The sequence below is a fragment of the Myotis yumanensis genome, unplaced genomic scaffold (genome assembly GCF_028538775.1).
Source record: "Myotis yumanensis isolate MYYU_CA2020_CCGP unplaced genomic scaffold, mMyoYum1.0.hap1 SCAF_11, whole genome shotgun sequence".
Lineage (NCBI taxonomy): Eukaryota > Metazoa > Chordata > Mammalia > Chiroptera > Vespertilionidae > Myotis > Myotis yumanensis.
In genome coordinates, this window is record NW_027223762.1 from 45577050 (window position 1) to 45701161 (window position 124112).

At 45.0% G+C, this 124112-nt stretch overlaps 1 protein-coding gene and 1 non-coding gene across 8 annotated transcripts; one reads left to right on the forward strand and one right to left on the reverse strand.

Annotated features, from left to right (window-relative positions):
* Window positions 1-13211: 13211 nt before the first annotated feature.
* On the forward strand, window positions 13212-13318 carry LOC139020302 (U6 spliceosomal RNA). Its single transcript, XR_011473293.1, has one exon. It is a non-coding gene; the product is annotated as a U6 spliceosomal RNA (small nuclear RNA).
* A 2910-nt stretch (window positions 13319-16228) lies between these two features.
* Window positions 16229-81941, reverse strand: EVA1A (eva-1 homolog A, regulator of programmed cell death). Of its 7 annotated transcripts, none has more exons than XM_070429563.1 (4): window positions 81708-81941; window positions 40506-40627; window positions 32415-32587; window positions 16229-17535 (listed from the first exon to the last, which is right to left on the reverse strand). In XM_070429563.1, exons 3-4 carry the CDS (start codon window positions 32464-32466, stop codon window positions 17159-17161), a joined length of 429 nt encoding a protein of 142 aa, XP_070285664.1. In that variant the 5' UTR covers window positions 32467-32587; window positions 40506-40627; window positions 81708-81941; the 3' UTR covers window positions 16229-17158. The 7 variants fall into 7 exon arrangements, with proteins under 7 accessions (XP_070285664.1, XP_070285667.1, XP_070285668.1 ...); XM_070429566.1 differs by lacking the exon at window positions 81708-81941 and adding an exon at window positions 71732-71762; XM_070429567.1 differs by lacking the exon at window positions 81708-81941 and adding an exon at window positions 71269-71455.
* Between the last annotated feature and the right edge of the window lie 42171 nt (window positions 81942-124112).

A 124112-nucleotide genomic window follows, 5' to 3' on the forward strand; every position in this document is an offset into this window, starting at 1 on the left:
AGAGTGATAAAATTAATATAGCTGATAATACCATGTGTTGGCAAGGGTGGGGAGAAAGGGGAACTTTTCTTTGCAGGTGCTGGGAGTATAACCTGGTCCAGACATTTTAGAGAGCAATTTAGCAACATCTGCTAAAGTCGAAGAGACACATTAATTTTGACAAGAGCTCTTCAAATGGGTTTGCACTCTTTGGGAGAGTAAGTATCCACTAAGCTGCGGGGAGAAAACAGTCTAACTGCTTTCTATATTATTTTTATTTAGAAAAGAAAGGAGACATTTAAGCTTTGTAAGTACTTCTCACAGGAATTGAGAATGGCCCCCTCACTTGGTCTGTGCATCTGCGGTCACGTGTCACAAGCAATGCATGAAGTTTCCTGAGGAAAAAGTGGAAATTCTACAACATGAAGAAATGGACAGAGGAAGACCTCACTCCTTGGTTTACTCTCAGTGTTTGCATGAAGAAGAGTCAGGACCAAGGACAAATGAGACAATTTTGAAGAAGAAAAAAACAAACAAAGGGCAACCCTGGCCAGTGTGGTTCCCCTGCAGAGCCATGGGAGAAAGGCTAGAATAGGCAATAAATGATAAACTAGGACAGTTGGTTATCCTTAGGGGGAAAATGAAGTTAGATTCCTCCTTCGCCTCAGCAATGAAATTCACTTTAAGATAAGTAATGTACGAAGAATAGCATTTTTAAACTTTTAGAAGACAATATAAGAGAATATTATTTTGGTCTCAAGGTAGGGAAAGATTTCTTAAACAAGACACAAAAAAGTACAGACTGTAAGAAAAAGACTGATATATCTGAGCCCACTAAAATAAAAACGTATATTCAACAGGAACACGCAAACAAATTTAAATTCAAGCCACAGACGGGGAGATTTACAAAGCATACAACCGACAAAGGGTTGCATCCAGAATTTGTAAAGAACTACCACAAATCAAAAAGAGCAAAATAACCCAGAAGGGAAAAAGGGCAAAGAATATGAACGGGTAATTCACAGCAGAGGAGCCCTAGACTGCTAATAAATACGTGAAAAGATATTCAAAATCACTAGTAATCGGGGAAATGCAATTTAAAATACCAAGGCAGCATTTCATACACCAGAGTGATCACATGAATAGAGCTGATAATACCAGGTGTTGTCAAGGGCGGGAAAAACAGGGACCTATTCAATGCAGATGCTAGGAGTGAAAGCAGTCCTTTAGAGGGAAGTTTAGCAGTATCTGCTAGAGTTGGAGAGGAGATGGAGCTTTGACACAAGAACAGAGGCTGGTTTTAAAGAAGCAGCAGGAGCGTGGGGAAGGCAGATCTCTCCCGGTTCTGGGTCCTGTGCTTTCTGGACCTGGGAAGCTGGGGCAGCCTCCACCCAGGGCAGCAGCGAGGAGTGGCGCTCCAGAGAGAAATTAGATTTCTGTTCCAACAAGATATTTCTATGTGGTATGGTCCTGCCCACTTCATCCCTCCATTTCCCTTTGCTGTTCCTCTTGGTACTCCACCTCTTCCTACAGGAAACCCTTGGGAAAGAGGTTGATGATCTGGGATAAATTGTTTTTACCTTATAATGGGGCTTCCATCGGGCATAGGAGAAAGGTTTGGAAAGGAGAGAGGAAAGCCAGCAAGGGCTGTATGGGATCTGAGGGCTTCATTGCAGGCATTGGAGGCATGGGGGGCGGGGGGGGTGGGGGGGAAGAGGACGGAGATACCCACCCTACAGATCCTACAGACCCCCTAGAGTGTGTCCTGGCCAATTTAGGCTGGGTTTCCAGAGTGCTGGCATTTGGTCCTCAGTTGCTGAGGTCTGGGCTGACTAGGGCCCAGTGGGAAGGGGGGAGGGGGGAGGGGGGAGGGGGGAGAGGAATGAAGGGATGGTTCTCTGTTTCATTTCCAATGTGTGTGTGAATCACAGGAAGGATTGAGGGGAGACAGGTAAGTTGTGTAGGGTAGAGAAAGCAGGGGCGGGGGTGGGGGTGGGAATGTTGCCTTTGGGCGGCCCACCCACCTGCCTCAAGCTCCTAAGAACTTGGACATGGAAAAAAACGATCTGCTCTCTACCCACTGTCATGTACGTGAGAGTAGAAAGCAGGAGCCTTGAGCCAGAAGCTGGTAGGTGCCCCCTGGCCTCTCCATAAAGTACGGCCCAGCCTTTGTCCATGTCCTCCCAGAGCCCGAGTGGGCCGGGACGTGGGTTAGTGCTCTGTGCCGAGATCCCGACGTGATCTAGGGCGGAAGCCAGCCAGAGTCTTTACACTTGTGACCAAACGCAGCCTCACCTGATTTCCTAGTTGTTTTTAAACCATTTGACAGCTCAGTGAGCTGTCAAGAACGTCAATTTTGACCTGAATGGGAAGCCTGACCCCATTCATCAATACCGTCCTCTCAGGCTTCCCCCACCAGGCAAGATGTCTCCAAGTGTGGTCCGAGGACCACCCACAGGAGAGAGCCCCTGCTCCCAGCCTCGCAGCTGGAATGTTTATCAAGTCCCCCCATGTGCTCTCCGGCACTGTCAGGCAGCACACTGTTGGAATGTCCTCTCTGCTGTCCTTTCTCCTTAATAGATGGTTCCTTATCTCCTCCATACCTTCAGGCATTCACTTACCAAGAGCCAGGAGAAAGGAAGATCTACAAGGAAAAGCAGATATGTCTTTTATTCACTGATATATCCCAAATTCTTAGAAGAGTACTCACATAGTAATTGCTTAATAAATATTTGAGTTTTGGATTTTTTTTGTTAGTTTTTTTTTTTGTTAATCCTTACCCGAAGTTATTTTTCCATTGATTTTTAGAGAGAATGGAAGGGAGGTGGGGAGACAGAGAGAGAAACGTCAATGTGAGAAAGACATGGATTGGTTGCCTCCCACATGAATCCTGACCTGTGATGTGGGATCGAGCCTGCAACAGGGTACATGCCCTTGATCAGAATCTAACCCAAGACCCTTCAGTCCGTAGGCCAACATTCTATCCACTGAGTCATACTGGCTAGCGCAGTAAATACTTGTTAAATAAAATGCTTTTTGAATGCTTACTTTGTGCCAGGCACTAGCCTAAGCGCTGGGGATGCTCCACAAACCAGGCTGGCCCATTGGGTTCATGGCCTTGGGTATTTGGGGAAGCTTAGTAGGGGACAGCAGACTTGGCAGACTAAACGAGCAATTGGTATAAAGTGTAAAGACTATGACAATAAAGGGTGGTGAGAATAATATTAGGGTTTGTGGATATGAATCTGAAGGCCGCTGGGCTCTTGCCAATATTGTGCATGGTAATTTTGTTACTGATTGACACTCCCATATTTATCATTCAGGTGCAGATGTCCCCCCCACCTTGCACTGGTACAGACACATGGACACTCACACACTGCCAGACCCTAGAAGACTCAGGGCAGGGCCGGTGGGAGGCAGAGTGGACCCCGCTCCCTCCATGATAATTGACATTTCCATGTTAATGTCAGCTGGAGGTGCGCCACTTTCCCAGTCTCTGTGGCATTCGAAGCCTCACCCAGAGTAACAGGCAGTAAAAGCCAGAAACTCAAAACGGAGGTGGGCTTGCTGGGAGCACAGCAGAAAGGGTGTTGTGAGAAGTTGACATTCCCCTGGTGCAGCCAGCAGCTAGAACGTTTATGCCCAGAAGTGAGCATGAGTGTGGAGCCCATGTCAGAGGAAGAAAGAGACATCTATGTGGTGTGGTCCTGCCCACTTCATCCCTTCCTTTCCCTTTGCTGTTCCTCTTGGTACCCCACCTCTTCCTACAGGCAGGTTGCCTTCTCTGATTTTCGAATTAAAAAAACCTACACCTGGTATTTAAGTCTTCTGTTCTCTTTTCTTTGACTGCCAGCCATGAAAATTGTCCTCTCCCATGCTCCCCCTTCCTTGGCTACTAGGAAATTCAGAGCTAAGGTCAATGTCCAGTTAAAACAATCAGATTTTCCTAAGTATTTTGTAATTCTGTTTCCTGTTTCTTCTTCTTGTTTTAAAACATATATATTTTTATTAATATTTTAACAGCTGTACTGCAACTGTTTCTATTCTTGAAAGCTGCTTTAAATTTTTGGAAGTTTTATGCAGATATAAATTATGAATAAATAGAACACATGTGTCCATTTTTCTCCCACCCGGCAATCCCTTAACACTCCCATGACTGCAGTCACATTGCCATGTAAACACTGCCTCCTCCTCTGACCTTCCCCTAGTCTCCATAATAATCCTTTGTTACTCTTCACTGGAGGCACCAACATACTCTTGGAACCTCTCATTCCCTTCATTTTCTCCTTGCTCCCCGCTTGCTGGCCTTGCTGAGGCTCCCCGGCATCCTGCCCTGGCCCCCAAGTTTAGTGTTCAGCGTTCTTCCTGGCTCTGATGCCTCACTCTGTCTCCCAGATCTTGGCCATCACGACACCTGTTCCACTTGAATGGGATCGGAGTCACCTTTCTGTCCACAAAGGATTCCCCCAGGGAAATCAAGCATTCAGTTAGGGGAGACCGAAGTGGGACTTAGTTCCAGGATTCTTGCACCCTGGCTCCCAACCCCCAAGCGATGAAATAACTCAACCGGGGCCTCCCTCTGTGTGTTCCTGTCCTGCTGCTTGGTAAATGTGTGCTCGCTCATTTATAACTGAGGCTTTCAAGGCCAGCATCGCTCATCCTGCTGTTTGACAGTTGTGCCTCCCAAACCCTTTGAATCTTAAATTAGTGTCACTACAATGGTATGATTCATTGCTCTCACTCTCTCTCAAGATTCTGGTTGTTGTTTTTTAAGCAGCTCTTCCATTAAGGTGGACGAGCCAGCATAGAACACATACAATATGTGTCAGCCAACACCCCCTGCCCCCCCAACTCAGTGGGTGGTCCAGCCTTGTGCTCCAAATACAGCCTCTGAGAAGAGGAGGGAAGTTATGCTTGTTTATCCTTTCCTGAAACTTGATTTTCAGTGGGTGTCAGTACTTGTACACATGGGTTATAGGGACTGTACTCGCCTTTCAATAAAAATTTTTTTAAAGGGGTGCAACCATCCATCTACTGTACTGACTTGTGAGTTCTCTTGTCTCAAAGGTAAGTTTTGTCTTAGTCCAGTTTGACTGAAACAGAGCATGAAAATCACTCATTCATTCAACAAATGTTTGTTGGAGAGGCCCTGCTTCAGGACCTGGGAATATACCAGTGAATTCTTTATGGATCTTATATTCCAGTGCAGAGAAGACAGACAATAAAACACGTAGGCATGAGGTAATATTGGCACACGCTGAGTGTCTAAAGAAAAATAAAATGATAATTTTAGACAGAATAATCAAGGAAGACCCCTCTAAGAAGATGCTATTTGAGCAAAGATCTGAATGAAATTAGGGATCCTTCTAATTTCTCTTGTCCATGGCAGACATCAATAATCAATCACAGACATCAATTCTTTTCCATGGATTCATACAATTCTCACAGCACTCCCGGTCATCACTGCCATTTGGCTGGTGTCAAGATGTAGAATTAGACCTATTTTCCATCCTGTTCTAAAAATGCCTTCCTTTCTAAAGCAAGGAGAAAAGTGTAAAATAGAGAATGATTTAGGGACTCATCCTTGTTCAGAGCCTAAAGATGCAGGACTGATTGTCTGCTTCCCTTCTTTTGTCATAAGTACAAAATGTTTTCATCCCTTCGCAATGTTTATTTTGTATGTCTGAGTTTATGATTCAACTCTCCAGTGTTTTTTGACCTGCTCACATTCACTGGGCTCTGCGGTTACCTCGGCTGATTAATCCTAACTACTGGCCTTAAATCATGGATGTTGTTATGCCAGAGGCGTATTCTCAGATCTCAACCTGAAGCACGTTGTAAGTAGCACGTTTTCCCTGACAAAATCCATTTTCACAAGTAAAACATTCTGTGCATACAGTTGCATTTTATTAATTCATTTATTGAGCACTTACTGGATGTCAGATACAAAGCTTTAAAGATTGATGAGATCATAATGTCTCACTCAAGTCTTATACAAATGTCAATGGAGGATAAAGTGTTATAGAAGGGGAGATCCAAATCTTATCCTCTTATAATAATAATTTTTAAGACCATGACTACAAATCACTGCCTCGATGACAGCCAATGACTTCCAGTTGCTACCCAGTGGCAATCTTCATTCTATTTGACCTCTACTTAACCCCAAGGACCATTTCTTTCTTCTCTCCAGTGGCCTCTGCCAGTTCCTATGACTAAGCATTATCCCACTCTTTGTTTTCACCCATCTTTCTCCACATCCTTTCTCTTGTGGACCTCAGTCACTACTAGAGATTTAATATCATTTTCAAATGGGTCTCAAATATTTATCCCTGGTTATAACTTCTCTCCTGCCTTATAGTTCACCAAAATATCATTCTGGAAACTGAGATTCTATATGTTTGAAGTCAAACACACCACCACTGTATTTACCAAATCTTTTGTATTGCAAATGAAAAATCTAACTGAAAGTGGCTTAAATGGGGGATGAGGAATATTTTCCTCTGTAACCACAAGAGCCCTGAGCTCAATCTAGAAACTCAAATGGTCTTGTCTAAAATTACATCTCTTCTCTTCCCTGCCCTCCTCTTCCCTCCCCCACTTCTTTTCTCTCTCCTCTCCTCCCTTTTCACCTACATTCCCTATCTTGTGTGTGTGTGTGTGTGTGTGTGTGTGTGTTTGTACATGCTGACTTCCTTTTTTCTAAGTCAGGCTGTACTTTCACTGCCTTAGTAAACCTATAGTTGAATTTCATTGGGCTAACTTGGGACTGGCCATCCTGTACTCAATCACATAACTAAAGTGTGGAAATATGTTAAATATTTTTTAATAGAACAAAAAGTGTATTATTCCCAATCAGTAGTTCCTGGGGGCTTTGATGTTAAGTCACACATAATTCGAAAAATATTTTAAAGAATATTTTTATCGATTTCAGAGAGGAAGGGTGAGGGAGAGAGAGATAGAAACATCAATGATGAGAGAGAATCATTGATTGGCTGCCTTGTGCAGGCCCCATACCCAGGCATGTGCCCTGACCAGAATCAAACCATGACCTCCTGGTTCATAGCTCAACGCTCAACCACTGAGCCACGTCAGCTGGACCCAAAAATCTTCTTAATCTCAGTGACCACCTTTAGCACCACCTCTACTGGGATGAAAATTGGCTAATTATTGAAACTTTAAAGCTATGGATTAGCTTCAATCACATAATCTTTAGTCCAATATAGAAAAATTGAGAAAAGGGAGAAAATATATTGAAAAGACAAAAGCAACAGATATTAATTACAATCCCCATTCCCCCAAAATTTTTCCCCACTGATTTACTTGTGTCTGTTAAACAATATAATGTATGTAAAAACATTATGTAAATGAAACTATCCTCAAATGTTATTAATCTTACTACTATTTTAATGATATCATAAGTTTAAATAATTCAGACTTCAACACCTTCATCTCTCTTTGACTTCATCTTTCTCTCCATTGCTTCCCATCCATCAACATTTAATCAGTTGTCAGACCTTCTAGATCCTGTAACAAAACTATAGCAAAAATCTTCTACCTAAACCCATTCCCACAAAACTCTACCCTTCTAAGTCAAAGTCTCTCAGATCTGAGAACACCTGATATATCTACAAAGGACTTTGCTAATTTATTGACCTCATAGAATTTATAATCTACTGGAGGAGACAGACAAATAAGAAATTACTTGTCAAATACCCCTTACATATCAGGGACAGAAAGCAGTTAAACTCAATGGACAAATTGCCTTTTTCTCTACTTGAATATGTTAAGGTTGATTCAGGGGCTCTGTTTCACACCCAATCAGGAAACACTAGCATTCTTACAATCCTTCACACATTCAGAGTTAGGCAAAGGGGCAGTGTTGCAGCACTGCTGTCTTCCTGGTCCCTAGAGAAATCTTGCCTATGGTCCCCATCCCCTAAAAGGAACTGGTGATTGTGGCCTGCAGGCATCTTGGGAAAAGGGACATTGTGGGCCCTTGTACCCACATGCAAGTTGGTTCAGAAAGTTTGAAACTGACTCAGATATTTGGAGAGAACCTCCCAAAGTATCTTTGTATTTTCATGCTTTTTCAATTCACATTGGTCATAAGTAATTTGAATTGTAGGATCTGTTCCAGTGTAGACCACAGTTTCTGAAAAAGAATTCCAAGGTCTGGAGCACAAGCAGGAAATCACTCCAAATTTCAGTTTCAATCTGTGTTTTGCATTCAGTTTTAATGGTTTAAGAAGGTGCTTCCCCAGCTGTATTCTGTGGACTCCCGATTCCAGGGGATGGTAATTAGGGATCTGTAGGACATAATTTGAGAAATGTTGTCTTAAGAGATATTGTTGTATTTAGTGAATAGTTTCTGAAATAAGAACATAATTTTGAACTCTGAGGGTTGTATCTGCAACAGCTGACTGGTTGCCTAGGATACCACTGAGTATGTCAGCAAATGACAGAAAACACAATGAACAGATGGATTCTTGGGTGGAGGGATAAAAATTCATCTAAATGTAAGAGGCAAGTGGAAATAAATATTCTGATTGGAAGAGAATCCACAGGGTTTGTATGGCTGACAAAAGCACACCCTTATAAGTAACTATAAGGGCTTTCTTCCTCTTCTTTTGCCACTGGAGATATCATTAAGTTCAGATAGACACCTGGGTGGGGTCCATTTGAAACCTGACTCTAGTTCAGGGGTGGGCAAACTTTTTGACTCGAGGGCCACAATGGGTTCTTAAACTGGACCGGAGGGCTGGAACAAAAGCATGGATGGAGTGTTTGTGTGAACTAATATAAATTCAAAGTAAACATCATTACATAAAAGCGTACGGTCTTTTTTTTTTTTTTTTAGTTTTATTCATTTCAAATGGGCCGGATCTGGCCCACGGGCTGTAGTTTGCCCAGGGCTGCCAGTTACTGCAACTATGTCTCATCTTCCAGGTCCTCAGTCATTTAGCCCTCCCTCCTCCCCCCTCAACCTCCCACCCCCCTTGACTTCCAGTCACATTCTTTGGGCAGTTCTTCCTTCCCTAGGGGATTACGACCGAGTCCTTGGGTGTCTTTTCCAAATGCTCTCTAACCCACCCGTCTCAGTTAGCTACATGTCCTAATGTCCTACACTCTAAACCTCCTCTCGCAACTTGACCTCTTCCTCTTACCCAGCTTGCCTATAGGAACCCACTATATTTTGCGAGACTCTGAGGTGAAGTCTATGATTCTTCTACAACCCAAGGAGTGCAAGGCTGATAGATGTCTAGGTTTCCTATGGCTGCTATAACAAATTACCACAAGCTTGGTGGCTTCAAACAACACAGATCTATTATCTTATAGTTCTGGAGTTCAGAAGTCCAAAATGAGTTTTATGCGGCTAAAATCAAGGTGTCGGCAGAGCTGCTTCCCTCTGGAGACTCCAGGGGGCGCTCTGTTTCCTTGCTTCTTCCAGACGCTACTAGACTTCTTTGCCTCATGGCTGCATCACTGAAACCTCTTCTGTCATCACATATCCTGTCTGATTCTGACCCTTCTGCTTCCCTCTTCTAAGGACCCTTGTGATTACATTGAGCTCACCCAGCTAATCCAAAATAATCTCACATCTCAGGATTCTTAATTTAGCTCAACCAGTGTGGCTCAGTGGTTAAGCATTGACCCTTGAACCAGGAGGTCGGGGCACAAGCCCGGGTTACAGGCTTGATCCCCAGTAGAGGCATGAGGGAGGCAGCTGATGGATGATTCGCTCTCATCATTGAGTTTCTAACTCTCTTTCTATGAAATCAACAAAAACATATTTTAAAAAAAATCCTTAATGTAATCACATCTGTAAAGTCCCTTTTGCCATATAAGGTAATATATTCACAGATTTCAATCTTTAGGGTTGTTATTCAGCCTACCACATTTGGGGAGGGGATAGAATTCTGCACTAATTCTGTTCTCTGTTGATATTTCCAGGCCATTACTCTACAACAGGTATCAATAAACTTTTTCCCTAAAGGGCCAGACAGTAAATATTTTAGGCTTTGTTGGCCCTGAGGCAAAATCGAAGCTATTGTGTAGGTACTTGTATAACCATTTTAAATGTAATTATTTTAAGATGTAAGAACCATTCTTAGCTTGCATGTGGCATCTAAACAGGTGGTGGACTGGATTTGGCCCATAGACTGTAGTTTGCCAAATTCTACTCTCCAGTCTCTTATAAAATACTTTCTTAGAAGCTCATGTCATTCAAATCTCCTTTACGTTAACTTGCCTGTCCCTTACAGGGATGCTGGGGACTGCCATACCTATTGATGAGTTACTCACCTGGAGAAATATCTCAAAAAACAGGAACTGCTTCTTAAGTCCTGAATATGCAAAACTCTAATTCTGCAAAGTAGCTGTAACATCATAAAGAGAAAATGTATTTCTGTTCACGCATCTCTCCTTTCTATCAAAAGTTCCTAATTCAGAAATGCATTCTTCTCATTCAAGGAATTCACTCACAAATATACAGATATTGCATGGAGTGGTAACAGTTTTTCCATTCCAAAGACATATACAAGACTGGTGTCATAAGACGGTATAAGACATCAGATACGCACCATGAAAAGACCAGAAACTATGAAAAAAATGTAAATTAACAGGAGTACAAAGGAAAATGTTTAGCTCCTCACCACATCTTTTTGACTATGTGGAGCTGGTTGTGCAATTCAGACTCTGAATGGACACCCCACTATGTGGTCTGGCTTTAGGCCCAGATAAATCTTTCTTCTTAGTGCCTCTGAGTTCCTTGTGTTTTTCAAATGGGAGTTGGAAGTGCAAGTCACTTTTTATTTTATTGTTGTCACTGTTAGTCCCAGATCTCTTCCTACTGCCGAAAGAAAGAAAACAGAAAGGAAAGATGGCCAGGAAAAGAGAATTTCATCTGGCAGGTCGCTCTTGCTCTGACTGAATGATTTTTTTTCCAGTACAAAGGAGACTTTAGATGCATCTGAGGGTCAAGTGCCTCAGATCAGGCCATTATGCTCATGAATTCTGCAGGCTAAGATGATCTTGAAAGTAGGAATAAAAAAGATATATGATGTGACTATTTTGGAGGAACAAGAGGCACACTCCCAATGGTTAAGCTTTAAAACATTCCCTTTACTTCTTCAAGCCGGAGGAACTAGAAAGTTGATCATCAGTGAGGTTAAGAACAGCCATTGAAACTTCAAGAAGGAACATCCAATCCTTATAAACCTGTAAGAGCTGTGTAAGACTCTCAATGCTGAATTGAACTTGAAAAGTACAATGATAGCCATATCACATGGTCACATATGAATTGATGTAGAGGAAGATGGGACACTCTAAAGCTGAAAGACATGAGGAGATGATTAACAGAGAAAGCAGTAAATGTCACTTAGGGAAGACCGCTGTAATCCATTGGGCAGAACTTGGTCACGTGGCCACAGCTAACTACAAGAGAGACTGGGAAATGCAGCTTATCTATGTGTCTAGGAGGCAGAGGAAATAGTGTTTGGTGAATACATCATAGGCCTTACTACAGTTCAATAAGTAACTGCTGAAAGCATATGACATGGCAGGCTCTGTGTATCCTCGCTGCCTTTGAAGCACAGATGGATAATTTCACAACAACATGGTAAGAGCAATGATCATAACAAACACAGAAGACATGGAAACTTGGAGGATGATACTTAGCTCAGCTTGGAGAAGGCTTGGACGTCTCCCTGGTAGATGAAACTCTTGTGCTGAACCTTGAGGATGGGTAGAAGAGTGGGAGAAATGGATTATGGGTCTGTACTTCTAGCCTTGACCCTCTAATTTTCTCATTCCAAATATCCCAAGACATCTCATAGATTGCAATGGTTCTAATGACCTCCTACATGCTGATGACTTGCAAAGTCATTCTCCAGTCCTGGCTAAGTTTCAGACACATGTAGCCCACTGCTCCTCAACTGGCTATAATAGGAGATAGTGTCCTTCCAGCAATATTGGCAATGCCAGATAGTTTGGTTGTCACAAGTGGGTGGGTGGGATGCATTTGTTATCTTGTAGGTAGAGGGCAAGGATGCTGCTGACCATTCTATAATGCTGAACTCAGAGTGGGAAGGTGTTTTAGGCAAAACAATGATCAGACTAGATCATTCTGTGTGGAAGAGGACTATAAGCAATTCAATATTATTAGAGTGAAAGGAATGGGCAAGAAGGAGGAGCAGGAGATGAAGCTGTAGGGACCTGGCATGAAATTTAGAGGCAATTGAAGGGTTTCAATAAGCAATGGGAAGAAAGTTGGGTGGGGGAGGGATGGACACATGGGCAGAAACACATTTAACAGAAATCACTTTGGTATCTATATTCAGGATGATATTGAAGGAGGCAAGACTTTGAGAACAGTTTAGAAGTTTTTACAAGTGTCCAGGCTGGAGATAATAAGGGTTTGAATTTGACTGTAAAGAAATGATTGATGCAGGAAATATAAATAACTTAAAATTGGGAAAATTTGCTAATTGGTTATATGTGAAGGTTAAAATAAAAGAGACTGGAATCAGGCCCAGACTTCTGACTTGGGTAACCCTACAACTTGTCTTGTCATGGACTGACATAGAAACATAAACCTATAAAAATAGATAGAGCAGAGGGTCTGGGAGAAGGTGAGTGCAGTTTAGAGAATTGTCCAGTCATATATTGCATGGCAAACTTAGTGACATAAAACAACCACCAATTCATTATGCTCATGAATTCTGCAGGCCAAGATGTTGGACAGGGCTCAGCAGAAATGCTTTATGTCTACTCTACCACATCTGGGGCTGTAGTTTGGAAGAAACATATGGCTGGAATCATAGGAGATTTTTTCACTCACAGGCTGGGGCTTTGATGGGAATGGTTAGAAGGCTGAGTTCAGCATTATAGAATGGTCAGCAGCATCCTTGCCCTCTACCTACAAGATAACAAATGCATCCCACCCACCCACTTGTGACAACCAAACTATCTGGCATTGCCAATATTGCTGGAAGGACAACTATCTCCTATTATAGCCAGTTGAGGAGCAGTGGGCTACATGTGTCTGAAACTTAGCCAGGACTGGAGAATGACTTTGCAAGTCATCAGCATGTAGGAGGTCATTAGAACCATTGCAATCTATGAGATGTCTTGGGATATTTGGAATGAGAAAATTAGAGGGTCAAGGCTAGAAGTACAGACCCATATTGAAGAGGGTAAGAAAAAAGGGATACCATTAAGAAAGATAAAAGAAAGGGCTCACTTCGGCAGCACATATACTAAAATTAGAACAATACAGAGAAGATTAGCATTGCCCCTGCTCAAGGGTGACTTGCAAATTCATGAAACGTTCCATATTTTTATGAACATAAATAGATCTAGAGACAGAGAAGCATGGAACGGACTGTCAAACTTCAGAGGGAAGGTAGGGGAGTGGGGGTGGGGGGCGGTAAAAGATCAACCAAATGATTTGTATGCAAGCATATAAGCGTAACCAATGGACACAGACACTTGCGGGGGGGCATGTGCAGGGAAGGTGGGGGTGGCCAAGGAGAGGTCTATGAGGGAAAAAGGAGACTTACATAATACTATATGTAATACTTCAAACAATAAAGAATTAAAAGAAAAATTTTTTAAAAATCAAGAGATAGTAGGAGAACCAAGAAAGAAAGGAAAGGGTGGTGCAGTGGCTATTGCTAGTGTCTGCCCAACACCTTATCTCTACTCTCTCCTTAGACAGACCCATCTGCTGGGCCACAGTGGCTGGTCCATGGATGGCCACACTACAAAAGATAGGCCAAGTAGTCCTTCCCTGTGATTTTAATTTCGAACCTTTAAGCAAGATGTTTCTTTCCTTTTGTTTCCTTATATTGGAATGATGTCAATAAACCCAGAAGTGCCTATGGTATGCTCCCTGCCAGTGGCAGGTTCAGCTGTGGGTTTACATGTGCCATAAGTTGACAATCACCACTTGTGCCTTGCAGCACAGGAAGAGGCTCTGAGGCAAGTTGGTGGGAGCTTTCTAAGGCACCTACAATTCCTCACGTCTTCTCAGATGTTGAACTGTCAGCGAGGGCTTCTCTGTGGAATCATGGAAGACAATCAGGGAAGCTGCACTGAAAACATCCCTTTCATGCTGTCTTCCGAACTAAGTAAACTGTCAATCTCTCTCTCTCTCTCTCTCTCTCTCTCTCTCTCTCTCTCACACACACACACAGAACATGTGAGCTGTGTGGGAACTTGAATGGTAGCAAACAATCCAACACATTATACTGGAACATGTGTTACCATTTCATCTGAAGTAGAAGAAAATGATAGCAGCAACAGAGAGAAGCAGAGCTGAGAGCTGAGAGCTGAGAAAGACTAACCTTTTTGATAGCATGTGAGCTTTAGGACCCAGTCATCCCTGAAGCCAGATCCAGGGCTTCTCTTCCTGGTTATATAAACCAACAAATGCTCTTATGTTGGGTATTTTTTTTGTTGCAAATTAAAGTGTCCTAATATAGAAACTGGACCCAGGAGTGAGTGACAGACCTAAATTGTGAAACTGCTTCAGTCAAGACAGGGACGATAACAGTGGAGTTTCCCTATCTTTGGCTGAAAAGCTGAATCCCTGGCATATAGAAGTAAAGCAGTGGGTGGAACTGTTACTTGGTGCATTTTCCCTCAGACAAAGTCCCCAACACCCTAAAAATTGAAACCTTACCAACTTGGTAGAAAGGCATCAGGATATCGGAGAACTGGGAAAGCCAGATTCCCAGAGTCTCCCCCAGGGGTCCTCAAACTACGGCCCGCGGGCCACATGCAAATACAAATATTGTATTTGTTCCCGTTTTGTTTTTTTACTTCAAAATAAGATATGTGCAGTGTGCATAGGAATTTGTTCATAGTTTTTTTTTAAACTATAGTCCGGCCCTCCAACGGTCGGAGGGACAGTGAACTGGCCCCCTGTTTAAAAAGTTTGAGGACCCCTGGTCTCCCCAAACACCTCCAGTAGCCGCTGATTTACAAGGGTCATATCCCTTTCCATTGCCAGCTTTGGGTGCATCTAGGGGGTGGAGGTAGCGCCCCCTTGTGTCATTTTCCTTAGAGCCAGAGATGAAGATAGATCTGTTCACCTAAAGCCCATGGGAATGGGATGGTTCCTGCATTGCTGCCCAGGGACTGAAACCACAAGGTTGGGACCCAGCTTCAGAGATGCTAATTTTGGTAGTTGTTACTAGCCAATGGAGCCCCCAAAGTGATATAATTGGGCCAGCTACTGAGGGTTTCAAGCACACTGTATTGCCCCCTTGTCAAATAGAGATTTGTGATTGTTCACTTCTAAGACAGCACTCCAGGCCCGATCTCAGAGAGTCCGTTGCTAAAGTAGTAGAGGCCTCAGAGACTCCTAGGTAAGCAGGGCCATTGATCCATTTCCAGTTTCTCTATTTCTACCAGCAGAGGAAGGCTCTGGTTCATCCTCTCAGGCACGGTGATGAACCCAGTGGATAGTAGGAAGGCTCTGAAGCATCCAGACACACTGTGGAACCCATTCATGTCAGGAGAAGGGAGCAAGCGGACAGAATGCACACTTTCTATCAGGCTGGTGGAGGTGCTTCCTCTTTCTTCCCTACCAACTTCTCCTCTCCATGTGGGCCCACCATCTTATTCCAGCTTTAGGTAAGTCTTCTAGTTCTCCATCTGATTAACAATTACTCAACTGGACAGTAACCATCCTATGTAATAAAAGCCTAATATGCTAAGTGTCTGGTCGTCCAGTTGTCTGTTCAACCAATCAAAGCGTAATATGCTAATGATATGCTAAGGCCACTCAACTGCTTGCTATGACATGCACTGACCACCAGGGGGAAGACGCTCAACACAGGAGCCAGGCTCATGACTGGAGCCAGGCTCACAGCTGGAGAGTACAGCAGCTGCGGTGGTGGGAGCCTCTCCTGCCTCCCTGGCAGCGTTAAGGATGTCCGACTGATGGCTTAGGCCTGCTCCCCTGGGGAGCTGTCAGTCGGATATCCCCCTAGGGCTCCTGGATTGGGAAAGGGCACAGGCTGAGCTGAGGGACCCTCCCCCCGAGTGCATGAATTTCATGCACCAGGCCTCTAGTAGCATATAACAAACAGAAAATGAAAAACCCCTAGTCACTCGGGGGCCATTGCTCCATTTTCCAGTTTCTCCATTTCTACCAATTCTTCAGTTATTTGAAGGGTCTGACCAAAGGGATGCCATTGAAGATAACCACAGAGACAGGAACGAAACAAAAAAAAGATTTCGTGTAACATTTATTTTTTTCCTCCCATCCTAATTTTGACTTTATTCCTCACCTCCCATTTCAATTCTTTTCTTGGAAATCCAAACTTGTGGATTTTTTTTTAAACAACATGTTTAAAATCATGATTATCTAAAGTCATAACAAAATTTTCTGCTCTCCAAAAGTGGGGGAAAACACAGCTTTTATTCTTAGGCAGCATTTTTCAAATACCCATGTTAATATATATTTTTAATAAACTATTTAAAATAAAACCCTTCATCCTTTGAGGTTACTGACATTTGTCTAGTTCACTGACACATCTCCCATAATACATTAATTCTATTCATTTTTCATGAAAGTGGAAACTATACTAAAATATAGGATTTTAATCCCTGAGGTGCCAGTTAAAATGGACGAGGTTGCCATCGCAACACAGGATTTTAAAAAAATCAGCCTTAAATAATGAGCATGGCTCATGCTATCGGCATCGGAATCCCCTCCACACCATGGAGTCACTTAGAAAACTGCGTTTACTGGGTGGCGTTCACCCTGCAGTCCCTAGCCCTCGCGCTAGGCACATCTTTCCTTTTGTAAAGGAATAACACGTAGCCATGAAGTCTGCAGCAACTTCTGAGATCCTCAGAAATCAAGAGAAACCACAGTCCTGTTTCTCTCATCTCCATCCACATGGTTGGAGAGGGATTTTCAGCACCATTCCAAGACCCGGAAAGGTGGGGGGACCGACTGGGGTTTTCTACTTGGCCACGCATTTAGTCAGAAGGAGGGATCAGTCCTCCTGGCTAGAAAGCGGGGGTGACCTGCGTGTCTCTGGCGTCCGCGGTAACCTTAGCAGAACTGCGTTCGGCTCTGCGCCCACCCCCCTCTGCAGCCCCGCTCCCCGTCTCCCGGGGGTGCGGGGTCCTGCTCTCAGCGGTGCGGGGGCCTGCGCCTGCCCTAGTAGTAGCGGTTCAGGCTCCGGGTCCCGGGCACCTCGGGCTGCCCATTCATCCAGATCTCCCTGATGATGCGCTCCCGCTCCTCCAGCCGCTGCGCGCGCTCCAGCTCCTCCGCCGACGTGAAGACGTTCTTGTTCAAAGTCCTCTCGAAGCGGCGGTGTCTGCGGACCGAGATGTCAGAGCTGCCATCCTCGCTGTCGCTGCTGTCGCTGCTGTCGCTGCTGCTCTCCTGGTCCGGCAGGAACTTCTTCCGGGAACGGGACCGCCGCCGACAGTCCACGCGGCAGGACAGCCTCATCACCAGCGCAGCCAGTGTGAGGACCAGCCCGAGGCACACGCCCGAGACGAAGTACAGCGCTGCTCGCTCGGGGTTTTCTGGAGAGGGAGAGAGAAGAGAGCGTTGGAGAGATGGCAGCTCCAGCCCGCCCTGTACACCGCTCACCTGGCCCCAAAGGGTGAGAGTTACAAAGACTGCCTTCCCGCTTGACAAAATGCATAATGTATTCAAAACATAAGTATCCACCAATGAGGAATCTGGGTAGTGTATGAGATTCTTCTCCTATTCTTGCAACTTTAAAGTTGAAATCATTTCAAAAAGTTAAAGGAAAGAAAAATATGTAACACCACGATAAGCAAGCTACTGTGCTTAGGTTAGATATCATTTCATGAAGAGGTGTACCTGTCTAACGTTTATTTTAGACTATACTAGAAAAATCTTTGCCTTTGAATTTACTCCTGCAACCCCTTCAATAACCTATTAATCACATTTTGGGGCTTCTTCTTTCTTCTCCCCATCCTTCATCCTTCTCCTCTTCCTCCTCCCCTATCCCCCCCTCCTTTTTTTGATGAGAAATCTATACTAATAAAAGCCTAGGTGGCCCTCTTGCCTTTGCGGGAGGCCCTCATGTCATCACAAGACGGCTGCCCCACAGCATCACAATATGGCCACCACAAGATGGCAGGCAGGGGGGAGCAGTTAGGTGTCAATCAGACTGGCAGGGGAGCGGTTAGCAGGCGATCAGGCTGGCAGGCAGAAGTGGTTAGGGGCAATCAGGCAGGCAAACAGGCGAGTGGTCAGGAGCCAGCAGTCCCGGATTGTGAGAGGGATGTCCGATTGCCGGTTTAGGCCTGATCCCGCAGTCGGACAACCCCCGAGGGGTCTCAGATTGGAGAGGGTTGAGGGACCCCCCTGCCCCCCACACAAATTTTGTGCACCATGCCTCTAGTTTATAAATAAAGGCAAGGTCAAACTATCTTGTTTATTCTGAATATAGCATCACAGGCCTTGTCAACAAGTATAGGCAGCTTCCAAGATGCCCCCCACGTGTTGGTATTCCACTCTTAATGCAAGAACCTCCTTTTCAGGGCCGGACCTAGTGGGCTAGACCCAGTGACTTCCTTCCAATAAATAGAAAATAGCAAACATGATGGATGAATCTAAGATAAGGTGACATAAGGCTAACTTCCAATTCGCTCGTGCTCTTTCTCTGGCTTTTCTCAGTTGCTCACTCTGATGAAGCCAGCTGCCATGCTGCAAGCTGCCCGACAGAAGCCCACAAAGCAAGGAACTAAGTTTGGACTCTGGCTAACAGCCTGCAAAGAACCGAATCATGTCAACAGCCACGTCAGTGAGCTTAGAAGTGAATCCGCTGATGGAGTCTTGAGGTGGCCACAGCCCTGGCCTTGAAAGCAGCCTGGTGGGAGACCTTGAACCAGAGAACCCGCCAAGCCAAACCCAGATCCCTGACCCACAGACACTGAGAGATAAAAAATGTATGTTGCTTTAAGTCATTAAGTTTTGAGGTCATTTTCCGTACAATAATAGATAATTTATACAATCACATCAAGTGTAGTCATTTTGGAATGACCTCAACAGGTTAATTTGCAGAGGAGGAATCTGAGTCCTTCTTTGGTGAGAAAAGAAAATAATCATCCTATAGATAAGCAATAGGCTTAGTGCATCCAGTGATGATCGCTATATGATGTGCTCAACAGAATGAGAGCCTTTCAGTGAACAGCTTTCCTTTTCTAGGTAAGTATGAGAACATGGGACATGCCTGGCCTTGAGTAAGAGGGCATGGTCAATCTGACAGGACCTACAACTGACACCAGCAATTAAGTTTCCCAAAATCTATATTCATTGGTAATTATGAATTAAAAGATACAGTGTTTTGCAGGGTTTTTAAAACTCTAAATGGGATAATATGTGATATACATTTGCTTTCTAAATTTAAAAATGTTTCTTATAGAGATTTCCAGATACATCAACAGCACTTTTTAAAACTTTTTTTCATCCTCACCCGAGGATATGTTTATTGATTTTTAGAGAGAGAGGATGGAAGAATGAGAGAGAGAGAGATCAATGTGAGAGAGAAATATCAATCGGTTGCTCCAGTACATGCCCTGACCAGGGATCGAACCTTTTGGTGTATGGGACAACTCTCGAACTAACTGTGCTACCCCACCAGGGCAGCATTCTTTTTGCTTGCTGAAATGATGTTCTGTTTATGTAATCATTTTCTTATTGTTTCAGATTTTTCACTATTATGATCAATGCTACCAAGGAGTCAACATCCTTGTATACATCTCTTTATGTACAAGCAGAATTATTTCTACAGGTTAGTTATCTAGAAATAGCTGCATCAAAGGGCATAAGGATTTCAAAGTTTTATGCTTTCTAAACTGCACCCAAAAAGGTCCTATCAGCCTAAACACAGCATATTAAACATACGTGAAATCCCCACCAAATAATAGGAATGTAAATAAAATAAATAAAAATTATAGTTACAAAGAGAAGAGTAGATAATAAAGTAGAAAACATTGTCAGTACAGAAGCTTGATCTATAGCACCACCTTCTGGAAAATAAAAGAATGGTTTCCAGCAACCTGCCAGGTGAGTTGTAAAAAGCAGAAAAGACATAAAAGCTTAAGAATTTTGCTACAAGAAGAAGCAAGAAGTGCAGAACAGGTGTACGAATACAAGGTCAGGGAGTACCCTGAATATAACAGGATCAACAAACAGTGTACCCCACGTGAAGACAGGTAGTAAAGATTTGAGGAGGTGTCCACTACATCAAAGGCAAAATCAGCAATGCAAAACTAAGAAACATGAAGAATAAATAAAACACATCATCACCAAAAGATAATAATCTTCCAAATAACCAAGCTCAAAACATAGAATCTTGCAATCTAGTGGATAAAAAAATTAATAACTGTTTTGAGGAAACAATAAAAGACAAACACAAAAGACAATTCAACAAAATCAGGAAAAGAAAACACATGAACAAAATGAGAAGTTTATCAAAGAGATAGAAACTTTAGAAAAGAACCAAACAGAAATTCTGGAGCTGAAAAATTCAATGATTGAAAAAAATTCAATACAGGGAATCTGCAGCAAAGTAAATCAAATGGAAGACAGAATAAGCAACCTACATGATAGGAACCTTGAAATAACCAAATTAGAGGTGAAGTGGGGGCGGGGGGGAGGAGGGAGAATATATAACAGTGAAGAAAGCCTACATGATCAATGGGATTCCATCTTATAAATGTTAACATAATTTATGTTCCAGAAAGAGAAAAGAGGATGAAGCAGTCAGGAAGTTTATTTAAAGAAGTTGTAGCTGAGAACTTCCCAAACCTGGGGAGAGCCTTAGATATCCCAGTTCCCAAAGCTAATAGATCACCCTTCTACCTCAATGCAAAAAGACCTTCTCCAAGATACATTATAATGAAACTGTCAAAAATCAAAGAAAAAGAAAGAATCCTGAAAGCAGCTAAGAAAATATTGCAAGCTCCAAAGGAACCCCCATTAGGCTGTCCACAAATTTCTCAGCAGAAACCCTTCAAGCTAGGAAAGTAGAATGACATATTCAAAGTGCTAAAAGAAAATAGTTGTCAGCCAAGAATACTCTATCTGGAAAAGCTATCCAGATCTGAAGGAGAAATACTTTATCCAGAGAAACAAAAGCTGAGAGAGATCATCACAAGAAATGCTGAAAGTTCTTCAAGCTGAAATTTAAAAATGCTAATTAGTGACATGAAAACATATGAAAGTATACAACACACTGGTAAAGGTAAATATACAGTCAGACTTAGAAAACTCTAGTTCTGTAATAGGAGAGTGTGTGAGCCACTTAACTATAAGATAAAGGTTAAAGGAAAAGAGTAATAAAAATAACTAACTACTATAATCTGTTAATAAATATACAATATAAAAAGAGGTAAATTGTGATAGCAAAAATATAAAGAGGGAAGTAAAAAGGTGGAACTTTTGTTTATGCAATTGAAAGCTTTCACCAATGTGTATGATGTTAGCTGTGGGTTTGGCATTTATGATTTTATTATATTGTGGTATGTTCCTTTCATACCTAATTTGTTGAGGGTTTTATCATCAAAAGATGCTGTAGTTTGTCAAATGCTTTTTTCTACCTCTATTGAGATGATCAAGGACAAAGAAGATGAAATCACTATCTCAAAGAGAGACCTGCATTCCCATATTCATGGCAGCATTATTCACAATAACCAACACATAGAAACAGCCTAAATGTCCATCAGCAAAAAAATAAATAAATAAAATTCAGCCATAAAAAGGAAAAAATTCTGCCATTTGCAACAACATGAATGGATTTGGAGTGCATTATGCTAAAATTGAGATAAATTAGCAAATACAAATACTGTATCATATCACTGATATTGGATTAAAAAGTTAAACTCATAAAAACAGAGTAGAATGCTGATTCCCAGGGGCTGTGGTGCAGGAGAATTGGGGAGATGTTTAAGGGTACAAATTTACAATCAGTTGATAAGTCCTAGAGATCTAATGCATAGCGTAGTGATTATAGACAACAATATTGTATTACAGACTTCAAAGTTGCTAAGAGAGTAAGTAGATCTTAATTGTTCTAGCACAAAACAGTGATAATAACTGTGTGACATGCTAGAGGTGTTAGCTAATGTGACCATGGGACTCATATTGCAATGAAGGAGGCTAAAATTGAGTATCCCAGTTGATACTCAGCGAACACTGGGAGGATTCAGAGAGCTCTTGCCTGGAGGAGCTTAACATTCCAGCAGGGATGTGACCCATTGGCTCCAGTACCAAAGAAAGTGCTGCAATAGGAGCATGAAGAAGGATCTCTGAAAACACAAAAGTGAGTAAAAAAGTGAAGTGGAGATATGGAGCTCTGAGAGGGCTTTCTAGAAAAGATTTGCAAACCGATGCTTTGACCAGAGTGGAAAACCACCAGGCAGACCTGCATTTGAAGCTTTAGCTCAGCCTCATCTTTCAAACAAAAATAACACTACCCACTTAGCCTGCTGAACTGTGGTAAAGGTTAAAGGTATGACAGGTGACCAGCATAAAGGGATTATCCGAGATCCTGGCAAAGAGAGGCATTAAATAAATAACTCACTGTTTTCTTTCAAAATATTTTTTTTATTGATTTCAGAGAGGAAGGGAGAGGGAGAGAGAGATAGAAACATCAATGATGAAAGAGAATCATTGATCGGCTGCCTCCTGCACGCCCCACACTGGGGATCGAGCCCACAATCCAGGCATGTGCCCTGACTGGGAATTGAACCTGGGACCCTTCAGTCCACAGGCCGATGCTCTATCCACTGAGCCAAACCAGGTAGAGATGTTTTCTTTCTTTCCTTCCTCTTTTCCTTCTTCCTTTCTCTTCCTTCTTCCCTTCCTCCCTCCCTCCTTCCCTCCCTCCCTCTTCTTCTCATATCTATCTATCTATCTATCTATCTATCTATCTATCTATCTATCATCTATCATCTCTATCTCCCTCTTTCCCATCCACCCATCTATCTAATCTACCTGTTTTCCTCCCTCTGTCCCTCTCTACTTTCCTTCCTTTTCTCATCCCACCCTCTCATCCCTCTGAGTGTGTCTCTGTCTTCTTTCATACCCTGTCCTCACCCCACCTGTTATAAAGGTTAACTTTGAAGATGGTTACTGAACTGAACCTTGGAAACCACTGTTCTCCCTCTAGCTTAACTAGTCCATCCTGTCCTGCCAGACGATCAGAAAACATCCTCTTTTGCCTACAGCAATCTCAGACATGGATTCCCAGAGAAGCCTGCTAAAAGCAAGCCCAAAGCATCAGGGAGTTTATGGGGCCTCCCCAGGTCCTGCGCGGTGACTCAGGGCTCATTTTCGGAGCTAACATAAACTGTTTTGTCTTTCTTCGTCATTCTTCTGCAAACATCAAAACTGTAGCTCTCTCGTGGTTATGTTTTTCTCTTCTCCACTCCAGGTCACTTCCTCTTGGCCAGTGATCTACCCTGGTCTTGAGCAGATCCAGACAGCTGTTAATGGCCCAGGAAGCGGAGTGGGGAGGGCTATTGTCAATGTTTTCCCTCAATAAATAAAAATACATGTATTGCTGTATCTCGCTTCCTGCAGAGTCATTGTTTTCCTGGGCAGGAAGAGGCTCTCTGTGGAGGTCCTGGGGCTAATATCATTTGCACCTCCGAGGTCACACCAGACCGTGCCCTGCAGACTCGAGGGGGCAGAGAGCAGCACCAGTCCAGGCCAGGTCTGCTGGTGGCCCTGCAGGTGGAACATTTAATGCCCTCCCTAAACTATCTTGTGGGCCCCAAAGCCTGCCGTCCCTTCAGTGGGAAAAAAAAGTGTTAAAAATAGGCCTTCAGGATCCTAATGGGAGCCTGTGTGGAATCAGGGAGTATTCAGCATAAGCCCTTCTGGGAACTTGTAAGGCACGGCAGGATGTCTCTTAATGGGGCTCTGCCCCTCCGCATAGAAAAGTGAAGACTCCCACTGACCCTCCTGCCCTCGCCTCCCCGGATGCTGGAGGAGCTTCTCCCCGCCCCCCCCCCCCCCCCCCATCCCTGGCCTGCTGTTTCCCAGGAGGGAGGCGTGTTGGAGAAGCACTGTCCCCATAGGCGAGCTGTGGTGTGTGCTCCTCTGCTTTCACCTCTTTCATTTTCCCTTCTCTTCCCTTATCCTCCCCGCCTCATACCTCAGAAGAGGCTGTCCACTGCCCGGCCACCCTGCTGACCCATCCACTCACTTTTCTTCACCTGCAGCGGGACAGACCTGCAGTCCCACAGCCCTAGGACTCAGGGGAGCTAGACAGAAGCCCTGACCCATTCTCTGATCTGGCCTAAGGGCTGCAGGAGCTGATACTGTGTTCTGACGCTCTTCCCGCTCCTTTGAGTCTGAAAGGGAGGAAGAGTGTGATTAATTAGCCCCTCCAAACTAGGCAGCACTTTACGTAGCTGTATTATAATCAGTTATGTAACCATCATTTCCCCCACATAAACAGTGAGAAATTTGAAGGCAAGATCCATGAGTCATGTTGGATTCCCAGAGCATCCAGCACAGTGCCTTGCTTATGGCATATATCTCTTTAATTACTGAATTAAATCATGAATAATACACAAGCTCTACAAGTCCAGTTAATAGTGTTATTATATGAGGATAAACATGTATGTAGATGTATGTATGTGTATATATGCATGTGTATGTATATATAATACATATATTATATGTAATAGTACAACATTAAAAGAGTAGAGGATGGAAAACATTTATAAAATCACCGTAATCTCACAAAGTGAATAGTAGTAAAGTGAATTTCCTTCTCTTCTATTTTCCCTCATGTAAATTTGTAGATATTTATTTATATTTACTTGATTATAGTACAGAGATGTTCCATATAATCCCAGCCCCACACATGTCTAGCCTCTCCCATTATCAACATCCCCCTGACAGAGTGGTACATTTGTTGCAACTGATGAACCTGTATGACACAGCATTCCCACCCAAAGTTCATAGTTTACACTACGGTTTCCTCTTGGTGGTGTACAATCTATGGGTTTGGACAAATGTATAATGACATGTTTTCGTATCACGGAGAGTGTTTTCACTGCCCTAAAAATCTGCGCTCCACCTATTCCTCCCTCCCTCAAGGATACACATCTCCTACAGTGTCCAGCATCTTTCTTTACTGGCCCATCATCTTCCCCTCCCTAAGGCCTAACAATGGCTACATAGCATTCTACCCCATGAATACACCCCAAGTTACAAAAAGCATTTTCTATCTTTGGATGTTTAGGTGGCTACTTTTTTAAAATTAAAAATAAGGATGGAAGAAATATTTTTGTGCTTCACACACTTCTAATTTTGTTTGTTTCTTTTACTTACTGCCTTATGATGGATTCTCAAAAAAGGAATATCTGTATCAAATGTAATACATACTTTTATACCTTTTGATACATATTGCCAAGTGGCTTTTCAGATACATTCATTTATCTTCCCCTTAGTTGTGTATGAAAGTACCACTTTCACCAGACCCTCTCCAGGAGGGGATATTCCACTGCTAAAATTCCCCCCCAAAATTTTATAGGTCAATAAATAGTTCCTTTATTTATTCCACAAAAATTTACTGTGGGTCTGAAATGCCTTTGGGGCTAGAGCCATAAAGGTTCTCAGCCCTCACAGGATTTCCAGTACAAAGGGAAATAATATAAAACAGAAACTACAGTACTTTCTAAAAATCCCCAAATTAATGAAATGATTGAGTTATGGTGGGTTAGGGTCTCCTGCTGAGAAGAGACCACCTTATTCATGACAAGCTCATAGGAAAAGTGATTCATTTTCTGGCTAACTGCTACATGCTCACACTGCTGCACTTGCAAAGAATATTGGTTAAATAAAAAAACATGATCCCCCAAAACTTCTGAATTGAAAAAAATTACTATAAGCAAAGTCAAATGACAAATACCAAATAGGAAAAATATTTGAAATATGTAACAGAGGCAAAGGACTGATATATAAAGAGCACTTAGGGAGAGCATTAAGAAAAAGAGCAACAAGCAATAAAGAAAATGGACAAAAGATATGAATAGTTCACAGAATAATAAGTACAAATGGTCCTTAAACATATGAAAAGATGCTCGCCTCCAGCAGGGGTTGGCACACTGTGGCTCACAAGCCAAACCTGGCCAGCTAGTTGCATTATTGGCACAGAGTCATGCACATTCATTTATGTTTTCTCAGGCTACATTGCAGAGTTGAACAGTTAAAACAGAGACCCTACAGCCTGAAAAGCTGAAAATCTTCATGATCTGACCCTTCACAGGAAAAGTATGCTGACCTGTGACCTAGAAAAACAGAAATTAAATGACATTTGAATGTTATTTTTCTTCTATCAGACTGTTGAAAACTCATCAGTTTGAAAATACTTTTGCAGGACCTTCTCATACTTCTTATAAAGAGTAAACTGATAAAACTCTTTATATGGCAATTTGGTAATATTTATCTTTTTTAAAATTTTATTTATTTTACTTAATCTTCACCAGAGTATATTTTTTCTATTGATTTTTTAAAAATTAAATTTCAAAAAGCAATTATTCCATTTAAATTTTCTAACAACCTTATTATAAGTTATTATTGCGGTTATTATTATCAACAAAATGATGACTCTCATTATAAATTATTGTAGTACGATCCCAAGGGGTTGCTTGCAAATTGTTGAAACAAGAAATACTAACTCCTCCAATCCATGTGCTAAGATAGAGGGAAACAAAACAATTGTGTGTGGAGAACACAGATGGGCCCCTAAGCCCAAGCGGGGAGTGAAGGGAGAATATGACACTGAGAGAGTCCTGAAGACTGGGAGCGAGTTAGCAGGTCCAGGCCTGGAGGGAAGAATTCTTTTTTTTTTTTTTTTTTTTAAATATATTTTATTGATTTTTTACAGAGAGGAAGGGAGAGAGACAGAGAGCTAGAAACATTGACGAGAGAGAAACATTGATCAGCTGCCTCCTGCACACCTCTCACCGGGGATGTGCCCGAAACCCAGGTACATGCCCTTGACCGGAATCGAACCCGGGACCTTTCAGTCCGCAGGCCCACACTCTATCCACTGAGCCAAACCGGTTTCGGCGGGAAGAATTCTTGGAAAAGAAAAATGATTGTGCAAAAGCAAAGAGGCGAGGAAAGCTCTGGCAAATGGTTTAAAAGGGCTAGAGCGAGGCCTTGGTCAGGGAGGGCTATAGTTAAATAAGGGCATGGAAATGTCAAGGTCAGACAGGAAATGCTCTGGCTGGGAAGGCACGAAACAAACTGCAGATTGGAGTACCTCGAACCATCCCCAAGCCCCTTCTCCCTGGCTTGCCTCTACTCTAGAGAATGTTCTTCCAACTCCAGCACTGTTGATATCTTTAACCAGGTAATTCTTTGGTGCAGGGGTTGTCCTGTGCAAATTGCAAATTTGTTTCTCTACCTGCTAGATATCAGTGGCAGCCACCCCTCCCTGCTCCAGTTGTGACAACCAACGGTGTTTCCAGACTTTGCCTAAAATACCAACATAGGGCAAAATCAGCCCTGATTGTGAACCACAGGTTCAGAGGTTAAAAAAGCAAAAATTCTCATTTTTCCTTCCTCTCTTGCAGCTAGAGATGGCCATATGACACAGTTCCTGCCAATGAAATACCAGTAGGAGAGTAGATGGACTGGAAAATCCTTCCTTTCACTGCCTTCTTTTGCTCTTGAATGAAGTCAACAGCAGCAGCAGCAGCAGCCACTTTGCAGCCAGGAGATGGCAAGCATAAAAGAAAAGCCATGAAAATCACACTGAGGTTCACCCCTACATACTTGAGTCCATGGACTAATGCTAGCAAGCACCTACCTCCAGACTTCTTGTTTTGTGGGTAAGATAACTCCTGTGTGTTAAGGCCACCAAGTTAAGGTTTTCTATTATATGTAGCTGAAAGCAATTCTATAATTGTGAAATCACACAGAAGTTTTCGGGTTTTATCCCGGCGATAGTGAGGATCCACTAAAGAATTCTAAACAATAAAAAGAAGTGGATCATCACACCTACATTTTGAAAAGATCATTTTGCTACAAAATACAATCTGTGGAGCAAGAATGGACACAGACGTCATAGGAAATGCCATTATGGCCAGGCAGACAAAAACATGATGGGCTTGAACCATCTCAGTAGCGGTGAGAATAAAGTGGAGAGGACACATTAAGAGGCAAAATAGACCAACCTTAAGCAATTGGATATAGGCAGTGAAGAAGGTGTATCAAAGGCTAAAAATTATATTTCTTGTGTAGGTAGTACCCTAGACCAGTGACGGCGAACCTTTTGAGCTCGACGTGTCAGCATTTTGAAATACCCTAACTTAACTCTGGTGCCGTGTCACATATAGAAATTTTTTGATATTTGCAACCATAGTAAAACAAAGCCTTATATTTTTGATATTTATTTTATATATTTAAATGCCATTTAACAAAGAAAAATCAACCAAAAAAATGAGTTCGCGTGTCACCTCTGACACGCGTGTCATAGGTTCGCCATCACTGCCCTAGACGGTACACAAAAGGAGCATGTTTAAAGAGAAGAACAATATTCCATTCTAGGCTAGGTTGAATTTCAAATGCTTATGGCACATCCAACTGGTAATGTAAAAGGCATTTAGATACACAATTTGAAAGTCAGAAAAGAGTAAGATAGCAGTAATTTAAAAAATATGTGTATGATAGAATTCAAAAATTTAAGTGCCAATAAAATAATGCCACTTATTACTTAAGTAGTATCAATGAAGTATAGAATACTTAAAATATAGCTAAGCAAAATAAAATTAAAAATACACAGACAGCCGAAACCGGTTTGGCTCAGTGGATAGAGCGTCGGCCTGCGGACTGAAAGGTCCCAGGTTCGAGTCCGGTCAAGGGCATGTACCTGGGTTGCGGGCACCTCCCCAGTGGGAGATGTGCAGGAGGCAGCTGATCGATGTTTCTCTCTCATCGATGTTTCTAGCTCTCTATCTTTCTCCCTTCCTCTCTGTACAAAATCAATAAAATATATTTTAAAAAAAAAAAAAAAAAATAAAAAAAATAAAAAAAAAAAAAAAAAAAAAAAAAAAATACACAGACAGATACACAAACCCAGCATTCAGGTATAATTTACAGTAAAATGTGGTTACATATACATGCAAACACACACACATAAATGGTATTATACCTCAAATGCTGAATGATAACAGGCCTTATTCAGTTAACAACATACCATAAACATCTTTCTACTTCAGTTAAAATTCACTCAATTTTCTGGTATTTTTACTATTATAAATGGTTCTGAGATCAACTATTTTCATAAGAAAATTTTCGCCCATATCCTTAATTATTTCCTCAGGATAAGTTCTGAGATGTGGAATTGCTTGCTATATGGTATATGTGTTTTTAAGGCTTTTGACAGATGCTCCTAAATCATTCTCTAGAGACGTTATAGCAATTTACAATCCCATCAGCACTACATCCGAGTACTCATCTCCCCACACTTTCCCCCAAACAGAAGTTAAATACTTAATCTTTCAGAAATTTGTAAAATAAAATGTTAATCTGATTGATGCTTTCATTTTGCATTTGTTTAAGTCAGTGTTTCTCAACCTTCTGGCCCTTTAAATACAGTTCCTCATGTTGTGACCCAACCATAAAATTATTTTTGTTGCTACTTCATAACTGTAATGTTGCTACTGTTATGAATCGTAATGTAAATATCTGATATGCAGGATGGTCTTAGGCGACCCCTGTGAAAGGGTCGTTCAACCGCCAAAGGGGTCGCGACCCACAGGTTGAGAACCGCTGGTTTAAGTGCTAGAATTTGAGCTGTTTGTGCTTTATCGGCCATTTGTATTTTTTTCTTTGGTAGACTGCTGATTCTTGTCCTTTGTCCACTTTTCTTTTGGTATATTTACCTTTTATTGATTTGTAAGAGCTCTTTATATGTTATAAACTTTAACCCTTTGTCAATGCTACATTTCTTAGTTTGCATTTGCCATTTAATTTGAGGGCATGTTTTGATCAGCAGATACTTAAAAGTATTGGAATGTTCATGGTTTGAATTGGCTATTGTGAAGAATGGGAACAGGATGTATCCAAAAGCAAACACAGAGACTGAAACCCTATTTGAAAGGCTCAGCTGAGGTTGGACACCATGCATTTCTAATGAGGTCAATCTGCAAAGTTGGACCAGCATTTGGTTATTGGAGTGCAGAGGGAGAAAGCGGAGAAAGTAAGATTCACTCAGAGTTTGTATTTGCTTGATTTAATCAGACCCTGCACAAAGGAATAAGAGCGTTATGTGTATTAGCAAGTTTGTTGCTGAAATAATGGATCACATGGGACAAGATAAGAGATAACGGATATTCTGGGAAGGGTCAGGGCTCCCTGTAGTTGAAAGCCAGACAGCAGAATGAGATCATGAGGGAGCTACAAGGTTAGGAAATTTTCTACAATTTTCTTCCAGCAAACTTATCTTATTGCTTCTGCTCCGTTTATTCTATTTCTTCTTTTAAAACAACAATGTATTTGTATCTGTTACATTTACCTTCACATTTTACAGTTTCTTCATTCATTCCCTTTACAGTCAGGCAGTGTTCCCCATCAAAATCAGAATCGATGTTCGCCCATCACATCTGTTGATTGGATTGAGTGCATTTTATTTTAGCCACTCAACTTTCCGTGGCCTTGTAATCTCTTTTTATCTTAGCCCATACTCACTTAATAGAAGCATTGTCTTCCTGCATCTCAAGCAGTATTTAATTCCAGAATATGGGGTGGGAAGGAGAAAAGTTGAAGAGAGAGCAAAACAGGGCCAAGCACCCTTTCAGCCTTAACAAGATCACAAGACACTCGGTAAACACCAAGCCATTCAATGAGTTACCACGCTCGATGGTCACAACTCAGGGTCCTGCTGGCCAAAATGGAAGGCTGCCAGGAACCTCCTGTGCCGAGAAGAGTTCCAAAGTCCAGTACCCTGTTTGCTCTCACCAGAGATATTTTCTTGCAACAGCTGATTTGCAAGTGTCCTTTGAGGCCTTGAAAACTCCAGGCCCTCTCTGACACACACTTCATTTCTGGGGGTGTCGTCACTATAGAGCTGAGGGACCATATTCAATTGCTTGTAAAAACATGGTGCCAGAGTTTCAAACATCTCTTTTCCAGCCCCAGTGTCCTTTTCCCCAAGAATAGCCTAGAAGCAAGAGCAAAGCTGGGATGCCTCTGATGGTGGGCGCCAGGGGAGGGAGGCCCCAGGCACTGAGCTTCCTTCCCTGAGGAAGCAAGGAGCTGAGGAGGGCCCGTGTCTTTGCTGATCCGAGAAGGGAGGAGCCTGGACTGGAGGCACGTGCGGACTACATGTTGCACCTTGTGAAACGGAAAGGAGCCAGCCCGGTATGCCCTCTGAAGCCCTCCTTCCTAAAATCAGGTTGCACGTCATCCAAGATCATCTCACAAAGAGAAGCCACGAGCTTCCCTTACCCCCAACCCTGGCTCACAGTTTCCATTGTAAGTCGAAATGCCAGGCTTTGCGTCTGAACTCTGAAGTCCCTGGTTAGAGAACTAGAAAGCAAAGCCAGTCCTCGCCCAGAGGATATCAATTGGAACTCCAGCCCCCTTCCTTCTATGCAACATCCAGAGAGCTCAGGTGAAGCAGAACGAAGTAAAAACAAACCAGCAAACAATCAAAAACGCACTCAAGCAGTAGGAAATCCGTTTGGTCATTCAAACCAGTAAGCATTCGCATGCATTTTTTCTAAATGTCAGCTCGACTCAGGTATATTCCCATGTGTTTTTAAATGACTCCCGATGAAGAGCATCTGTTCCCAAGAAATGATCTTGAGCAGAAAGTCAGCCATCCTCCGAAAAGAGAACAACTTTGACCCAGGGATGGGACAAATAGCAGAGTCTCCCAGACCCACACACCTTCTGTCTCCGTGTCTCCCAGAAGGTTATGAAACACCTCACACAGCCCTGGAACGCAGGACATATGCACATGCATGCACACACGCGTGCACACACATGTACATACATGTGCACACACATGCACACACATGTGTGCGCACGCACATGCACACGCACACTGGGTGGGGTTGAGAACCACTGCACAGAAATGGCCAGGCTGAGGATACTCCATCCAGGTCTTTCACATCAGAGTTAAATGTAAAAGATGCACACAATAGCTCCAAGCTACTTCATTCACTCTTTTAAGCCCAAAAGGAAACCAAACATTTTTAGCAAGATAAGCTCTTGTCACCCCATCTGCCCAATTAGAGAACGCCATACTTCACTCTCAAACCACAGGACCTTTCACCTCATAACTCAGCACAGCAGAGCCCCTCTGCTCTCATTGCACAGCATTTCTCTCCTGGATGCCCCCTGGACGCAGCCCCAGGCCTCAGCCCTGGCCCAGCTGAGACCGGAGAACTACCTGAGACAAAGGAATAGGTGGCCAGGATGCTGCTGAGTAGAGCCATGTCCATGCGCTGGGCAGTCAGAGGCTCCGTGCTGCGGCGGAAGGGCAGCCTCCACGTGGCATCCAGAGGCGCCTCCCGGAGATGCTTCAGCGGGATCAGTGTGGCCCCTCCCTCTCTTCTCTTCTGTCTGGAAACACAAAGTGAGTGGTGAGAACACAGTCCGCTGTCCCGAGGCTGTGTTCCAGGTAGCCCGGGCCCAAAACAAAGAGCTAGTCTCCTAAATGCCAGCCAGCCTCCCACCAGGCATCTAGGTCCTGTCCTCTTTGCTCTGGCGAGCTTCTTGGCTTTCCAGGAAGGGAGCACCTCCTTATGTCTCTGTTTTGCCTGGCCTTTCTCCTTTCTGTTCCCCGTATCTTCCCAACTTTACATTTTAGCACTCCTCCCTCTCCTTTCCTGGTACTTTTTATTGTATTCTCCCTGTTTGCCTTTGCCCACGGTCACTTTAATCACTGCCCTGTAACCCCACGCCCCGCTGGCTCTCCGCCGGGCTCTGCTTCCCCTGCACCCACTGCACCTGTGTACTTTGGTCAGCTTGCCTCATCCCACAGATCACCAAATGTGTGTCCTTGGCAATGAGTCTGAGCTGGCTACTCCAGACCTGCCAACGTGGTTCCCATTCTAAAATGCCCCCAAGAACTTGGGTGCTTGGGCCCGCCCACATTTTCATGATTCCACCTATAGAGGGACCAGGCTATTTCAGACCTGTTCCCTCTTATCTCTTCTCACTCGTTCTACCATAGAGCAAATCTCATCATTTCATTTCTGGGAGTTGTGCACCAGTCTCCTCCCTAGTCCTTTGGCCAACACCCACTTCCTGCTCCATCTAGCACCCACTCTCACCAACAGGGTCATCTTGCTAATGTGTAAATCTGACCACTTCGCTCCACCGCCCAACCCTTTCACTAATCCCCATTACACTTAATACAACACACATCCACTTCCACAAAATCGGATCCTTACCTCAGCTCCCAATTCATCTCCTACCAGAGTCTACAGCTACACACATATATACAGAGATACAAGCCTGCCGAATGCTCCAAAAATATCAGATTTTTTTTTTTAGTGCCCCAAATACATCAAACCCTTTTATCTTTTTGTGCATTTGATTGTGCTCATTCTTTGGCCTAAAATGCCCACCTCCCTTCACCTGTGTGGCAAATGTTTCCTTTAAGAGAGAATTTAAAAGTCCTATGGCAGTCCCCAAATCCCGATTTGTTTTGCAGAAATAGAAAAGTCCATACTAAAATTCACATGGAATCTCAAGGAATCTCAAATAGACAAATGATATTGAAAAAGAACTAAGTTAAAAATCTCACACTTCCTGATTTCAAAGCTTATTTCAAAGCTAAACAGTGTAGTCCAGCCACAGATGAATGAATAAACCAAATGTGGTATATACTACTCATAGCCTTAAAAGGGAAGGAAATTCTGACATAGGCTGCAACATGGATGAACCCTGAGGACACTGTGCTAAGTGAAATAAACCAATCACAAAAGAATAAGTACTGTATGATTCCACTTATATGAAGTAGGACCTAGAAAAATCAGATTCATAGAGACAGAAGGTAGAATGGTAGTTGTCTGTGGTGAGGGTCAGAGGGGGGTGGGAAGTTATTGTTTAATAGGTACAGAGTACAAAGTTTCAGTTTTGTAAGAAGAAAAGTATTCTGGAGATGGATGGTGGTTGCACAACAATGTAAATGTACTTAATGTCACTGAACTATACACTTAAAATGGTTAAGATGGTAAATTTTATGTTACATGTACTTTCCACAAATTTTAAAATTAGTAAAAAATAAGGTGTTGATGATGCACAACAGGAAATTTTGAACGTTAATTCAGATAACGAATCCTGATATCAGATTTTGGTGTTAACAGGAATGGTATCAGAATTATTTTGTAGTGATATTACAGTTGAAGACAATAACATTCTAATTTATATCAGACTATGAATATGGCTTGATTTTTAGAAAAAAATATTATCTCACATATCAAAAATTGGATAGTAAGTAGTTAAAATCTATCACATCTATAGATTAATAGATAAAAACATATTGCATCAATAAATGCAAAAATGTGTTTGTGTAAAATTTAATAAAATTTCATAATTTAAAAAAAGTCTACTGCAGTGAAGCTCCAAATCCTTCTGACTCTTTTTTTTTTTTGCTATCAAAGTATCCAAATATTCTTCTAATAGTGCACCTATGGCATACTAATTAGAATGATCAGTTTACATGTCTGTCCCCAAGACTGCAGAGGCATCATATAAATCCTTTTACTCAAGCACTTAATTCAGTGCTAATGAAAGGAGGTTCTAAGTGAATTCTAGCTGACCTGCTGGCTGGAAAACAGAAAGAACAATTAGGCCTGAGCTGTGCATGCTTAAGTCTCAGAGCATATTTCTTTTTTTTTTTTTAATTTTTATTTTTCGCTAAAAGTATTACAAAGGGTATTACATAAGTGTCCTTTTTTCCCCCCCGCCCTTAACAAGCCCCTGCCCTCCCTTACCCCCCAGTGTCTTATGTCCATTAGTTATGGTTATATGGATGCATACAAGTCCTTCGGTTGATCTCTTACTCCCCTCCCTCCAGTCCCCCAACCCTCCCTTGTCTTCCCACTGCAGTCCGACAATCAGTTTGAGGCAGCTCTGCCTCTGTATCTATTATTGTTCAAAAGTTTGTAATGGTCTTAATTATCCATGAAAGAGTGAGATCATGTGGTATTTTTCCTTCATTGACTGGCTTGTTTCACTTAGCATAATGCTCTCCAGTTCCATCCATGCTGTTGCAAATGGTAAGAGTTCCTTCTTTTTAACAGCAGCATAGTATTCCATCGTGTAGATGTACCACAGTTTTCTAATCCAATCATCTACTGATGGGCACTTAGGCTGTTTCCAGATCTTAGCTATGGTGAATTGTGCGGCTATGAACATCGGGGTGCATATATCCTTTCTGATTGGTGTTTCTGGTTTCTTGGGATATATTCCTAGAAGTGGGATCACAGGGTCAAATGGGAGTTCCATTTCCAATTTTTTGAGGAACCTCCATACTGCCTTCCATAGTGGCTGCACCAGTCTGCATTCCCACCAGCAGTGCACAAGTGTTCCTTTTTCTCCACATCCTCTCCAGCACTTGTCGTTTGTTGATTTGTTGATGATGGCCATTCTGACAGGTGTGAGATGGTACCTCATTGTTGTTTTGATTTGCATCTCTCGGATGATTAGTGACTTTGAGCATGTTTTCATATGTCTCTTGGCTTTCTGAATGTCCTCTTTTGAAAGGTGTCTATTTAGATCCTTTGCCCATTTTTTGATTGGATTGTTTATCCTCTTTTTGTTAAGTTGTGTGAGTTCCCTATAAATTTTGGAGATTAAGCCCTTATCAGATATGACGTTGGCAAATATGTTTTCCCACGAGGTGGGTTTTCTTGTTGTTTTGTTGATGGTTTCTTTTGCTGTGCAGAAGCTTTTTATTTTGATGTAGTCCCATTTGTTCAGTTTCTCTTTAGTTTCAACTGCCCTAGGAGCTGTATCAGTGAAGAAATTGTTTTGGCATATGTCTGAGATTTTGTTGCCTTTGTATTCTTCTAGAATTTTTATGGTTTCCTGTCGTACATTTAAGTCCTTTATCCATTTTGAGTTTATTCTTGTGTATGGTGTAAGTTGGTGGTCTAGTTTCATTTTCTTGCATATATCTGTCCAATTTTCCCAACACCATTTATTGAAGAGACTATCTTGGCTCCATTGTATGTTCATGCCTCCTTTGTCAAAAATTAATTGAGCATATTGGTTCAGGCTAATTTCTGGACTCTCTATTCTATTCCACTGATCTATATGTCTGTTCTTGTGCCAGTACCAGGCAGTTTTGAGAACAGTGGCTTTGTAATACAGCTTGATATCTGGCATTGAGATCCCACCTACTTTGTTTTTCCTCAGGATCGCTGCAGCTATTCGGGGTCTTTTTTTATTCCAGATGAATTTTTGGAGAGTTCGATCTAGATCTTTGAAGAAGGCCATTGGTGTTTTAATGGGAAGTGCGTTGAATTTATAGATTGCTTTGGGTAGTATGGACATTTTAATGATGTTGATTCTACCAATCCAAGAACATGGTATGTTCTTCCATCTGTTTATGTCTTCCTCTATCTCTTTTTTCAACGTCCAGTAGTTTTCTGAGTAGAGGTCTTTAACCTCTTTAGTTAAGTTTATTCCTAGGTATCTTAATTTTTTTGGTGCGATGGTAAATGGGATTGTTTTTCTAATCTCTCTTTCTGAAAGTTCACTATTGGTGTAAAGAAATGCCTCAGATTTCTTGGGGTTAATTTTGTATCCTGCTACATTGCCAAATTCATGTATTAAGTCTAGTAGCTTTTTGATGGAGTCTCTAGGGTTTTGTATGTATAATATCATGTCATCTGCAAATAAAGACAGTTTTACTTCCTCTTTTCCAATTTGGATGCCTTTTATTTCTTCTTCTTGCCTAATTGCAATGGCTAATACTTCCAGTACTATGTTGAACAGGAGTGGTGAGAGTGGGCATCCCTGTCTTGTTCCTGTTCTTAGGGGAAATGGTGTTAGTTTTCAGAGCATATTTCTGAACAGGTCTGAGGGTGAGCCGCCTTGAACTCTAAAAGGATACCGGGACTGACTGACTGAGCCGGGTGCCAAGTAGAGCACTTCCTCAGGTCTATGAGAGGACCACATGCAAGATGGAAGCTTTAAGTGGCACAGAAATTCTTCCTGCCTCTCCTCATGCCCCAGGTGCTAATCGAGAGGCCTGCAAGAGCCAGAGGCAGGAGGAAGAGGGAAAAGAAAGCAGGCCAAGGGTGAAGAAAAACAACCTCTAGGTGGTCCACCCTGAAGATAATCAGGACACAGTGGCAAAAGTCAGCCTCGAGAGTAGGGGTCAGGACATCTTTACTGTAGGGCCAGAGAGTAAGTATTTCAAACTTTGAGGGCCATGGAATCTGTCTCAGCTACTCAACCTTGTCATTGTGGTACAAAAGCCACCACAGACAATATGTAAATGAGTAAGTACTGCTGTGTTCCAATAAAAATTTATTTTTGAAAATAAGTGGACCCAATTTGGCCTACAGACCATAGTTTCCAGACCTCCGGTCTAGTTCTTACTCTTCAAATACAGTTCAAGGACAAGCAGCATTGACACCACTGGAGAGCTTGTTAGATCTGCATAACCGTAGACACCACCCAAGACCCTCAGAATCAAAGTCTCATTGTACAAGATGCCCAGCAGAGTTTGCCCAGTAGATCTGTGATCCGCTTCAGCCTGAGCACTAAAATGCTCTAACAGCACAGGCCCAGGTGGAGTTTCCCTTAGTGCCTCCTTTATAAATCTGATCGAGGGCAGGAGAGCACTCCTCGCTGGCCCTGCTATACAGCTCGTTCTCCAACTGGCTCAGAGCACCTTAGGGAGGACACCAAGACCAAGGGCAGGACTGGGCAGAGGAGCTCCTGTTCGGGACTAGTCAATGAGAAGTCAGAGAAGTGAAGAACCCCAAACCCTGTGCTTCAACCCTTCTTCTCCCTGAGCCCTCCCTTAGGAGTCGTGGAACAGCTCCAGGTAGCTCTGCACATTTCCCACTGGCAGTTTGCCCTCTAATTAAAACATTACCCCACCTCCTACTGTGATGGTTAATTTTATGAGTTAACTTGACTAGCCATAGGGCGTCCAGATCAAGCATTATTTCTGGGTGTGTCTGTGAGGGTGTTTCCGGATGAGATTAGGATTTGAATTGATGAGCTCACGAAAGTAGATGGCCCTCGCCAGCGTGGTGGGCATCATCCGATCTGCTGAGGGCCTGCACAGATCCAAAGGTGGAGGAAGAGGGGATATGCTCCTTGTTTCCTGCCACACTGTTTGGGCTGAGACATCCCATCTCATCTCATCTCCTCTGGCCCTCAGATTGGGATTCAGGCCAGCAGCTCCCCTGGCTCGAAGGCCTGCAGACTCAGACTTTTCAGCCTTTGTGATTACATGAGCCACTTCCTCATAATAAATTCATATATAGCCCTAGCCGGTTTGGCTCAGTGGATAGAGCGCTGGCCTGCAGACCAAAAGGTCCCGGGTTCAATTCTGGTCAAGGGCACGTACAAGAGGCAACCAGTCGATGTGTCTCCCTCACATTGATGGCTTCTCCCTCTTTCCCTCTCTCTAAAAATCAATGGAAAAATATCCTTGGGTGAGGATTAAAAAATAATTATATATATAATCTCCATCCCACTGGTTCTATTTCTCTGGAGAACCCTGATTAATACATCTACCAATATAAAGGTAAGGGGCATGAAGCACTGATCCACCCCAAAGTGCAGTTTTGTGCTCTATTCTTCAAGGAAGCTCCTTGTCACTGGCTATAGCTCCTAGAACAGTGATTCTCAACTTTGGGCAGTTTGCCCGCCAGGGGACATTTGACAATGTCTGGAGACACTTTTGGCTGCCACATTGCAGTGAGGGTTGATGTGGCATCTAGTGGGTAGGGAGCAAGGACACTTCTAAACATCCTACAATGCACAATAGCCCTCCCCCCGCCAACAAAGAACTATCTGGCCCAAGATATTAATATCTTCAGGTTAAGAAACCCTGTTCTAGAACAAACATCATTACTTCACCGACCAGTCTAAGTGCCCCTCAGTGTTTGCAAACCTCATGCACATCACCAATACAATCAGAAATGTGTCAGAGAGACAGGCTGCATGGCAGCTTCTGGCAGCCTTGATCAGGGTATCACAAATCCAAGCCCTGGGCCAGCAACTCAGTGTTCCCAGCAACCAGAGTGAACAGGTTCTGGGAGAACAACTCACATTAACCAAGCCCTCAAGAGAACAGAACATCAACCAATCCCAGCTTATTCATTCACTAGAAGCTGGTGCACGAATTCGTGCACGGGTGGGGTCCAGCCAGCCCATCCCTATCGGGGCTGATGGGGGTGGGGCCAGCCAGGGGGAGGGGCCGTCCCCTGGTTGAACTCCTGGTGGAGGGGACAATTTGCATATTAGCCTTTTATTATATAGGATAACTGGAGAGCCACCTGCCACAAGATCTAGATCAAGTCCTCCTCCAGATAATGTGACCCTGGGGATTATCTTGGTGAGGGCAAAATTAGGACTAAGGAGCTGTAGATTTCCAAAGCTAGGGCTTTCTTCTTCTAGTGACAACCCCTTGGTTAATCTTACACTATTCTGGGGAAAAAATCAGGTCTAGAGAAAACTCTAGGTCCAGTCAACCAGCATCACAGCATGCTCTCATTGGACAGAGCCTACCAATTCTTATAAATCTTCCCTTCTGACAGCTTCCTTTCATCTGTGACCCAAAGCTCCTTCACCTAATTGCTGACAAACTGCAACATGATTGAAAAGAGATGGCTCACATCTCAGAATTTTGCCTTCCTGAACACATGCTGGTCTCCTTGATGAAGATAACAACCCATCCTATGGGTACTGCCTTCTAGATTGAATGGCTGATTGCATGCATTGTATGCTATTTTTCACTGGCTTTCATGTTAAAGGTAACCTCATTTCCAATGCTGCAAATTCATCTTCTCTCGATTCATTTACATCGAGTGTAATCACTGAATGTATAAAATGAAATGTACCTCGTGATGATACATTTCATCTTAAATTGCATGCCCTAACTGGTTTGGCTCAGTGGATAGAGCGTCGGCCTGCGGACTGAAGGTTCCCAGGTTCGATTCCGGTCAAGGGCATGTACCTGGGTTGCGGGCACATCCCCAGTAGGAGATGTGCAGGAGGCAGCTGATCGATGTTTCTCTCTCATCGATGTTTCTAGCTCTCTATCTCTCTCCCTTCCTCTCTGTAAAAAATCAATAAAATATATTGATGTAAATGAATCGAGAGAAGATGAATTTGCAGCATTGGAAATGAGGTTACCTTTAACATGAAAGCCAGTGAAAAATAGCATACAATGCAGTATCAACAGTGAGCACCCCTGGTATGTAAGCCCCCATGCAGGGAACTGTCTTATTACATCATAGTGTGCAGATGTTGGTAAGAAATCTCATTACCCCTTAGCTACCTGGGGGAGGTGTGCTGTCAGGAACAGAGGAATCTCTGGTAAGAACAGTTCATCTCTGGTGACATTAGTACCCAGCAGTACAGGTCCCGAAACTTGGTTGGCCCCCGTTGGCTTCTCGGGCTCTGAAAGAAAACAGAAATGGCACAACAACCATCAGAGGGCATCACACGCCCAGGGGGTCACAGCACGCATTGCACCTGGTGTCATCATGAACCCCTGAGCAGAGTGCCTTGGTGATGTTTGTCTGGTTCCCTATAGAGATGGGATACCATCCCTGAGAGGGCAAAACCCACTGCCAATTAAACCTGGAATTTGAACCAGAGAGCCAGAGAAACCAACCTCCCAAGGCCATAGCAGAAAGGAAAGCAATGGGTAAAAGATCAAAGACACATGCTTCCTCTTCCCTCCTGTCAGCCAAAACCCACAAAACAGCTAGAGTGGGATGTGTCCGCATGGGCCCTCGTCAGTGAAGTCTGAGGCCAGCCTGTCTGGAACAGGAAGGGAGGGGATTCGGTTCCCAGAGAGCAATGCCCAGATGGGCCGTGAAATGAAGTCTCGGGAAGCCTGTATGGGCATGAGAAACCTGGGAACGCCGATGCGTGGATTCCTGCAGCCTGTGCCTGTCATCCAGAAGTCTCAAGGCCTCTGCTCACCCAGCAAGGGAAGCCAGTGGGGCCTCTGGGAGGCCTGGGTCCCACCCAGACACACTCATTCATTTGTCGTCACTGCTTCCTGCTGACTCCCACAGCATCCGACTGCTGATGGTTTGTTTGCGTCTTTATAGATACTTATCTCCGCTGCCGCTGCCTCACCAGTGGCACCTTCCTATTGCCTAATGCTCCTGCAGGCGCATTCCTATCGCCATGTTACTGGTGAAGTGAAGGAAGGACACCTTCCTATCGCCATGTTACAGGTGAAGAAGTGAAGGAAGGACACTTGCAGCACAGCCCTGGGAGTTCTTTGGAGGCTCGTGCACCAAAGAGTGGAAGCAGCTCTCTGAGCCGTGCTCAGCCTCCACCCCACACTAAGGAAAACAGCCCTAAGGACTGACCCCAGCATGGCCACACAGAGTCTGAGATGCAAGGGCTTCGGTGGAAAACAGCTCCCACAGCACAGGATGGAAAGAGGATACACGTGGGCCCCAACTGAGCAGAGGGAAACCCGATTTTCTCTGCGGGACTGACAAACACCTGCGGATGACACATCCAACACGCTGGCCCGCCAGCTGCTCGGCTCCCTTGGCTCAGCCAACCTTCCCCCCAGCCCACTGCAGCAAACCATTTCCAGGGACATATCCTGGACCTTGTCGTCACCTGCAAAGTGCTGACTCTGGAATTTGGGCTGTGAACTCCTTCAGGTCAGAGACTGTGTTTTTGTTCATCTCTGTGTTCCCAGAGTCCCCCACAGTAAGTGCCCAGAGCTGACGTTGAGTGACAGTTGATGAATGAATGACTCACACTTAGAAATCCCACTCTCCAACTAGAACTACCATCCTGCTGCCTTTCACTCTTGGAATCAAAGTAAACATGCTCCCAACCTGTCTGAGATCTCTGGCTCCTTATACTCGCCAGCTCACCCAGGGTACAAGTCTTATCCTACAATCATTTTTCTCTGCACAGCCTGGCTACTGTAACTACACCGCACTCAGCTCTTACTAGGACCTTTCTGCTGCCTTCCCCCCACCCCCCAGGCCTAAGCACAGGACCCCTCCAGCCCTCATCTGCCTGCTTTCCTGCCCACAGGCTGAGTGCTTCTGAAAAAGAAAAAGATCATTCTTATTAGCATCATTGCAAACGTTTGGCTTATATCCTCAGTGAGGCCTTGTGTTGCTAGGAAACTCTACATGTCCCTGGCATGGCACTTCCTCATTTTCAAGAGGAAATGTACCAAACCTCTACCTCTTTCTTCCAATCCTCTTCTCTGATGTGCCCCATCTTCCCAGAGAAAATCAGGGCTAGCCTCCATGAATTGTAATTTCCCCCTGTTTCATCTGATCCTGACCTTTCTCCCTCCCATCTCTAAGGAAGATTTTACCTGTGCTTTTAATCAAATAAGTTCCTCCTTCTTCCTATAAGATTTCATTCCATCAATGATTTATCTTTCTTTCACCTTCCCTTTATTGACTGATCTCTATCTCTATATAGTGACAGGCAGACAGATAGAAAGAAAGGAAGATAGATAGATAGATAGATAGATATTAGATAGATGATAGATAGATAAGAGAAAAGAGATTTTATTTATATATCTATGTCTATATCTATATCATCTATATCTATATAGAAATAAACTACCTTAAACTTTGTCTCTCCCTTTCTTCTCCTCTTGTCCCCTACTCTCTGTATTTGTGAAATATATATACACAGAGGAGTATATGCATAAACATACAGGTGTACATTGTACACACATGTATATATCTATGTGTATATATTTATATATTTATATATATTTATATATTTTTATATAAATATATTTATATATATTTATATATACACATCTATTTTTTTTCTCTCAAACATTTTCCCATCCTTCATCACCTCCACTAGTTACAAGCCCCAACACGATGTCAGTGGAGAACAGATGGGACCAGAAGTCCGCTTCTCAGGCAGCAGTAATGAGAAGCCAGTCGATACATGTCAACACCAAGATGACAGAGATGTTAGAATTATCTGACAAAGACTTAAAGCAGCCATGATAAAAACACTTCAATGAGCAATTGTGAGTTGAAACAAATGGGAACAAACAAACAAACAAAACACATGGAATCCTCAGCAAGGAAATAAAAAGAAATCCCAGTAAAGAAATAGGAGACATTTTAAAAAAAATTAAAATTTTAGAATTAAAAAGTATAATAACCAAATTAAAATTAGTAAATGGGCTCAAATAGCAGAACGGAAGGGACAAAGGAAAGAATTGGTAAACTGGAAGATAGAACAATAGAACTTACTCAGTGGGGCAACAAAGTGAAAATAGACCAAAAAAGAAATTTAAACAGAGACTTAGGGATCTATGAGACCATATATATATATATATCATTCAGATCCCCAGAAGAGAAGGAGAAAATCGGCAGAACTGAAAAATCAATAAAAGAAATAATGGTTGAAAATAAACCTACAGATTCAAGAAGCTGAGCAAATCCCAAACAAGCTCATTAAACTCCTGAAAATAAAAAACAAAAAAGAAAAATCTTGAAAGCAGCCTGAGAAAAAGGATGTCTTAGCTATAGATCAGAGAGAGATCAGAAAGAAGTAAAACTGTCCCTATTTGCAGATGACAGGGCGGTCTACATAGAACATCCCAAGGAATCTGCCAAAACAAAAACAAACCAAAAAGCCCTAATAAGTAAATTCAGTAAGGTCACAGGAGAGACAATCAAAACATACAAAAATCAAGTTTACTTCTGTATACTAGCAAAGAACATGTGCACAGTGAAATTTAAAATATAATACCATTTACAATTGCTCAAAAAATGAAATACAGCTGATCCATGTTTCTCTCTCATATCAATGTTTCTCTTCCCCCTCCCCTCCCCTCTCTCTCTCTGTAAAAATCAATAAACATATCCTCAGGTGAGGACAAAGAAAGGAAAAAAACTTAGATCCTATCTAATAAAAGGGTAATATGCAAATTGATTGAACAGTGGAATGACCGGTCACTATGACGCACACTGACCACCAGGGGGCAGACGCTCAATGCAAGAGTTGCCCCCTGGTGGTCAATGTGCTCCCACAGGGGGAGCATGGCTCAACCAGAAGCCAGGCTCATGGCTGGCAAGCACAGCTGTGGTGGCGAGAGCCTCTCCCGCCTTTGTGGCAGTCAGACGTCCCCCAAGGGCACAGGCCCGGCTGAGGGACCCTCCTTCCCCCACCCCCCAGTACACAAATTTTGTGCCCCGGGCCTCTAGTATAAATATAACAAAACATGTGGAGAACTTGAATACTGAAAACAATGCTGTGGAAATGAAAGATATAAACAAATGAAGGGACATACCATGGCCACACACTTCAAGACTCAACATAATAAAGATGCTATTCTCCCCAAATTGTTAAACAGGTGTAGTGCCATTTCTGTTAAAAACACCAGCAAGATTGTTTTGTAGCTATAGATAAGATTATGCTAAAATTTATATAAAAATGCAAAGGAACTAATTTGAAAAAGAATAAAGTGGAAGAAGTTAGTCCACTCAAGTTCAAGACTTACCACCAACTATATTAATCAAGACTGTGTGTTATTGCAGAGAGATAGACAGGTAGTTCAATGGAACAGAGCAGAGAACCCATACATACTAGTAGGCCCACACAACTATGCCCAACTGATATTTGACAAAGGTGCAAAAGCAATTCAAAAAAAAAGAAAGAAAGAAAGGAAAGAAAAAAAGCTACTCTGGAAAAGTTTGGCATTTTCTAAACAAAACAAAACAAAAACAAACTAGATATGAGATTATCATGCAACCTAGCAATTGCATTTTTGGGATTTGTCCCAGAGAAATGAAGGTTTATGTCCACATAAAACCCACACAGATATTTATAGCAGCTTTATTTGTAATAGCCCAAAACTGGAAACAACTCAAACTTCTTTCAAGGGGTGAATATTCAAATAAACTATGGTACATCCATACCATGGTACACTACTCAGCAAGAAAAAAAGGAACATGCATTTAACACATGCAACTGCCTGAAGGAATCTCTAGAAAATTATCTGAGTGAAAAAACTCAATCCCAGAAGGTCGCATATTGTATGAGTTCACTTATATAATAGTCTTGAAATGTCAAAATTATAGAAATGGGGACAAATGAGTAGTTTCTAATTTGGTAACAAATGAGGAGTTAAGGAAAGAGTGAGATTAGAAGGGAAGGTAGTGTAGCTATAAAAAGGCAACAGAGAGATCTTTGTGATGAAGGAAGTGTTCTGTGTCTTGACTCTATCAAGGTCAAATTACAGTTGTAATATTGTACTATAGTTTTACAAGATGTTACTAGTAGGGTTAAATGGAACATAGGATCTCTATATTAATTCTTGTAAATGCATGTAACTCTGAAACTATCTCTCCACCCCACCCTCCCACCCCCGCCCCTAAAAAAAGTCTAATTAAAAACAAGTGTGCATGATCTCCAGCGTCATTCTGAATCAGAACCTTCACATTTAAGTTTAAAAAGCATTCAACCAGGATGTTAGGAGAAACTCAAACTTCATTTTCATGAGGAGCAGTTGAAGGAAAGAGAACATTTCATCTTGGGAAATCTTGGAGATTATGAAAGTTTTCTTTTCCCAGAATATGAAGGGATTAAACAGGAGGAGTTACACTTGGTTTGTGTGGCACCAGGAAACGGAGAGGCTGATTGTAGGGGAAAGGGCACACGCTTCAGCATTGATCAGGCCTGAGCTTAACCCCAAGTGCCACTATTTCCTATTTTAAGACTGGGCAAGTCAGTTAACACTGACCCTCTGTTTTCTTGTCAGTAAAACAAGGCTTATGATTTCTATCTCAATCCATCCATCAGCGGCTAAGCAGAGAAACAGAAACTGCACCAAGTACTAGCAAAAGAAGGAATGTAGTGCAGGGAGCTGATTGCAGTGATAAAGATAGAAATCCATGTTGACGACGGTGATAGAGAAGCTGAGATTTGCAGATTGCTGCGATGACGGCAAAATTAAGAGTGTAAAGATCTCAAATTCGGATGGCTTTAAAAAGACGAATTCGTTGGAGTAAGGTGGTACAGGATAGGACCCTGAGGTAATCCACAGATTAGCAACCACAAGCAGCAGGCAGTTGAAGGAACAAAGGGAGGGGGCAGTGTTACCCAGGAGCCAGGGTCACCAGGTAACATGGAGGACTCACACAGCGGGAGCTGGAGCCATGGAGATGCAGTCACTAATGGGAGGAGATGCTCGATGAAGAGAAAGAGGGAGGATGTGCTCTACCTTCCTCCTTCCCTCTACCCCCCCCCTGCCACTGGTGCCTCCATCGGCCAAACTCAACAGGAAGCCAGAGCACCCCTGAGCCTGAGAGGGGCAGCCTCCAGGTCAGCCCCTGCTCTCCAGGGCAGAGCAGGGGTCAGAGGCAAACAGACCCAGGGCTGGCACAGTCACAGGAGGTTTGTGAGGATGCAGCATATATAAGATGCCTAGCACATAGTAGGTGCTCAATAAATAAATGGTAATTATAACTTATATGGGCCAGACTTTTATAATGGGCATTTTGAACCACATTTTCTCATTACTGTGTAGCTGAATACATAGAAGCTCAAGCGGGGATATTTGGCTCATGCCACAAGCTCTCTGCCAAGAATGCTTTTTTTTCCAAATGAGCAGCATATCTGAGAAACGTGAAAAGCAGCCCTGTCCTAAAGTTTCATTGTATAAAGCAAATGTTGAGTTTTCACAGCTGCTGGCTGCAGTCTACCCAGAGGAATCGTTTCAGTGAAATATTAATCTCTGAGAAAGCCACGCTAGGGTAAGACTGCACAGTAATTCAAGCAACATGTGCAAAATGTATTTAGTGTTGGCCAGGAACGGTTTTAATTATGTGAAGTCTTCAGAATGAGAACCAAGTGTTGACGATGTTGGACTACATCACAAAAGCTCCGAGTGCTCCCAGCTCTCTCCCCAGTTTCGGTGTATTTCTGCAGTCCCCGAACCTTAACACAAAGGAAGCTCCCATGGAGCTGGATGATGGCACTGTCAGAACCACCGTGCAACCAGCAGAAAAACAGCCAAGACAGGAAACATCAGCACCGGCAGTCCAAAGACCTCCAGTGAGTGTGAAGGTCAGATGCCCAGTGGGGAAGAACCACCAAGGCAGGGACAGAAGGAGGGGTGAGACTCCAAAGGAATTTTCAAAACCTGGGAGGCAGGATGCAAGCTGGTTTCATCAGAGTTCACAGGTGAGCGCAAGATGCAGTGTTTGCTGTGCGTCCGCAGAACACCTAACATCTCCTTGGAGTTTCTGATGAAGCGCTGGACTTGAAGTAGCACCTGGGAGTAAGGAGAAGGCCAGGGCCCATCCCTGAGGATGATATAGGCACTGGAGATTGGTCCTTGAAGGTAAGAGTTGAGCTAACACCATGGGTCTTAAAACTGACCAATGAGTAGAAGCCAGAAGGTGTCCCCTAGGTTGGTGGAACAGACAGAAAACCCAAGAAGTTACAGACTAGCTTTCAGAGTCTGGGTTCTGTCCGTGGGTGTCAGGAGGCCTCTACAAAGGAGAACATCAGAAATGGACATGAGTTTGGAAAAGAGACAAGCAAAAGCTGGCCCTGTGAGGCAAAGCACATGGTTGGAGATGGGCAGGAGGGTTCTCATGACTAGCCTTAGAGCTTTGGGTTGGCCCACCAGCACCGATGCCCTGATACCTATGCCCAGAGGGTCAGGTCTCAAGGATTTACTGCTTCAAGTCAGATAAACTCAGGCAATAAGATGGGTTTGGTTCTAGCTGGGAGGAGTAGGGCAGGCAGCCATACCACCCTGACCTGAAAGGGGAGTCCAGAACATTGAGGTTGGACAAGGGGAAGATGGAAGACTCTACCTGCATTTCCCAGAGAGCTTTCCAGCCCAAAGTGTTCTAAATTCATTGCCCCCACCCACCCACTTTCTCTTTTCTCTACAATGTTCATAATATCCTGAGCTTCCCAATCCCTCAGGCTCAAACTTGGGGTCTTCCGCTCTCTTGGCCTGAAAAATCAATCTCATGTCCATTCTAACTCTCCATCCCCACTACCACTCACCGAACTCAGGAATTCCTTCTCTTTCTTCTCCCCCTACCCCAATATCATATACTGGTGCCGGAGCATTCTGAAACAAGTGTTCTAATAATGCCACTATTCTGTTCTAAAATTGTCACCTGTGGAGTAAAATTCAAATGTGAGCCTGCAGATCAAGGCTCTTCATGGGTTCTTGCCAGCCCTTCCAACACTGCCCAATGTCCAGGCCAATGGAGTCATTCTCTTCTCCATATACTTCCCACCTGGTTCTATCTCTGAGTTTTGTTCTGATAAATGTACTTCTCTACATGACTGCATTTCTGGATCCTACCCATCCTTCAAGATCCATGCTACGTCCCCTCCTGCAAGAACATTTTTCTGATCCTTCCCTATGTATATAATTGCTCCCTCCTTTTGGACTCTCATAATCCTGTGTGTTAATCTTTTTCAGACAGTAAAAGTCCATGCTTTTTACCTACTTATATTAGGCTATAAACTATTTGGAAATAGGGGCCTTATATCAGAGTCTCCTTCATGGAGGAGGCAAAAGCAGACCCAAGAACACTGAGTTTGTCCAGCTTGTAAGAAATATAAAGAAGTTTTGGGGGAACCCTGACCAGTTTGGCTCAGTGGATAGAGCATTGGCCTATGGACTGAAAGGTCCCGGGCTCAATTCCGGTCAAGGGCATGTACCTTGGTTGCGGGCACAACCCCGGTGGGGAATGTGCAGGAGGCAGCTGATCGATGTATCTCTCTCATCTATGTTTCTAACTCTCTATCCCTCTCCCTTCCTCTCTGTAAAAAAATCAATAATATGCCGAAACCGGTTTGGCTCAGTGGATAGAGCGTCGGCCTGCGGACTGAAGGGTCCCGGGTTCGATTCCGGTCAAGGGCATGTACCTGGGTTGCGGGCACATCCCCAGTGGGAGATGTGCAGGAGGCAGCTGGTCGATGTTCCTCTCTCATCGATGTTTCTAACTCTCTATCTCTCTCCCTTCCTCTCTGTAAAAAATCAATAAAATATATTTAAAAAAAAAAATCAATAATATATATATATATATATATATATATATATATATATATATTTTAAAAAGAAGTTTTTTGGGAAAGCTTTGGAAAGGAAGCTTGGAGTCATACTGAGATCCTGGAGTGATAATTAAAGCCATTTCAGAGTCATTATCTGAAGTATGAAAATAGATGAGGCAATCCTGACAAAGGCCAAGGCTGGACCCTGGAGAAGGAAGGACACGTCATGGAGACTGGCAGGAAGTGGTCAGACAGAATCACAGCCTTCAGACCACACTGGGAGTGAAAAGAATTTCAGCCCCATTGGTCAGCCCCACCATATGTGCTTAAATAATTATGACCAATCCTGTGTGGCTTTCTCTCTAGTATTGCAAGTAGGGCAGGACATGTTGGCAGACTTGTGGATCCTTATCCCAGGCCATTAAAAAGGCGATTCAGTTGCCATTTTATTCCTAACCAGTATTTAAGCAAAGGCTTCATTTAGTCTACCACCAGGGAGACCTCCCAAGTCCAGCATATCGGAGGCATCTGCAAATGTGGACTCAGAAATAATGCCCAACCAGGATTGTGCAAAGGGGAATAAAGAGCATTCCGGGTTCTGATGCTTTTCTGTTTTGGCCTACTAGTCCCAAGCTGACTTCTAAGCGTATTACAATTATAAAAACCAGAGCATAAGCACAGGGACCCTGATGAAGTCAGAGAGATGGATCAAAAACCCTGATTATATGCCTGGCTGCCATGGCTCAGTGGTTGAGCTTCGACCTATGAACCAGAAAGTCAGGTTCAATTCCCGGTCAGAGCACATGCCTGGGTTGTGGGCTTGATCCAAAGTAGGCATACAGGAGGCAGCCAATCAATGATTCTCTCTCATCATTGATGTTTCTATCTCTCTCTCCTTCTCCTTTCTTCTCTGAAATCAATAAAAATATTTTTTTTAAAAAACCCTGACTGTAGGAAGTCTGGAAACCCAGGCAACCCCTCATGGAGCTGGAGAAAAGGGAAATCCTAGGTAGCAGGTACCAGTCTTCCTGCAGGAACTGTGTGGATCCTTGGGGAGGCGAGAAGCTTCCACCTGAGACTCCTGATGGCTCCTCACCAGGGGGAGCTAGTCCCACAGCCACACAGGCCTGGCTTCGCGCCAATTCAATTCAATGCAGACAAGGTGCTGAGCACCTGGGGTGTGACAACCCTGAGCTGAGCAGACACCTTTCTGATTCTAACAGGGAGCCCCATCAAGCCAGCTCAGCAGCTCCCCTGAAAGCACACTGGTCTTGCACCTCCCCCCAACACAATGGGGTTCAACCTGCTTGTTTCTAGGGTTCTACCAAGGCTTGATTTAAATACCATTTTAAAAATCATTTTTAAAACTTCAAACAGACACACTCAAGTGTGTGATATGCCAAATGTAAACCATCACAGACTCCACAAACCACAGCTTAGTATAGTCATACCCACCTCCAAAAATACAGGCTCTCTTGCCAACACCATGAATATGTCTGAACACAGGTAGATAGGGCATGAATGAGGAAAGCTGTAGTTCCAAACATGTCTTTTAACAGTTCACACCCATACAAGTCTCCTCCTGCTGTGAAACTGTCCGATCAAGCGCGTCCACCACCCGGGCTCACCTGTGACACACTCAACTAAATGCAGGCAAGGCTCGGGGTACCCAGGCTCATGTAAAGATTAATGATCCACTGGACAGTGAAAAGTGACATGTGGCACAATGGTAAGTATTGTCGGCAGCTTTCATGCTTGTTTAATCCTTGGAGTGCTTGGCGGGCTTTTAAAAATCCAAACGACCAACTCAGAAATGCAGGGCCATGCCGTGACCATCCCTCCTCACCCCATAAAGTGTCCTGATGAGTTTTGACTCAACATGTCAAATTAATTTTTTTTTATTGTGTTAAAGGTTTTAAGTGATTACTACAGAGAAGCAGGCACAGAAGCTTCTGAAAATAATGTAAATAACATAATTCCCAACTTGTAATGGCAAGTATATTTTGGGGAAGTATTCTCTGTCCAACAAAGGTATAACTTGGATGAAGAACCTGTTCATCTATTCATTTCATTTAGATGCTTTATAATTAAGAGATTCAAACAGTCACATAGCATTAGTGAGTTAATTTTAAAACCAAATTTTGCTATATTCCTTTCAAGTTTCTGGGTCACTTTAGTCACAATAACCTGACCCTGCAAGGTCGCCTATTTAAAAGCATCACTACTTCCAGTGTCCAGTTGTCACAATTCTCTCCAGGCCGTCCAGCCCGCATACAAAATACAGGGGCGCATTAAGAGTGAGGAGGCTATGAGGCTGCAACTGTCATCCCAAACCCTCAACTTCAAATTTTCTAGCTCATCATAACAATCTCATTGTTTTCACTCATTAACTGTATGTTACCAATTAGAATGATCAAATAAAATGATGATGTATGTTTGTTTCTTCTGCTTTCCTCATTGATATTCCATATAAGATTTCATTAGAAGAGAGAACCAAGATGGCGGCATAGGTTAACGCTGGAGTTTGCTGCTTCCAACAACCACTTCAAAAATACAACTAAAAGACAGAACGGACATCACCCAGAACCACAGGAAGGCTGGCTGAGGAGAGATTCTACAACTAGAAGTAAAGAGAAATCCATACCGAGAATCAGAGGAGGCACAGTGCGGAGGTGAAATGCTAAGGTGCGGAGGTGCACGTGGAGCAGGCCAGCGGTGGAGGGCGCAATTGTTGTTTTCAACTGGGAGGGAGTTTCAGACTCTGAGGTCCAGATCTGGGTGAGTCTCTAGGGACCCAGCCTCAAACGGGAGAAGTGGGAAGGCAGCTTTCTCTCCGAGGTTTGCAGCGGTTGCAGAGCCGCTGGGGATGGAACTGAGAGCAGCCATAACTGCTCACCCCGCCCGCCCTGTAGATCCCCGGGGACCCGCCCCGCCCAAGCCCTGCACAGAGGCATTTGCCGGAGAGCCTCAGGCAAAGGCTGGATTAGCACCGCCCTAGAGATTCATCACAGAAGCTCTCCCACTGCAGACACAGCTGACTCTCAAAGCCAGTTAGCCTGGAGGACAATTTACCCCTAGTATTGCCGACAACAATTAAGGCTTAACTACAATAAGACTGCACACAAAGACCACAAGGGGGTGCACCAAGAAAGCATAAAAATGCAGAGACAAAAAGACATGACAGAAATGGAGGACATAGAGCTAAAAAACACACTATTGAGGGCTCTCAATAATTTGCTAGAAACTGCCGATAAACTTGATGAGAGCCTCAAGAAATCTAATGAGACCCTCGATGTTGTGATAAAGGACCAACTAGAAATTAAGCATTCACTGGCTGAAATAAAGAATATTATACAGACACCCAATAGCAGACCAGAGAAGCACAAGAATCAAGTCAAAGATTTGAAATGCGAAGAAGCAAAAAACACCCAACTGGAAAAGCAAAATGAAAAAAGAATCCGAAAATACGAAGATAGCATAAGGAGCCTCCGGGACAGTTTCAAACGCACCAACATCAGAATTATAGGGGTACCAAAAGATGAGAGACAGCAAGATATTGAAAACCTACTTGAAGAAATAATGACAGAAAACTTCCCCCACCTGGTGAAAGAAATGGACTTACAGGTCCAAGAAGCGCAGAGAACCCCAAACAAAAGGAATCCAAAGAGGACCACACCAAGACACATCATCATTAAAATGCCAAGAGCAAAAGACAAAGAGAGAATCTTAAAAGCAGCAAGAGAAAGAGACTCAATTACCTACAAGGGAATACCCATACGACTGTCAGCTGATTTCTCAACAGAAACTTTGCAGGCCAGAAGGGAATGGCAAGAAATATTCAAAGTGATGAATACCAAGAACCTACAACCAAGATTACTTTATCCAGCAAAGCTATCATTCAGAATTGAAGGTCAGATAAAGAGCTTCACAGATAAGGAAAAGCTAAAGGACTTCATCACCACTAAACCAGTATTATACGAAATGCTGAAAGGTATCCTTTAAGAAGAGGAAGAAGAAGAAAAAGGTAAAGATACAAATTATGAACAACAAACATGCATCTATCAACAAGTGAATCTAAGAATCAAGTGAATAAATAATCTGATGTACAGAATGAACTGGTGATCATAATGAATCAGGGACATAGAAAGGGAATGGACTGACTATTCTTGGGGGGGAAAGGGGAGTGGGAGATGCGGGAAGAGAGTGGACAAAAATCGTGCACCTATGGATGAGGACAGTGGGTGGGGAGTGAGGGCGGAGGGTGGGGTGGGAACTGGGAGGAGGGGAGTTAGGGGGGGGGGGAAGAGGAACAAATGTAATCTGAACAATAAAGATTTAATTTAACAACAACAAAAAAAGATTTCATTAGAAGAGTTTTAAGACTAAAGAATTGAAAATCAGCTCTAGCCAGTTTTGCTCAGTTGGTAAGAGTGTTGGCCTGCAGACTGAAGGATCCCAGGTTTGATTCTAGTCAAAGGTGCCTGGGTTGCAGGCTCGATCCCCAGTAAGGGGTGGGTAGGAGGCAAGCAGATCAATGATTCTCTCTCATCATTGATGTTTCTATCTCTCCCTCTCCCTTCCTTTCTGAAACCAATAAAAAAATATTTTTTAAAAATTGAAAATCACTGTGTTTTCTAATACACAAGAGAAACCCAATATATTAAGCAAGAAAGGATAAAAGAAAGATCTTTTGGTTCGAAAGGAAGAAACCAGATGTGAGTTAGTGTGCTTCACACATAGTCCCAGATGCAAACCTGGGGGGAGGGGGAGGGCAAAAAAAAAACACACCAGAATCTTGTTGAATTAATTAGTGAAACAGAACTAGTGTTTCTTGCTTTTTGGAGCTGGGGTGGGGGCTTTTGGAAATGGAGAAACAGGGAAGGCCATAGAGGAAGTTCTGCTTGTCCTATGAGAACCACTTCCCCACAAGTAAGTCCGCAGGCCTTTCTCTGTGTGAAGCAGGGCAGACCAAAGAGAGATAGCCAGTGGGAAACCGCATGTGGCCGCAGACCATTAGAGCCAGCATAGCTGAGGTGTCAGCAAAACAGAAAGAATGTCCTGAGCAGTGAGGCCTCTGGATTTGTGGTAGAGAAAAAAGTGGCAACCAGACACATGATTTTGAGGGGAGGAAGCCAAGGGAAAAGTACAGCCTGGAGGGCAGAAGCAAAGCACAGGCGAGGAATCACTCATTTCCTCTTTTATTGATGAAGCACCATCAATACAGGCGTGATGCTAGTAACTGGAGTTATGAAGATAAACAGGCCCTGGTTCAGTATCTCTTCAGGGGAAGGGAGCACAGAGGAACTAAGAGAGGATGTGGTGTGGGGCATTGTTGGAAGAGGCAGCCCCAGGGATGAGCCTCTAAGAAGAAATAGGAGTTAATTAAGTAGGTAATAGCTGAGGATAGTGAGGGGGAACGCATTCCAATAGAGAGAGCATTGGTGTAGACAAGATTGGAGATGGAAAACTGTATAGTTGGGGATGAGCGAGTGGATCAAAATTGGGTATGGCATAAAGTGAAGGGGGAGGAATGGCAAGAGATGAAGCTGCTGAAGGGGCCTCGTGTGCTCTGCTAGCTTGAACTCTTCTGTCAGCACCGGGGAGCCAAGGGAGATGCTACGCTGAGAACGGCACAGTAGAAATCTTTTGTTTTCAATTGTGTCACACTATTGCTTGTGTGGCCTCCCTCTAGAACTCCCTGAGAGCATGAACTGTCTTTTTCATCTTTATATCTTCAGAGCTTAGTGTGTGCTTGGAATGCAATAGGAACTCAACACTTATTGTTATGTGAACTAGTGAGTGAATGAGCAAAGTGAAAAGTGGATAAAGGAGAGGCTGGGGGCACAAACGCAGTGTGACCGAGAGAACGCTGGCCAGTGCCAAGGCAGCAGTGAGGACAAGAAACCATCTGAAATATGATCAATTATGAGTAAATAGAGACAGAACCCCCAGCTCCCAAGCATCATGTGGAGGAAGTGGGCAGAAAATGACCACAGATGGAAATACTTTGAAGTAGGATCCGGACTGAGTCCACTTAGTCACCTCAGTCTGAGGAAGCCGTCTGAATTCTTCATGGGAAAGAACTGTGCTACGGGTTGAATTATGTCCCTCAAAGAAGATATGCTGAAGTCCTAAGCCCCGTATCTCAGAATGAGGCCTTATTTGGAAATAGGGTCTTTTCTGTTTAACTCAGTGAAGATGAGATCATTAGAGTGGGCCCTCATCCAGTATGACTGGGGTCCTTATTAAAAGGGGATATTCGGCCCTGGCCGGTTTGGCTCAGTGGATAGAGCGTCGGCCTGTGGACTGAAGGGTCCCAGGTTCGATTCCGGTCAAGGGCATGTACCTTGGTTGCGGGCACATGCCCAGTGGGAGGTGTGCAGGAGGCGGCTGATCGATGTTTCTCTCTAATCGATGTTTCTCTCTATCCCTCTCCCTTCCTCTCTGTAAAAAATCAATAAAGCATATATTTTTTTAAAAAAGGGGGACATTCGGACACAGACACACACACAGAGGGAAGATAATGCTAAGAGCCACCTGGGGAAGACAAAAATGCCAAAGGCTACCAGAAGCCAGAGGAGAAATGGGACAGGTCCTTCCCTAGTGTCTTCAGAGGGAGCATGGCCCCACTGATACCTCTTCTGGCCTCCAGGACTGTGACACAATACATTTCCTGCCAGAAGCCGGTCCATCCTTGCTGCTTGACATAGTCGCTGCAGGGAAGAAACATCTGCACAGCAGATGTTTCAAGGGACCTGGCATATATAGCATATTGTTCTTAATATGTTTGCTCTCCTTAGCACCATGTGTTTTAACCAAGGTCACCTCTCCGAGAAAGGTTGTTTCTCCAGGTGGGGATTTTTCCCTGAGGTGAGGGAGGGGATACAACCCCTTAACTAAGTGCCAGGCGGGTAGTTAATCACTTTAACTACAAACAATCACGCTTAAGCTACATAATCTTTACTCCCTGGAATGGAGATAAGAAACGCCCTAACCGTTGGAATGAAAATTGACAGGATTAAAATCAACTGGTATAAATACAGATGTAACAAGACAATAAACATGAGATCCTAACCAGAACTTGGCTGGAGATCCCGACCAGAACTTTGGCTGGAGATCCTGGCTAGAGGTCCTGACTAGGCTGCTGATCAACTAAAGGCTGTCTCCGTGTCATTCCTTCTTTGCCGATTCCGTCCACACCTTTGGGGATCCCTGGACCTGCTGGGGTTGGACCCCAGCAATTTCCGTTATTCTAAGCCACCAGTTTGTAGTGCTTTGCTACGGCCGCCTAGAAAATTACTACTGGCTGGTAGTCAAAACAGACCAACGACTATGGCAGACACTGACATTCATCTCCCCAACAAGCATCCCCCTCCTCGGTGTGGGTGAGCTCCACTTCTGTTGTGTGTCCATCCTCCCTGGCCCAAGGCGTGGGTCACAAAATTGATTCACATCACTCATGAGGGTCTCTTTGCCATTGGTTTACCATGGGACCCAATCCTGGCCCATGGGTCTCACTAGAAGGACCTCTATCCATGATATAATTCAGTTGTTCTGGAATATTTCTGTGTCTCTAAAGTCCTGTTTAAAATGTTCAGCACATAGGCCATCTCTATTTGAACCTGGACAGACACTGAGCTAATGATCGGTGGGGTTACTAGACAACCTGATGGACAATGGTAACTGAACTGACTTCCTTGAAACTTGTTAGATTTGTCCTTTCAGATGCTAAACCTGACCTCCAGGGTTTAAGCCTACAAATGTTCCCGTTTCTGATATTATTGCCTCAATTTGATAAATATCTCCTGTGCTTCTGTAATACTCAGTGAATAAGACAATGTTCTAATCTAGGCACTTAAGTTCAGGGATTCTCTAATCCATAACCTAATATCACACTGTCTTCTCCGGATTGTAACATGAACAAAATCGTCAGGTTAGAACTATAAGTCCAGGTATGTCCTTCATCAAACACAGAATAATTCACACCTAACAGTTTTTGTATCTAAAACAGGGGTTCAGTTCTTGTTTCTTTTTGGTTTTGTTTTTTTGTTTTATTGTTGTTAATCCTCACCTGAGGATATTTTTCCCATTCATTTTTAGAGTAGGGGGAGAGAAACATTGATTGATGTGAGAGAGACACATTGATTGGTTGTCTCCCGCACACACCCCAACCTGGGGGCCAGGGATCAAGCCTGGAACTGAAATATGTGTCCTTGACCAGGAATCGAACCTGAGACTCTTCAGTCCACAGACTGACGTTCTAACCACTGAACACACCAGCCAGGGTTCAGCTTCAGTTCTTCCTATGCCAGAGACCTATTAAGAACCCTAAACGGCTAGATGGGTCTGAATAGGGTCAGAGAAGGGAGAGGAGGGAGCTGCATAGGCAAAGAGGGGAGAAGACTACATTTTAGGAATGTTGACACTAGACGGGGGCTCTGTCTCATTCCACCATTTACCAGCTATGTGACTTTGGGCAAATGACTTACCACTTCTAAACTTCAGTTTGGAAAATAGCAAATACAACTTAATAGCCTTAAGAATTCTGCTTGACAATGAAGTCATCCACGTGATGCACCAGCAGATAAACTCCCGGGATGTGCACATGGTTCTGAGTCACACATCCACAACGGCCACAACTTTTTTCTTCACTGGAGGAATCAGTTCACTAAGCATTAAAGAAACAACTAGACATGTTCCCTTCAAATTGGACATGTAGTCCTGTCATTTTTAAAAATATATTTTTTTATTGATTTTAGAGAAAGGAAGGAGAGGGAGACAGAGAGAGAGAGAGAGAGAGAGAGAGAGAAACATCGACACGATCAGTTGCCTCCTGTATCCCCCAAACTCGCAATCTGAGCATATGCCCTGACTAGGAATTGAACCCGCGACCTTTTGGTGTAAAGGCTGTTGCTCAACCAACTGCGCCACACCAACCAGGGCAGTCTTGTCATTTTAATGTTGAAGCATGTCACAGGTCATTTCTCACATGGTCTCTCCCTTAGTTCCCCTGAATGAAAGCAGCATCTCCTAACTGGCCCCCCTACCTCCATTCTCTCCACCTTGCAATCCAACCTCCACTGAGCCACCAGAATTATCGTTCCTGAGCAGGGCCTGGTAAACTACAGCTCACAGCTAAGTCCAGCCCATGGCCTGTTCTTTGTACATACCGTTTTATTGGAACAGAGCCATGCTCATTCATTTACATACTGTCCTTGGCTGCTTTCGCCCTGTAGTGGTAGAACTGAGTAGTTGCGACACATCCAGCAAAGCTTAAAATGTTTACCATCTGGTCCTTGACAGAAAAAGTCTGCTGGACCCTTGGTAATGTGTTCCAGAACACTCCCCTTGCTAGCTCATCCCTCCCTCCAGTGACTTGTCTCTAAGAGGAAGTCTAAGCCGCGTTCATGGGCCCTCACCTAGCTTTCCAGGCTCATCTCTCCCCCACTCCCCCCGTGCAGCCTAAACTTCATCTGCGCTGAATATGAGTCTTCCAAACACACCAGGTTCCCTTCACCTTGGACACTGCCACCCCCTTCCACACAGAAGACTTCTACCTATTCTTCAAGATTCTTCTTAAGTATCCCTTCCTTTATGAAGCCTTCCCAAATTGCCCCCTCAGTCCTATCCAAGGGTCAGGCACTAACTTATTAGAAGGTGATATCCCACCAATAAATGGCAGGTCATATACTGTCAATATGAGTCTACATATCTGTCTTCCTCACTAGACACCTTACTCTAACTGTTCTCTCCCGTTCCCTCCCCTGTTCTTCTCCAGCATAGTACCTACCATAGTATTCATGCATTTCTTTGTGAGTTTATTTCTTTAATCTCTTTCTCTAACAACTGTGAACTCCAGGAAGGCAGAACTAAGACTGTTGGATTCATCACCACATTACCATCACCTGTCTGGAGCCAGCCACATAGTAGTTGCTCTATTTGTTCAGTGAACAAATGAAAGAATGAAAAATTTTATGAATGAATCAAATACAAATGAAAGAAGCTAAGGTATCAAAGCTGTTATTTTCTGAGCATGCCGAATTCTGCTTCTGAGACCCTCTTGCAGCTCCACGGTCCAGAAGGTTGGCTGGGGATAAGCATCACAAATAACTTTGGAGCATGTATACAGCCTTAGTCACTCACTCTTGAAATCGGTGTGGAATGTTTACATAGTCCTTTCCCAGGAGAGCAAATTCAGACCCATGGAACTGGAATAAAGCCCCATGTATGATGATATCACTGAGTCCATGTTTGCACTGAATCATCTAATATCCCGGCCACACCCTCTGGGTAAAGGACATCCTCCATTCCTTACTGACTGAAAAAGGTGGGCAAGATTCCTGCAGCCCCATCCCTCTGTCCTTAAGGAGAGTGTCCTGTCTGTCTACCACACCCACACCCAGCCAAAGGCATTGTGCTCCATGCTCACATCCAGGTCGGAGACCTTGGCAAGATGGGGTGGGGTGAGGGTCAAGCAGGAATGATCCTCCCCTGCCTCGCACAGTATCTAGTACCCAGGGAAACTTCACGCTTGAAATGTGACCCTTGAGAGATGTATCATTCACTGTTTTTGATACCCAAAGCTCAAGATCAAGCAAATAATTCAGCTAAGGTGCTACTTCATATGAATATATCTATCTGTCTATCTATCTATCTATCTATCTATCTATCTATCTATCGTCCCAAAATATGTATGCACACAATGTCTATATATATATATATATATATATATATATATATATATATATATTCTATAGAATTCCATTTCCTGTGTGGCCTTTCTGATATGGACAGTGTCTTTGGTAGAGGCACATCCATAAAGGCCCTATGTGGAGGTGTGTGCACTTCATGAGAAGTTCCTAAGAAGAGCAAAGATGCTTTTCAACCAAGGCAACTTCATGAAGTTGGCAGCCAAACCCTAATTCCAGCCCTGAGCCTCAGAGATGTCAGCACCATGAACTAAGATAAACCTGAGTTACTTGTTTAAGTCAGCATTCACTCCCCATGGTCCCTACCTGTGGTCTGAACAAAGAATCTTATGTGTTAAAACACAGAGACTGTCTTTGGCTCTAGATAAATACATCTCCTCAGAGCCTGTTGAACCTGTGTCCTTTAAGCCTGGTAACAAAGCATTCATAAGGAAATGTCAGTATTTTCCACTATTGAGAACTTAAATGGCAGCAGCCAAATCATTGAGGGTTATTCCAAGCATAGGGTTGTCACCCAGCAAACCTCCTTATAATGCGTCTCCCATTTCCTATAAGATCTAAGCAACTGTCTCCTTCTACAGACTTACCTTCTACCCAATCACCTTTCCTTCTGCTCAGAGGATCAGGTGTCTCATGTCTGGTTCAAAGCTAGTGTCCCCGCCCCCTACCCACCGCAAATCCACCCACCCCACTGAGCTGGGTCCCTTTCTCTCCTCTCAAGGCTTTGTGTCACCCATGACCATACCACCCTGAGGTCCAAAGAGCAGAAACCAATTCCCTGTGCATGATTGAAAGACAATTCAGAGGAGATGTTGATATGGTCTGGATTTAACATGTAATGATCCACAGTGGGGTATCATGGAAGAAATCTTCTCTATTCCACCGAATAAAACTGACAATCCAAAACACCTATCAGGGACTTGTTAGTGATTTCTAACCGTCTTTATGGAAGCTGTCCAGAACATGGGGAGAAACATTTCAGATCTGTGTGAAAGAAGAAAATCAACATACAGATACTTCTCCCAGTGTGCAAGGTGCGTTTGTGGCCACTTTGTGGGGCCTCCTCTGGCTCTTCCCCTCCCCATTTATAACTAACAGGCCTTTTCCATCTCTAAAATATTTCCTCTACCTAACACCCCAGTGGTCAACTTCTCTCCCTGATACTTTCAGAGCCAAACTTCTGGAAAGAACGGTCTATGCTTGGCGTCTCCACTTCCTCTCCCTACATTTGCTCCTCAACCACCTTGTCTTTCAAACTAAGTCACCAACAGCTCCCTAATTCCCAAATCCAAGGATATTTTCTTTCTTTCCTAGGTGATTTCCACATCCCTTGAGGTTATTGATTCCCACATTCCAGTCTCCCATTTCCTCCTACCTCTCTGCCCGGCCCCTCCCCACTGCCTCCACCAGGTCCTCTCCTCACCGTCCCTCGGGGTCAGTGTTGTGACCAAGCCCCCCACTCCCAGAGGCAATCTGGCACAGACATTGATAGCACATGCCCCGGATCCTGACTGCCTGGGCTAAAGTCCCAGGTCCATCACTTACATCTATCTGTATGACCTTAGGCAGTTACTTACTATCCCTGTGCCTCAGTTTGTTCCTTTAAAAATAGGTATAAATATAGTCTTTCCCGGCAATGGTTATTGAGAGAATTAACACACATGAAGTACAAACACAGCACACACTCAATTAGCATTAGCCATTATAATTCCTCTCCCCGTGCTCTCCACGCTCCTTGAGCAACTGAGTCACCTTGTGACTTCATTCCTCTTGCTAGAAGTTTGCATACGAATCTGCTTTAAGACCTCTCTCCTGAATGTCAAACCTACAGAACCATGTGCCCACTAGATGTGTCCCCAGGCCATCCCTGCGGTACTTCAAATTCAGTGAGTCAGAAACTGAGCTAGACATCTTTTCCTGCAAATGCTGCTCCTTCCTCCTCCTCCTCCTCCTCTGTTACCTCTCATAATGAATAGCCGTACGATCCTGCCTCTTGGTTGCCCAGGCCAACACGCCCAAGTCATCGCAGACTCCTGCCCCACCCTTCCTCCCCCGCTAGATCAGTCACCAAATCGTGTGGACTTTATTGCCAAAGTATTTCTTGAGTCTGTTCCCAATTCTCCACCCCTATTATTAGTGTCTTAGATAGAAGCTCATTATTTCTCACCTGGATGATAATAAGTAACCATAATATTAAAAATAATATTGGCCACTATTATCACATGCCAATTATGGGTTGATCAGTGTAATAGACAGTTTACATACTTCATTGTACACAATCCTGACCACTGTCCATACCATCCATGTGGGAGGAATTATAGTCCCTGTTTTCAGATGAGAACACAGAGGCTCAGAGACATTTAATTAACAACCTAAGCTACACAAAGACGTTGTGGGGTTGGGATGTAGGCTGAGGTCTGGCTGACTTCACCTCAGCTTTCCCCACTCTATAAGCCGCACTGGTGTCCTAACTTGTCTTCCTGCCACCAGTCTTATTCCTCTTCGATATCAACTCTATGGCCAGAGAGGTCTATTTTCACAATGAAACTCTGACCCTGTCTCTCTTTTGTGTGAAATCCTGCCGTAGCTCCCCAGTGCCTGCAGAATAAAACAAATTCTTCAGCAAGGCTGTTCCTGATGTGGTCACTTTGTCCATTTACAGATCTGTCTCCCTGCTCTCCAACCTTCCTCCCTCCCGTCCTTCTTTGGAGCATACCCAGCCATGCTGTCCTCCTCGCCCGTCCCTCTGCGCGGGATGCCCTTCTCTCATCAGACCAGATGCCTCCAGTTCAGCCTCCTAGATGCACGTCTTCTTGGAACCACCTGCTGTCCAAACTGAGTTCATCTAGGCACCCCTCACCTGGTTGCCCAGGACACTCTGTGATGGCCTGCAGCACAGCATTTGAGAGCGGCGCGACATTCACTGATCAAGCACCTACTATGTGCCAGAGTTCCCATTAGACTCCAGTGATTTGGGAATCAACAAGACATGTGTCATGCTCTCCGAGAACTCACTTTCACGAGAGAGACGGACAGTACAGGGCTGCGCTACTTCCTCTGATTCCCATACCCACGCTGGACTGCTAAGGTTCTTGAGTAGGAAGAGCATCTTGTTCATCCTTGTGTCCCCAGGGCCTAGAACAGTGATGGCGAACCTATGACACGCGTGTCAGAGGTGACACGCGAACTCATTTTTTTGGTTGATTTTTCTTTGTTAAATGGCATTTAAATATATAAAATAAATATAAAAAATATAAGTCTTTGTTTTACTACGGTTGCAAATATCAAAAAATTTCTATATGTGACACGGCACCAGAGTTAAGTTAGGGTTTTTCGAAATGCTGACACGCCGAGCTCAAAAGGTTCGCCATCACTGGCCTAGAACGTGCTGGGCACACAAGGGTGTCAGTCAACACTGACGGCTTGAGCTGAGCAGACACGCAGAGCTACCAAACTATCTGTGAGCACACAAGCCCACCCCCAGGAACACTCCACTTTCACGTGTGTCTTCTCCAGACTCTGAGCGTCCAGGTCGTTGTCTGCATTTTCACGAGGTCCTCCCAGTGCACCCTGCTGCTCTGACATGCAGCAGGCTCTGACATTGGAGAATTTCCAGGCCAGCCTTCCCTGCCCCTGTAACTGACCTGCTGCGAGAAGAAGGCACCAAGTCCCCACAGCAGGGAAGTGGCGGTGCTGACCCCGCACGGGCTCACGGTCCATCTCGCTGCCGCAAAGGGAGCTGCTGTCAGGGCTGCTCAGCCATGTGGCACACAGCACAGGAGCTTCAGGAAGCAAACGCACGTGTCTTCCAGGGAGAGCCTTCCCCGTCCCCTCCCACGGGCAGCGGGGGCCTGTCCTGTCCTAACAAGATGAGCGAGTGAAAGGACAAGCCAGCCGTGTCTGTGTGCGTGCCCAGGGCAAGACGGCCGCAGGCAGCCCTTTTGATCGGGGTCCCTGTGCAGAAACAAGATCCCCTGAAAGCTGTTCCCTGCCGTCTGAGTGACACAGGCAGGAGGGCACAGGGCAAAGTGGAGAGGCTTAAATTACAGCAGGTGTTCGGTCGAAGCCTTCTTTTCCTCCCAAGTTTATGGGGACTTTTCTGCTGAGCGGCATTTCCACCTCCTCTGGGGGGGCGGGGGCGGGGGACAAAGTGCAAGCAGCCCAGGTGATCAAAGAGGGGGCGGGAGGAGGAAAGGTGAGGTGCTGAACCCCAGAGCAGAGAGCTTCCAACTGTCCCCGGGGCGGACTCAGACATCAGGCAGGGGCGAGGGGAAGGGGGGAACCTGGGAGGAAATAGTTGTTTCCTCCCTGGCCACAGCAGCCCGCACACCTGGACTTTCCTTTCTGAATGCTAGATTTTCTAAAAGCATCTTTGATGATAATATGACCATCCTGAGACTAGCAGCGGTTCTCAACCTGTGGGTCTCGAACAATGAAAATACATCCTGCATATCAGATATTTACATTACGATTCATAACAGTAGCAAAATTACAGTTATAAAGTAGCCACGAAAATAATTTTATGGTTGGGGGGCACCACAACATGAGGAACTGTATTAAAGGGTCGTGGCATTAGGAAGGTTGAGAACCACTGGTGGTGAAGGGCTGGGAGTCCAGTGGCCTGAATATGATCCCAGGTCCACCTCTGGGCTATGGGTGGGACCCTTTCTCCTCCTCTGATACCAACCTCAGAGGGTGGCTGTGGGGATCGCTGCAAAACAGGCACATAAAGTCCTCAGCATGGGGCCTGGCACCTACCCCAGGTGTCACTACTATAAGCCAACACTAGGAACCACCCATGGGACCACATTCCCTGGAGGGAGGATGCTCGGAAGAGACCACCCTTCCCTCTACGTCTGTTCCTGACTCCGGGCTGGATTGGGTCTTCCTCTGACCTGGCCCTGGTCCACTGCGCTGAGTTGGTCTGTTTTCTTGTCTGTCTCCCCATTCAGGCCACGAGCACCTTGAGTCAGAATGTGACTTTCATGCTAGAACATTCGTTCGCTCATTTGTCACTCACTATGTACTAGCAGGTCACTAAGTGGTGAGTAAATGAATGCAGTCTGGGGACAACCTATAGAAACACCTATATAGAACATCCAACCAACAAGCATATGTAGTCCTAGCTGGTTTGGCTCAGTGATTAGAGTGTCGGTCTGCGGACCAAAGGGTCCCGGGCTCGATTCTGGTCAAGGGTGTATATCTTAGTTGCAGGCCCCTCCCTGGCCTGGGGCCCTGGTCAGGGCTCATGCAGAAGGCAACCAATTAATGTGTTTCTCTCACATCAATGTTTCTCTCTAGAGTCTTTCCCTCTCTCTTCCTCTTTCCCTAAAAATCAATGGAAAAATATCCTCAGGTGAGGATTAACAACAAAAATAATAATAAATAAAAAGAAAACAAGCATATGTACCTGTCACCTGTGGTGAAACCTATGCAAAGGCTTTGGGTTCAAAAAGAACTGCAAGTGTGAACTTGACCTCCAGGAAATGTGTCCATCCTGATAGTTATCTGGTGGGTCACATGCTGAGTTTATTTAAGACAGATCTGATCTCTACCTGTGTGTGTGTGTGTGTGTACATATCTCTGTCTCTGCCTCTCTCTCTCTCTCTCTCTTTCTCTTCCTCCCTCCCCCCTTCCATTACTTCTGCTCGCCCTCCTTCCCTCTAAGTCCTGAAAAACTTATCAATTACTTAGCAATTCATCGAGACTTTTGGATGCTCTAAAAGTAACATTCACAAGTCCAAACTGGGAAGGGGCCATCACAGTTCATCAGCCAGGGCTTTGAAAAGCAAACAAAACAACAGTCCCCGACCATGGAGCACAGCTTTGTTTGTGACTATGGCTTCTTTGCTTACTGGAGAGTGTCCCTCCCCTGGCCCCTGGGCTCCAGTCCCACTGCCCCAGGAGGAAGCAGGCCAGCAGAGACAGGAGGCAGGGCCACCATTCAAAGAGCCCAGCACACCTGAGCTTTAAATGTCACCCCACTGTCTCCCAATAGCAGGAACAGACTCCCGGACCTCCCCAGGCCCATTTCCAGCGGCCTAATCCCACCATCACCTCCACGTCTGCCAGGCCCTTCCTTGGCTCTGGGCCGTGTACATGCAGATTCCTATCTGTAACAGCCACGATCGCCAGTCCCACCAAACCCAGCAAGCTCCTACATTAAGACCAGCTCAAATATCTTCCCTCTAAAGCAGCAGTTGCTGGTGGTCCGTGAGGTCCGAAAGGTTGGTGACCGCTGCTCTAAAGCCTTTCCTGACTCCTCCAGCAGAGACTGTGGCTGGTTCCTTTGAGCTCCCAGATCTCTCCTATTCTATTTAATACACCCTGGTGACCTGTTCATGTGTCCATCACATCATGGACTGTGACCCTGATGATGAGGACCATGTCCTCATCACGTTTGTGTCTAACACAGAGCTGCTCACCCCCCAAGCACACCCTAACACCTCAAGATCCCATTGCCACTCTAGTCTAATCTGGTCCAGAGTATATGCCCCTTATACCACCAAACAGGACTTCCCATAGAGTCAAACATGAAGGTACGTTTCACAGGGAATAGTCCAAGACCTAACAGGGTGAGGTATCTGTCCTAGAACCAGACACACAAGCAGAAACCAGCTTCATTAAGAATCTGGTCAGTTAAGTGGTGCTTCCCAAGAGGGCAGCCAACAAAGTGTGACATCAGAGGTCTGGAAGCCTGGCCCCAGGCCTGACAGGCCCTGCTGGGCTAGTTTATCTTCTGGACCAGGCTATGAAAGCCTCCCTGAAAATGCAAGAGATGCCCAAAGATCTTGGGTCTGACTTTTCCTCCAGGCATTAGCACCCCAGAGAAGGGCAATCTGTTTCTCAGATCAGGCAGCTGGTGACTCTGGAGACCAGGATAATGCCAGCAGGCAGTAAGAGTCTCCATCTGAAGGGAAAAGGCATGGGGGGTAGGGGGGAGGAGGGTCTGAAGGGTCTCTGATGTGTTGATGGGCAGGGAAGTCTGACCCTGTCCACCCTCAAAAGCAGGCTTGCTAGAGTATTTCTGCGACCCCGAACAAAACTGCAAGGCATTGCATGCACCAGGGAACCTCATCCCACTGAAGTTTGGGGGGAAATCTGCCAAAAAAAGCAAATTAGGGGGATCACAGCTGTGCGGAGCAGCTGTGGAGGAAGCCAGAGTACACAAAGGTGCAGGTAGTTTGGCAAGGCAGTCTGGCCTACCAAGCAAGTGGCCAAGGCACCAGCAACAAGGCACTCAGCTTTCAAAGCCCAGGGCTGCATTCAATGAAATAAAAGGTTCCAAATTGGTGAAGTGATCCGCCATAACCTAGTATCGGGTGTCACACACAACGCACACAGCAGGTCAGTGCCTGGTTCAAGCCTAGTTCTCCAAAACGCCATATGGGTCATTAAATTCTCTTAACAAGGTTTACCTTTAATATATAAATGTTCCTCGTAATACTTGGAGAGAAGGCGTACTCTGCACCTGGTCGAGTATAAGGTAGGAGACCCAGCTGGTGGCATTCACCCACCCGTCCCACATTCGCTGACAGGCGTCACCAATATTTATGTGCTAGGTGCACACTGCAGGGGGCACGTGCTTGGAAAGGACAAGGCTGCAGTCAGGTAGTTCCTGCCCCAACTTTGCACCTCTCTCCTCCACGCAGCTATGTTGACTCCACACCCCAGCTCCAAAGGGTTAATGCTCTTCTGACCCTGACCAGGCAAACATAAGGCTTCATTTAGCATCAAGTTCATTGGTGCTGACCTGGCACTGTGACAGGGGACTGACCCAATGTCCTGTTCCTCTGTGGCTGAGGGCAGGGTAAGGAGGAGAGAAAAGGAGCAGGAATTGTAAAAAAAATAACGCCACAGTGCTAGGTCTCAAGTACGGTGTAGGTGGAAAGCCCAGTGGATTACAGCTCTTATTAATGCACATAAAGCTCAGCTCACGCTTATTGAGCACTTACTATATGCAGAGCATTAGGTTATGCCCTTTACCTGCATTATGTGAAGAGATATCTGTGTGAATCCTGGCCCTACCCCTCATTCACTGTGTGACTTTGGCCAAGCTCCTTAGCCTCTGTGCCTCCATTTCTTTGTCTGCAAAATCTATACTAATAAAAGGGTAATATGCTAATTAGACCGGGTAGCGCAGCCCTGTACTGTGTGGGCAGGACATCCTTCCAGACAAAGCCACAGCGGCAGCAGCAGCAGCAGTGGGGTGACGGGGGCGGCACCTTCCCCTGATCAGCCTGGTTGCCTCCCTCAGAGGGAGGCCAGACTGCGGCTTAGGCCCACGGGGAGCAGGCCTAAGCCATCAGTAGGACATTCCTTGAGGGCTCCTGGATTGTGAGAGGGGGCAGGCTGGGCTGAGGGGAGCCCCCCCCCCAGTGCATGAATTTCGTGCACCGGGCCTCTAGTAGTACTAACTTTAGAGCGTTGTTATAAGGATTAAATGAGTAAAAGCATAAAATGCTAAACCTAACCATGTCCTGGCACAGAATAAGCACTCAGTACTAAAATGAACAATTATTATCCCTTTAGTTAGTCACACTACTTTGCAGATAAAGCAGGCTGTTTCTGCTTATTTTACCAATATGTCTTTGAGAGAGTGAGTCAACTTGCTCAAGGCCACGGAGTTAATAAGTGGCAGAGCTGGGACCTGAACCCAAGCAGCCTGACTCCAAAGCCCACAATCTTAAGCACCACCGTGAGCATGGCACTGTGCTAGGTTCTAGGTCCATAAAGAGCCGTGGGAGATGAACTAGGGATCCCTACACAGTGCAGTACACACTACACAAGAGATATATTAAAAGGAAAAGGGCGGCGGGGGAGGACTAGGGCTCCAGTAACAGGGAGCAGCAGTCTGCAGGACCTGAAGAATGCTCCACCCACAAGGGGACTTGAGTTCTAGCCCCAAGAATGATGAGAAATTTGCCAGCCAAGGAGGAAGGGAATTCCAAAAAGTCAGAACCTAGAATAGCAAAAGAATAGTGAGTTGGGCCCCAGCTGATTTGGCTCAGTGAATAGAGAGTCAGCCTGCGGACTGAAGGGTCTCGGGTTAGATTCCGGCCAAGGGCATATGCCCAGGTTGCAAGTTCGATCCCCAGTAGGGGAGCGTGCAGGCAGCAGCCAATCAATAATTCTCTCTCATCATTGATATTTCTGTCTCCCTCTCCCTTCCTCTCTGAAATCAATAAAAATATATTTTTTAAAAAAGAATAGTGAATTGGGTGGTATGGTAGGGCAGGCACCCACAGCATAAAGTTAGGCTGGGAAGGTAAGTGGAGGCCAGTCATGAACAGCCATGTGTGCCAACATCAGAAGTTAGATTTTATCTGTGAGACAGTGATTTGTCAACTTTATTATGGACAGGATCTACCTTCGTAAAACAGGTGTAGATTCCCACCCCTGCTGTTAGCTCCAGGGGCGGGGGGGGGGGGGGGGGGTAACAAGGGTCTTAAGGGACTGCAGTAGCAAGGCCTGCTGGGGTTTTAACAACAGAATTCTTGCCCAGGAATGAAGGGAGATTGGGGACAGAGGCTTGTATAATTGTCCAAACTGGAGCAGATAAGAGGGTGAGAGTTGGAAATAATAGCGCTCTTCATGAACTGCTACATGATATCAGGGTTTCTCAATCTCAGCACTATTAACATTTGGGACTGATCATTCTTTGTGCGCAGGGGTTGGGGGGGTGGGGCAGAGGCTGTCCTGTGCATCCCAGGAAATTTAGCAGCATCCCTGGCCTCTGCCCACCAGATGAGCAGCATCCTCCCCCGCTTACATGTAGACAGCCAAAAATGTCTCCAGGCATTGCCAGATGTCACTTGGGATGCGAAAGCAAAACCCTTGTTGAGAACCACTGCTTTAAATCCTCCCGTTCCTCTTTTACAGATGAGGAAATTCAGCCACAGAAAGGCCACAGCCAGGATTTAAACGCTGGTGGTCCGGCTCCAGGGCCCACACTCTTAGCCACCTAGCTCGACTGCCTTTCGGGGAGAGGGAGACCGAGCCAGCCTTCTGAAGCAGATTATAGATTTGGTGACAGACTGGATGAGAAGAGGATGGAAGAGTGAGGTTCAAAGGTGAAATGTCAGTGCTGGCCACAGAACTGGGAGAATAGTAGGTACTAAATACGTCTTTTTTAGATTTGAATAGAATCAAGATGTATTGGCTCCAAAAGGAAAAAACTTGGTCGTGCCCCCCCCCCCCCCCCCCCCAAGCCAGCAAGAAGTGGTGGGTTCCTGCTCAGACTGGAGAGAGGAGCCCTCTGTAGGACTAGGTGTGGATATGTCCTACAAACCAGCTGGTACCCAAACCCCGGCTGGGCCCCTTCCCAGCTGTGTGGCCCTGGACTCCTTAGTTAACCTCTCTGCGCCTCACTTAGCCCTTTGCAAAACAGGAATGAAAGTTGCTACTCTTAGACTCCATGTGAGAACTCAGGGAGTTAAAAGCAAAATGCCAAGCTTCCCATGATGGTGTCGCCCACCCCCCTCGCCTTGGGGAACCGTCCTTATTACCTCCTCGGCCCAGTGAACGTCTGCATCCAGTACTCCTCTCCACGCCCCCACCCCCCACCCGCCCCCACCCAATCATTGGGAACCTCAGAGCCGCAGGGAGCCCGCTGCGCCTCTCTCCACCAGCAGAGCGTCCCCCCAGGGCTTTAGGCGGCGCCCACAGCCTATTCACTCCCCAGTCTGCTCTGATTGCGGGGTTCTGGGAGTCGCCAAAAGCGCGTGGCGAGCTGGGTGCCTCCGAAAGGAGCCAGATAACTGAGTTCCACGTGAGCCACGGACGTTGCAGGCAGGTCCGCACCCGGCCGGCGCGGGTCAAAGCCAGTCCCTGCTGCGGGCCGGCCAGCCCAGTCGCTGCCCCCGGAGACCCAGGGCAGAGAGGCGCCGAGATTTGGAAAGCACCTACCCCGAACCCAGGCTGCAAAGGCAGGGAGCTGAGAGTTATTGGACCCGAAAGAAAGAAAGGGAAAGAAAGAAAAAAAAAAACGCAGGGGGCGGGGGAAGCAACAGGAAAGTAGGAGGAAGAGGAGGCAAAAAGAAAGCGCTGGGAAGCAGAGTTCGCGGGGGCACCCAGCCTCCAACACCTGGGCAGGGATGGGGACGTAGCTGCGGCTTCGGGTCAGAAGTGCTCGGGGCGCTTCCGCAGAGGGGGCGCTGGGGAGGCGCGGGGGGCTGGGGATGCGGGGCGTCCCGGCGCCCCGGGCGCGCTCTCGGGCGCCGCTTACCTTCGCCAGGGCCGCCCGCACGCACTTCCGGGGGCTGCGCGCGGGGGGCGCGGGGCCGAGCCGGGGGACCTGCGGCGGGTCCCCCAGGGAAGAGCGGGACTAACCGGTGCCTGAGGCTGGGGCCGGCGGGGCGCCTGGGAGAGAAACCCCAATGGAGGAGCCGCCGGGGACTGCGCGGGGAGCGGGGTCCCGGCCTCGGCGCTCGCCGGCGATCGCGCCGAGTCCCGCAGACGCCGGAGGAGCCCGAGTCAGTGGGAGGAAAAGGTTGTCTCATTTCCTTCGGTCTCCCCACTCCTCCGCCCCCTCGGCTCCGGACCTGCCCTCCCTCTCCCCCGCCCCCTTCCCCTCGCCGGCGGCCCGTGTGGGCTCTGGGAAGACGCGAAACCTGAACGGCTGCAGCGTGCGGGCGCCTCCCTCCTGGCCAAGTTAGTTCACGCTCCCAGCCTCCTGCCTGCTTCCACGCGCTTCCGACAGTCCCCAGGGCCCCGACAGTTCCCCGTCGGCAGTGCCCCTGTCTGGGTGCTCTGGTCTGTCCCCGCTGGGATGAGCCCAGACTTAATAGCAGACCTCAGTGCCTGCCAGCATCCTTCCTCTCGTTCCTGTGCCGCTGCCTGCTTTGAGCCTGTAAAAACCACTCTACCCAGGCAGGAAATAAATACTTACTTTGTTAAATTTGATCAACTTTTTTTCCCCCAGTGGGGCATTTAAAACCTGATGTATAATCTCGAAGGAGAGTTCATTTTGATTGGAAGGAGAGCAGTCTTTGTTTGTCCTTGCTCATTCAGGGTGGGGTTTTGAGTATTGAATGAGTGTTGAAAGCCTAATAGGCCCTGAGCTGGGCAGAAATGAACCAGAAGGGAATATTGTTCCTAAAATCGACATAGGTGATTAGTACAGACAGATAGCAAGGGTGCTGTGGTCTCTTAAGAGATAGGTCGAGAACTTTCTGTGGAGTAAAGACAGCCTGGGCAGCGGCAAGAAGGCATGAGAAAGCCCCATGGGGAGGCAGTCCAGCAGAGAACCCAGTCAGGATGGGAAGTGGTGGGGGGCAAAGAGGGAAGAGAATGTTGAACCAGTCCATCAAGGGAGGATAGAGCAGCAGGGAGCAGTGGGGTAGCATTGATAAGACCTCCTGACCAAGATCCTAGAGCAGTGGTTCTCAACCTTCCTAATGCCGAGACCCTTTAATACAGTTCCTCATGTTGTGGTGACCCCGACCATAAAATTATTTTTGTTGCTACTTCATAACTGTAATTTTGCTACTGTTATGAATCATAATGTAAATATCTGATATGCAGGATGTATTTTCATTGTTACAAATTAAACATAATTGAAGCATAGTGATTCATCACAAAAACAATATGTAATTATATATGTGTTTTCCGATGGTCTTAGGCGACCCTTGTGAAAGGGTCATTCGACCCCTAAAGGGGTCTCGACCCACAGGTTGAGAACCACTGGCCTAGAGGCTCATGGTGACAGTGGGTGACCAGAAGCCCAGAGCATCTCCACAGCTGCTAGTCCACGTGTGGTCCTGGGACTGGTAATAGTAACATCACCTGGGAGTGTGTTAGATATGCGGACTCTCCAGCTCCCTATGTTTTACTGAGTCAGAACCTGCATGTTAACAAATCCCCAAGGATTCAAAAGTTCATTAGCATTTTGGAACCACTGCTCTTTACACCACTGACTGTATATTACTGACTGCATATTAGAAACACCTGGAGAGATTTAAAAACCAATATGAGTCCCCTGCTCCACCCCCACAAATGCATATTTAATTGGTCTGGGATGGGGCTACAACATCAGTATTTTTTAAATGCTTTCCAGATGACCTAATGTAGTCAGAGTGGAGAACCACTGTCCTAGACTTATTCAAAGAACACCTGTGTGGGGGGGAAACTACAATGACAAGTTGTAGCCCTAATACAGAGACAACCGTCACCTGGAAAGGGCCTCTGTTTAGGGAACCAGATTCTAGCTTCAGATGGCCACTAAATTACTGTCTGAACGTGGACCAGTACTCCCTTATCAGGCCTCAGTTCCCTTATCTGTAAAATACACATCTGACTAACTTTACACTCTACCTCCTGGGATGCTGCTGGGGTCCAGCCCCAGCAGGTCCAGGGGTCCCCAAAGGTGTGGACAGAGTCGGCAAAGAAGGAATGACATGAAGGCAGTGTTCAGTTCATCAGAGAGTTGGGTTCTCTAGCCAGGATCTCCAGCCAAGTTCTGTAGCCATGTTCTCTCGCTAGGTTCTGTTTCTAGGTTCTGTGTAGGATCTCCAGCCAAGTCCTGTCTCTAGGTTCTGTCTTCTGTTTTCTTGTTACATCTGTATTTATACCAGTTGATTTTAATCCTATCAATTTCTATTCCAAAGGTTAGGGTGTTTCTTATCTCCATTCCAGGGAGTAAAGATTATGTAGCTTAAGCATGATTGTTTGTAGTTAAAGTGATTAACTACCCGCCTGGCACTTAGTTAAGGGGTTTTATCTCCTCCCTAACTTCAGGGAAAAATCCCCACCTGGGGAAACAACCTTTCTCGGAGAGGTGACCTTGGTTAAAACACATAGCGCTAAGGGGAGCAAACATATCAAGAACAGTATGCTACATACTCCAGGTCCCCTGAAACATATGCTGTGCAGATGTTTCTTCTCTGCAGCGACTGTGTCAAGCAGCAAGGATGGACCGGCTCCCGGCAGGATGCAAAGTGTCATCAGAGCTTCCCTGACTCCCCAGTTTTATCAGCAACCAAGGAAGTGGTGGTGTTGAGAGGAGGGTTTTCCTGGTGTAGTATTGTGTGTACCTGCCATGTACACATCCATGCATGAACACCAGAGGTCAAAGGATTGTGTGCCAAGCACAGGGCCACACACATAATTGGTGCTCCATAAATATGTACTAAATGAATGAATGAATAAATAGGGCACAAATGCCAGGAGGTGGCATAGACTTTCTGTGGTGAACTGGCCCCAATCCAGAGCCTCTGCATTTGCCCCCTGAGCCAGAGGAAGGATATTTGGAAGCACTGTGACCCGTAAATCTAGCTTTGGATTTAAAACTACTGCTATTAAGAACTGCTAACACTTGTTGAATGCTTAGCACATACCAGTCATTGTATATACTAAGCATTGTATGTACTAATTTGTATATACTCATCCTAATATATAAAAAGCCAGGGGCTGTCACGACCAAAACAACCCATTCGGACTACCAAACAGCAGGCTGAGTGGGCCGACCAGGCCAGCAGAGGGGGGGCAGATGGGGGCGACCAGGCTGGAAGGGGGAGGCAGTTAGGGACAACCAGGCTGGTGGGGAGGGGGGGGGCAGTGAGGAGCAATCAGGTTGGCAGCAGGGGGCAATTAGGGGTGACCAGGCCAGCAGGGGTAGGGGGGCAGTTAGGGGCAACCAGGCAGACAGGCAGGTGAGTGGTTAAGAGCCAGTGGTCCAGGATTGTGAGAGGGATGTCCCAGATTGGAGAGGGTGCAGGTTGGGCTGAGGGCCCCCTCCCACCCATGCACAAATTTTGTGCACCAGGCCTCTAGTTTTATTACAATGATGAAGGTACTGTTGAACCCTTGCACTCCAACTGGTTAAAGAATCACAGACATGGAGGATGTGAACTGCCATCTAGAGCAGCCTTTGCCTCTTGTGCAACTGGACACAGGTGGCTGGAGAGCCCCACTGGAGCATCTTACAGGTCATTCTCTAGAGCATGCATCCTTGAAGGAAGGGTTTTAGAATGACCATTCCAGGGCCCTACAGAAACAGATGCTCCCAGAAGCTATCTGGGAACCCATGGGTCACAGCTAAGCCTTGGAAAGGGACTCCTCAAAGCTACCCACTTCATGGGTGCATATGTGTGTGTGCGTACATGAGGGTGCACATACTGCCTTTTAACCAGAGCCTCTGAGGTGCCAAACCCCAGTCCTTTTCAGATATATTTCTTTTCATCCTGACAGGTTAAGCACCCTTGTTTTCTTATTTTATAAACTAGAGGCCTTATGCACGAAATTTGTGCACTGGGTGGGGGGTCACTCAGCTCAGCATGCGCCCTCTCGCAGTCCAGGAGCCATCAGTTGGACATCCTTAGCACTGCTGCGGAGGCGGGAGAGGCTCCCACCACCGCCACTGCACCGCCAGCCTGTGAGCCCGGTTTCTGGCTGAGCAGCACTCCCCCTGTGGGAGTGCACTGACTACCAGGCGGCAGCTCCTGCATTGAGCATCTGCCTACTCGTGGTCAGTGCACGTCATAGCAACCGGTCATTCTGCTGTTTGGTCAATTTACATATTAGCCTTTTATTATATAGGATAAACTGAGACATCATAAAATGAAGATCTGTTTGTCGCTGCAACCCAAGTTTCTTGTGTCCAAGACACCATAGGCAACCTGCACATTACACTTAATCCTCACCTGGGGAGTGTTTTGAAATAACACGTTGGGCTCCAGACCAGACCCGTTGAATCAGAATCTCCAGGGGTGGGGCTTTTTTTTAAACCTCTGTAGGTAATTAAAACATGCAGTGAGGTTTGAGCACTGCTTCTATAGGAAATGCAGAGACAGAGCGTAGGCCCTAACAGATGAGCAGCATACAAAACAGCAAGGAGCTCATTCTAGTAGTGATCGCCATAAGTCATCAGGAATAGAAAAATGTCAAAATTGCTCCCTGGCCCACAGCATCCTAAGACAATGCCAGGCTGAGGAAAATTCTTGGATGTATCTCAACCTTGAGTGAGTGAGGTCATCCCCACATGGTCAAGGGTAGGAGTTCTCGTTCCATCTCCAGAAAGCACAAATGATTGGAACCAGAATCCTTGCCCCTTCTCCTGTGGCACTGCTGTTTACAAGAAGCCTTTAAACAGTCAGTGCTTATGCATTCCAGAAGTGGCCAATGACCTCCAGGAGCAAGGCAGCCATGTGAACCGAATAATGAAAGACCAAGGAAAGTGCCTCATGGCCCAACGAGAGGCTAATGGATGGGCAGACAGAGACCAATGTGCCACCATTAGTTACGTCACTTCAGGAAAATCAGGAGGCCAGGACTTAAATGTTTTGCCCTACGGTCATTTCATATTTGTTCACCCTAGCAAAAGTAAGCTTGAAAAGAAAACGGGTACTTGTTTAAAATACTAGAGAAGCAGGACGATTTCTTTTTCTTTCTTTTTTAACCCACTGTTTCACTTTTGCCATTTAATTCCCTGGCCAAGTAATGGGATTTATGTTAAGGTCCATGGATAGACATTAACCAGGAGGCATTTAAATTCATTCATTCCACAACAGCCTGCTGAAATGAAACTGGTCATTTGATAGTCTTAGCCACTAACACCTCCTAGACACCAAAGGTCGAAGAAGACAGCACCGCCCATGTACAGTCCAACTTTTTACAAGGTCTAATGGATGCCTTTAATCACCAAATAAATCAATGTTGACGGTTGTGCCCCCTTGAAGCCCTAGCTTCCAGATGTAGACAACTAAATTATAAAATCCATGTTCGCCAGGCCTTCTGTTCCTTTTCAGAGAGCGATGTCTTTCCTGTACTGAGGAATATGAGGGGATGCTGGGAACACCATGTCGGTTGTTTCAGTGAAATTTTAATAGGAATAAAAATCCCAGAGAATATCAGTGCACAGCCCAGTCCCCACAGTGTTCTAATCACCTCCCCCACCTTTCTTAAAATGTTTTGTGCCCAGAAGGGATGAGATCATGAGGAACGAGCATCAATTAAGCACGTCTTCAATCTACTTTGAAGTGGGAGCTTATCTTTCATTGAGTTATTTCCTCATGGCCCCAGTCAGTAGACTAGAGACCTAACTACTCTTGGCTAAACCACTTTATCTTGCTCGGAGGTAATAGAGTAGAAATCAAAATATTTCTCTAGCCAGTTGCTGCTGCCCAATACGACGTTACCTCTGATTAATGACAGGTTTTAAATCAAAACACACTCCCCAGTTAAACTATAAACATAGCTGAGTGTAAATTTTGCTTCTTTTCCCCCCTTCATGTTCCATAGGGAGATTTTCATGCCCAGGCTGACACCTCCTCTACGTTTTTCATCTTGGCCAACAAGGTTAAATAAGCATAAACGTCACTTGAATAAATCATCCACACAAAACACTCTGTTATGACCAACAGGAAGCCACTGTAAAAACGAGAGGTTTCAATCATTAAAAAAAAAAAAAATGAGGCAATGGAACAATAAAACATGCCCAGTGGCACTGCTAATAATTGATCTTTAAGAAAATGCATGTTAGATCCCTACCACCACACATATGACCCTAGATAGCTGTCTCTTAGATAAACATGTCTCCCATTATCAAAAACACCATTGATCCTCATAAAATTGAGACACCCATGACCCATTAAAACTTGTACATCACAGGTAGCACACTATTAAAAGTCATTTTTAAAGGAATAAGGAACACTAGCGTTCACGATGAAGTATAAACTTTGAATTAAAGCATAACTGAGCCCTGTTCCGAGGCTGCCTGCAACCCTTCCAGATTCCTCAGAGATTTCTTTCCTGTAACTGTGGAAGGTGTGAGCTTGAGAAATTAATCGAGTGGTTTGTTTGGAAAGATAAATGGGCAAACACAGAACAGAAGACAAAACATACCAAACTATTCATTTCCTTGAAGGGTGTGCACTAACTAGACCAGATGGTGGTGGCAGGCATTGGAACTTCTGAAAGCCCCACAGAGCATCCACTTCTCAGATTCATAAATTTCATGGTAGCACGTTCTGGAACACAGTGTCCTTATGCTCAGGTGTGTTAGATCTAATCAAACCAAGTGCACGGCACTCTGTTCATTACTCTGGTGCCCGAATTGGAGTGATTTCCATTTGCCACCAGCAACAAGTCAGTCCTCTGTGTCTGCACACAGTGATGGAGTTTGGGATCTACTTTGTTGGTGTTGTGTGTGTTTAATCCTCACCTGAAGTTAATGTTTTTATTGATTTTTGCTGGGGTCCAATCCCAGCGGGTCCAGGGGTCCCCAAAGGTGTGGACGGAGTCGGCGAAGAAGGAATGACACGAAGACAGCCTTCAGTTGATCAGCAGCCTAGTCAGGACCTCTAGCCAGGATCTCCAGCCAAAATTCTGGTCGGAGTTCTGGTTAGGAGCTGATGAGGATCTGATGAGGATCTGATGTTTATTGTCTTGTTACATCTATATTTATACCAGCGGATTTTAATCCTGTCAATTTCTATTACAAAGGTTAGGGCATTTCTTATCTCCATTCCAGGGAGTAAAGATTATGTAGCTTAACTACCCGCCTGGCACTTAATTAAGGGGTTGTATCCCCTCCCTAACCTCAGGGAAAAATCCCCACCTGAGGAAACAACCTTTCTCGGAGAGGTGACCCTGGTTAAAACACATGGCGCTAAGGAGAGCAAACATATTAAGAACAATATGCTATATATGCCAGGTCCCTTGAAACATATGCTGTGCAGATGTTTCTTTCCTGCAGCGACTGTGTCAAGCAGCAAGGATGGACCGGCTTCCGGCAGATTTTGAGAGAGAGAAAAAGGGAGAGAGAGAGAGGGAGAGAGAGAAAAAAAATTGATGTGAGAAACATGGATCAGTTGCCTCCCACACATGCCCCTGACCAGGGATCAAACCCGCAACCTAGGTATGTGTTCTGATGAGGAATAGAACACACAACCTTTTGGTGCATGGGATGATGCTCCAACCAACTGAGCCACCCAGCCAGGCTTCTTTCTTTGGGGTGGGGGGGAGGACAGGGGGCATATACTTTGGATGTGAAAGTCTGATTCATTTTCTTCACCAATAGGTCCACAATGAGAATCCTTTAAATTAGCTATTAAAGTATTTATAATATGACTAGAGGCCCGGTGCACAAAATTCATGCACTGGGAGGGGGGGTAGGGTTCCCTCAGTCCGGCCTGAGCCCTCTCGCAGTCCAGGACCCCTCGCCCTAACTGCCCTCCTGCTCGCTGCTCCTTACCACTTGGCTCACTGCTCTTTAGTGCTGCCAAGGAGGCAGGAGAGGCTCGCCAGCCACGAGGTGAGCCCAGTTTCTGACTGAGCAGTGCTCCTCCTGTAGAAGTGCACTGACCAACAGGGGGCAGCTCCTGCATTGAGCGTCTGCCCCCTGGTTGTCAGTGCTCATCATAGCAACCGGTCATTCTGGTTGTTCCACCTTAATGGTTGCTTAGGCTTTTATCATATAGATGCTTTTGGTTTGTTTTTAATGGTTTACTATACTTCTCAGAAGCAGAGGGTTTACTTTGCAGTAGTCTTCCCTATCTGCAGTTTCACTTCGAGGTTTTATTTACCCGTGGCCAACCGAAGTCCAAAATATTAAATGGAAAATCCCAGAAATAAACACTGTATAAGTTTTAAATTGTGTGCTGTACTGAGTAGCATGCTGAAATCTCACCCAGCCCCACTGCTGCTCACCCAGGATGGGACTTGCCCGGCATATCCAGGCTGTTTATGTTTACCTGCCCATTAGCCACTTAGTAGCCATCTAGGTTTTCCAATTAACTGTCTCAATATCACAGTGCTTGGGTTCAAGTGACCCTTATTTTACTTAATAATAGCCCCACGGTGCAAGCGCAGCGATGCTGGCAATTCAGATATGCAAAAGAGAAGTCTTAAGGACTTCCTTAAGTGAAAAGGTCCATACTAGTATAGTGCAATAAGATCTTTTGAGAGAGAGAAAGAGACCACATTCACATAACTTTTATTAAAGCATATTGCTATAACTGTTCTATTTTATTATTGTTGTTGTTAATCCTGGACTGTGCCTAATTTATAAATTAAACTTTATCATGGTTATCCTTACTAATAAAAGCCTAGGTCAGTGGTCAGTAAACTGCAGCTCGCAAGCCACATGCAGCTCTTTGGCCCCTTGAGTGTGGCTCTTCCTAAGCCTTAGGCATACCCTAATTAAGTTAATAACAATGTGCCTACCTATATAGTGTAAGTTTAAAAAATTTGGTTCTCAAAAGAAATTTCAATCTTTGTAGTGTTGATATTTGGCTCTGTTGACTAATGAGTTTGCCAACCACTGGCCTAAGTGGTCGTTATGCCGTGATGCCCTCACGCCATCACAACATGGCTGCTTGTACAGCGGGCGCGCGCTGGTGGGCAAGGCTGGGCTTAAAGCTGCATGTGTGGCACGGAGCTTGCCTGGGAGTCCCGCCTCCTGCCAGCTCAGAGCAGTGAGGTCTGCCTGGGGGCCCCCGGCTCCGTGGGGTGAGGCCTGCCTGGGGATCCTGCCTCCTCCCGACTCCGCGGGCTAGGCCTGCCTCTTTGGGGCAATCCATCGAAGAGCCCCGGAAAATGAGCGGGGCCTACCTATTTGGGGTGATTGATCACAGGGCTCCTGCACTGTGACAGGGCACAGGCCAGGCTGGGGGACTCCCCCCCCCCCCCCCCGCCCCGCCCCTGAGTGCACAAATTTCATGCACTGGGGCTCTAGTGTATATATAGGAAAAAATAGTATATATGGCAGCGGTTCTCAACCTGTGGGTTGCGACCTCTTTGGGGGTCGAATGACCCTTTCACAGGGGTCGCCTAAGACCATCGGAAAACACATATATAATTACATATTGTTTTTGTGATGAATCACTATGCTTTAATTATGTTCAATTTGTAACAATGAAAATACATCCTGTATATCAGATATTTACATTATGATTCATAACAGTAGCAAATTACAGTTATGAAGTAGCAACAAAAATAATTTTATGGTTGGGGGTCACCACTCATGAGGAACTGTATTAAAGAGTCACGGCATTAGGAAGGTTGAGAACCACTGATATATGGGGTTAGGTACTATCTGTAGTTTTAGACATCCACTGGGGTCTTGGAACATATCCCCCATAGATAAGGGGGGGAGGGACGACTATAATGAGATATAGAGTGACAGAGCTTCCACACAGATGTGTGACCTCAAACTCTCCAGCCCGGGGCCACAGGGGAATTTGGTCAGGTCAGGGGGTCTTCTCTATGCCTCAGGCCCCTGCTTGCTGGGCCTTTCTTCCTCCATCGACTTCCTCATCCCTTGTCTTTGATCTTCCCACTGCCTCCTTCCCCTCAACCTTGAACTTGCCCAAACCTGCCCCATCATTTAAAACACATGAACAAATTACTATTCAATAGGTCTTCCACGTTCTGCACCCAATTATAGATCTTTTCCCACTTTTATTTCTCTTCATAACCAAACCTCAAACAAATACAGTGGGGCCTTGACTTAAGAGTGTCCCGACTAACGAGTTTTTCGAGATACGAGCCATCTCTTGGCAGATTTTTTGCTTTGAGTTTCGAGCTAAAATTCAGGTTACGAGCCAGCTTCAGATACCCCACTGCTAGTTGGTGCAGCGAACGTCACAGTGAACGCCATAACATCAGCCCAGCATCACGTGTCTCACTCGTTCACTTTAATGATTTGACATACGAGTAATTTGAGTTACGAGCTCTGTCACGGAACGAATTAAACTCGTAAGTCAAGGCCCCACTGTAGGTGTATTTATTATCAGTCACTTTCTTAACGTCCATTCAGTCATTCAACTTACTGTAGTCTGGTTTCTGTTGCCAACACTCCAGGGAAACAGCCTTCATTCAAGTCCCAAATAGCTTCCCAGTGTCAAAATCCATTCGCTGCCCCTGCGCTGGGGTTGATGACCTCTGGCAGCGTTTGCATTGCTCGCCTGTGGCGGTGACCTCTGGCAGTGCTTTTCCTGTTGGCCTCTTCCCCGTTCCCAGGCTCTCCTCTCTTCACGGTGCACTTCCCCACTTCCCAGATCCCCGCCCACCGCTGGGAGCACTCCTCCTCTGTGACCTCCCATAACTGACTTTGCTTCATAGCAAAGGCATCCGTTCACATCACTGAACTTTTCAGGGTCAGCCACTCGCTCACATGGTGAAGTCTAGACTCCTGTGCATGGGTGCACAGCCCTTCCCCTGGCCACGCCTGCTTCCCCACCCCCCCGCCCCCCCCCATCCAGTAACAACCTGTCTTACTCTCCGAGTATCCATCTCTTTACAGTCTCCCACACATGCCAGGCTATTTCACGCTTCTGTTCCTCTGTACAGAATGTTCTCGACTCCACTCCCATCCTCCCCTGAAGAATGTTCTCAACTCCACCCCCATCCTCCTCCAGCTCATCTCTGAAGACTCAGAACAAAGGTGAGCCATTCTGGAAGCCTTCCCTGTCCCCAGACAGAGGCGGTGCTCCCTGGGAGCCCCTGGCATCTGTGACATGTCTTCACGTTGAGGTCTGCACTGTGTCACCTCACCTGGATCTGAGTCTTGTGAGCGTAATAGGTGCTCGTTTATCTGTTTTATGTTTGGTAGAGTACCTAGCACTTAGTAGGTGCTGCTCTCTGATTAGCAAGAAACCTCACAACTTCTTGTATTTCTCTCAATTGAATTGAATTTGCCCTGAGCTTTCTACTCTCCCCCTTGAGATTTAATCTGTCATTATTGGGGCACGCCTCCTCCCCAGGGTCACGAGGCGATCTCTGGTGACTTGTGCCATACACAGCATGCAAAGAGGGCCCTCCGGACTCTGCCTGCACTGGCACCTCCTCCAGGCTTCAGTCCAAGCCGGCATGGAACCAGGAGGCAGGTTCTTCTGAGGCCTGGGCCTTGGAAATTTTTTCCCCCCCACAGGAACTTTAAGGCCGCAGCTCTTAATTAGTCATGTCTACCCCACCCCACTCCTGCCCCGGTTGTGGGTGTTGTGGGTCAGGTGTCCATACCTCATGAGTACCCCCAGCGATCCTGCTCTTTCTTTCCTTCTCAGGGACTCAGTCTTCCGTCAGGCTGCGCACCCTCAGAAACCCACAGCCCCCCTCCTGCCGGTCCCTCAATAAGTACAGGCAGCAAAGACAAAAGCAGGAGGAAGAATGTCTTCTCGGATTAGAACGTCTGTTTTCAGCTCTGCAGCAACACAAAGACCCCAAAGACAAGGGCACACCAGGGTCTTACTACCTCCTTGAGGCAGAGGAGGGAAGGGTATCTATAGGGAAGAGAACAAGACACAAAAGGGTATCTCAGGAAGCTATTCTGCCCCAGAACCTTCAATGAATTTGTTCAGTTATTTAACAAAAGCTGAAATGTCCATGAAAAAAAAAAAATGAATGCAATTGCTCTCCCAAAGAGAGACACCTCCTCCTGGCAGGACTCCAGACTCAACTGTAGCCTTCTCATTGTTTCCCTGGGAAAGAGGCCCGGCATCCCAGGGATCCTCCCGCCTGTGGCCCAGGAGGGCCACTCACGTGGCCGGGTTTATTTGAGCTGCTGACTTGGGTTGCTGACGCGGCCATTTGCCGCAGCTGCACTCACTCACTTTCTCTCATGGATGATTTTAATCTCTCTCATTTTTGCCCAGCCTGTGAGAACACTGAAAGCCTGGTTCAGAGGGGGCAGGAGATAGACAGTGCAAGTCAGGAGTTGAGCAGCGGGTAAATCCTAGGGGAGGAAGCAAACGTGTATGTAATCCTTTCAGGAAAACGAGCATTATTGGAGAGGAGAGAGCTGCCAGTGGAACTTTGTTCCAAGAATAAATAGCACATTTTCCCTCAGTGTTTGCTTTTCTCTCTTTGATCCCCTCGAAACCCTCTGGAAATGCCTGGCCAGCAGCTTTGCTCCCCTCGGAGGCTGGGGAGAAGGGGCCCCAAGCACTCCCTTGAGAGTCCTCCAATGGAGGCATCAGCAGGGCTCCCGGCAATGCTGGAGCCACAGGCCTGTGGAGGGAGGAGGAGCTAGACGTTTTCGTAACGTTTAATCACCACAAATATGCCACAGTGTTTCCAAACATGTCATCGTGATGCCCAGAAGCTGTTTAAAATGGAGCCATCGTGGAGAGGGTCTGTGACCAAAGCCACTGGGAGCCTTGGGAGCTGGCAAGTTAAGGAAAAGCAGAGCTCAAGGGGGGTTAATGTTTAGCTCTGGTCCCAGGCGGTGGTAAATGCCTGCACGCAGGGAGGCTGAGGCGAGCATGCCCTCTCCGCGGGGAGTTTATGGTTCACATGCTCTAGAGACCACAGTCCATAGTTACACAGGTTTCCGGTCTTTCCCCAAACAGCTTTATTTCCAGGGAGTTTCGGGCAGGACCACACCAATGAAAGATAAGGGCCTTGGCATCAAACAGACCTGCCATTAGTTTTGGTTCTTCCACTCGCTTGTTGTGAAGTCAGCCAAGTGAGGTACTTGGTTTCCTTGTCTGCCAGGTGGGAATGATAATGCTTGCAGGATGCTCATGAGCAATATGAAATGCTGCATGTAAACCTAGCCTTTTTTAAAAAAATATATTTTATTGATTTTTTACAGAGAGGAAGGGAGAGGGACAGAGAGTTAGAAACATCGATCAGCTGCCTCCTGCACACCCTCTATTGGGAATGTGCCTGCAACCAAGGTACATGCCCTTGACCGGAATCGAACCTGGGACCCTTCAGTCGGCAGGCCGACGCTCTATCCACTGAGCCAAACCAGTCAGGGTTAAACCTAGCCTTTTGCTCAACTCTGTGTTCAATAAGTGCCAGTTTCCTTCCACCTCTGCGTCCACGCAGTGTATTACTCAAATCAGAAAATACTAAGCACTGATTAATGGTAAGACTTGTCCCAGGTTTATATGGAAAGCCAAGGCATATAAAACCCATTCAATGGGAAACGACATACAAAATAAGGAATCAAGTCTGGAAAGTGTCAAGTAACAGGTACGTGTGTTGTCATAAATAAAACTTCACAGGAGGCGCCGATCAATGGCCAATGCTGACAGTCAGTGCTAGGGGCTTGGGAGGGAAAGCTTTAGGGAGGGGGTTGGGCTTGCTCTGGACGGAGAGCCAAGGAACAACCAGACGTGTTTTGGAAAAGCTAACAGACTTACTGTGTTTCATAGGATCCCCTTAGGGATACTTTGGGAAATATTTGGAAAGGAAATTGGGGGATATAGTAAAGACAGTGGCGAATTCTTTGTCACTGTCTCAATCAAGAGGCAGACTTGACTTCTCCTCTCCTTGATCTGGACTGGTTCCATGAGTGATTAACAAATAGACCATAGCAGACATACTACTGTGTCAGTTTTGGACCTAGTCTTTAAGAGAATCAGTAGCTTTACTTCCTGCTTCTTAGAACTTTTGCTCTTAAGACTTTGCCTCTTTGAATCCAGCTACCAGGCTGTGAGAAGCCCAAGCTATATGGAGAAGCCATGAGTGGGCTCTTTGATGAAAACCCCAACTAAGCTGCCCAACAGGCAGTATCAAGAGCAGCCATATGAGTGAGCCATCTTGCATATTCCAACCCTGTCAAGTCCCCAGATGACTGCAGTTGATACCCATATGGAGCAGAAGATCCACCCAACTGATCCCAATCAACCTACAGAATTGTAATAATATAGAATGGTCTTGCTCTTAGATGTAAACTTTGGAGTGATATGTTACACAACAATAGGTAATTAAAACAGAGCCGTAACTGGTTTGGCTCAGTGGATAGAGCGTTGGCCTGCGGACTGGGGGGTCCCGGGTTCGATTCCGGTCAAGGGCATGTACCTTGGTTGCGGGCACATCCCCAGTGGGAGGTGTGCAGGAGGCAGCTGATCGATGTTTCTCTCTCATTGATGTTTCTAACTCTCTCTCTCCCTTCCTCTCAGTAAAAAATCAATAAAATATATTTTTTTAAAAATACAGAAAGGAACTTGTGGGAGGCCTTGAATGCCAAACACCAAAGTCTATACTTTGTCATTATCATCATCATCATCATCATCATAGAAATCATTAGTAAATTAAAACTATGTGACAGATACAGTGTTGTAAGTTATTTTAAATCCTCACCCGAGGGTATGTTTGTTGATTTTAGAGAGAGGAAGGAAGAGAGAACCCGAAACCTAGGTATGTGCCCTGACCAGGAATAGACGGGGAATAAGTTTTTAACTTATTTCTAAATTTTAACCTGCTCACGAGCCTATGTGGTAGGTACTATTGTTGTAATGTACCCCTCGAATCACAGAAGGACGCCTCAAAAATCTAATTAAAAAGTCACATTTATTGCAATCCGGGACTATGAGGGGGCATTTTGGCTCTCCCAAATCTCATAGTGATAAGATGGCCGAAACACCAGATTTATATAGGCAAAGATCACAAAGGTATTGATTACATCCCAAGGTTTGGAATGAGGAAACTGATTTGCAAAAAAGCAGTTTACAGAAGCAGAAGCAGCATGTTATCTAAATTATAGTTTTGGATCTCTGATCACTGAATTGACAGAAACACATTATCTGGTCTGGAATGAGGAAGCTGGTTTGCAAAAAAGCGGTTTACAGAAGCAGAAGCAGTTTCATGTTATCTAAATTACAGTTTTGGGGTCTCCGGAACACTGAGTCTACAGGAACACGTTAACTGGAGCCCTCTGACCTTGGGATAATTGTGCTGTTCTTCCCAAGTAAAGGAAAATGTGCTTTCTAAGACCAGTGTGACCACAACCAATGGGATAGTCACAGTACAATCAATAGGGTATTCAGTCGAATGGGGTTGAAAGGGCGAGGGCTAGGCCCTCCACCTTGCCCCAGGGTAAGGGCTAGGCCCTCCACCTTGCCCCAGGGTAAGGGCTATGCCCTCCACCTTGCCCCAGGGTAAGGGCTAGGCCCTCCACCTTGCCCCAGGGTAAGGGCTAGGCCCTCCACCTTGCCCCAGGGTAAGGGCTATGCCCTCCACCTTGCCCCAGGGTAAGGGCTACGCCCTCCACCTTGCCCCAGGGTAAGTGCTACATCTTACCTTGGCCATGTGCTTGGCAAGGAGCTTCTTCCCGGAAGTCTAAGCCTCTGCTAGCCACACCCAGGAACAAGACACCGACTTGTGCCTGGCCAATCGGCAGAGCACAGTCCTTTCTCCTCCCCTTACTCCAACTCTCCCTATATAACCCATCTCCACACAGAGTTATCTCTCTCTGCTTCCTGCCGCTGCGTCGGCAAGATGGGGGAGCCGAGCTAGCTCGAATAAAGACTCTTATGCTTTTGCATCGGACATGGCTGGCTCCCTGGTGTGGTTTCTTGGGGATCCTGAAATCTGGGCATAACAGGGTGATTTATATAATTCAGAAAATCAAAATAACTTTTCTATTGTTAAACAAAGCAAATAAGTGCAGAAGCCAAACAGCAGGGTTAAAGTTAAACTATAGTTTCTACCTGAGATGATTGCTACCATACTTCACTATTATTCATATTTAATAGTCAAGAAAATGAAAATTTAGAAAGTTTTAGAAATTTGCTCAAGATAATACAGCCAGAAAAATAGTAGAGATGGGATTCAACCAGCTGCATTTTGACCACTCTCAAACTTGTCATCTTCTTTCTGCAAAGAGAATAAGTAATGCTTATTATCAGAATAATAAGCTGATCATCTTGGGAGATGCAAGCACCTCTTCCAGCTGGAAACTGGCAGCCAGTTGGGAAAACACAAGCTGCCTGGGCTTGTCAAATAATTCCTGGCAAGAAAATGGCATGGGTCTCCCTCCCTTTGTTCAGTGACTGTATAGATACATAAGACAATTTGGAAAGACTGAGAATTAAAAGTTTTTAATGGGGGTTTGGTAGGAAAATAGAAGCTACTGTATTAACTACTTCTGCAGAATAACCCCTCCCCCCCAAAAATACAGTGATATATGGCAATAATCATTTATTATCTATCATGGTTTCTATGGGCCAGGAATTTAGAAGTGGCTCAACGGGGAAATTCTAGCTTGGGGTATCTCAGGAGGTTGACTGCAGTGTAGGTCATCTGAAGAATTTCCTGGAACTGGAGGGTCATCTCCAAGGCAGCTCACTCACACCGCTGGCAAGTTGGTGTTGGTGGGAGGGCTCAGTTCCCCATGGGCAAGCCTCTCCAGAGCGCTGTTTGAATGACCTCATGTCTTGAAAACTGGCTTCCCCCAGAGCATTTCTTTCAAAAGATAGAGGCAGAAGCCACGATGCCTTTTATGATGTAGCTTCAGAAGCCACACACCATCCCTCCCACCTTATTCTGTGGATTACCCAGGCCGCCCTGACTCAGTCTGGGAAGGGACTCCACAAGGTCACAAATACCAGGAGAAAGTAATCATTGGCAGAGGGTGAGAGAGGTGGATTTTGGAGGCTGGCTACCACATTCCTCAATCTACTCCAAGCATTAAAGGCTTTAAGAAAGGATATTTGAGGCTTTCACATGTTTGCAGGACTAGGGGCAAAGGTCAAGGAGGCCATTTGTGATGATCTCATCTTGCATCGTCATCATAAGAGGTTCTGAAGAGCTTACTTGAAAACTGCTTCAAATATCAGAAAAATTTGAGAAATTTCAACCATCCATCTCAGCCTGCAATTCTAAAGTGAGAGATTTTCTACAGGCTTCTGCTGGCTATCTCAGCTGCCTACAGTACCAAAGAGGGCCACTCACTAGAGAGTACCCTGAAGCTACTGAACACCTCAAATCTGCTTCCAGGGAGTGTGGTTCTTTCTATACATCTGCCTTCCAATCTCATGCAAATGCCTTTCATTGGCTGACACTACCCTAGGTGTATAGAGAGAAGGGGATTCTGGGAAATGTTACTCTTGGCCTCTCCTTAATGATGTAGGAAGTCCGTGGAAACAGTGGTGATAAAGCTGACAACAGATAATCCCTCCCAGGCTTTGGGGGGTTTTCAGTCAATGAAACATGCATAACACTATGTATTTTGGCTTGAAATTCACTGTTATGCTCCAAAGGAAGTAATAAACAGTTTTAAAAAATGTTTAAAGATTTTTACAATTGATTTTTAAAAAGAGAGGAAGGGTGGTGTCCCTAGGCCTGGCTGGCGTTTGGGCCTATCAGGTTCCCTGCCTCCTTGCCTCCTCCTTCCCTCGGTCCCTCAGCACCCTGCCAGCACTGGTCACCCGCCATGTTCCACGCCGCCCCCTGGTGGTCAGCACACATCATAGCAAGCAATTGAACTCCCGGTCTCACGGTCAAACTCCTGATGGGACACTTTGCATGTTAGCCTTTTATATAGAGAGATTCATTTTTTAAAAAGGGTGAATTTGAAGGAAGAAATGGAAGATATATGGTATAATATTCTTATCAAATTAACCTATAAATTCCATGCAATTCTAATCTGAAAAATAAAAGGCCAAGGAAGAAATGGAAGATATCTGGTACAATATTCTTATCAAATTAGACTATAACTTCTATGCAATTCTAATCAGAGGAACAAAAGGCCAAGATATAGCCAAGAGATTTCTGAAACAAAGAACTTACCCTGCAAGCTGTATAGACTTACTATAAAATAATATAGCAAGTAAGATAGTAAGATAATAACAGCCCAGACGTGGACAAATAAGTCAATGGAATAGAATAAAAAGCCCAGAAATAGACCCAAGTATGAGTCCTTGTTATAAAGTAGATGATGCATTGTAAATCATTGGGGGAAAGACAGACTATTCAATAAGTGGACCTGCCACAATGTAATTTCTATATGGAAATCTGCATAGCTGAAAAATATCATAGATATTATTGGATCTCCACCTCACACCATTCAAAAATTAAATTCCAAATTAAAAAAATAATAATAATATCTACATGACCTTGGAAAGGGAAAGGGTACTCCTAAACAAGATACAAAGAGCAAAAATCATAAAGGGTTGATTAAATAGAACTAAATTTAAACTAAAGCTTCAGTAAAATAAAAACCACTTTATTGAAAAGACAAGTGTTCCATTTTTATATTCACAGAAGAACATAAGTGGATAATTAGTATATGAAAATGCTAGTAACAGAAAAATAAAACAACAGTGAAGTTCCATGTAACACTTTTCAATGGAATAAAAGCTGAAAGTCTGACCTATTCTTGTTGGCCAGGGTGAAGGAAAACAGGAACCGTCAAATATAGCAAATACAGTTATGACTTAGTTTAACCACTTTGGAGACCTGTTTCATAATCATTGGTACCTGGACGTTAACAACCAGCAATTCCGACTCTAGATTCATACCTTGGATGAACCTGTGCTCTAGAAGGGAGTGCTGTAATTACCAAGTTTGGAAATATCCCAAATGTCCATCAGAAAGAAAACATAAATATTGGTATATAATATGATATAATAACAGTTTAAATGACTGAACTGTATTTTTTTATATATCAACAAAAATAAATTTTAACAACATAATGTTGAGTGGGAAAAGTTGCATAAAATTATGTACCAGATGATGCCATTTATATCAATTCTATAATAACAATTATATATTTGTGAATATATGTGTATTTATGCTTTTATATGACAGATTCATGATAGTTCTTGCTTCTGGGGAGAGGAGCTAAATGGAATTGGGGAGGTAAGCAAAGTAGAGTTCTCCTTTATTGTGATGTTTTATTTCTATAAAAAGAAACTAAAGCAAATATAAAATGTTGACATTTATTATTTATTTTTGGAGTTGGGTACATTGATGTTTATTTTCTATACTTCTTTTGTTTGTTTGTTTTTCACCAATTAAAAAAATCAAAGAGCTATTGCCCTTTCTATCAGAGTATGTGAATCCATCAAAATGTTTTAATGAGGTGCCCTGGCCAGGCAGTTCAATTGGTTAGAGCATTGTCCCAATAAGCCAAGTTTATGGGTTCAATCCCCAGTCAGGGCACACACAACCTGTGAATCAACCAATGAATGCATAAATAAGTGGAACAACAAACTGATGTTTCTCTCTCCCTCTCTCTCTCTCCCCTGTCCTCTCTTTCTCAAATCAATTTAAAAAAAAATGTGAAATGTTTTAATGATTTTCTGTCTTAAGATTCACTGATAATCCAACAGAATAACACTACACACTGAAGTTGCGCTTAGCTAGAAGCCCTAGTTCTAAGGGAAAACAGCCATGATGGAGTTAGTGGTCCAGATTGGTCAGGGGGCTCCATATCCTGCAAGAGCCATGATGAATGGCACCAACCTGTCAACTTTAGCTGCCTTCAAGGAGTCTTCTTGTTCCCAGAGCCTACCTTCCTCACATGGCCAGGTCAACTCATTGGCAAAACTTAGGAAATCTGACCATGGTTGCATATAGGAGAGAGCCAAGTGGTTCATAAAACTTGCAGCAATGCTAACACCTAAACTAGAGCATGCATTCACCTGGAAGAGTTCTCTCGGAGCCAGGACCAATAAGGTGAGGAATAAGGGTTGTTTGTTTTCAGAAAATGCTGAGCTCCATGGGATTTCATTACCCAATCTGGTTGGTTCCAAATTCTTTCTATACAGTGGGGCCTTAACTTACGAGTTTAATTCGTTCCGTGACGGAGCTCGTAACTCAAATTACTCATATGTCAAATCAAAAAGTGAAGGAGTGAGACACGTGATCCTGGGCTGATGTTGTGGCATTCACTGTGACGTTCGCTGCACCAACTAGCGGTGGGGTATCTGAAGTTGGCTCGTAACCCGAATTTTAGCTCACAACTCAAAGCAAAAAATTGTCTGAGAGACGGCTCGTATCTCGAAAACCTCGTTAGTCAGGACACTTGTAAGTCAAGGCCCCACTGTACTAAGTTCTAACCCTAATTGTGCTGGCAGTAATAAGCTGATTCCAATTAAGTGAAGTTAATTCTCCAGCCCCAATCCATATCATGCCAGTGCCAGTTTGCTGAAGGAACATGCAGAATATAATCAAGGAAGTAGTCAGTAATTCCCAAGAAATCAGAATACAGATTGATAAAATAATATCCAAATTTTCAAACAGGGAATAAAGTGGACCACAGGGATTATACCAATCAGATGGAATCTAGAACATATTAGTGACTATGAAAAAAATGAAAGTATGAATGAGAGGCAATGTTCACATGAGTTTTGGAATCAGCCAAGCCTTGAAGGCCTGCCCCACCCTTTAAGAGAGATACAGCCTTGAAAATTTACTTAACATTCCTGAGCCTCAGTTTCCTTTTCTGTAAAATGAGGATATTAATACCTACCACACAAGATTTTTTGTGAAGATTAAAAGTGGTGATGAATGTAAGGTATCTATATATATAAAAGCTTAAGCGACCGTTACGATGGAATGACCAGTTGACCAGTTGCTATGATGCGCACTGACCACCAGGGGGTAGATGCTCAACGCAGGAGCTGCCCCCTGGTGGTCAGTGTGCTCCCACAGCCAACCTCCTGTGGCCCCTCCCCCCCTGCCGGTCACCCCATCAACCCTGATCGGAGGGCTAGCCAACAACCTCCCGTGGTCCCTCCCCCTGGCCAGCTGGCCCCCAACAGGCCTTGATCACAGGCAGAGGGACCCCACCCATGCACGAATTTGTGCACCAGGCCTCTAGTTTACAGTAAAACTGTACATACCAGTTGTCCAATAAAAAGTAGTGATGATGGTCCCAGTTAGGTGGCTCAGTTGGTTGGAGTGTCGTCCCATACACCAAAATGTTGCTGGTTCAATTCCTGGTACAGCTACATACCTAGGTTGCAGATTATATCCCTAGTCTGGGTGCGTAGATGTTTCTCTCTCACATCCACCTCTCTCTCTTGCCGGAAGCCGGTCCATCCTTGCTGCTTGACACAGTCACTGCAGGGAAGAAACATCTGCACAGCAGATGTTTCAAGGGACCTGACATATATAGCATATTGTTCTTAATATGTTTGCTCTCCTTAGCACCGTGTGTTTTAACCAAGGTCACCTCTCCGAGAAAGGTTGTTTCCCCAGGTGGTGATTTTTCCCTGAGGTTAGGGAGGGGATACAATCCCTTAACTAAGTGCCAGGCGGGTAGTTAATCACTTTAACTACAAACAATCACGCTTAAGCTACATAATCTTTACTCCCTGGAATGGAGATAAGAAATGCCCTAACCTTTGCAATAGAAATTGACAGGATTAAAATCGACTGGTAAAAATACAGATGTAACAAGACAATAAACATCAGATCCTGATCAGATCCTAACCAGAACTTGGCTGGAGATCCCGACCAGAACTTTGGCTGGAGATCCTGGCTAGAGGTCCTGACTAGGCTGCTGATCAACTGAAGGCTGTCTCCGTGTCATTCCTTCTTCGCCGACTCTGTCCACACCTTTGGGGACCCCTGGACCTGCTGGGGTTGGACCCCAACACTCTCTCTCACTCTATCTCTCTCTCTCCCTCTCTCTCTCTCTCTTTCTCTCTCTTCTTTCCTCTCTTTCTAAATCAGTAAACCTATCCTCGGGTGAGGATGAAAAAATGTAGTAATGATGATGATGTTGACAATGATGATGATCTATAAACTTTGAATGAGAATGCAATGAGAATTAGGGACTGAGAAAGATTAATTAATAGTTGTTTCAGACTGATTTCATTTAATTTTGGTTATTAAATTGATTAACCAAGGAAATACTATTATCCCTAATCTGTCTTTATTTTATTAAAACATTTAGCAGAATCTTTCATTATATCATATTTTTAACTCAAAACAATATTATGTTATCTATGAGGAAGACTCTTTGATCTGTGAATAATCATACTAAGCCACTAAGACTGTCAATCTTGAGGATAGCCAAGATGTTTATAACCAAGGTGCTGCCTTGCTTAATATGTTTATTGTTTGTATCAAATAACAAAGATATGTATACATTTAAGTCTCCACAAAATTAAAATTATTTTGTCAGATTGGGACAACCTGTGTTTTGTTGATGATAACTATATAACTTTTCTCACCTTCCCTAAGGAAAACATTTTAATTTTATTTAATTTCCTCTGAGAGAAATTAAATACTAAGGAATAGGATTTTGTTTGGTAAGGCAAAGCTTTGGAGAACCTTTAAGAGAAATACGGTCTTGAAACCATTGTAAGGTAGAGATTTTTTTCACTAATCACTCCTATTAAGAATGCACCGGTTCAGATAGGATAAATAACCCACATGCTTTATTTTATTTGAATAAGGAATATTCAAATTCATAACACATCCTGAGTATTTCCTCATATTAATATGAACTTTTTATGTGGTGTTAACATTTTATTTGAATAGATGTTCAATATGAGTCAACAAAGAGATACAGCTGCTGAAGGAGGTATCGTAGTCACGAGCTATGTCCCAAAGCCAAGTGTTGAATATGGTAGTGGAAATTCTAACACATCTTGTGTTGGGTTGCCTTCCTGACGGTGCCCAGTTCTAGCCAGCAGGCCATCAGGGAGGCTCTGGCAAGCGGCACGCAACCAGAGCTATGAAGACTTTGCCAAATATCATCACATGAGAAGCCGGATCACATGAGGAACCAGATCGTAGGAGGAAACGCGAGGGATTCAGAATGATTAAACTGAAGAAAAAGAAACGTATAAGGAACATGATCATTATAGTCAAATATTTAAAGGAGGGAAATTGTGATTCAAGAAGCCCACCCACAGCAAGGTTATCATGTGTAAGTCAGGATAAGAGGAAGACAGCATTAGTTAGGCAATGATCCAGGAAACACACAACTTGGTTCCCTTTTAGAATAAATGAAAAGAATAATTTTAAATGCATTGTAGTATCCTTCATTGCACCCTAGAACAGAAAGAAGACGTCAGTAAGAAAAAAAACCCAAAAACAAACAACAACAAAAAGTCCTGAGGAAATTTGAAAAAAGTCCACACTTGAGTCAATATCAATGATCTGAGTTTTGTTAAAAATACCATAGTTATGAAAATGTGTATTCTGATTTCCCTGGTTTTTTTCTCTTTTAACTATCTGAACTTTATGTTGGTAAGACTTCTTCTGAAGTCGTGAGTCTAATTGTAAGCAGTATGCTACCAACCTAGGAAAATGAATTTTAAAAGCCATATGCACAAAGATAATCATGACATCATTATGCACACTTACGAAAATCTAGAAGCAAAGTGTTCAACAATATAGGAATATATGTCAAACTATGCTACAGCTCTATGATTTAATGTCTTGAAGCAGTTACAAATGTTGATATTAACACGAGGAAGTATTTGTGATGACATATGAAATTTAAAAGCTGGATGCAAATCTGACTTGTAACCCTAGCTTCTATTAAGCGATTATGCAATTTAAGCAAGTAGAAAAAAAGATGCGGAAAACACACATTTCTCTGGCTATTGAGTTCCTTGTCTTTGTCTCTATTTTCTGGTTTTATCTAGGAGCTATGTGTATATTACTTTCATAATCAAAGAAATCTCATAAAAAGATTTGAGCGAGTTTCATTATGTAAACAGTTGAGAGGTTGACCTCTCTCTTCTCTCCCCCAGGCTTTGCCTGACTAGAGAATTGTTAAAGGACTGAGCATGAACGCCAGAAGATTGCACAGCATAAAGTAGTTCATAAGGATTTTTTTTCAAAGAACATGAACTATGGCTTAATCCATTAGAGCTGGGGGAAAAAAAAACCTGTCTCCGTGCTTCCAAGCAGTCATAAATGGCTTAGAGGCAAGAAAGCCATCAAGATTGAAGAGTGTGCCAAAGATATTTCAACTGCTGACGAGTGTCCCCTACAAAAAGACGAAAAGCAAAGTGGGGGGCAGGGGGTGGGGAGGGATTAGAATCTGTCACAGACCTTGGACAAAAAAACAACAACACAAAATGACATCTTAGTGCAGACAAACGTTTGTAAAATAAGTGTGTGGCAATAATCCAAGCCCCAAAACATATACTTAAGGATGGCATTTTTCCAGAACGAAGATTTAAGTCTCATTACCAAAAATGCTTCGTGCAACCGTCAAATACAGAGCAGAGAAAACCCACATCAGGGAGCTGAGAGGCCACAGGCAGAACACCAAACACAAAGTGGCCAGGGGTTGCATTGCATCACAGAGAGCCTTTGCTGGGCTGAGCCAGCCATCTCCTCTCCAGGAGGGGTCCTTAAGAACACGGATGGAAGCAGACGCTCATGCCCAGAGACGAAAGAGAGCATCATCTCATTGACACAGGGAAAGATGTCTGACAGATGAGACCAGCACCTGTGCCCATCTCGCAGTCATCCTCGGGTAATTAGGAAGACTGACTGGTGCAGACACCAGCCAGGAATCAGTAAGCCTCCATCCCACCAGGCATTTCATTTTTCCAGTGATGAACCCCATGTGAGTGTATTCTATGTAAGTTTTCTGATAGCCTTTTTGCAAGCCAGAAATATGGGCTTTTTAGCTCCAATACCAAAGGGAAATTTTTTAAAAAATAAATGTTGCTTCTATAAAACATTTAAATGCCTGTTACTGGCCTCAGTTAACTTTTTTTCCCTATTAATTGTGGAACTGATACTAACAGGCCTAGTTGTTATCAAACTGATGGGATCTATTCTAGTTTAGTCTACTATGCATATCTCTGTCTCCAAAACTTCAGAATTATGACTTCTTCCCAGTGGACATAATGCACTTTTAACCCCAATAGTCATACAGTTAACACGGATGGTCTGTAGTTCTGAATATCCTAAATTTTCCATTCCAAGAGCAACCGAAACTTAAGGAATGATGCGTATGCACTAAAAAAAAAAATCTAGGACTCTCTTCTAATACTTTGAATTCATTTCCATAAAATACCTACAATTTCTACAAGTTTGCATTCCCTCTGAACCCGGGGCAGTTTGACAAAGGAAAATATGTCCAGTTTTAATCTGAATACCTTCACTTCGTTCCATAAATTAGAGGTTCTCCACTCTTGCCTCCCACAGTTTCAAGGTTAACATAATGTCTTGTCATTTCACCAAGGATGTAAAATTCTCTGAGCCATGGAGACCCTGGTAAATGAGGTCTCTCAGGGTATATTTCTATCCCCAAATTTTTTTTATCTGAAAACAAGTTTCAGTGAACCTCTCCTGATGACATTAAACAAAATAAGCTTTAATTCTCTGCTTCAACCAATTCAATGATCTCTAAGGCATAGTCCTGAAGAAAAGTCAGCCTCACTCTCTTTTTCTCATCAGGTAAGAAAATCTTCACAGAGAAAATTTCCCGACAGGAGATTAATGGAAGCTGGGGTCATCCACCTTCTCTGTTGACATAAATGTAGATGTTAGTTCTACTTTTAATTGTAGTGGCTCATCTGTGATGTGACATGTGAACTCAATTTCTCCAAGGTATTGTACATATTAACAAGGAGGGGCCAAACCCAGGAGGGAGCACCCCAGGATCAAATAACACGAACTTATATACAGATAACAGTTTGTCTGTATCTCTCTGCTACTGCTTCCCTTTCCCATTCTCACAGGTGGGAGGGTGTAACACAGAGAAATGTAGGGCTGCTTGCCAAGGCCCACAGTCCATGAGCAGGCTCTTCCCTGCCCACCCACAGCAAGGCCTACTCAAGGAGGAGTTTCAAGGGCACATGTTTGTCAAGGGCATGAGCAACTTACAAAAATATTGCCCCTGAGCCACAAGCCACAAGCCACAAGCCAAGGCTGTTCTGTGAGATTCATGGCCAGTTTGTTTTCACTCTATTCAGGTTTGTTAAAGGACAGTTTTGTTCCCAGAGGACTTATTAGTGAGAAAGGGCTACAGACGTGTTGCAACTTGAAAACTGACTAGGATATGAATATGTAAATTATATTCAAACACAATTGAAACATGCAGCTCAGAAGTCAGGATAGGGCCTTTGGGGAAATTCCCATAGACAAAACTGTCAGAGATAAAGTTGAAGAGAGATTTTTTATGCTGTCTGGGTTCCTTCCTTCTATCTACCCTTGTTAGCATATATAAATGGTTAGCACAACTATGACTAGATAAGGATATTTACATTAGTGAAGCAACCCTCTAATCTTCCTCCGTTCTCTATTGCTCAAGAGAAGCATTTAATATTTCAGAGGCTCCAGGCTGAACAGTGTCATAAACCAGGAAGGGTGACTTCTGATCTTCCAACTCAAGATGCTGGAAAATCTCACAGGCAACTCTCCTTTCACTCCAAATTCTCAGGAAGGATCATCTTCTCTGGAAAACAAGAAGAAGTGCCCTCCGTAGACCAGAAATCGGGGAAGGGAATTCACCGAAACATGGAAAACAGGTGGAATTGGATTGAAGAAGAAAACCACAACCCAAATGCACACAGGGTAATTATCCAAGTAAGAGCCAGCAGGTGTGTGCAGTCCTTCCTATCCTTCCACCTTCCCATCTTCTACTTGGATTGATCCACTTGGATGTAGCAGCAAAAAAAGCTGTCTGTGCTTAGAGATGAGCCATGAGCACGTGCCCTTGGAGAGAGAAGCACTGTTGCCCTGGGCAACTTACCACCTCCTGAAGTATGAGGAACTCTGCTGCCTAAGAGCCTCATTATCAAAGTCACATACCTAGCAGCAGTATGCCCAGCCCTAGTCTCACTGTGCACACCAGCACACATGCACAGCGGCAGGCAATGCCCCTCTCCTCCTCTCACCCTATCTGATGCAGGGATCCAAGCAAGCAGTGCAGGCAGAGCAGTTAACAGGGAAGCACAAATACAAAGAATTACTCACAATCACAAATCATTAAACATTTGAGGAAAGCTAACGCTCTTAAAAAGAGGCACCAGGCACAGGGAATAGAAGAACTGGCCAATGGAAAACAGAGATAAGGAGGCAACCAGAAAAAAACAGCCACAAACCAAGTTAAAAGAGAGATACTCAGAAAATAATTACAACGAATATGACAGATAGAGGATGAATATGCAGAATAAAAATAACTCCAACAAGTCAAGAAGTAAAAAATGAACAATCCAGTAGGAAATGAGGAAATATTCTAAAGAAGTGATTTATATAAATAAAAATATAAAAACTGTTTAATCTCACTATTAATTGGAGAAATGCTAATGAAAGTGAAATATTGTTTTTACCTTTGAGATAAAAGCTTCTTAATATAAAATGATGGCAAAAATAAAAGGAAATGGCTGCTCTTATATTAGATGCAGCCACTTGGAAGGAGTTTGAGGCGTATCTACTAAGTGAAAGTTCCAGATCCTTTGAGAAAGCCATCCCATTTTTCTGTGTCAGCTCAAGAGAAGCATTGACATACGTACACAAAGTTACACACATAACAATATTTGTGGCCACACTATTTGTAATACTAAATCTTGGAAATAACCTTAATGTTTTCAAATAGGGAAATGATTAAATATACTATGACACATCCTTATTATAGAAAACAATGAGATTTCTGTATTTATACTTACCTGGAAAACTCTGTAAGATAATGTTGTTAAGTGAAGAAAGCAACTTATTGTGGACATACAATAAATTCCACACATGTAAAAAAGTTAAAACAAAAATAGTATATAATTTTACAGGTACATATTTGCATGTAAATATGTACATAAAACTTGAAGGGCTACACATATGCTTGAGAACAGCACTTTCCCCTGGGGAGGAGATTGGGAAATGGAGGTGGCAAAGAGGGATTTCAGCATTATTTGCAACATTCGAATTATTATTAACAGAATACACACACATATGACTTGAATAAAAGGTTAAAGCTTATAAATTCAGAAATGAAATTCAAATATTGATCAAGTAGAGAGATACTTATTTGTTAGATAATAAAGAAAACCCACCGCCCAGGATTCCTAAAAGCACTGGTGACTATTTTTGCAAACAATGATAAAAGAAAGCAGCCACTCAATTTCTGTCTTAAAGAAAAGAATAATAACCAATGACAAGTCACAGCCGCAGAGACAGAGCATCACGTGCTGGCTCAGGAGACAACACAACACCTCCTCTCCCTACTGCAAAATGAGAGGAAAATGATCTCTAAAAATAAAGTCTTAACATCGAGCTCACCTTTGCTGAATGTAGAAAACCCATTCTCATTTCACCACTGGCTTTTCAGGAAAATTTGGAAACATGCCTTGTGAGACAGCCTTTAGAAAGATAATATTTCACAAAGTATTTTAACAACGGTACATTTTCTTTAACTTACTTTATGCCTCACTATTCATAATTATCAGAGCCCCATGGGATAGGCCAACAAAAGCCATTGCCCTTCAACACATAACCTCATGTTCTCAACACTTATTGGCTGTTCTGAGATGCTGATAGGTCTCTGACCCGTTTAAAGGGGTGGAGGGTGGCAGGGCGGGGGGGAAGGGAGTGCTCTTTCATGCAAGAAGGGGAATAGAACTTGTGATTTATAAATCTTTGAAGTAGAAGAACATAAAAATTCAAATTGGTTAGGGGGCATGCTCCTTCCCAGTTGACAGAGAAGATAGAGGAGGCTTCGCAGTGATAAGTTTGTCATCACTGACAATATCAGTCAGGTTAGGTTAGATTATGCTACAATAACAAACATCCCCCAAATTTTAGTGGCTTCAAACAACAAAAATTCCTTTCTTGCTAATATCATATATCTGTTGTAGGTCAGCAAGGAGGCCCTGTACATCACTGTTACTCAAGAGCCTGTGCTGATAGAACAACTACTATCTAGAACATCGCTACTCACAATGCAGATGGAAAGAGGGAAGATAGGATCCTGGAGAGTCTTGCATTTGTAATAAGATGCTCTGGCCCAGAAGTGACACACATCACTTCTGCTCATTGATGAGAATTATTTATATGGTCCCACTCAATCGCAGGGGCAAGGAATTTTAATTCTATTATGTGCCAAGCAGAGGACTATACATATTTAGCAAACAAAATTAATGACTGTCACCTTAGCTGTTACAGGAGTGTCAGAGATATCTACACTGAGGACCTCAGGCCACCACCAAGTGAAATGAAGGGCGAGTATGTTAAAAAAACAAACAAAAAACTTTGAGCTTCAGGTTGGCTTAACCAGGGAGTAGAAATAATTCATTCTGCCTAGGAACCTTAATATAAATAGAAACATTTTCAGTAATGTCCAGTTCAGGATAATTAATTTATGCATGTGGATGATGCTGGGATATTCCTCCCAACTGCTCACTAACAATTTATGACCAATGGTTTCCAAAGCTGGCTAATCATCCAGATCATCTGGGAGGCTTTAAAAACTAGAAATGTCTGGTCTCACTCCTAAGGATTCTAATTCAATACATGACTGGAGTGGGCTTCAAGGTTCTATATACTTCACCCTGGGGCTCCAGGGTTTCCTATAATTATTAGGTTTGGTGACTTTTGCTGAAGACATTCAGTTCAGCAGTCTTCATGCAAGGCAATGCACCAGCCTTTCCAACTTCACAGACCACTGAGACTGGTGAATGACCTGGGTGACCCAAAGGGAACCACTGAGCACCATGGTGTACATACACTAGAGAGAAAGAAACACTGGCTGGGGGCTGTAACACCTGCTTCTGGGTCCTTGTTCTGATTATCTATTGCTGCATAGCAAGCCATCCCAAAAGTTAGTGGCTTAAAATAGCAGCAAGCATTGCATTCACTGATAAATCCACATTTTGGGCAGTGCCCTGTAGATGGCTGTTCTTGTTCCAAGTGTTTCCAGCAAGGGACACTTGACTGGACTGGAGGATCCATTCCCAAGTTGGCCATAAAGTGCTGATTGTCAGTAGGGGCTATTGAGCAGGAACCCCAATTCCTCTCCGTGTGTGTTTATGGGGCTACTTGGGCTTCCTCATAGCATGACTTCTGAGTTCCGGAGTCCATGTTCACAGAGCAGAAAGTGGAAGCGGCCAGCCCCTTAAGTCCTCAGTCCAGAAACTGGCACAGTGTTACTCATGCAGCTCTCTCATAGCTAAGTAGCTACAAAGCCTGTCCAGATTCAATGGGAGATGTATCCAAGAATTTGCAGACATCCTTAATCTGCCATAGTCCTTACTCTACCCTTTGGGCATCAGGCTTCTCACCTGTGAAATCAAAGAGTGAAATTGGATTATCTCCGAGGGCCCTGCCAATCCCCAAAGGCTATGAGTCACAGGTTCTGAGGCGTAATTTGCTGATTGACAAAGAAGCCCCGTCTGTGAGTCCTTGCTCTCTGGGCCTGCATGTTGTGACAGCTAAACTCAGACTCACAATTTTTCAGTACAAAGTCAAAGCCATATCCTAATCTCCAGAACCTGACAGCAGCTGCCCTAACCATCCACATAATTATTACACCATCTCTTGGACAATAATTCATAAGCTACACATGCAATTAGTGGACGAGAAATGTCAACACAAGATTGGCAAAGCTCAGGAATGCAATGAAGAGCTTCAATGAATGGGCTCTATTTCCAGACACTTTGGGTTCAAACACACCCACCCAGCACTACATTCTAGCTGTGAGAACTTGGGTAAATGACTTCATCAGTTTAAATTTCATTTTTTCTGATTTTAAGTGGTCATATAAATAGCACCTACCTCATAGAGTTCTTGCAAGAGTTATTTGCAATGAAGTGTATAGAGCACTTAGCACAGAACCTGATCCATAGCAGGCACTTGGTAAACAGGCAGTGTTTTTATTGTCCTAATGCAATCGTCACGCTGGTCATTGCTTGTTGTGTATTTTCCAGAACCAGTGAAGACGGATCTTGCTGGAGTAGCAAGGTGAGGCCCAAGACATACTACAGTGGACCTGGCCACTGACCGCTGGCCTCCTCAGGGAAGAAGAAAATATGACTGTGCAAACATCTCAAGTCTGCTCACCCATTAGCTGAGCACCGCTGGCCAGTCATTTACTGATCCCAGCGTGGACGAAGCTCTCACCTCCTCGGCTATCCAGAGCCTTTGTCGAGTGTCCACCATGAGCCTCCCAGATGCTGGAGATGCAGCAGTGAAAACAGTGCAGCCAGGGCCCCTGCCCTCATGGGGAGCCCTTCTATTGTTCGACCGCATTTGGGAAGCCCTACTTTCAGAGCCCCACGGCTGAGCCATTCTGGTCTGCCCTGACCTTCAGTCTCACATTCTAGAATCTGCAACTTTTCTGATACCTGAAAGCTTGCCTTGCAGCCTCTCCTAGGGGTGGGGGTGGGGGGTCGGAGGGAAAGACTGTACATGCTCTGGACAGCACTTTTATGACCATGTGGGAGTGTTTTGGTGAAGTAGTAAAGTGCAATTCCTCAATGTTTTTACAGAACTGCCAGCTCATTTCTGAAGAAATGCAAAACACAAACAAGCCGGCCTTGTTTGCTAGATCAATGCCGTACTGTTGTGCTAGTTTTAGGGAGGCGGCTGCCCCAACAACAGCTTGTAATATCCCTGCTGCCTCCTTCAGGGAGATGGCTGCAGGGCCCCCGTGCTTCCTGAATAAGGGAGAAAAGCCGCATAGCATATGGGGGAGACGTCCAGACGTGAAAGAACCAGGCAACAGGAAACACAGTCTGGTGCTTCGGTGGGCGACAGTCAGCTCTTAGCAAAGGATGGATGCAGGCCAGCTCCATCGTGGCCACGCCCTCGGAGTCCCTCTCAGGGGCACACACGCTGGCCCTTCCTTCTCAGGCACCCCCTGCTTGGACTCCTCTACCCCTTGCAGCTTCTTAACCATGACCTTTCCCAAGGTTTCTCTTCTTAGTCTGCTCCGCTATGTGCTGTGATCACCCCATGCTGTTGTCTCTTTGCTGGCAGACGCTAGAGAGAGATCCACAGCTCAGGACTCTGCCTGAGCTCTCGCTCACATCTATCCAGAGGTCTCCTGGACATGTCCACCCAAGCTCTTCAAACTCAGTGTCATGGGTTGAATTGTGTCCCCCAAAAGATGTGTTGCAGTCCTACCCCCAGTATGTGTGACTGCGACCTTATTTGGAAATTTGCAGATATAACCACGTTAAGATGAGGTCATTGGGGTGGGTTCTAATCCACGATGACTGGTGTTTTTTCAAAAAGAGAAAAATGCCATCTGAAGACAGAGACACAGGGAGAAGGTCATGTGATGACAGAGGGAGATTAGAGTGATGCAGCTGCAAGCCAAGGAAGGCCAAGGACTGGCGGCCACCACTGAAGCTAGAAAAAAACACAGAAGGGAAGGATTCTCCCCCTACAGCAGGGGTGGGCAACCTTCCTAATGCCGCGACCCTTTAATACAGTTCCTCATGTTGTGGTGACCCCCAATTTCATTGTTACAAATTGAACATAAGTAAAGCATAGTGATTAATCACAAAAACAATATGTAATTATATATGTGTTTTCCGATGGCCATAGGCACCCCTGTGAAAGGGTCATTCAACCCCCAAAGGGGTCGCGACCCACAGGTTGAGAACCACTGCCCTACAGGTTCAGAGGGAGCATGGTCCTCCTGACACTTTGATTTTGGACTTCTAGACTCTAGAACTGTGAGGAAACAAATTTCTGTTGTTTTAAGCCCTTGTGTTTGTGGAATGTAACAACCCTGGGATATAAATACACTCAACATGGCCCAAATAGAGTTTGTCATTTTCTACCTTTCTCAGGCTTGCTTCTCTTTTGGAACTTCTTATTGTAATAAATGAAACAAGTTATCAAGTCAGAAAGCTGAGAGTCCACTTTGACTTCCTCCTCATCCCCACGCCAGCCCATCAAGCACCAAGTCATGTCAACGTGACTGATTGATCTTCCTTCGAGCCCACTCCCTGATCTGGCTCAGCCCTGATAACTTTTGCAGTAGAAGACTGTAGTAACCGCCTTTCCATTTGGCCAATCTTCCCACATCTGATCGTCTCCTGCCCCCAGCCCAACCCATCCTCCACATTCTGCCCCTGTGAGCTAAAACCCCTCATGTCACACCCCCACTTAAACCTTCCTCAGTAAACTCCAAACTCATGGGCATAGCCTGCAGGGAACTTCAGCAATGATTTGGTTCCATGATAACGGCCTCCACTTACCAACGTTATGCTCTCTTGAGCTTTTCAGAATATGTCATGCTCTTTCATGCCTCCACGCCCTTGCTGGTCTTTGTACCAAAAACATCCATCCTCTTATTTTCCTGGTAAATGACGATTCATCCTTCAAATCTCTGATTAAATGTGTTCTCAGTTGTGAAACCGTCCAGTCTTTCCCCAGGCAAGTTTGCGTAGCTTATGTTTTCTCTGTCCTGCAAGGATAATTATCTTCTTGTATTATAACTGGACTGTTTACAGGCCTGTCCGTCCACCACACAATTTTGAGGGCACAGACGGTTTTCTCCTTTGTATCTCTAATGTTTAGCATCCATTCATTTCATTCCTCTTTTCTCTATTCATCCAACAAACATGTATTGTATTTAGCATCTGCAGTGAGCTAGGGAAGGCCCTGGGGACCCGATGAGGAGCACTACTCCCGCTCTCTGGGTATTTACTGTCCAGTGGGGGATAAAACCAAGGGAACAGACAATTACAGGGAAGGCCAGCAATGCCACCAGGGGCATAGGCACAAGATGCCATAGGAATAGGTAGGCATGTACTTTGCCCAGTCTCAGGGATCGCCATGGGAAGAAAGGTTCAGGTATGTGGGGAGGGCAGAGACCTATCAAGACTGCTCCTGGTCACAGCTGGGCGACAAAGGGAAAAGGGTAGAACAAAGGAAAAGGATTCCGGTGCGGTATGCAGACCCCAGAGCCCTTATAAGGGGCCTTATACGTCCTTTAAAGAGAGTGGACTTTATCCTGAGAGCCCAATGAGTCAGACATGTTTTAGGCACTTGGTCATTTTTCTCCCTTTTAAAATGGTCTTCATCCAATTGCTTTTAATTAAAAAAAGAAGAAAGAAAAACCATGGTTCTTATAGTAAGCAAAAAAGCCAAAGATATAGCAACAAGAAGTTCAAAATCACTCCCCATCATTCCTATGCCTTGAGGTAATTTGTGCTGTTAAGTCTCGCTTCTCCAAGCTGTGTAAATACATGCAAACACAGAACAGGCATACATATTGGATTTTATTTGCTTATTCGGCTTTTTTTTTTTTTTTTTTTTTACAAAAATAGGGTCATAGTAAACACATTTTTCTACAGCTTGCTTTTGCACTTAATATATTAGCATCTCTCCATGTGACTATGTTGAGGGAGGTGCCATGTTTACTCCGTCGTTTTGTTACTGATGGACTGTCACGAATTGCCCAATATTTTGCCTCAGCAAACAGTGCTTCTATAAACACCCTTGTCCTTATATTCTTAGGTACTGGGACTTTCATTCTTTTTTATTTTTTAAATATATTTTTATTGATTTCAGAGTAGAAGGGAGAGGGAGAGAGAGATAGAAACATCAATTCTATCTCATCATTGATCAGCTGCCTCCTGCATGCCACCTACTGGGGATTCAGCCCACAACCGAGGCATGTGCCCTTGACCGGAATTGAACCCGGGACCCTTCAGGCCAATGCTCTATCCACTGAGCCAAATCGGCTAGGGCGGTATTGGGGCTTTTATATCAACTGAATGATGGCCCCCAATGGGGCTGCTGAGGCCCTGGTGCACATTGTGACCTTTAGTAAACATTGCCAGAGCGTTTCTCCCTGGAGGTTTCAGCGGCTCCCACTCCCACTTCAATGTATGAAAGTGCTTGTTCCCCTGCGTTCTCTCGAGCACAGGATGTTCCCGGTCTTTTTAATTGTTGCCAATCTAATGAATAAATAATTAAATTTGACTTTCTCTGACGAATCCTTCTCAACTCCATTAAATCTTCATTTCCTCTTCTGTGAATTGCCTGTTCGTATTTTTTCCTATATTCTCATTGCCCTTTGCCATTTTATTACCAATTTATATGAGCTTGGGGCAAATTAAGGATAATATCTTTCATATGTGCTGCAAATGTTTATCTGAGTCTATAGTTTGGTATATGTGTTTTCTTCTTCAAATTGGAAAACAGAATATGCATGAACATGTGTTGTTTTCTTTTTCCATTTACAGTTTTTGAGATTTCCACTATTATTAAAAATATCCCTTCTGCTCCAAGGTTTATACAAATTGGGAAAACAAATTTCCCACTACATTTTCTTTAAATACTTTATGTATATATTTATTTGTTTACTTACAATTAGATCTTATACTCAGAACCACCTGGGATTTATTGTTGAATATGGTATGAAATGGTGTCTACCGCACTTTCCCCCCGAGATGGAGAGCCCATTAGGTTAAGACCATTTCTTAAATCTATCACAAGTTTCCCACCGAATGGAAATGTCACTTTTATCACGTTTTAAGTATGTAAACCTACTGTGTCCATTCCTGAGATCTGACCTATTTCATTGAGCTATTTATTCGTGGGCTAAAATATATACTTTTGAATATGTATTTTAAATTTTAATATTTGGTAAGGCAAATGTCCCTTATTTCCTTTTTTTTTCACCAAAAATTATCTGTCAAACTCTACAAGTGCTCTACAATGCTCCACTATAATTATCCCTTTTAATTACGTTCACATGTCTTTCAAAGAGGATGTGGTTAAGAGAGTCTTAGCGAATCCTGGATGGCTGCAGGAATGAAAACCAAGTCACCCCAGGCGCCGCCCCCCCCACCCCCCACCCCAAGCAGTCTCACACGCTGGTTCCCTGCTCACCAGACTACCCGCAAGTCCCCTAGGACACTGGACCCTAAACACTGTTTTCCCATTCCCTCCAGCCCTGGGGGTCGCCTCACCCAGATCCCAGGGGCATCCTGCCCACCCCCACCCCCCCCACCCCCGCCCCCAACTCCTCCTCGCTCAGGCAACTCTGTCCTAGGCCTTTGGGGGCTTTCCTGCCCTTCAGGTTCCTGCCAGCTGTGAGCACAGAGGCAAGGAGGGCCACATCCCTTCCCCACCAGCTGCTGCTCCCATTTCTGCAGCTGCCCCTGAGTCCCCCACGGCCCGTGCTGCTCTCTAGCACAAACCCTCCTTCCAGCAGAAGTTTCTCTTTGGTATCTCCCTGGGCACCACCCTGACCCTCCTGGGGGTGGAGTCACTCAGGCCTCCTCTTCACAGGCACTGCTGGCAGCAGGAGGAGGATAAAGCGAGAAACACGGGGCATGGGCTGCACTGGCTCCTGAAATCCACATGTTGAAGTCTAACCCGCAGGACCTCCGAGCGTGACCTTATTTGGAAGTGGAGTTGTTGCAGATGGCATTAGTAAGTCCTTAACATGGGCGCTCCTCCAATAGGACCGGTGTCCATATAAAAAGGGGAAATGTAGGCATAGAGACACACACAGAGGATGCCATGTGGAGAGACAGGCAGAGATTGGGGTGCCAGAGAACCACCAGAAGCTGAGGGAGAGGCCTGGGGCAGATTCTTTCTCTCAGCCCTCGGGAGGAGCCAGCTCCAGACACCTTGAGCGTGGATTTCCAGCTTCCAGAACTGTGAGACAATGCATTTCTGTTGGTTAAGTACATGTTACAGTAGCCCCAGCAAATTACTATCCCCAGCACCGAACTGCCTCCCTGCCTGCGCCCCTTGCTCTGATATTTACCGGGGCTGGGTGAGCGATGTTTTTGGCCTCAATGGCAGGAGTCCCCAGGGCTGTGGCTCTTACCTGGGATGGACGCACCTCTGGCCTCCAGTTGCCACCAGCAGCCTGGACCCCAGGCAGACGCAGGCTGAGGGCTGTGGCTTCACGGTGGGGAGTGTAGCTTAGAAAGGGGGTCGCTGTGCCCAAGCGTCAAGGGTTCAGCAGGAGCCAAGGAATTAGCAACTGCTCTGCAAACTACCCAGGCTTCTGTGGCTTAGCCTTCAGTGCCTCCCAACTCTCTGTTGGCCTCCACCACACAGGAATCCTCACTCTAGGAAACATGTGGAGATGACCTGTGAGCACTCGTTAGGGCTGTACCCAGGCATTCCTCCTGCAATCACAGTGCCTCACAGTAAGTGCTCAGACTTGGTTTACTGGATGGATGGATGGATGGACGAATGGATGGATAAATGCACAAGGAGACTCTTTGGGATAAGCCTTCTGTGCTACATGATTCGACAAAGCCGCCATGAAGTCAATACCTCGAGGAGCTTCTAGGAACGGAGTCAGTCTCTGGGTCTGTGGATTCCTGTTCCTGCCATGCAGCCCCTGCATTCCTTCTCATCCTCTCGGGGCTGGAAGCTTCCCAAGTGCCAACCACCACAGCCAGGCGTCCAAGTTCCTTCCATTAGTGCTCCCTCCTGGCAGCTCTTCACAACAGCTTCACACAAAGGAGGTTTAAACAGCTTCTGGCAAGTCTCCCTGGAATTCACAACCAGCACCCCCACCCCAAAAAAGGCTTCAGACAAAACTCAGAGGGGAAACCCTGTATTTAAAAATGGACGCTCTCTCACCCTGGCCAGGTAGCTCAGTTCATTAGAGCATCATCCCAATGCGCCAAGTTGGCGGGTTTGATCCCTAGTCAGGGCACATACAAGCGTCAACCAGTGAATGCATACATAGATGTCTCTCTCTCTCTCTTTCTCCTTTCCTCTCTCTCCAAAATCAATCAAGCAATGAAAATATTTTTTAAACGAATGATCTCTTCTCTTGATGCTCAACAGCTTCTATTCTCTAGAAAGCACAAGCTCATCTGGAAACAACTGTGCCAGGGGAGATGCACGAAGAAAGAAAAATAAAACAAGCCCCGGAGGCCTGTGTGTCATTGTATTCCAGAAACTTCCACAGATGAGACACTGGGGACTTGCGAGCTGGAAATGGCAAGAAAAGCGCCCTGAGCTCGGCCCAACTTGGCTCTTAAAGGGAACCCACCACTCATTAACCAGCCCTAAAACCTGTTAAGTGAAAAAGAAAAATAAATGAGCTCATTAAATCCGGAAAGAGGGAAGACCTGAGGCTTAACCAAGGAAATTCCCAACACCCAGTTAGAAAAACAAAGCGGGTGTTGGGCACAATTAGACTCATGGCCTGGAGTAGGGCCTGGCCCCCAAATGAGGGGTTGAGTCACCCTGTCTCACATGGAGGGCTCAGCTCTGCCCAGCTCTGCACACAGGAGCCCGGAGAGGGAGGCGCTGTGCAGTGTGCCTGGCCAGGATAGTTGGTGTGCTGACCAATTCAAGGGCCCAGGTCTCTGGTCACACTGGTGGGGAGGGCAGGTGGGAAGCACATGGGAAGTTCCAGAAGCATGACGAGTTCTCCGGGGAATTATGACTTCAGCCTAGACTGTGGTAACTGCCTGTGACCAATACAGCCTCAGGTTTGGCGGGATAAAGGCTGTTTATCCTATTTCATCCATTCCTCCACCATTCATCACCCGCTTACCGAGAACCCACCATCTGTGGGCACCGTGCTAGATCTGCACCTTGGGGCCTGTGCCTAGTGCCAGCTCCCATTAGCCGCTCCAGGCTCCTGGCTCCCGGCCCCAGCTTCACCCCACCCCCACCCCATTTTGCTTGGGTGGTTCGGCAGACTCCCTTCAGATCTTCCTTCCTGAGTGATTGGGGCTCTGATCATTCCTGGCATCTCCTTTTGTCTTGGGTGAAAGGGAACTCCCCTCCCACCCAGGCAGCCCCAGGCCTAAACAAACAATGACTGTGCCTCCAATAATGCTCGGTGCCTGGGCAAGAACAATGGGAGCACGGAGGAGAAGATGCCTGACTCCCCCTGCTGCTGGGGGAGCCCTCAGAGGAAGCAAGCCTCCTTCCACCTGCCTTCTTTCACCGAGGGGCCGAGGTGACGGTCAGACTTTCCCGATGGAGCAGGGTGGGAGGTGATGGTAACTCCAGGCAGGGGAGCAGCAGGGCAAAGACACAGAGAGGTAAAAGAAGACACCAGATGAACAAGGTGGACACCATTCTCAAGAGATAACATAGGATTAAAGGAAATGAATGAGCTGTGGAGTCCTAGGATCTGGGTTTGAACCCGGTGTCACTGATGGCTGGCTGTGTGACACTGGACTGGTTACTTCACTTCTCTGGGCCACCCCTCCTCATCTGTAAAATGGCGATAACAAATATCCACCCACAGAGTGGTCATGAGGATTAGAAATAGCCTAGGCAACGTGCTCCCCCAGATGTTTTGCATACAGCCCATGTTCAAAGGCTGCAGCTGTTACTACCCTGAATGTATTGTCTCCCCGGGGGGCCCTGTGCTCCCCTCAGAGCCTGACTCTGACTCAGTGAAGGTGAGAGGCGGCTTAGTCACCGGCACGACACCCAGCACCTTGTGACTTCCATCAATGAAACAAAAGCACTGGATCCCCACTCTGCACCTCCCCGGAGTCTGCCCTTTGCTCTTGGAAGCATGAAACACTGATTGCCATGCATGAGCAAGCCCTGGGAACCTGAGGTCACTTCCTGAAGCCAGAGGGGTCGGGCTGCTGGGCAGTTGTCAAAAGCGCTCCCAGGGCTGTGAAGGTCAGGGCCACTGATTGTTCTAGATCTCCAGCTTGTTAGACACACTCTGAGACAGCGTGACTTACAAGAAGGGTGCCTGTGGAAGATTAAAAGATTGCATCGGCAATGCCTTTCTTTAGTGAGAAAAGAGCCAACTTCTCAGCCTGTGGAGTCCAACAGAAAACCAACTGGCCTTCCCGGGCTGTTCGCCTGAGGCCAGGGGCAGGGAGGGAAGAGCTAGGGCAGCTGGAATCCCCTAGGGAGGCACCGAGGGGACACATCTCAGAGGTCTAGATGGATGGCAAGCAGCCCAGAGATCCCGGAAGAGGAGGTGATAAGGAGTGCTCTGTGTTTTGAGCTGAAAACAAAGGCTTGCTGGGATCCTGGGAGCCTGGTGTGCCCTGGGGCTCCTGGGACCAGCTGGCACCTGGACGGCGGCTGTGAGAGAAAACCGGCCGCAGAACTCAGCTGAGCGGCAACCTCGTGAGCTCTGGAGGGGTCACCCCCTGGCTGAGGTTACCCGGAGGGAATGGGGTCATCCTCCCTGGGAGAACCTGCAAGGCGGCTCGGGGACACGGACAAAAGCCGCTTTGTGGAAAGCGGAGGGGCTGTTCAATGGCGCCACCGTGTGGCAGCGGCGGGCACAGCGATTCCAGCGCGCTCTGTCACACACCTGACCTGAGATCTTACAGGGCAGGTGAGAGGAGCGACCTCAAGGAGAAGTTGACTGTCTGCTCGGTAGATGGAAGTTACCTGCCGTGAAACTGGAAAAAACATTGCACCGAGGTGGTGGAGCAATCTTAAACCCTTCCATACTCTTTGCTGAATGGAGTCCCAGCCAGTAGCCTTACCTAAGAATTAATTGATCGCTTAAAGACAATCCAAATTGCCCAGCCTGTCTTGCTCAGTAGCTGAGTGTTGATCTGTGAACCAGGAGATCACGGTTCGATTCCTGGTCAGGGTACACTTCTAGGTTGTGGGCTCAATCCCTGGCAGGAGGCAGCCAATCAAAGATTCCCTCTCCTCATTGATCTCTCTCTCTCTCTCTCTCTCTCTCTCTCATCAATAAAAACATATTTAAAATGAAAGACAATCCAAACTGAATGGAATAGGACTGCTTAAGCATCAGGGTTGTCCAGTCCCTGGGGTTTTCCAGCTTCCTGACAAAGGACAGGTGCAGCGGAGTGACAGGGAGCCCGCCTTTGAGTGAGTGAATTGAGAATCTCTGATTGACCCAGCCCACTAGGGCTTCCACCCACCACAGGTCTGCTGGGTGGGACTTTTCCGGCCTCAAGATTCTCTCCCTTCCTCTTCGTCATTTCTGCTGCATCTGCTTCAGCCCAGCCCTCGGGGCTTAGGCAATTGCAGTTCCCTCCAAGTGACCTCCTTGCATCAGTCCCCTCCCCGCAGTCTGCGCCGCCCCCCCCCCCCGCCCCGCCCCCCACTGGGGAGTGTTCTTCCTGAGCATTTGCCCAATTCACTTCACGTGGATAGAGCACCCCTGTTGGGCGATGTGTGCATCAGCATCCAGTTGAAATGCAGAATCCACACCAGGGAGCTCACAGAGGGAAAGGATTGCAGAAGACCACTTACAATGGATAGATGAGCTGAGAAGGCAAGCAGAGACCAATGAAGCAACCCAGAATTAGCAACGGCGCCAGGAGGTCCCTACAGTGGGAGGTATCCAAGGAGGGGGTGTATTATCAGAGCCTGGAAGAAGGGGCCACAGGGCAGGAACTTGCCCGTGGAGAGGAGGTCTTCCTGCAGGAGCTGGAGGTGGGAGGAGTTGCAGCCTTTGCCAGTGGTGCTGCTCCAAGCAGAGAGAGGGGCAGAGACACAGCCTGGCCTTCCCTCTCCCACTTGTGCCTCCCGTTGGCCAAACCTAGCAGGAAGCCGATTGACAAGTGATCCTGGGACATGTTATTTGCAAGAGCTGGAGGGTGGGATGCACAGCAGGGAGCCGCAAGAATCCGAGAGCAAACATGCCTATTTCCAGCACAGGCTATGCATTTACAGTGAGAGTGGTGAGTGACCAGGGGAGATGCGGGTTAGCAGAGCACTGGGAAGGGCACCCGATTCTTGGAGGTGACATTTGAGCTGAAACTTGAAGGATGAATGCCCGTTAACCAGATGAAAAGGAAGGGGAGACTGGAAGGCAATTTCAGGGCAGAATCTGCTTGAAGGCGAGGAACCAAGAAAGATCATGACCAATCATGTACTTTCTCCTCGAAGATTCCTCAGACGGCTCCCTCTCCATGTGGCACAAAACCCTGCTCACCCTCCAGCCGCAGCCCCACTTCCAGGGGGGCCCCCAACACTTCAGATGCCTTGTACTCTTCTCTGCACATGCAGGGCTCGTGATTTCACCCTCAGTGCCTTGCACAAACCTTTCCCTCTTGTTTCCTGGAGATTCAGCTCAAGCATCTGTGAACTTCTCTGTCTTCCCTGGTCCAAGTTATGCTGCCCTCGGACCCACACACAGTGGGCTCACGCACGCACCATGGATTTGTTTCTGTGCCCACTGCCTTGAGGGGTTGTGCCAAAGGTCCTCATGAGTCAGGTCTGCCTAATGCCACTATGTGTTCCTAGTGCCGGCAAAGCACCTGACACTAAGTGGGCCCTCAGAAAAAACAGCTGGGAGCGGGTGGGGAAGGAGGGAAGGAAGGAAGAAGCAGCCAGCGGTTGATTTCAAGGTTACACCACTGAGACTCTTCTCAGGACTCATGTCTGTGTTGGAACTCAGAGACTATTTAAATTTTTTATTACGATATAAGCACACTATTTTTTTGTGGACATACATTTCATTTTCAAAGCAAGATTCGATGACATGGAAAATGTCCTATGTTTTTTCATTGCTGTTCAAGGTTGTATTGCATTTCAGAATCTACCCCTATAATGAACTCATCCTCAAACAAATGAAGAGTCTGGGATTCTGGCTTCTTCAAGCCTGTCCCCTCCCCTCCCCTTCCCTCCTTGCACAAGGCTCTGAGATTTCACTGCACACAAATCATGTCTGCATCTCAGGCTCCCGAGGGCACTTCTGCTTATTTGTTTTTCTTGCAAAACACCCAGATTAGCTTTCAAAATTGCTGCTAAATCTAAGGCAAATAAATTACAAGAATGACAAGGGTGGGTCCCTGAATGGTTATTACCTGGTTTGTCCCCAGGTGCCTCTGTCTCGGCCACATTCTCCAGCTCAGGTTGGCATAGCTTCAGGGTTGTTCAGTAAATAGCCTCCATGTCCATCAGCAGGGTGTCAGCTCAGTGACTTGTGGTGCAAGCACAGGATCTGACACTCTGCAAACAGTAAAAATGACGTCAAAGGTCCATGCTCGCTGACAGGGGAGAACGTTCTTGACATCTTTCGAGGTGGAAACACATAGGGTTCTTTATGCAGAAAAATGATCTGAAATATGAAAACCAAACATATTTGTTATTTTTTCTTATTTCTAAAATTTTCAAAGATTTTAATCATGAACTCAAATTGTGAAAAAGAAATAATTTTTAAAAGTTAAACTTTTAAAGCACAAAGATTAAATATATAGTATTATAGTTTATCATGGGTCACACAGATATTACAAGGTATTATATTGCAAGGTAGATTTTACAAGCCAGGAGGCCTGGATTCCCCAGCTTTTGTCACCTGGCAGTGGTGACAAAGACTTAGCTCACCCTGACTGGTGTGACACAGTTGGTTGGAGCGTTATCCCATATTCCAAAAGGTGGCAGGCTCAATTCCCAGTCAGGGCACATACCCAGGTTTCAGGTTCAATCCCTGTTGAGGTGCATGCAGGGGGCAACTGATAGATGTTTCAATCTCACATCGATGTTTCTCTCTCTTGCTCTCTCCCTCCCTTCCTCTCTAAAACTTTTTTTTTAAAAAAAGAGTCTTAGCTCAATTGCTTTACTTCTGGGGACTCTTCCTGCCAAATCTGTATAAAATGCCATCTCCGAGGGTTCCCCCAGCCCACTGGAGCCCCCCCTTTCTTCCCAGGAATCACGATAGGGTATTGTGATGGTTTTCTCATAGAGCACTCTGCACCCTTGTGAGGGATGATCCGACTCCTTGCTCCCAGGTCTACTTTGCATGTTGAATAAATGAATGACTCAACCCGCTGATGTGTGTTGTTTACTATGTCATTCATTGCCCTTCAGTGTCCTCATCATTAAAACCGGGATCAATGCGCCCATCGAGAGTTGCCCTAAGGGTTAAACGAACGCTCTGTGCACTCGCTGCACAGCATGATGGAGATCCGTGATCGGCACCAGGAGGCACATCTGACAACCAGACCTGGAGTCCATGCCACACCTTCTCCTTCCAGCCCATTCTCTGGCTGTTCACTAATGAGACAGAAAGTTTCCTCTAAAAACTCATTTTGCCCATGCAGGGAAGAGGAGTTGTGTGTACAGAATTTTGTTGTGTTAAGTGAGAATATGGTGGTCCTTCAGCCACCAGCTGACCTACGAGGTCCTCCCCAGAGGGTGGTCTAAACAGGCCCAAACCTCGGTCTCCCAAAGCCCAGACTGGATTCTCCCCACAGCGACATTTTGAGCAACACAACTGTTTTTTTTTTTATTATTATTTTGTACCTTTCCAAATTCTCACACAAGGATTTGTTTCTATGATCTTTAGAAGAAGGGGAATGAAGAGAGAGAGAGAGAGAGACAGAGAGAGAGATCTGTCAGCTGCCTTCTGTACAAATGCTGACCAGGGATCAAACCTGCAACTTTTTTTGTGTACAGAACGATGCTCCAACCAGCAGAGCCACCCGGCCAGGGCTATTTTTATTATCCTATATAATAAAAAGCTAATATGCTAGTTGTCCTCTCAACCAGGAATTCGACTGGGAGTTCAACCAGGGGGCGGGGCGGCCAGCCAACCTCCCACATCCCCTCCCACCAGCCGGCCAAGCTGATTGGCCCTAATCTATCAGGGCAGGCTGGCCTGACACCACCTGTGCATGAATTGGTGCACCGGGCCTCTAGTTTTGAATAAAAATCCTTCTAAACTGTCTTGTAAATGACTACAATAATGCAAACAGTTTTGTTAACATTTTGTGTCAAATTAGGTTCACTATGTTTTCTTTTTTGGGGGGCGGGGCTCCAGTGGACTGGGGAAAACATCTTAACTTCAGATACAAATCGTAATGATAGCTAGCATTTACTTTTGTTACTTACTATGCTGCAGACGCCATTCTGAACTTTGTATATATATTTGCTTATTAATTCTTCATAACAACTATAGGAGGTGGGTGATCTTATTATCCCCATTTTTTATGTGAGGAAATCGAGGCTCAGAGAAGTTAAGTGAGATGCCCAAGGTCACAAAGCACAACATATAAACCCCAGCACCATCGCTCTGGAGCCCACATGCTTGACACCAACCTACAGCCGTCCAGGCAACGCTACACAAAGAGCTCGTGGTGAAAAGAAGAACTGAGTATGAACGGTGCGTCACTTCTTATTCTGTTACCCAATGAGCACACACATAGTATAGAATATAGAACATATTGAAAATAAAATAGAAAAAAGGAGGGACACTAAACCTACCCATAGTGTGAGTACTCCTCCCTTGCTCATAATATCCAGAATAACGGTGCTATTATGCATATTAGGAAAGCCATCAACTGGTGCTTGGGTGACAGTGAAGCAACTGTGACAAGAGGTTGCTGCTGAGGAGAGTGTGTAAAGGGTGTATTAGGATCGTAGTCAGATCATACTGAAAAGGACTGTGTGTCTCATACAGTCACAGAGCATCACGGAGGGGCCTGGCTCACCCCCATATGTACGCTTATGATCATCCTTTAAGTACCCTAAAGTTCTCTCTAACCCCCCCCCTCCCCCCGAGAATTCTCTCCCAGCATCTGCATGACACACTTTTCTCCGAGCTGCTGCTTTTCCTAATCTCTCAGGTGTGAATGAGGATTTAAAAGCCACTGGGAGTACTCAAAGCCGTACCCATAGCACAGGGGTCACTCCTACCCTGCACCCATGCTTCTCCCTGCTCCTCAAGCTGCTAGGCATTTGCTTTTGCTCACTCATTCATTCACTCATTTATTCATTCACTCAGTGAATATTTATTGAGTGACTACCATATACCAGACCCTTAGCCCTCTAGGACCTGGGACCTAATGGAAGAGGGACACATTAGCAGAGTATTACAGCACAGCCAGTGTGGCTCAGTGGTTGAGTGTCAACCTATGAACTAGGAGGTCACATGCAAGCTTGGTCCCCAGTAGGGGGTGTGCAGGAGGCAGCTGATCAATGATTCTTATCATTGATGTTTCTCTCTCTTTCTCTCTCCCTCTCCCATCTTCTCTGAAATCAATAAAAAATAAATAAATAAAAGGGTATTACAATGATAATTGTACCAAAGCAAGTTTTGAAGGAAGAGAAGAGGCAGCTATGAGAACAACTTGCAGAGGAAACCGGTAAGATTTAGATGAAACGGGTAAGACCTCAAGAATGAGGAGCGAGATGAGGAAAGGATGGACATTATTGCAGGCAGAGGAGCATCAAATAAAAGGTCACATTTGTGGCTGTCCGGACCATCACTGTGGCTACTGAGAAGGAGAACTTGTCAAGAGATGCCCCCAGAACAGCAGGCAGGGGCAGGCACAGATCCGGATGGCGCAGGGCTACAGACAGAACGTGGGGTTTTCTCCTGACTGCAATGCACAGCCAGTGAAAGGATGTGAGGCAGGAAGTAGCATGAGAGGGAAATAACTATCCATGCCCTCAAGGAATTCCCAACACTATGATTAGGTTATGAGCTTCAAAACTTCAATTTAGCTTTGGTTAGAATGATGAGATGAAAGATCACACTGATATTTTACTAGAGGGCTTGCGAAGCTATAATCAAGTTGATAGCTACTTTAGAATTCCAAGTTCTCTGGCTATTACCCTTCTAAGTAAAGATAAGAACGAGCAGGCGAGGGAGTGATCATGGTCTGGGCCTTACAGGGACAGAATGAACGGATTATATCAGGGGAATAGGGAAAGGTCTTTCTAAAATGTAAGCGGGCATAGGTTGTTTCTTACTGGCATAAATTACTATTTCTTTCCTCACTGTTTACTGGCAAGGATTATAGAAGCTTCACAGTGTAGTACATTCACTACAAAGCCTTTATTTTTCACGCTATTCACACCTTAGATACTCGACATTGCCTTTGTTTTCTTAGCCCATTCATTGGCAATCCAGCCCATGGCCCACATCAGGCCTGCCCTGTCTCTGTATGGCCATGTGTATTAACCAAGCCTTTTGCTCTGTGTTCTGATGTTTTGGCTTCTGGGGCCTTGAGGACCCCACCCAGGGTTAGCCAATTCTTGTCTTATCGCATTTCACAAATGTTGCATTTTTTATGAAGACAAGACCCTCCACAAGCAAAAAGATTATGATTTGCTTTATTGTGATACCCCCTTTATTACATTTATGGACATTATTGCAGGCAGAGGAGCATCAAATAAAAGGCCGCATTTGTGGCTCTCCAGACCATCACTGTGGCTGGGAGGAACTTGTCAAGAGATGCACCGAGTGGTCTGGAACCAAACCCAAAATATCTCTGGGGTATGCCTATAGTTTTTGATCTCTGCCATGACCTAGATGACATGGTAGTTATTTTATTTGCTCATTGAAGCTATAAACATGTGTAAATTCACCTACTGTTCTCTGTGTGGGGTATAGGTCTGCTGTGGTCTGAAAGCTTCAGAACCTCTGAGTTTGGTTTTCTTCCTAGCGTCTACCCATAACTGAGTTTCCAGTGTTTGATATTTTTTAAAAAATAATCCTCACTAAGAACATTTTACACTGTGACTCAGAACACCCACATAGATAAGGGAAACAGATTTTATGAAACATGACTCATCTTTATACTGTGTGGATCACTTCAATGGTTTCCTCTTCTTCTCCCGTTTCAGAATATACTGCTTATCTTCTACTCTTTACACCACCCATTCGAGAGTCAATGTGCACATTTCAGTAAATGTCACCATCCAACAGATTTAAATCCAAACAACACAAAATGTTTCTCTTCTGCACACTCTACTGATGAGAACAAACATAGAAATAGATAGTAGCAATCAAACACAAACAGAATACAGATTTAAAACAATGCTCTAAGAGCAAACAGGAAAACGAGGTAATTTTAAAAAATTATTTTTTTTGCAGAGACAGAAAGGAAGAGAAAGGACAAACAACAACATTGACTTGTTGTTCCACTAGTGTATGCATTCATTGGTTGCTTCTTGTATATGCCCTGACTGGTGATTGAGCCCACAACCTTGGTGTATTGAGTCTATGCTCCAACTAACTGAGCTACCGGCCAGGACTAATTTTTCTTCATGGAGTTCTTGGATAGGGTTTCATAGAGCAAGTAAGATTTGAACCGAGTCTTGAAGGATTGTCAGGAAATCATTGGTAAAGAAGCAAGAGAAAGGCGGGATTCACTCCCTTTCGGAAATCTATGCTCTATAACAGACCTCTAGGAGGCTGAGGACTGGTGTTATTCGATGGTTTATTTCCAGCTCTTAGCACGTGTGACACTGGCAGGTCTCACTAAGTGCTTGGTGTGGGTTCCCACAGTAATTACCCCGGGACTTATTTGGGCCCAACCCTACCCACCACTAAATTATGTAGATTTGAGATTCTATGTCCTTTTTTCCCCCCTTTTCATCACTTTTCACTTCCCTCAGGGTCTATTTTTCTTTTAATTCATGCAATTAACGTTTGTTAAAGGCACACTGTGAGTAATGTTTGAAATTGAAATCTCAAATTGGTTTTTACTGCTCTATCTGCCAGATTTAGTTCTTGAGAAATTCGTCCGACAGGACCCACCAGCCAAAGCCACACTGTATCACTGTTAGTCTTCCAGCTCGGGTCCCTTTGTCGGGTCTACCATTTCCAGCCTCAAGGACCCAGCACCATGACATATGGCCTAGAGGCCAGGCAGGGCTGCCTGCTCCACGCTTCCTTTCGTTGTCCTCTCCCCGCTCTGGGCCCACTTGCCTCACCCTCTTACTACACTGAAGCCACGAGGGAACCTATGGCCCTCTACCTCCTTACACGGACACCCACAAGGCTCTGTCCTGGATGCTACACTGTGTGAAGTTGGGTGCCCTCTCCAAGATTCCTGCAGATTCCTCGTGTTCTCTTTGTCTCTGAGTCCCAAATCTCCAAGAATTCTTGATATCACTGTGTTCATGTCCCATGATGGACTCTTTTTCTCTGCCCCATTTCCATGATTTGCCATTTACCCCTACCTCAAGCCTATCCACAGGGCTGCTCCCAATTTTGGGGTGATGGAGAGGGTTTACATTACCACATTTCTAGGTGTTGTCTTCCTAAATATTACCAGCTTTTCAGATTTTTTTAGGTCAGACATGAGTCTCTCTTCAGGCATGCCTTAAGAATCAATAACTTGCTTTATTATGTAGGTAATTTTAGAGTTCTCCTTCTTTCTAGTTCTGGCCCCCTCTCTGCCTGTCCCAAATGCATCCCTATTGGGAAAATGCAATATTCCCAATAGGTTCCTCCATTTCAGTGGTGTACCACGGGAGTGATGGAGATGAGATTGGGTACAAGCAATCAGAGAGTGCCCTGTTGGTAAAGAATTTAAAAACAAGAATACACCTAACTAAATGTTGGTCTGCTTTCTATTATCATCATGCACCAGCAATTGTAAAAAATGTCAATGATAAAATACTCCTCTTGAGGCAAGGGAGGAAGGGGGTCTGGATGAAAGAAGGTGAATGGAGTAGCCAAAGATCACATAGGCATATCTCATAGACACAGACAACAGGGTGGCCATGGCCAGAGGGAAGGGCGATTGAGGGTTGGGTGGAAGTGGGAATGAGGACACATGTTATAGTGTCAACAATAAAAAAAAGACTCTTCCCTACTGGGCACGCTCCATTGTTACCCTTGTCCCCTCCCCCCACCCTGCCCCCACCTTGGTAAACACTGCTCCACTTAAGAACCCAAAGTGGGCAGGCACCTTGAAATGTCCACTTTTTCATCATCTCTGCCAGGGAGTTGCCTTTTCTAAGCATAGGGAACGTCCTCCTTCTTGACATTCTTTCTTCCCTTGGCTTCTATGCGACCACTCTCTCCTGGTCTTTTCCCATTGACTCTGCCTACACTTCCTTTTTCTTTTGCCAAAATTTCCCATCTCCTTCCCTGAACAAGGCAGGAAGCAGCATTCTTAGTTTATTCTAAAGATCCAGTTACATGAGCAACTCTTGCCCGAGCTTCGCCATGCCAATGCAGCTGAAGAAACAACAGAGAAGCACCATGTTCCAGAGAGGATTCTCAGGCCCAGGAGGAGACATGCATCCTAAGAAGTTGCGTGCGGTGAGCAAGAAAGACAGATAGTGTGTGTGTGTGTGGGGGGGGGGGGGGGGGGGGCCGGGAGGTGCGAAGCAAGGCTGTCCTTTGTGACGTAAGCGAAGCCGGCTCTCCTGAGGTCTGTTGTGGACGCATGCTACACAAGAATCTTGTGCAGGACTTTAGGAATGAGAAAAGAGATAGAGCCAAATACTCCTTGGTAGAATTACATTACTCCATAGCGCAGTGGAAGATTGGAGTGTTTTACATAGAGAGGGTGGTGGGTTTCCAGGTCATAACGGGAAAAAGGATCAAGGGGGAAGCACCAGGAGCAGGTGAGCAGCCCACACAGCAGCCTGTGGGTCTCCCTCCTGCGCTTACCTTGGTGTGGGTACCGTGTGCGTCTTCCGAACAAGAGCTGCTCATCGGTGATGCCCAATCTCACACAGGGCCAGTTAAGGACACGCAGGAAGCCTGGCCTGCCCAACCATGGCTTCATCCGCGGGCTGCCTCCTGGCTCGGTGTCGAGCAAGGTGTTTTGTGAGAGGCCAGTGTGTGAAGAGTATCTCCAGCACCGTGGACAGGGCCAGAGTCAGGGCCCACTGGCCACACCTGGGGAAGTAACAGGTGTTGCTGGTATCCTGGAGGGAACAGGGACAGGGAAAACTCAGCTCTTAGCTCGCGTGGGCTCACAGGTGTAGGGAAAGGCTGGACACCCACACACACGGTGGGCACTGACAAGGCAAGGTTCGCTGTCTTCCGCTCTGGAGGTGGAAGTCTTCAAACCCGCCTTACCCTCCATGAAGTGTATCATTCCGGGAGACAGAGGCAACAGCCACTTTGACCCACTATGAAGTGGGCATCTGAGGTCTTTCTAAAAGTGGGTCCTCAGCACCCACTCTCTGCCCACTCCAATGCCTCTCTAGGGTGCTAAATCCCATGCCAGCTGGTCTCAGCTACGCCTCTCTGCCTCTATTCCTCCACCCATATCCCCCGTCACCAGAGTCTGGGCATTATAGCATTGGCCCCTGGTTGGCATATGACGTCACCAAATACCCTGCTCCAGTGAAGTCCAGGGCTTCAGCCAACCGCAGAGTCCCCGAGTGTCAGAAGGGCTGCTAGGCCACAGGAGGGAAATATCCCATTTCTTTGGGCACCCTACCAAGGGAGAGAAAACTAACACGAGGAAAGATGAAAATCACACAGGATGAGGGTATTTATGTAGGTATGAGAAGACTACTTGAAAACTCTGGGTATGAGGAGTCCTTGAGAAGGCACAAAGTCCAGAAACCATGAAGGAAAAGATTGCCATACTCTCCAAGTCCTCACTTAACATCTTCGGTAAGTCCCAGACTCTAAGTGAAGTGATGTATAACAGGACCAGTTTCATCACAGGACAACTGATGTAAACAAGAGTCAAGTTCCTACAGCATCTCATTAAACATGATAACCAAACGACATTGAACAATATAATGTTATTTGAGGACTTCAGTATCTTTCAGAGAATCTCCTAGGGCTCCCATGGAAGCCTTATTTCCTCAGGCAACACATTCTACTCAGCAGGGATCCCAGCTGAAGCAGAAAGTGTGAGTGGCGTGTGATCCTTTATGTCTGTTCTTTCTTTACTTGCAGTCAACCTCCAGTGACCTCTTGTTGCTTATAGTTTTCAGCTAGTATGTTGTTTCCTTCCACATCTGTAATTCTTTTTCCAGACCTCATTCAGGAAACAAGGGAGTCATGTGGCCATCTCCTGATGAATAAGCACAGATGTTCCAGGTTTTTTTCCATTAATTAGTATTGCTGTGCAGCATTAAGAAAACAAGACCTGTCCGTGTTTCGGGGAGAAATTTCAGTCCTGAAATTCATGTAAAAAATATAGTTTTATCTAGATTTCACTTTGTTTCTGTTCGGAGACCCAACACCATCAGCACTGCCACTAATTCCCTAGGAAGAGTGGAAATTTAATCCCAGAATATTGTGGCTCTTCTCTGCCCACCTCACAGCTCTCGGCCTCCTCTGTGCCATTGAGAATTAACCATCGATTGTCCACAGACATATCACTGCCTGCTCACTGGTATCGAGTATCCTAAGATCTCTCTGGAGTCCAAAGTGCTTTGTTAAATTTGCATAGTGTAATGATAATTATATTTTTCCAGTGGGGGTGGGGGTGGAGAATGTGAGAACTCTCCCCATCAACAAAATATAAATAGACTTCCCAGTTCTAACAGGCAAATGGCAGGTGCTGAAGACTACACTTTCAGGGACCACTGTTCATCCTGTGTGACTAGAGGCGTGTCTGAACAGAGCAGAGCATGGGGCATTAGAAACCCGAGGAAGAGCTGTGGCGGGCTCTCTGTGTGCAGTGGGCCAGTGGTGCCACCTGGTGGACCTCTGCCTTTCTGCTGAAAATTGTTCTTTTCTTCCTTAAGAGGCAGAGGACACAGATTGAGGGATTCTTTCTGAGGTAACTGCTTGCATTTTGTTCTTCATTCTCATGGTTGTTTCATTTCCAGTCAAGGGAAGGGGTAACATCTGGTTATATTCCTTTATTTCCATTTCTTATTTGGTGTATTTTGTAACAAAGCTCTCACAAAGGTAAAGTAAAGGTCTAACTCCTCATTGATACTCTTTACCAAAAATTTCCTTTGTCAGGGAAAGCAGGTTTTTTTTAAAGTAGATTTTTATTAAATTC

What these genes read in the sequence shown, in the direction of transcription:
- EVA1A (XM_070429568.1), bottom strand. Translation starts at nt 32,466, where the DNA reads ATGGACATGGCTCTACTCAGCAGCATCCTGGCCACCTATTCCTTTGTC. An exon ending in CACCTATTCCTTTGTCTCAG is followed by an intron (nt 17,536 to 32,414) that starts GTAGTTCTCCGG and finishes CTCCCTCTCCAG; the next exon opens with AAAACCCCGAGCGAGCAGCG.